This window comes from Lissotriton vulgaris, chromosome 4_1 (genome assembly GCF_964263255.1).
Source record: "Lissotriton vulgaris chromosome 4_1, aLisVul1.2, whole genome shotgun sequence".
Classification (NCBI taxonomy): domain Eukaryota; kingdom Metazoa; phylum Chordata; class Amphibia; order Caudata; family Salamandridae; genus Lissotriton; species Lissotriton vulgaris.
Window position 1 is genome coordinate 486,254,620 of NC_141691.1, and position 144,179 is coordinate 486,398,798.

The following is a 144,179-nucleotide window of genomic DNA, read 5'->3' on the forward strand; positions in this document are numbered from 1 at the left end:
AATTATGCCACCATAAGCACAGAATCAGTGGAATTTCTGGATGTAAAAGTATATGTCTCTCAGAACATACTACAGTCCGCTTCCATAAAAAAACCACTGCACACCACCAGCTTCCACCCGTAACACCTGATAGTAAGCATTCCTTATGGGGAAATGCTGCACTTGCGCAGAATATGCAGCAACACTACAGACCTAACCAAGTGCCAATTGGAGTCTCACATGAGATTCAAGGCCAGGGGTACACTGAAAAGATGATCACGGCAGCGATTACCAAAGCTAACTCATTTCCCAGAGAGGTGCTATTACAGGGCACATGCGCTGACATTACTAACAACACAGACTCTCAAACAGAGTTGACCGATGAGAGCTGGGTAACCAGTGCCTAATCATCACTCACAACACCGAGACACGTGCACCCAAATCCATTTTCAACAAACACTGGGGCATTATCAAGACTGATTCCACATTAGGACCCATGTTTGCCCCCAAGCCTGACATCACCTATAGGAGAGCCAGTTCCATACAGGATGCTGTTGTTAGAAACAGCCCTTAAAAAACTAATACCAAGAATTGGTTATCAGGTGTCAAAGGGTTTTTCAAGTGCAGCAGCCGCAGGGCATGCAGATATGGAGGTAACACCACCCAATTCACTGCAGTGTTTAGGAATAAACCCATAGTAATCCAACAAAACTTGCAGAACGGAATTCGCAGTTTACATTCTTACCTGCAGCTGCGGGCTCAGGTATGTAGGGAGTACGAAGCTCCAGGAGCACCTAGGTATCTTGCAACATATCAGAGCAATTGTCAGCAGTGACCTGGCATATGCTGTTGCCAGGCATTTTAAAGAAACACATAACATCAATTTGTATCACCTTAAATACTGTGCAATTTACTGCATCCCAAATGGACGTGGGGGAAATAGAGGGAAATTGTTAAGACAACTGGAGTCCAAATATATAATTGAACTCAACACCAAGGCACCAACGGGACTGAATCTCAGTGAAGACCTTTACAACTTCCGGTAAAAGGAAGTTATCACAGTTGCACTTGCACACTTTCGCCCATTTGACTTCTAAAAGTCGTCTGACTTTTAGTTGGTTGTCCATTTTTTAACCCACTGCATTTCTTGTACTCATGATAAAGGAACATTTTTTTAACACACTGCACCAGGCTCACCAGTTCTAGGAGCAACTTTATGGTTCAATACTCGCACGTCACGGCACCTCAACTTTCCCCCATCCCAATAGAGCTAAAGATTCGGATGAGGTTTAATCTGTAGATAAAGCCCTGTGAGTGAAGCGGAATCGTGGGACCTACACTCTACGAGTGCAATCATCTCCCAATATATGTCCTTGAGTGTGTCTTTATTCGGGAATAAAGAGTTAGAGGGACTATCCCACAGGTGTGCAAGGCCCATTCTGTAGAAAAGCCCCCTCAAGTTTTGAAGCCAGCTGGTTTTATGGAATTCGTCTGTATCAATGATGTCCCTTAAGCCCTCGGCATATACTGCCAGTTCTGGTGTGCACCATAAACTGCGCCAATATATCATAGGTCGTAACCTGGTGAGGTCCACCATAGCATTCCTGCCAAGATCGCTCCTTAGGGGAACAGTGGGTGTACTTTGCGGTAGACTGGTTATCGCCCGGAAGAACATGTTCTCAATGATAGGTAACTGTGACAGATACTCTAGCCCCCATAGCTCAGCAGGGAAACAGTGTTTACAACGCTGTCAATACCACGCAGGTAGGTTACAATGCGGACGTTACATCGTCCGCGTTGTTACCACACCTGGCATTACATCGCAAGTCATTTCTACGACTTGCTCTAGATGGCACTAAACACCAGGGAATGTGTTGGATTTTAAATCCAACACATTCTCTACTGTTGCGCTAACTGGAGTAGGAATATTAATTTATACTATTCCTTAGTCCAGCGCACCATCTAGTGCAAGTTATAGAAACGACTTGCGATGTAAAGCTATGCGTGGTAACAAAGCGGACAATATAACATCAGCGTTGTAACCTACTGCGTGGTAAGGTAATGTATGGCGTAGTAACGTCATACATTCAGCTCAGCACCATAAAGGGCCGAGCTCACCACTTTGGTGTTATAAATTTGAAGTACCGGCTGAGTGGTTCTGTCAGGGAAGTTCTAAATTCCTTTCTAATGACGCCTGCTAACTGTCTATGTTTTAGTGCCAGGGCATCAGTGTGCAGCTTCCATCTCATATCCTTCTGCAGTTTAGTGCCCATATAGACAAATGCATCAATCCTGCTTGAGGGGGAGCCCATCCATTGTTATTCTGCCCTTAAAAAATCTATGTTGATTAAAAGCCATGAACTTGGTCTTGTCATCATTCATTTTTAGGCCTCGTAGATGACAAAAATGTTCATATTGTTGCAGTGGATGTTGTAAGCCAATTGGGAATTTAGAGATGATCAGGGTATCATCTGCAAACATTAAAATCGGGATCTTTCTGTCAGCTAAAACAGGAGCATCAGTATGGGTGGGTGCGAGAAATTTTGCCACTCCATTAATGAAGAGGGAAAATAGTGTAGGAGCTAACAGACATCCTTGACGGACCCCCTTACATACTGGAAAGAGATCTATCTTGTTTCCCTGTACCCCCCATCAGATCTGTGCAAAGTTTCCCTTGTGGAGGCAGACAATAAGGGAGAGTAAATCCAGTGGCATCCCCACTGCTTTCAGTACCTCCCATAGTTTATGCCGTGAGACCAGGTCAAAGGCTGATTTCAAACCAACAAAGGCAGCACACTTGATGCCCTTGCACAGAGCTACTATCCGACAATGTAATGTAACAACTGGTCCTTTGTGCATATGTGGACCCTGAAGCCTGCCTGAAGGTGGCTAATGATGGAATTTTCATCCATCCATGAATGAATCTTGGCCAGGACAAGCAGGTCCACCACCTTTTGTATGGAATTTATGGGGCTTATTGGCCTGTAGTTGACAGGCATGGATTTATCTCCTTTTTTGTATATTGGAACTATCTCTGCCCCTGCTAGGTCTCCGGGATAGGAGGGCCGTGGGCAATGGTGTTTGCTATTAAAAGTATATATTGGGTCCATTTTGTCCTGCAAGAAAATATCAGCGGTGACACAGTATAGCCCTGCTGCTCAACCTCCTGTAAGTGTATTAAGGGCAGCACTAACGTCTGCCTCATCAAATACCTTATCAGTAGTGTAGAAGTGTATCGATACAGATCCACGGTCCTCTACTTCATCACTAGCATATTGAGAGGAAAAGTGGCTAACCCACACATCCGGCTCTACATGATTTTACAGCCACTCCTCCACTGCCCCATTTAACCAAGTACCAAAACTGTTGTGAATATTTGGTACCACAGACACGTTTTAGTTCCAACCACCTATGCTCATCCCAGGCTTTTTTGGCAGAAAGGGTGACCTTCTTATTTGTGGTCCTAGCGGATCGCACTCTAGCCACTTTGCCTGACTTGATTGCCTCGCTAAGGGCACCACAGGCGTGTCTGCAGTCAGTATTGTACCAGTGATGTTTTGGTTTAATGTCTCTTGTCCTGGCTATGCTTGGTCTTTGGAAGTAAGTATGTTTTTTTTTTAAAAATAATGAATTATGCAATTGTATAAAATCATTTACCGACTGATATTTAAGAAGGAATATCTCCATCGCTTTTACTGTATTTTTTACTGTATTTTCCATCTCATTAGATATGGAGGATAAGATTTCTGGGCGCTCTAAAATCATTGGCCATTTAACTCGCTGCATGTTATTTGATAGCTAGAGGTCACTAGTAGTATATGTAGCATCAGTTTGTGCTTGTGTCCTCATGTCCCTAAATACAAACCTAGAGCACAATGGGTAATGGTCGCTCTTCACATGTGCCTTAACTACCATGTCCTCAAGAATGTGCCATAGGTTGAAGTTAACTAAAAGATTATCAATTCGACTTGAGGGGTATCCACGATTGAATGTATTTGCCCCATGTCTGTCGGAAGTGGTTCTACAATTGGCCGTCCTTAGACTATTCTAAACAAAGAGCTTTCATTTGGATGGCTGACTCGGTCCATTGTTTAATTGGTTGGAGTTCCAGTAATGGAACACCCCACTGTTTGTCCTCCTCCCTCGCCACATCATTATCCTCATTATCAAAGGGTTCAAACGTCATACTTAGATCCCCAACTATAAATACAGAGCAGGCCCCTGAGGGGGTTTCTAAGAGCTTGCCTAAGGCATGAATGGTGTCAGATTTCCGCGCCCCACTGAGGCCTCTTGCATAACCATTATAAAAGTCAATAGGGCCATGTTGATCAGACACCAGCCTAATTGCAAGAATGTCATTGGTGTCTATAGGGAGGCCCAGGATTTTGGGGTCAATATTCTGTGTAACCCAGAGTGTGAAGCCCCACGATGGCTGACCTCTAGCATCCTGAATTGCTGGGGTATAGAAGTTAATGTATCCAGGGTGGTATATGGCCTCTATGGACCAGGTTTCCTTCAAAGCACAAATATCAACCTATTCTATAACATTATTCCAATCGGGAGCATCACCCTTGTGCCTCAAGCCAGCAATATTCCAGGATAATACTGTGATTGTATGTGACATTAAGTTTATACCTGTTTTTTGACTGGCCCTGGGAATTAAAGATCCTGGTGTCTGGTCTGATACACACCTAGGAATACTAGGAGAGCTGGTTGATGCAGGTAGATGTACCATCAGGGTGAGAGATCATGAGCTCACTAGTGTGTGTTGTTTTAATGGCCTGTAAACTAGTGGCAGGGGACAGAGGACACCTTCAAACAATCTCTCTGAGTGGGGATCCGGAAGATTGGTGATCATTGGGATGTTTAGGAGTTAAGTCGCTGATCTTATCTGGTAGGTTATATTTGAGGCAAAAAGTAGTATCGAAAAGGTGTTGAGCCCGCAAGTCAAAGGCTATCAGGCTTTGTACTAGGTCATGGTGTGATAGTGTCAGGGCAATAATGTATGTGACAGATCCCTAGGTGGAGTGCCTTTTGGCCCCAACTATGTCATCCCTTGTTATTATTCGACACCCCCTCACTCGCTGAATCCAATGAATGGCATGATTGACCAAAGTAGCCTCAGCTTTGTTGCGTGTCATAGACGGGAGCTTTGGTAGGTTAGTCAAATATGTTATCTGCTTTTTAGACAGGGGAAGAATCAGTGCCAGGAAAGATGGAATCACAGGTTACCTGCAGAGGCTGGATACTTGCTTGGGCGCCCTGTACGTGATTTGGGGTTGGAAGATAATGGAAGGCAGCTCTATTGTAGATGTTCCCACCCTGGTGGTCAGGTACTTGTTGGGCTCCCTTGGCGCTCCCATGGCTTACTCTACTACCACTAGCACCTGTTACGGCCCCCTGGGGTTCACCTGATGTGAAACAGAAATCGTCCCACCCCACCTTGTCGTTTATTTGACTAATGGGCTTAGGACCTAGAAATTTTTTGAGAGATTGAACATCATTAAGTACCCTACTAAAGGATTCGGAGAGGCTACCTGCGGCTGCTTAAGTGCTCTAATTTCTTCTACTAGATTACTTATTTGCACTGCTATCAACCTTTGCAGGAGTGTCTCGTTGTAAATGAAGTTAGTATGAGCGGCTATGTTTTCACTAGCATGGGAAGCTTCCTTACTGGCATTGGGGCAGAACCTGTAGGTGAGGATGCCACCCTATGTGGATGGTTTCTTGCCCTTGATGGGTGTGGTAAGCAGGGCTTTCCTCGGGCTGTGTACTGGGTACTGGGATCAGTGTGTTGTTAGAATCAAGAAGGCCTTCGCATTCTGATAGTAGCTATCAATATGGTCTAACACACCACCCTCCCTGCCCCCTTCGTCAGAGCACATGGGCTGTTTTCATTTCCATGCCCTTTTTTTAGTGGCAGCCTTTAAGCCTTCATCAGTGCCAACGCTTTCCCATTATAAAACAAACCCTCAACGCAGAAGATTGGCTAAAAGCAATTATTTGCAATGTGTCCAAAGGTGTGGAGCAAGATAGCCACTGTATACAAAGTCAGTTGAGGTGCAAAAGACAGTACCTTTATCTTGTTGTGGCATCCAGTGAGAAAAAGAACGAGCGTGCCAGATGTCAAATGACAGAGGGGTGGCCCAGCCCAGCCTCATCCAGGCTCTGATGGGCGCAGACCCGGGCACGCCCGCAAGTGTCCCGCGCTGCAGGAGCACTGAAAGGCTTTTAAAGCGCCTCGTGGTGCAGCTTTAACTCATTGGCAGCAGCCAGGCCGCAAGGGAGGCTGGGTCCCGTAGTCCTGGCCCCAGGTGGTTCAGCGGAGCGCGAGAAGAGCAAAAGAGGCAAAATGAAGCTCAGCAATGAGCAAAAACAGGCAGAATAAAGGTAAGAATTTAGCAGAAAAAAACAGAATAAAGGACAGAAACAATCAGAAAGAGGCAAAATAGAGGTCGGAAATGAGCAGCAAGAGGCAAAATAAAGGTCAGCAATGAGCAGAAAGAGGCAAGAGAAAGGTGATTAATGAACAGAATGAGACAAAATAGAGGTCAGAAACTAGCAGGAAGAGTGATGCTAAAGGTGAGAAATGAGCAGAATGAGGCAAAATAAAGGGCATCAATGAACAGAAAGAATCAAAAAAAGGTGAGAAACGATCAGAAAGAGGCTGAATAAGGGTAATTATGCATAGAAACAGGTAAAATAAAGGTGAGAAAGGAGCACAAAGAGGCAAAATAAAAGTCAGAAACTAGCAGAAATAGGCGAGATAAAGGTAAGAAACAAGCAGAAAGAGGGAAAACAAAGGTCAACAATGAGCAGAAAGAGGCAAACTAGCGCGCGGCAACAAGCAAAAAGAGGCAAAATAGAGATCAGCAGCGAACAGAAAGAGGCAAAATAAAGGTCAGCAATGAGCAGAAAGAGGCAAAGTAGAGATCAGCAACGAGCAGAAACAGGCAAAATAAAGGTAAGCAATGAGCAGATAGAGTAAAGATAATGGTGAGAAATGAAAAGAATGAGTCAGAATAAATGTCAGAATAGAGCAGAAAGCGGGATGCTAGAGGTGATAAACGAGCAGAATGAGGCAAAATAAAGGGCATCAATGAGCAGAAAGAGGCAAAAAAATGAGAAACAAGCAGAAAGAGGGGGAATAAAGGTGAGAAACGAGCCGTAAGGTGCAAAATAGAGATTGGAAATGAGCAGCAAGAGGCAGAATAAAGGTCATAAATGAGCAGAAAGAGGCAGAACAAAGGTCAGCAATGAGCAGAAGGAAGTAAGATAAAGTTGAGAAATAAGCAGAAAGAGAGATAATAATGATCAGAAATGCGCAGACGATGGCAAACTAAAGGTCAGCAATGAGCAGAAAGAGGCAAGATAAAGGTGATAAATGAACAGAATGAGGCAGAATAGAGGTTAGAAACAAGCAGAAAGAGTGATGCTGAAAGTTAGGGATATGAGTAGGAGGAGGCAAAATAAAGGGCATCAATGAACAGAAAGATACAAAACAAAAGTGAGAAACAAGCAGAAAGAGGGTGAATAAAGGTGAGTAACGAGTAGAAAGAGGCAAAATAAAGATGAGAAAGGAGCTCAAAGAGGCAAGATAAAAGTCAGAAATTAGCAGAAAAAGGAAAGACAAAGGTAAGAAACAAGGAGAAAGAGGGAAAACAAAGGTCAGCAACGAGCATGAAAGAGGCAAACTAGAGGCCATCAACAAGCAAAAAGAGGCAAAATAGAGATCATCAGCGAACAGAAAGAGGCAAAATAAAGGTCAGAAATGAGAAGAAAGAGGCAAAGTAGAGATCAGCAACGAGCAGAAACAGGCAAAATAAAGGTAAGCAATGAGCAGATAGAGTAAAGATAATGGTGAGAAATTAAAAGAATGAGTCAGAATAAATGTCAGAAAAGAGCAGAAAGCGGGATGCTAGAGGTGATAAACGAGCAGAATGAGGCAAAATAAAGGGCATCAATGAGCAGAAAGAGGCAAAAAAATGAGAAACGAGCAGAAAGAGGGGGAATAAAGGTGAGAAACGAGCAGTAAGAGGCAAAATAGAGATTGGAAATGAGCAGCAAGAGGCAGAATAAAGGTCATAAATGAGCAGAAAGAGGCAGAACAAAGGTCAGCAATGAGCAGAAGGAAGTAAGATAAAGTTGAAAAATAAGCAGAAAGAGAGAGAATAATGATCAGAAATGCGCAGACGATGGTAAACTAAAGGCCAGCAATGAGCAGAAAGAGGAAAGATAAAGGTGATAAATGAACAGAATGAGGCAGAATAGAGGCTAGAAACGAGCAGAAAGGGTGATGCTGAAAGTTAGGCATATGAGCAGGAGGAGGCAAAATAAAGGGCATCAATGAACAGAAAGATACAAAAAAAAAGTGAGAAACAAGCAGAAAGAGGGTGAATAAAGGTGAGTAACGAGTAGAGAGAGGCAAAATAAAGGTGAGAAAGGAGCACAAAGAGGCAAGATAAAAGTCAGAAATTAGCAGAAAAAGTAAAGACAAAGGTAAGAAACAAGGAGAAAGAGGGAAAACAAAGGTCAGCAACGAGCATGAAAGAGGCAAACTAGAGGCCATCAACAAGCAAAAAGAGGCCAAATAGAGATCAGCAGCGAACAGAAAGAGGCAAAATAAAGGTCAGAAATTAGCAGAAAGAGGCAAAATAAAGAGGCAAAATAGAGATCAGCAGCGAACAGAAAGAGGCAAAATAAAGGTCAGAAATTAGCAGAAAGAGAAAAAATAGAGATCAGCAATGAGCAGAAAGAGTGATGCTAAAGGTGAAAAATGAGTAGCATTAGGCAAAATAAAGGGTATCAATGAACAGAAACATGCAAAAAAAAGGTGAGAAACGAGCAGAAAGAGGGTGAATAAAGGTGAGTAACGAGTAGAAAGAGGCAGAATAAAGGTGAGAAAAGAGCACAAAGAGGCAAAATAAAAGATAAGGGTAAGAAAAAGCAGAAAGAAGGGGAAACAAAGGTCAACAATGAGCAGAAAGAAGCAAACTAGAGGCCAGCAACTAGCAAAAAGAGGCAAAATAGAGATCAACAGCAAACAGAAAGAGGCAAAATAAAGGTCAGCAATGAGCAGAAAGAGGCGAAAGAGAGATCAGCAACAAGCAGAAAGAGGCAAAATTGAGAGCAGAAATGAGCAGAAAGAGGTAAAATAGGAGCCAGCAGCGAGAAGAAAGAGGGAATATATAGGTCAGAAACTAGCAGAAAGAGGCACAATATAAGCCTGCAATGAGAAGGAAAAAGCAAAATAGAGATAAGAAACAAGAAGAAAGAAGAAAGAGGTAAAATAAGGCCCAGCAAAGAGCACAAACAAGCAAAGTAGAGCTCAGAATCGGGCAGATAGAGGTAAAATAGAGGTCAGAAAGGAACAGAAAGATGCAAAATATTAGTCAGCATCGAGCAGAAAGAGACAAAACAGAGATCAGAAACTAGCAGAATTAGGCAAAATAGAGGTCAGATACTAGCAGAAAGAGGCAAAATAGAGGTCAGAAATGAAAGGGCAGAAACGATGAGAAAGAGACAAAATAAATGTCAGCAAGGATCAGAAAGATTCAAAATAAAGGTCAGAAACAAGCAAAAGAAGCTAAATAAAGCTCAGCAAAGAGCAGAAAATGTCAAAATAAAGGTCAGAAGTGAGTAAAAAAGGCGGAAATCCAGCAGAGAATGAGCAGAACCCACTCAGGCACTCATACACCCACTCACAGAACAACTCAGACACTCTAACACCTACTCACAGACCCAGTAAGAGACCCATTCACCCACTTAGAGAATTGCTCATACTCTCTCTCACCCACTCACAGCCCCACTCAGAGACTCACAGACCCAACCAGAGACCAGCTATGAGAATTATGCATCCACTCACAGACCCACTGAGACACATGCTGTCACTCACAGACTGACTGACACACTCATGGAGGCACTTGCAAATGCACTCAGACACTCTCACACCCACTCACACCCAGTGAGACACACACGCACCTACTCATATCCCAGTGAGACACTCATGTACCCACTCACATACTCATTTAGAAACTCATTCACTCACTCATGGACTTACCCACACATGGAGGCCCTTGTGCAGCTATTCCCAGCCCATTCAGACACTCACACATCCACTCACACACACACATTGAGATACTCACACACTCACTCACACATCCACTGAGATGCTCATGCACCCAGTCACACTCTAAGAGGTTACAGGTTACAGTTAGAAAATACAATTTAAAAACCTTAGAAGTTCACTGAAAAAAACAAACGTTACTGAGCTGTTATAGTTAGGAAATAGAATTGTAAAACACCTTAGAAATTCCCCGAAAAAAGCAAAGGTTGTAGGGACATTGAAGTTAGGAAAAAAAATTGAATAAAACCTTAGAAATTCACTGAAAAAACAAATGTTACAGGGACGTTATAGTTAGGCTCAGATTTCACTCATACAAAACTAGTGAAATTCAGAAGTTATAGTTACCTGAGCTAACTATAACTTATGCGCCAAAAAGCATTGCTTATGACCTTACATATTACATTACTCATGACATGGTCTGTGACATCACTGATGACATCTCAAATGACATAACTGATGACATCATCCACAGATGTGGGTCCAGTGCTCGCCATGTCACTGGATTCAAGCTATCCTGGCTGATGAGGAGTGATACCCCTTAACCGGTCGTAGGATGCAGGTTTCCAGTCCAGGGAGGACCTGGCCTGACAATTCAGGCTGGACTGTTCCCATGGGGAGGAGGGTCAGGACTGATTTGCATATTGCTGGGTCCAAACTGGAATGGCGTGCTGAGCAAAAAAACAAAGGATTTAGGCCCAAATCTTTGACTGGAGGTGAATGTTTGCCATTGTTCATCATTCCCTATATCAATTGCTCTTTTTGCAGATAACACTGCAAGCACAAAGAAACAATTATTGTGTCTCCATTGAATGATTGTGTCACTGGTTAATGAAAATATATTACTGATTTTGAAAATCATAAATGCTTGCCTCTAACTTTCAAAGTCTTTAAGATAGTTCCCAGTGTCTTGAGGAAAATTTCTTGCATCAACAGAAGAAGCCGACTTCACTTAAATTTGAACAAAAAAAACAGCTACGCCCCTAGCAGGTGCCTTTCAAACCTCATTGCACTTTATTATGTTGTAAGATGAAATTGAACTTTAAAAGACATCTGACAGCACATCATGGTGCAGTAGTGCATGCTCTGGAATGATCTTAAACAATCATTGCCTCTTCAAGGGACCTTTGTGATGATTAATTACCCATGAGAAGCAGTCATCCTCAGACACACTCACAAACTGAAAAAAGATAAAAACTCGGCCCACCACCTCCTCTTCCTGTTTTTTTGGTTGTGTCTCAGTACACTGTTCATACTGAAGAAGGCAATAACTAGGTGATAAAGGTAGCCTTACTGCAGATGGGTAGTTTGCCTCGGAGAGTGGGTGATCTCACCGTTCAACGCATGCATTGTGTGGTTTCGTGGACCGAGTCGTAGAGATCGCACACACGCACTGAGGGCCAGATGTAGGTAAATTTTATTTTCCGACCTCTTAAATACCGAGTCATACCGACTCGGTATTTCAGAGGTCGGAAAATAAAAGTACCGAGATGTAGGTAAATGCAGATGTGCAATTACCGAATCGGAAACAGTCGGTATTTTCCGATGCGGGAAATACCGACCAGTTAATGCCCATTCATTCCTATGGGCTTTGAAGCCCATAGGATTGATTGGGCATTTACCGGTCGGTATTTACCACATCGGAAAATACCGACTGTCACAAGGGTGCAGGGGGTGTCACTTTGACACCCTCTGGCACCCCCAAAAGAGGCTCGGGTGCCATGTGGCAGGCATACCTGCCCTAAGGGCAGGTCTGCCTGTCATATGGCATAGGTGTGCATGCACACATGTGCATGCACACCAGAAACGGTATTTTACCATCAAGTAGTATTTGATGGTAAAATACCGATTTTGTACTGCTTGTGGGACTCAGAAGAGTCCCACCTACATACCAATTTACCGGAATCCGTAATGATACCGACTCGGTATTTTACATACTCTGTAAATTTACCTATCGGTAAATTTACTGAGTCTGTAAAATACAGGGACCTACATGGCAAATTGCTCTAACCGGTCGGTAACGGCCGAATTCGGCCGTTACCACCCGGTAAACGCCTACCTACATCTGGCCCTGAGTGTCTTACGCGTTGTAGCAGTAGGGAGCCTGGGAAGATGCCGACAGAGCAGAGGCAGCAAAGCACATCAGGAGCACGATGATTAATGGCAAAAAAATAGTGAGTATAAAAGGTGATTGTCTTTTTCAACCCTTTCTTTCTGCTAATTGGTGCAGTTTAAAATGGTTATTTGCATTTACTTAAGTATTTAACACAATATATGTTTCTGTTGGTGTCTTTTGAACTGAAGGCATTGTAGTCTGCTATGGAGGGGAAAAGACAGATTAAGAGAAGGCATATTGCCTCGTAGACTTCTGGCAGTAGGATCATGAGGAGCCACACACTCAAAGGCGTCATAAGAGGGTTTACACTCCTAATAGTCCTGCCTTGCTGATGGCATCTGAGGTAGAATGCATGATTCAGGAGGCAGTTGCTAAAGCGCAACAGACACCTAATAGGCAGCCCACAACAAAGAAGGATGTGGTGGCAGTTGATTTGGATTATGCAGAAGATGGTTTTAGCATTACCACTGCAGGGAAATATGTTGCTAAAGAAGATTTGGTTCTAATTCTGGATCATATTAGGGGCACCCTAGGTTTTCAAGGACCTCCTCAACAGGACGAGAAAACTATTTTGTTTCCACAATATATGAAACCTCTGACTTTCGAATTACTGTTAAATGATAAGATTGAGGATTTCCCGCCTGATTCATCAAGCTAAATTGCACTCGCAAAGGGCAAGATTCTCAGAATCTTGCCTTTTGCAAGTGCAATTTTTGCATTTGGGATTCATCATCCCAAATGCAAATTTCGCTATTTAAGAATTCGCACATTTGCGAAGAATTGAATTTAAGGAATCTCTATTTGAGATTCCTTAAATGCAATTCATGAAGCATTTTAAAATTGCGAAATGGCAATTTTGGGCCGCTATTTACCGAGAGGTCAGACCTCTCGGTAAATAGCAAAAACTTAGAAAAATGCATTTAAATGCATTTTTCTAAGTTGCATGTTACACACACACATGTCCTTTGGACATGTGTGTGCGCAACACCAATGTAGATTACATTTCAGGGGTGCTACAGGGTGTCCTTTGGACACCCCTAGCACCCTTGAAATCGCATCCTTATTTGCGATTAGCTAATTGCTAATCGCAAATAAGGAATAACTCCCCATGCATTCCTATGGGCCTGTAGGCCCATAGGAATGCATGGGGAGTTATTCCTTATTAGCGATTAGCAATTAGCTAATCGCAAATAAGGAACATGTAGGAATCGCAATAATTATTGCAATTCCTACATGAATCCCGTTTTGCAAGTCCTTAATAGCGATTCGTTATGAATCGCTATTAGGGGCTCGCAAAACGGGAGAATGATGAATCAGGCTGTTCATCTTTTGACAGTGGAAAGATTTGGACCTGTGTTCTGTGACATGATTTCTGGTTAGGCATGATGCTCTACTAGATGAGGAAGAGATTATCCTCCCTAATGTGAGAGTGAACTCCCTTAATAGGTAGATCAACTATTAATGTTGACGATGGCACTCCCTCTGAAAATAGTGGTAAAAAAACTAATAATGCACTAAAAAATATTTATTTATCTAATAATTTGCCTTTGAAAGCAGCAGTTTTTGCTGCACGTGCTGCCCAGTCTATGGAGCGAGATTCTGAACTCATATCATGACTATGAAGTAATGTACAGATTGTGCTGACATCCTCTTGCAACTTGAACATGCAAAATAATTGGCAGATGTTTCATCTGATGTAATCAGATCTACTGACATAGCTTCTGGGTCATCAATATTAGCACAACGAAACCTCTGTGTCCGAGACAGGAAGGTGGATTTTTCATAGAAGGCAGCTTCTTAAACTTCCTTTCGAGGGTAAAATGATTTTTAGAGAAAGACTGGACGAGCTGATGACTAGGATGCACAAAGGTAGGAAACATACGATTCCTTATAAATCCATGTCAGCTAAAACAGCTAAGACTTTAAAGACAGAATACATCCCTTCTACCACGTAGGATACCAAGTAGGCTCGGAGAAAAGGGTTTGAATCCAGACTCTATTCTAAAGGAAAAGACTCCTCAGGTTCTTCAGGAACAGGGAAAAATCACTCCTGACAATTACTTCTCCCTTCCACTACCAATCCTATTAGGTGATGATTGTTCAACTTCTTCGAAGTTTGGAAGAGAGATATCCCAGATCAATGGGTACCCAGTGTCATTCAGAGGGGTTTACATACATAATTCATAGTTCCCACTCCCGAAACAGTAACCATTGCGATGAGAATTCTTCAAAATCAAACCAAAAGATCCTTCTTATTTTTCGATGTCAGTATACTCCTGGAGAAAAGAGTAATAAGATCAGTTCTTGTGAAAGAGAAAGGAAAAGGCACTTACTTTAGTCTTTTCTTAGTCAAGCAAATTACGGGAGACTAAAGACCTGTCATGAATCTAAAATCAGTCAACAAGTGAGTCAAGGCAAAGCACTTCTGACTGCTGACTTTGCAATAAGTGATACCATTGGTGTTGTTGAGGGGATACTTTCTGGTAACGAGAGATTTGCAAGATGCATTTCTCCATGTTCCTATGCATCAGAGTCATCAAATGTTTTTGAGAATTTCTTTTGGCCCTCTTCATTTTTAATTCCATGTCCTTCTATTTGGTCTCAAATCATTGCCATGAGTATTTACGAAAGTAGCTTTGGGCCATTATTGAATCAGCAGGGAATAACAATTCTCCTGTATCTCAATGACTATCTGATTGTGTCACCATCGTAACACCTAACAGTGCTTGATACACAAACAGACTTGGGGGTGTTACAAAGTCAAGGGTTGCCAATACATTTTGGGAAGTCACACCTAGTTCCAGCCCAGGAGCAGACTTTCATTTGGGCAAGGTTAAAGGCCAACAGAGATCTGTTTACCCTGATTGAGAAGAGAATCAGGAAACACTACTATCCCGTTGCTTCCTTGATGTCCCAGACCAACCCAATGGTGAAGGATTGGTTTCAAGCTCAAGGGAACATGGAGGCAATTTATTTCTTGGTCCTTGGGCAACATTCCATCTCAACAAGTTGATGAGACACATCTTGCATCAATGGTCCCCGGTATAGCTTGATCCTCTTCTTCCTGTTGCAATGATTGCCTGGAAGAACTCTCTGGGTGGTTACATCTGGACAGTCTACTAAAAGGAATACCATTGACTGTGAGACCTAAAATGACGGTAATAGTGTATGCCGGTTCTTCAGGATGGGGAACGTGGACGGAGAACCAACAGAAGATGGGCATAGGAACAGAGGATGACATTGTCTAAGTTGCAAGGAATGCAAGCAGTCCTCCTGGCTTTGCAGACCTTTTCTAAGGAGCTCCAAGGAAAAGCAATGTTATTCCGAACACACAACAATACCACAAAAATTTACATCAACAAGCAAAGGGGAACAAGGGTTCCTTTTTGGCCCTGATAACAGATCGCATTTTCAGTTGGACTCAAGAGAACATCACTTTTCTCAAAGCAATTTACATCTAAAGCAAATCAAATGTCTTAGCAGACAAACTCAGCCGAGAGATTCCTCCCTCAATTAAATTTTGCCTCAGTCTGCACATTTTCCAGCAGATTTCCATCAGATGGGGTCAACCGGGTGCAGCTTTGTTTGCTACAGAGCAGAATGCTCATGTTCCAATATACTGCTCAAGCTGGAGGGAGAGGGAACTTGGATGCCCTTTCTTGCCAGTGGGTCTTCTTTATGCCTTCCCCCTGTTCCCACTTCTCCTCAAAGTTTTAATTAGGCTGAGGAGGGAAAAATGGAAAGTAATTTTGATTGCACCAGCCTGGCCTCGCTCAACCTGGTATGCTCTGCTGCTGATAATGAAAATGTATACAGACTGGCTTTTTCCTTTAGATCTGTCTCCTTTATTATTCTCTCTACTTCAGATCAGCTCAGATGTCTCAGAAGACTAAGACTAACGGCCTGGAGATTGAGAGGACAGGCTTGGTACAGAGGTGTCTCTCAAAGAGATTAGTCTTTTCAGTACAGGCGTCAAGAAGGAATTTCACTCTGAAAGCTTAAGAGAGACATTGGGAAACTTTTTCTAGCTGATGTAAGAAAAGACATATATCCCCACTTATGGCTTCCCTTGTTCAGATTTTGGAATTTTTACAGGATGGGTTTGATCTGACTCTTAAAGTGCCCATGTGAAAAATCCAATGGGCTTTTGCAGAATCTAGAAGAGATCTTGGATTTGTGAGTAGATTGTTTAAGAGTTTTTCTAAATCACGACCCACATTTAAGCCTAATTTTCCAGCCTGGGATTTGTTTTGACTTCACACCCTATGAACTCATAGAGTCTATTTCTTTGGAGTGGTTGGTTAACACTTAAAGCCTTATTGCTTGTGGCAAACACATCTGCGAGATGGGAGAAATTGACTATCTTTCTTTAAGATTTGCATTCCTTAGAATTTTTGACGATAGGGTGGTTCTTCGTTTGGGGCCAACCTTTATCCCATAGGTGAAATCAGTTTTTTATTCTGAACAAGAGATTATTTTACCAGTCTTTTATCCCAATCCTCAGAAAGGGGGGGGCAACTTTCCATTGCTGTGATGTCAAAAGGTATTTACTGCTTTATTTGGAGAAGGTCCAGGAGATCAGATTGCAGTTCCTCCACTCACTTAATTAATTTTGCTTCTGGATGAAAAGGTCACAAACCTTCTGTCCAGACTCTTAGTCGATCGCTAAAGTCGGCTAATACTTTGGCATACAAAGAGTTCTCCTGTTGGTATTGAAGGGAGGTCAACATGAAGTATCGCTACTTATTGAGCAGACATGCAGAGAGCCTCTGTAAGGGAAATGGGTACTGCATCTATATGGGCAACCCCTTTAACCTTTGTTAAACATTAGTGCTTCAAGAAACTGATATTGAGAATGTTTTAGGAATAAAGTTCTATCAGTTGTGAAATTAATTGTTGAAAGCATGTGTTATCGTGCATGAATTGAATTTATTTTGTCCTGGTGTTAGATTTGGGGGTCTCTAGTTGGCACAGGTAGGTACATGTGACAAATAGGGACCCTCTCCTCCAGTCAGGATAAGGGGATTACACTCCTAAAATAACCCCTGCTCACCCCCCTTGGTAGCTTGGTACGAGCAGAAGGGCTTTACTTCAGAGGCGTTGTAAGTTAAGCAGTTGTGACCACATACAGTAACAACACAACAAATGGACACCACACAGGTTTTATATAAAAAATAAGTAGACTTTATATAGAGTTACCACAAGACCATAAACGTAAAAAAATACACAATACTATAACTTTAAGATGGTAGATTTAAGCTTCGTTCAGTTCAGTTCTTAGATGCAACACTCTGCATCAATGTACCTTAGGTTGCGTTGCGATTCCACGGGAAGCAATATCGGAGCAATGGGAAATGCGGCAAAGTTCAGATACAAAGCAATAAAGACGTGAAGATCTTCCAGATGTGGCATGCTTCTCGGGGATGCAAGAAGTCCTCGCTTTGATGCATGGAATGCAGCGGTGACACCCTTACGATGCGACGACAACAGCTCGAGCGGCGACGCTCTTCTCCCACGATGCGTGAAGCTTCCGCTCGATGCGACAACTACAGCAGCGACATGCAAGATACGACGGCAGCAGCTCCAACAATGGCATGCTTCTCGGGGATGCGAGGTGCTCTCGGTCGATGCAGTGCGATGAGACAGCTCCAGCGGTGACACCCTCCTTGCAATGGCAGGTACAGCAATGGCAACAAGCTCCGACCTCGATGCAAGATTCTTCTACTGCTGTGGTGCAGTGCAACAACTACAGCTGTGACACCCTCCTTCGGAGTTGCGACTGCAGCAGCAGCGACGGCGACACGCTTCCTCTTTGTTGCGGCATGCTTCTCTCTGATGCGGTGCAGTGCGAAAGTTCCAGCGGCGACACTCTCCTTCGAAGTTGCGACGGCAGGCAAAGCGACAGCGACATGCTTCTTCTCGTTGAGTCGCGCTTCCAGCTCCTTGCAACACACAGTCCCTCAGAAGGCCCAAAATAGCAGCAGGCACTTCCAAAAAACTCTGGGGAGCTGGGGGGTGAAGTTTGTTGTCCCTGAGACTAGAGCAGGAGGCAAGCTCTTTTCGAAGCCCTTGGAGATCCTTCACAAGTTGAAAGCAAAGTACACAAAGTTCCTTTCTCCTTCCTTTGGCAGTAAGGCAACCACTGCACGCCAATCCCCAAAGCAGCACTTTAGCTTGGGAATAGTCTCTCCTCAGTTTCTTCAGGTTCCTCTCCTCAGTAAAGGTTTCTTCTTGTAGTCCAAAGTGATCTAATTTCATGGGATCAGGTTCCCAATATTTATACCCCAAAATCCTTTGTTCTCTGAGGGGAGAGGGGCTTTTGCCCAGTCCAAACCAGTTCTGAAGCACTCTGTTTACCAGACTTCTCCTTTCCTTTCACAGTGCAGGGCAAGCCCATCAGACGCCCCACTGGAGGTGGAGCCAGCATTGTGTAAGGCAAGTACAGCCCTGGAGCACTTTGTTTACAGTACTCCTTCTCTTCTTTCAGTGTGCAGGGCAGAGACATCAGCCGCTCCCCATGAGGTGGAGCCAGCTTTGTAGAAGGCAGGCACAGCCCTATTCAAGGTTCAGGTGCAACTCCTCCCTCCCATCTAGATGCAGATCTCTCTATTCACCACCGGTTGACTCAGCCTGTCTTCTGGAATTCCCCAGCCCTGTCACTCCTAAAACCAGACATAGGAGTACACAACCTAGCTGAGGCAGGTTTGAATGGTTAGACAAGCAAATACCTACTTTCTAAATTTGGTATTTGCAAACACAGAATATTAAAACCAACTTCACTAAAAGGTGTATTTTACTATTCTGAGTTCAGGCACACTAAACTCGAATTTCTACCATGTTCTCTGAGACAGTTAGGATTATAAAATTTAATAACTCTAGCAGCCCATTCTGACCTATGGAGAACAGGTAGCCTTGCAATAGTGAAAAAACGAAAATGGCTGTAATTCACTATTAGGACATGCCACACACACACCAGGGCTTGTCCTACCTTATACTTACAATGCACCCTGCCATTGCGCCTACCATAGGGGTGACTGATATGAAGAAAATGTAAGGGTTATGGACTGGCAAGTGGGTGCACTTGCCCAGTCAGTGTGACAGTACCAGACTGCATGCAGGCTCTGCAATTGCAGACCTTAGACATATTTTACAAGGCTGCTTCTGTGGGTGGCACAACCAGTGCTGCAGCCCCACCAGAAGCATTTGGATTTACACACCATGGGCACACTAGACTAGGGTCTGACAAGTAAACCAAATAGCCATACATGGAACCACTGATTAATATATCAATTTACAATAGGAAGGACTTGCACTGTGGCACTGGATAGCAGTGGCACAGTGCCCAAAGCATCTAACTCCAGCAAAAATACATAAGGCAACAGCAAAAATGGAAGGGAGACCGATGCCAATGGTGCCAGGTCTAACACGTGTCCCCTCCAGCTGAAAAGTGGGGAGAACTACCCTAACTCCTGGGAGTTCTCTTCACTAAGGCGGAAAAATCTGGACAGACAATCAGCGTTGGCGTGTTCTGTACCTGGGCGGTGTTCCACCATAAAGTCCATACCCTGTAGGGAAATAGACCACCTCAACAGCTTTGAATTCTCACCCCTCATCTGCATCAACCATCTGAGGGGCCTGTGGTCTGTCTAAACCCAGAAGTGAGTCCCAAACAGGTATGGTTCCAACTTGTGACCGCAAACTTCTTTACGCATGCTTCTGTCCACTCACTTCACTCACGACGCATGCAAGGTGTTCCACCACCGTTATCATGATCAATCACAAGCACCTACTCTGCTTCATATAAGGGTCCACGTGATGTGTTTTACAGGGTACGACGCTACATCACGGCCGTACCAGTTAGCCATATTTATGACCATATGCCCCTTTTTATCTTCTTAGACAACCTACCACGACCTGCCTTCGGCGGCGTTATCTGTTAATGAGCATACCCCTATTTGTGAGTATGTACCCTCTGGTCTGTATTCTTTCACGTTTATGTTGTGTATATACCTTAAGTATGAATCCTCCTCCCCTTTTTTCTTTAGTTTCTTTTTTACATTCACTCGCTTGGAGCTACGGCCCAACAACACCATGAAGTGATTGAACCGTGAAGTTCACTAATCCACGGTAATAATTGCAATTGCCAATGGTTTTTAAGTCCCTTCCTATTTATCCTGCAAGATGTCTTATCCTGTGCCCTTCTTTCCCCCATAGGATGCTTGTCCCCCTCCGCCTCTGTCCTGATGAAGACCCCAGCCTAAGGGTTTCAAACTTCCCTAGAACATCGGGGGTCGAAACTTCGACAAACTCTATTTCACCCACATCTGTCCACATTTTGATAATGATCAAAGTGGTTTATTTGTTGTGAGGCTTTTATGTATGCTGATTATCATTTATGCGCTCAGTGTGGCTGATCATGAGAGCCAACATGTTCTGTATTGTTTCCAAATAAGTTGGGTCTTATTGACCAGTGTTATATTATTATTGATGTTTCCTGATCCTCACGTATCCTTGCACTTTCTCCCCCTTCCCTCCCACGGGGCACTGTTGGTTGGTCAAAATTTGAAGAATATTGAACCTACCAATTAAAAGTGTAACATTTTATACTCAGATTGTGCTCTTTGTGGATTCTATGTGAATAATTAACATTGTAATCCGATATTTTTGAAAGTGTGTCTTTTTGAATTGTAAATTTTTTCTTTGTGTGTCCTTCTATGGTCCTACACTGGGATCACCTGTAATTGTATCGCAGGCCCACCAGCAGCATTTGGATTTACACGCCCTGGGCACACTCAGTGCAGTAGACTAGGGTCTGACAAGTAAACCAAATAGCCAAACATGGAACCACTGATTAATATATCAATTTACAATAGGGAGCACTTGCCCTGTGGCACTGGATAGCAGTGGCACAGTGCCCAAAGCATCTAACACCAGCATAAATACATGAGGCAACAGCAAGAATGGAAAGGAGACCCATGCCAATGGTGCCAGGTCTAACACCTGGTCTTATATTAATTGCTTTGTATGTCTCACATGTATTAATCAGGGGAAAGGACCCTTGTGGAGGTATTGCTTGATTATTTACCGGTAGTTGCATTAGTCTGATTGGGCCCTTTGCCTAGATTAATTATGACCACCCTCCCACCCTGTTCAGACCAAGCCAACTAGGTGAGTTAGTGCTTGAGTCAACCAAAAAAAACGTGAAATGAAGGGGTGGGTGAGTTTTTTTCTTTTTTCAGTTGGTGGGTATGTCTAAGGCTGATCAACTCTCCCAAGTAATTATAATCTAGGCAAAGAAACCAATCAGAGTAAGGCAATTACTGGTATGTAATTGAGCATTACAACCAGAGCTGCCTGTGGGACTGGTAAAACAGGCTCTATTCACGGCACCTGTGCAAGATCTTGTGATTCTGACTAAATCACTTGATCACCTTCTGCCTAAATAAAATTAATATGTCCAAGTGTGATGTAACTGGTGCTCATGTAAAGTGCTGCAATACTTTTGGGTCGAGTTAACACTGTATAATAATAATAATAATAAGGGAAATTTGTAGAGCGCCTGGTTACGCGCAACAGCGTGTCCCCGCGCTATAGTGAGTGGAATCAGCAGAGTTGCAACCGCAAAGTCGGCCCGGCTTGCGTGTAAAGGGGAGTCTTTAACTTCATCCTGAAGCCGAGTTCAGAGGGCTCCAGGCGAAGGTCCAGTGGTAGGGCATTCCAGCTTTTTGCGGCCAAGTATCTAAAAGACCTGTCCCCCATGCGTGACTTTTTTATCCTGGGGATCTTCAGTAGCCCTGTGTAGGAGGAACGCAGAGCGCGCAGGCGCGTACCTAGTAACCAAACCCTGAAGGGGAGCAGGTGCCTTACCGCACAAAATGCGGTGGCACGTGCAAAGAGCCTTAAACTCAACCCTGCTCCTTACTGGGAGCCAGTGAAGGGCCTGGAGGGCTGCTTTAGACGCCGATCTTTTAGGAAGCTAATAATAATTATAAATCTAAATAAGGCATTTTACTCTAACAAAATACCACAGCAGAGTGCCCACTGCTGGTCCAGGAGAGACGAAAAAATTTCAGATTTTTAGGATGCACACTGATTTTGTAAATAAAGTCCAATTAGTTCCAATGTGTATAAATGTATCTGAAAAGGATATCCTGAAATCTGGCATGTATCATCCCCACTAGGTCTTATCGTAGCCCAGTGGCGGCTCGCAGTGGAAGTGCTGCAGGGCCAGGATGGTGTGTGAGTGTGGGGGGGTCGGAGTGGAGTCGGACATACCAATCCACGAGTAAAGTAATTAAATAAATACATAAAACATATCTTAGCCATCCTTTCAATGCAAGAAACGTCGCTCTCCTTGACAGGGAGTTGGTCCTACCAGCCTAGCGCCTATCATTTCGAGCAAAATGATGTAGACTACTGGAAAGAAACTCTGGGACCCTAATTGTGGGGGGCCCATCATTTTCCGATGGGGCTGGAAACTTTCTCGCGCAGACCTGTCATATATCCCCCTAAGATTTCAGCTGCTGAAAGAAGCAAAGAAGCCAAAATCGTGGGCTGGAACTGCACGAGAGAATGCAATCTAAGAATGCATCGATCTGCGATAGCGCCACCACAGAAATCACATTTGCCTCTGAGTCAGTCTCCAGAACATCTAGTAGATCATTTCCCCAAAGTCCTAGGGGTAAAGTCGTCTTTGATTAAATGAACGCATCTTTTTTACTCCTTTTTCTTTCCCAAAACGCCTGGTGTTCGTAGCGCGTTCCAGCTGATGGACCAACCAGCAATCAATGCCCGGAGTTAGTATTTCGGGAGTGTAACCTGCAGACTAATCACAACTTAATCCGAGCATTCCCGCGGGTGTAGCTGCTGACAATCACCACAGGATATTATAACCGGCATCCTCCGGGACTGAGAACAGCTCCAAGAAATACCCCGCTCTGCACTAATCTACCATTCACGGCGCGGCCCATCAGGTGCACGTTAACAAGAGGAAGATGGACGGCGGCGCAATCCTCCCGTGTCCTCTGACTCATAAGTCTATTTGCTGCGCCCTTCACCCCCGCAGTGATTTTTCCCTCTTTGGCATCAGCGGTGTAATAGTGCGGGGGGGAACGGTCCTCCCTGCAGCGCCTCGGCGATGAGAGCGCTTAGAGATGAATCGATGGCGGTCCCTGCCTGCGGAGAAAGGGCGCGCGCGGGGAGGGCCTGATAGAATCAGCTTCTAGGAAAGTGCGATCTTACGGTCTATGTTGCACAGCCTTGAAAAAACAAAAAAAACAGATATCTGTATTCAGGCTCGAGGGTGACTGCATATCACAGCGACGACACGGGTAGCAAGGCCGGGAACAACAGATCTTAACTCCCGTCAGTGAAGCGCGAGGGGAGCGGGGGCGCGCGCATTGCTAGTTCTCTCACATAGGCTGGCGATGATGTTAAAGTTTGCACTCCGGAGAGAGAGAGAAACTGCTGTCTGCAGCCAATTCCGACATCTAATTAAAAGTTAAAGGAAGAAAACACAGAAAAGAGGCAGTTGTCAAAAGTTGGGAATGGTGCATAAAATGCTGTGCCAGGGGGATATGCTTGGTCTTCCATTCGTACACTTGGTGAGCAGGGGGAAATGCAGGGCTGCGGGGGAGTCAGGCTGCCTCCCCTCACAGCATTTCTATGGGGACGCTACGGTGAGGTCAACTGACAGCATCGGAGATGAAAGCACTGAGCTAGTAGCATATTAGACATTGATTGCTAATTTGGTTTTCAAATATGCTATTTTGCCAATTCCCAGTTGAATTATGACTATCAGAGAGTTTTGCAATCTGCAGATCAAGAGAGTCCAATCTTAACTATATTTCAAAAATAATAATTAAGAGGGCTATGATGTAATCCTTATATTTTCTGCCTACCAAAATATAATTAGTAATTGAAACTTACAGATATCTAACGCAGCTGGCTTTCAATTAAAATTTACGTCTACCGAAAATAGCAGGATGGATGACCAATTAATGGTTAAAGTTAAACGCAGATAAAACTGTGATCCTGGAATTTGGTAGGGCCCATTTAATTTGGGATGCCTCTTGCTGGCCAGGTTCACTGGGTGATATGCCTACCCCTAAGAAATCAGCCAAATCCTTATGGAGACTGTGAACACTCTCTTTCTTTGCTAGAACATGTCAAGGCCACTTGCGGTAAATGCCCGTCATTCTCAAATAGTTGAGAAGGTTGTTTAGTTGAATTCCGATTGTTTGTCAGAAAATCATAGCCCAGGCTCCCATTAATAGTCATTTGGACTATGGCACTGCTCGCTTTGTCGGCATGGCAGATTACCTCTTTACGAAATTCAGCTATTTAAAAATGCAGCAGCCAAGCTAATTTGTTACATAGACAGATTTGGCATCAGCTTGCCTAATAGCTCTACACTGGCTACCAGTTTGGAAAAGAGTCCGCATTAAACTTCTATGCTATGCTCACAAGACCTTGTATAACACCAGACCCGAGATTCTGTGTTCCACAGTTGAATTTTATAGGCCTGCACAGAATTTGAGATCCTGAAATTTGTCCTAGCGAAGTCCACATGAATAAGCAGAGCCAGAACTGGCGAATGCTCATCTTCATACCTGGCAGCAGTTCAGTGGGACTCTCTACCCCTGGATCTCTGCCTTACTGATAACCATGTTCAATTGAGAAAGAAATTGAAAACTTTGTTGTTTTCGGGTAAATGTCCCTTCTGCATTATGCAAGGGCCTACTGTGGGGTTTTGGCCTAGAGTAAACAAGAGGGAGCTTTACAGCACCATGATATCCCCTAGGAGATGAGTAAAGTGCTTTATAAACACCGTTAAATAAATAAATTGTAGTTGGTGGTTATGGAGGAGAAGGGAAGGGTACAATATTACCACTGGCACGAGAGATATTCAGAGTAAAGCTGGAAGCGGCAGTGCCAGTTGCTTCCAATTAATCTGGTAACTTACATTGAGTGTTTTCCCTATTCACCTGATGACTGTAGCAGACAGAATGAACTGCAGTGACACAAGGTGTATGACTGCTGGCTTTAACCAACACCCAGGAGATGGTGTCCCACCAATTAAGGTTTATCATTTTTAGGCAATCTTCAAGATAAATAGAACAAGGTGGCACCAACCTACATCAAAAATGGAAAACACCGTAAACTACCAATTAACATAGGTAGACTGATGATACTAAAAAAGCACAGTTATGATAATGAACACAAATTATCAAAAAAAGGGATGGTTTACAATTTTTAATTTTTTAAAAGAGTTGGTTAAAAGTCCTTAAAAAAAGGATACATATAATACATCCATTAATACATAACATTTATACAAAAAAATATATAGAGAATTATCAATATTGTGCACCCTTCCAACTGAATGCAACTGGGTTCTCCCAGATATTTAACCAGTATACTGTTTGTTATCAAGGGTTTTGCCTCTTTTGCTATACCAGTTAGGTTTGGTGGCAATGGTGGTCCTGTTGCTGTCAGTGCCTGTCAATGCTGCAATGTTGCCTGTACTGTTAAAACTGAAGGTTTGTATTCTGGAAATGGATGGTGCCTGTGGAGCTTATGTTGATGTCTTAAAAGATGGTTTAAAATGAAATCATTCCAATGGATGGGAATTCAAAGGGTGGGCAAGCCTCATGACTTTCCACAGATTTATGTCTTCCATTTTTGGTAAGCTGACTGTTATCCTCTATTTCAGTTTTTTCAAAAAAGAGTACCATCCAAGAGGGGTTGGAGCCTTCAACCATCGCCTAGCCCATGGGACTCTGGTTTGTCTTGCATTTTGTTTCTGTTGCACCTGTCAGCGTGTTCCTGTCCTTACTATACATGTTTTTTTCTGCTAGTTGTAGGTTAGCATTTGCCTGTAGTAGAATATCAGAATTGGGATTGGGTCTTGCAACCTTTCACTAATTCATATGAGTGTGCTTGATACATCATGAGTTTGGTTACAATGTGCATGTCACGCTCTTCCTGTCCTCAGCGCCGTCTGTTGGTTGTAGTCACCGAAAACCAGTACCTATGTCAAGATGTTACACTTTATATCTGCAAAAGAGAATACACCCCCCCCTGAAATTGACTCTATGACAAAGAGTGGGTCTAGGGATTGTCACTAAATATTGATGCAACAATACAAAAGTGGGTGCAGCAGAGAGGTGATGTTTTATTTATCAGTGTTGTATGGATAGAGCTACAGGATAGGTATCTGGGCATGGAATGGCATGGAACAGGTGCAGAATCCCAGATTGCTCGAATTTGGGGAGATTATACCCAACTCTTACTTGAATGCAGAAAGCATTTCAAGTCCCATTACAAATCACCAAGAGAAGATAAGCCTGCCATAGTGAGGGGGTAGTGGTAGATTGCTAATTTACCCATTCTATACTGTTATATGTGTAGTACTTCTTAGAAATGGGGAGTCTACTTGGGAATGGTATGTACCTTGTCTTGGTAGGGACTACCACTCTAGTCAGGGTAAGTCAGATACATACCTTAAATTAACCCATGCTCACCCCCTGGCAGCTTGGCACAAAGCAGTCAGGCTTAACTTAAGAGGCGATGCATGAAGTATTTGTGCTACAATTATTACAGTAAAATAGTGAAAAACACCACACAAAAAGAATCCACACCAAGTTAAAAAAATAGAGTTTAATTTAATGAACAAAACAAGACCTCAAATGACAAAAATCCAATAAGTAATACCGGAGTTCTGAATTTTGAAAGAATATCTTGAATTAGAGTCATACAGCTCCAATAGGGCCTATCTGGTAGCACTCTACAGGGTCAAATCTGAAAAGTCAAGCCAACTTCGATGGAGCGCAGGTCAGATACAGAAGTCACACAGGCCTCGCTAAAACAGTACATTCTCAGAGAACAAGCGTTGACGTCAAGGATCAGCTGCGAGGAGTGGAGGATGAGGTGCATCACAGGCCATCCAAAGGATTGTAGGCAATGTGTTGGTTCTGAGCCACGCAGTTGGGTTCCACTGCACCGATCATATCCGGGTGATGAAGGCGATGCGTCGTTGTTGAGCTGCATTGTCCACACTGTGGAGTCCTTGAAGCGGCGATGAATACGTCAGTTCCAACCGGCACAAAGCATATTATGCATGGATTCTTGTAGAAGAGCAGAGGAAAACCCTCTTCCAAGGGCCCGGTAGTGGATTGGCACCACTTGGAAGAGTAGGATTCACAGATGGCAGAGTCCAAGTGCTGGCTGGAAATATACAGGCAGTCTTTCATGTCCCTGAGACTGTAGAACAGGATGCAAGCAGGAAAATCTTTCAGTCACTTGGTTCTGGGAATGTAGAGATTCAGTTCCAGTCCTTTTTACTACCAGCCTAAGTCAGGGGTAGCAGGTAGGAGGGCAGGCACAGCAAAGCAAGAGTCTACAAATCCAGCAGAATGCCAGCAGCACAGCAGTCTTTCTTTCTGACCCAGAGTGTACTGAGGTCCAGAGTGTACTGAGTTGGTGGTGTCAGGGACCCAGTACTTATAACTAGTCACACCTTTGAAGTGACGAGAATCCAAAGAGGGGCCTTTTAAAGTCCACAAAGTACCTGTCCTACCTGCCCTAGCTGAAAGCTCTCAACAGTGGGGTATGCAGATCTTTGTGTAGTGACAGACACAGCTCTTTAAAGGTGCAAGTTCAGCTCCTCCCTCCCATCTAGCTCAGGAAGGCCCATCAGCCTGGCGATGGGCCATCAGGATGTGAGTGACACACCTCTGCTCCCTTTGTGTGTGACTGTCTAGAGGGAATGCACAAAACAAAGCTGTCACATACACCAGACGTGTATTCATTGACAGGGAAAGGCACAGAATGGTTAAAGTAAGACAATGCAAACTCTCTAAAAGTGACATTTTCAGACTTACAATTTAAAATCTGACTTCCCCACAAATTGGGATTTTAATTTGTGAGACACCAAACTCGAAGTTTCTATCGTGTCCCAGTTTTGAATTACACTTATAAGATGCAATAATGTAATATTGAGCTATGGGCAAGATAGGCCATGCAGTAGTGTAAATAATTTAAACAGATTTCACTACCTGGATATGCAAAACTTGAAAGTACATGTCCATCTTTTTATATACATTGCACCCTGCCTTTGGAGCTGTCTGGGGCATACCTTAGGGATGATGTAATTGCGTTAAAAAGAACGTTTTGAGCCTGGCAAGTGGGTTATCTTGCCAGGTCAACATGGCAGTTTAAAACCACAAACACAGGCTCTGCATTGGTAGGCCTGGCACGTTTAAAGAGCTACTGAAGAGGGTGGTACAATGAGTGCTGCAGGCCCACTAGTAGCATTTCATTTTCAGGCCCTGGGCACATGCAGTTCCCTCTACTAAGGATATATAAGTAAAATACTTATTCCAATTGTGGAAATGCCAATGTTACCATGTTTTAGGGACAAAGCACCTGCACATTAGCACTGGTCGGCTGTGGTAAATTGGCCAGAATCCTAAAGCCAGCAAAAACAAAGTCAACAAAATAGGAGGTCAGAAAGCATAACCCCCACCAAGGATAACAGGTCTAACTTTGCTCAAAGTAGTCAATAGGCAGCAGGTTGGTACAATGCAAGGCAGCAAATTAAATAATCAAATGAATCAGGGAACCCATGAACAATTATCTGCAGGCTTGTGTGACAGTCAGCAGCAGTCTTTTGGTGGTCAAAAGAGGGACCCTAGAGCAACTCTGCATAAAGCAGCATGGCAAAAAGGGCCCATCTAGGGTTTTCTGGTCACCAAGGTGCTTTCCTTGCTGGCCTTCTAATGGTACTGGCTCCTTCCTTCCAATGATCCAAGAAAGAAGCCAGTACCATTAGGAGGCTGGCGAGGAACATACCTTGGTGTAAGTGTAACTACAGGGATTCCTGAGCTCCTCCTCCATGTGGCCCATATAACCCTTAATTAGTGTACCTAGGGACCTAGGAACATAAGGTAGGGACAAGAGTTAGTCCACCGACATAGTGGCATATGCATTGTATATATGCTACCAGAGGATCCGATGTCCATCCATACAAACGCCATTGTCTCGGCTGAGCCACCAAGCAAAATCATGGTGAAGGTTTAGTGGGGTTGGGGTAGAGGAAGATGTAAGAGATAATTTAAATAGTTAAAAACATGGCTTTTGCCATCCTAGGCTCTCTGGATTTTCTGTGCTTAGGAGCTCTTTTTTTCCAGCATAGCGCTTAGGAACCCTCCGGTTTGACATGTTCTATAAATTCATTTTTCATTTCAAGAATGTTTAACCAATGTAAAGTCATACTGTTTTCAGATAATTCAATGGCTAAATGAATGCCAAAAGTGATTTTTTTTTACTAAGTGCATTTACGGCACATTCTGGGCTGTGTGGCATGTTACCAATGTAAAAAATGCTCTTAATCCTCAGGTCAGTAAGATTTGATAGGAATATACCATTAAAATCGCACTTGCTGTATTTAGGTAATCTAAATGGAAAACACAAGCGTTGAAACTCAGTTCTTGATAAATAACACCCTCCTGCTAATTTATTATTGTGAAATATATCAGTCCTAGCTAAGGTGCATTAAAAGGCTTGCATGTTTTTTTAGAACAGACTTTCACCCCTTCTGAGTTTCAGAATTTGCTATCTGCTAAATCAAAGGAATGGCCAGATAATAGCCAACATGGCTAATAGGAAATCTCTGGTAACTGGCAAACGGGACATTTGTGCTTAAAAAATGCGTTAGTAGCACCATTCTTATTCAGAATTTGGGATTCCTATCCTTACTGGAGTTAACAATACAGGTAGATTGGAACAAGTTTTGGTCCATGTGATTTGAAGCCCTGTGGACACTAATGGGTGGTCAATGACTAAATAACATAAAACCTGGTGTGGAAGTGTTGACTTTGTCCAGTGAGTACATACCCTAGATGAAACCAAAATGTATCTCACTTGATTGAAAATATTTGATCACTATAAGTTAAACTTTCTTGTTTTCAATTTCTCAAAATGTGGGTAGAGTGATGAAATTCCGGACACAATAGGAAAAAAGGGAAAAAAACACAAAGTAAAGAAACAGAACAGACAGGATATCCATCACATTTGTGATGAAATACTCAGCCACTGAACTCTAAATTAGCCCCTTTATCTTTATTGGTAGCATGTGAATTGAGTGGCCGTTGAATTGGCTTGTCTAATTTGTATAGAAGAGAAACCTAGATCATTTTCAGGCCCCATTCCTGTTGCCTGCTGCATAAGAGAGTTAAATAAGAAATTATAAGGGGTTCTCTAAAGGGAATATTTAGGGGGATTCAACAATTGTTTCACTGCTCACTATTGGAATGGGCATTACTTGTTTGTCCAACTCAAATTCCTTTTATTTTTCCCCGAGTCATAGTGTCACATCATTCCAATTCCATTTGAGACAAATCATTAAATACACTTGCATACCCAAATATGGATAAGAACATGCATAATTGTTTTGTAAACACAATATCAATCCGATATATTAATAGTGCTTGTTAGCTATTTTGTTGGTGTCACCTAATTAATTCTGAAAGGAAATCCACCTTGAGGTCATTTCTCCAATACATTAATCTTAACCAATGTGGGATATGTGATTTAGGGCCTGATTTAGATCTTGGCAGAGGGGACTACTCCATCATAAACGTGTCAGATATCCCGTCAGCTGTATTATGATCCCATCATATCCTATGGAGATTGTAATACAGCAGACAGTATATCCGTCAAGTTAGTGACAGAGTATTTCATCGGCTTGGATCTAAATCAGACCCATAGTCCCTAAGGTTTCTTGTTGATGGTACCACAGCATATAATTGAGAGGAATATACGACGTAACTCCACATACAAACACTCCACATACCATTACCACACATTTTTTTCAACACAAATGCAATGACCCCGCATGTTTTTATAACGAAGCAAATACAACTAATTTTGTATTAAAACTATTAAAAGTATATTAACAACGCATTTTTAAACAAGGCATGCCAGCACAACGGAAATAAAATGTGTCTTCATGTTTAATTTTATAAATTAGTCACTTACCTACTGGCACGGAATGCCAGAAAAACAGGAGTTGGGTGGGTAAGTAATTTAAAAATGACGGTATTTAAATTAATCATTTTTTAAATATTCAATAAAAATAACTTTATAAATTAATACACTTTATTTTGTTTCATTTTTGCATTATTCTTTTACTCTCTAACTTTCAAAATTAGTTTTTTCTTACCTGTAAGCAGATCTCTCTTGCTGCCGTTCTTGATCGAGACCCTCTGTAATGAAAAGTATTATAAGTTTTAGCACTTTCGTTATTTTCAGGCATAAACATAAAAAAGGACATAATGCCACTGTGCACTGCCTTCGCATACCATTACAATGCGGTTCCTGCATGCCAGTATTCTTGAGTGAATGGGGGTGCAGAGTATCAGGAAGAGGCATCCATACAGGGACATCATGTAGCAGAGTAGTCGGCAGAGTCCTCCAAACAGGCCCATCGCATCGATCCTTCTTCCTGAGATCTGCTGAAGAGAAGGAAAAGGTATGAGCATGGGTCCTCTTCAAAGGTAGAAAGAGGCAACTTCCTCCTCCAATCGGCACCCGCCACCGCACACTCCTCCATGTTCTCTGTGACAACTTACACCGTACACCGTACACCGTACACCCAGGGCCACCTACCACTACAACTTCAGTGCCAACCTTCACTGCACACTCTGCATCACCCAACCAAGACATACACTTTTAAAAAGGATATATTGCTGGTGAGTCCTGCCTCCGCATACCGTTACTGCATGCCAGTATTTATGGGTGAGCGGAGGTACTGCAAGATTTTTCCCACCGTCATGTCTACAGAGGCAGTTCTGGATTTCAGGCAAGCAACCAATTTAATCTCTACCTCTACTGCATCAGCATACCATTACAGTGAATAGGCGTAGGAAATGATGCATGTTAATAGTATATTTGTTGTAATGGTATGCGGAGTAAAAGACAGCGTTATAATTCACCATGCGTTTAAATGGTATCCTGGGTAAAAGTATTTGTAATGAAAAATTATTTGTAAAGAATATTCACCAATTGAGAGATATGGTGTGATGACTGGTGGCTTTAGATACATGGAGCTATTACTCTTTGCACTTCATTATGAGGTACAGCTGGAAATTCATGATGTGACATTGAGTTGTATGGCTTTTAGAAATAAGGGACAACAGAGTGTGTATTTGTGTATGTGTATATATGCCGGCTGGGCAGTGGGGAGAGTCAAATACCTGTTTCAAATTGAATCACGCAAGTTGGTTGATTCCGCCAAAGGACTTCCTCCCTGGAAGAGGTAGCCGCCCAGAACTTAACGCAGATCTTGCAAGGATAATTGGCGCCACTGTGGTATCGGGTTCTCCAGACCTACATATTCTGCAAAACTGCTAACACCATAAAACAGAAGTTGGCACGGAAACTAGAAATGCAAAAGACAAGTTTATTAGGACCCCATGGGGTGGTGGTACATTCCTACAGCACCCTTCGGCAATGCAAGAAGTATCACATCGAACATTGGTGCGAGACCTCTTTTATACAGCTTTACAGTAATAAAAAGAGTAGGCGGAACACATTTGCTCAGTTTTAGGTACATATAAGGACATTTTTGGAACACAGCCAACTCATGGGAGGAGTTATAACACTACTGGTCGGTTTTGGGGAACATTCCTAAGTAATGACTGCCCACTAGTACAGAGGGTTAAACTACGCATGTGTGAGCTTGACCAGTACTAAAAATAGCCTGTTGCTGGGCAAGTTAGGTGGTCAGTGGTACAGAGAAAGGACAAATGGGCATGCTAACCACGAGGCAGCGCGTTCATGTAAAAATGGACGCCAGTGTTCTCAAAATGGCCCCCGAACATCATGGTCAATATAAGAGGAAATTCGTGTAGCAAAGCTGAACGCTAACCTGATCAACGTCAAATTACGACACCACCCCCGAGTGCAGCAACCGGACGGATACCAGAGTAGGTGACGAACGCTGCTGGGTGGGAGGACACTCCAGCAACGTACCCACGACGGTGAGTTTCTATAGTACCTGTATCGGTGGGGAGGTGTGGTGAGAGGCAACTCTAGCCCACACATTGGAGCACAGCACACGCAGCAGCTAATTATGTCAGCCAAAACTGTCTGAGTGAGGGAGTATCGCACAACCAACAACAAGGATGACATTGCAAAACCGCTACTCAAGCGATTGGAGAAATGTATGCGTTCCAAGGTCACCAAATGGTGGGAGAACAAGACACTTACTAAATACAAGGAGGCAGGGTGGGTACCTTGTGGGCTCAGGATCCTTCTGGCACCGAGCTACGAGAACCCGAACCCGGCCATGTTAAAAGAATGGGGCGAAAGCAGCCTGGACACCTCAATGAATTTAGATTGCATTCTCATTAAATATGCTGATCAGTCCGCTTGAATTTAATCAAAGAAATAGATGACATCAATGAGGGGCTGGGCAAGCTAGAGCCCAACGATTATATTACAAAAACAAGGAAGTAGATACAGGACCGTCTATCTAAGCAGGAAGATAAAATAAAACAACACAAAGTATTCAAATTTGCCCGAGACTGAGTAGATTATGAGCAGGGCCAAATCTACACGTTTGCTCGGAAATACGCAACTACCAAAAAAACTCAATGCTGAAGCCAAAAAAGACACAGCAACCGGAAAATATCAAAATGCTGGACCATCTACAGAGCCCATGTCACAGTTGGAGGACAGCTCAGTAACTAGTGACACAGGCTCTAAAAGCGGCAATATGAGTGCAACTTGTGACACCGTAGAAGGAAGACAGCTGGACTTAGGAGAAGAAATTGATTTTTTAGTCACGGACCGTCGCAACGCCCTGAGACCGCGGAAACAAATACAGCCTCCCGCAAATACCGGAATGCAAAAAAGGAGAGACAGACGGAAGAAACACAAATGCAAAACCAAAAAGAAGATACTGGCGCAAAAGAAAATTAATATGACAGAAGAAAAAACAATCATTAATCTTACAACATTACAACTGACAGACAGAGAACAACAAATAATTATGCTGGGACTTTCTTATTGCCCTCCTAATGACTTAAATTATGCAAAAACCAGGATTGACATCTTTAGGTATATTCGTAAACTAAAACTAATAAAGGTTTTTACCATAAAAAATGGCCTGGAGACCAACCGCATTGAATTATTAGAGCAACATGACAAAAGATGTAACGTATTCGTTTCAGACATTCCTGTATTGCTTACAGCACAAGCCATTATGGCTGAATTCAGCAATGAAAATGAAGGTAAAATCCAACAACCTGCGATATCAACATAAAACAGCTCCTACAAGCAGATATTACGCAAAGAGGGGCAGGGAGCAGCCCTTTTAAGAGAAAATCCACGTTTGTCACTTCTATGCCTAAAGACTCTATTGATATATTCCATGAGAGTGTGACGGAGGACATTAAAAAACTATATCATTGCACCAACCACAAAAAGCAGCAAAAACAACAAAAAGAAACAGAGTACATCAAACTAATGAAGCAAAAATCATGAGGTGGTTGTAAAGCAGTCAGATAAAGGAGGCAACATTGTGCTATGGTCACAAGTGGAATATACAAAGGAAGCACATAGACAACTATCAAATCAGCTACGCTACGATAAAACCTCCATGAAAGAATACAACAAGGCCAAGGAGACACTGACCAAAAAACTCCATCAATTTAAACGTGACGGTATGATATCCGGTGAAGAATTTAAATTCCTTTGGGTAGAATATCCAATGATTCCATCACTCTACTTTGTGCCTAAAACTCATAAAAACATCAGTCCAATCCCAGGACGACCCATTATCTCCACCATTAACAGCATGGGAGAGCACATATCGCAATATGTAGACTATTTTTTGCAAGATCTAGTGAAGGACCTCCCAACCTACCTCAAAGATACAGGAGACTTTTTAAATAAAATAAAAGAAATACAATGGGAAGCAGACATGAGATTTATAACTCTAGACATAGAGTCATTGTATACATGTATTGAACATAAAATTGGACTTGAGGCAATTGAACACTTTTTCGCCACAAGACCTGCAGAATGTTATGCACGTAACAAAACCATCATGGAATATATACAATGGAGTTTGAATAACAATTATTTCATGTTTCGAACCCAAATGTACAAACAACCAAGGGGTGTAGCAAAGGGGTCCTGCTTCCCCCCAGCTATGCCTGCCTCATCGTGGGCTGGTGGGAGGAGCAGATCCTGAGGTCAACACGCTTTGCAATGTATACCAAGCATGTGAAGCATTGGCTTTGATGTACAGATGATTTTTTTGTTGTCTGGCAGGGTAGTGAAGAAAGTGCCACTCTATTTATCAACAACATCAACAATAATTCTGCCAACTTAAGATTCACCTGCCACATAAGAGAAACATTTTTTAATTTTCCAGATGTAAGAGTATATATAAATGCAGAACAGATCATAACTACTCTACACAGAAAAATAACAGCGGGCAACTCGACGTGTCATGCGTCAAGTGCTCACCCTCAGCACTTGGTACAAAACATACCCTACGGGGAACTCTTAAGAATAAAAGAAATTTGCAGTACCATAGAAGAGCAGGAAAGATGCACACAAGAAGCATTGATGAGGTTTAGACATAGAGGATACAGTACATCAATCCTCAATCAGGCAGTGGCGAAAGTAGCTCTCAGACCAAGGAATTCCTTGCTAGAGCCGAAAGACAGAAGCCTAGAGCAGACACATGAATCTAATGAGTCCAGACTCAGCCTCATGTTCAACCGGCAAGAACGGCAGATCAGGTCCATTATCAAACGTAATTGGCCAATAGTTCTCACTGATGCATTGTTGGCCCCTGATCTCCTAGACAGCCCCACCATCACTTTCAGAAAGGGTATCTCCATGAGAACGCAAATAATGAAAAGCAGCTCTGCAATGACAATGAAAAACAAAACATGGCTACAACCGAGACAAGGGTTTTATAAGTGCCTTTCGTGTCGAGCATGCAGATTTGGCGAAACCACCACCAAATATAAGACCCCATTCAACCCCAATGAGACCAGGATCAAAGGTAGCAACAACTGCAAGACTGAGTACCCTGTGTATGTTCGGATATGCGACCTGTGGCCTTCGATATGTGGGTAGCACTAATCTTACAACACCTGCGAGCAATCGTCAACAACGACACAGTGTACCCAGTAGCCAAGCACTTCAGGACGACACATGGTAATGACTTGAAGTGTCTAAAATACTATGTGATTGCAGCAATTCCAAACCCCCACAGAGGGGGGAATCTCGAATGAGCCTTACGCCAGCTGGAATCCAAAATGATTCTGGAATAAGACAGTAGACACCCTAGAGGGCTGAACAACACAGAGGACCTACATAACTTCCTGTAACACAGTCCACTGTATACAATATATGAAATTTATACATTTAGATATCCCCACCTGTAACCCCCGTCCCTGTTTTAAAACCCAAGCACAAGAATTTTAACTTTAATCATGCACTAACACACGAACACAATTATTGCACATTATAGTATTGAGTTTTTCACTCTTGAGTACTGTATGTAGAAACTATATGCGCATTTCTATGTTTACAAATTGCGAGCTCTGCACCAAATTTTTTAGATGTTATTTACATACAATTTGCTTAGATTTTAGATAAGCAATATGTTCACAACTTGCGAGTGTTGGACTGGTGTCCATGAATTTCTTAATATTTTATCTTCTTATTATGTAGATATATAAAAAGTTCAATAGGTTTTTTTAATGAATTTATATGAATTTTAAATATATGAATCCATTAGTATATATTTAATATCATGGAATGTATGATACAATATTTAACTATATGTGTGTAACAATTTTTTTTTTGTTTAATCTGCAACATGATCAAGTTCATTGTTTATACAGAACCATTTTGCAATACTACTGTCAGTTATACCTGCATTCATGCAGTTATTTTAATCAACACTTGCACTTTATAAAATTGATAAAATTATCAAATAATGTTGGATATGTTAGATCAAGCCTAAGGAAATGTGCAACCAACTTTATAACACGCTTTGGTAAAACGGATCATGAGCAATACTAGTAAAATAGTATGTTTTCTATGTTCACTTGTGATCACATGACACGGGAGAAACAAAAAAACGACCAAAAAATAAGGATATAAAAACAGCTGGCGGACTGTGTTTCCACATGTGAACAAGGATACTTTGTTATCCGAAACGCATCATAAGCTGTGAAGAACAAATGAAGGCCTGAATTTTTGCCCCGATATTTCGGAGTCCGTGACTCTCTCTTCGCCGGCTGGGCAGTATATATATATATATATACAAATCCAACCCGTCTTCTGTGTGCGTTGCTGCACAGATAGGTACGCTGACAGCAAATCAATAGCCAGAGCCAGACTTCATCGAATGCTTTTTTATTTTCTTAAGTTATTGGTGCATGTCATCAGACGCGTTTCGGGCACGTCCGTGCCCTTGCTCACTGATATCTGACGGTTAGCTCACACAGTGTTTTAAAAACGGCAACAAGCCACATTGCGCGCCAAACAGTAATTCATGGTAAACAGAGTTGTAGGACTGCAATGTAGCATATAGTGCTATCTATTGTAAGTACGGGCGCCATGTTGGAAGAGCTAGGGAATGAAACAGTCTTGTTACAATAAATTCAAGCCATAAAAGTTAAACTAAATATAAAAATAAAAATAAAAATAAAACAGTTTATATAGTACGAAATGTCTGATATTACATATGGCTAATCAGGACTATTTCCAATATCTCCTAGACCATTATTCATATTTACCGATACAGCATAAACGGCGCCCTGACTTATCAAATTCAAAATGCTAAGTGCAGCAAATAAATATAATATTTTATACAAATACGAAAAATGTGCAAATATGCCCATACATGTAATCATAATTCAAATTAAAATCATTTGATTTGATTGCGGAGGTGTGCAAATTTGTCCATGCGTATACATATTACAGTACAAATACGAAGCTGTGCAAACTGATCCATGCGTACATCTACATACTGCATTTGATTTAAAATACTAGTATGTGCAAACTAGTCCATGCGTAATTATGCACTAAACATCAAAGTATGTACATACAATTCTCCGATGCAGTCCAGTTGTGTAGCTACATGGTACTCGAACATTACGCAATGCTCTCTGTAAACATCTCTCTGTACAAATACTTATGCGAAAAAATGTCCATGCGCTAATGCCTGCATAAGGAATTGTGTACTGATATTTGTCTATGATATAATGGGTTAATGCAGCTACTTCTCCTTGTATATTTGCACATAAATCCCCCTTAGTTATAATAAGACTCATATTCAAAAAGATGGGTTCAAGTCATATTTGAGCATAAGTACAAAATAAATTACTTCCTACTCTGTACCTTGTCTGGCAATGATAGTGTGCTGTGCCTTTGTATCTAAAGTGCAGTGCTAACAAAAGTGCTAAAATGTAATGAGGATGGCCTTGCAGTAAGGTTAATCCTATAAAGTGCAATGTGCTGTTACGTGAGTAATCTAATGTTTCTTCTCATCTAAGATAGGACATGGGTCTATTAACATAACAGTATATGCAGGCAAAAATAAGTCTACAGTATCTCCTTGTTATCAAATAGAAATTGCATAATATGTGCGCAATGCAGGTACTTCCAAATTCAACCACCTTAATATATCCTTAGATCCATAAGGACTATAGTGTGGATCATAAAAAATTATGTAGGTCCTCTCCCATATTCAGCCCCCCCCCCCCTGGGGCCTTGCTGTTGAGCTGCACTATGTATCTAGATTCCATTTGCCTGAGGGTTTTTTCTTTGTCCCCCCCTCTCTTGTTAGGAATCACTGCATCGATTATGAAGTACTTGATATGTGTAAGGTTTTTGCCATGTGTTGTTTGGAAATGCCGTGCTACTGGATAGCTTTGGCCGGCATTGAAGATGGCTCGTAAATGTTGCAAAATGCGCGTGTGGATAGGTAGCTTGGTGCTACCCATGTATAGCAAGTTGCAACTACATTTCAAAACATACACTGCGTATTCGGTGCAACATGTATAGTGGCCTCTTAAAGCTATGGGATTTGCATTGAAGGGTGTTACATAGGTGGTGGTATTAACCCCGAATTTGCAAGCTCTGCAAGAGCTACAATGAAAAAATCCTTTCCGGGGTGATAGCCAGTCATCCTTTTTGACGATTTCTGGACTATTAGTAACCAAATCATTGCGCATGGCATATGCACGCCTAAAGGCAACTGTGGGCACATTTGGCATTATGTCTCTAAGCACTTGGTCAGTAAGAAGATCGGCCATTGCTGCTTCACTATTCTTGTGATCTGGTGTGCCTGACGGCTATAGCATGTGATTAGTCTTACTGTGCCACTATCCTGAGTGCCGTCCGGAGTTGTCATTACTTTCCTATTGGGATCAAGAAGTTCAAGTCGGTTGAGGGTATTAGCCTTTCTCATCGCCACATCTAGTTTTGTGGGGTTATAGCCTCTAGCTGTAAGTCTAGTCTTTGCTTGTTGTTGACACTGATCCCTAAGTTCTATCGTGCTGCACGACCTATGTATCCTTACAAACTCCCCGTAGGGGATATTGCGATAGTATGTCGTTGTGGGCTTTGAGTATGGGCGGACCGGAATAACAGGCGTGGAGGCCGTATGTAGTGAGCTATGTCTTAGCTGTTTTTATTATCATACACAGATATAGGGTTTGTAGAGGTACAGGCAACAAAGGATTGAAGAGGGAAGGTCCTTGAAGGTAGTCGTCAGGGAGGAATAATCCGGGATGAGCTTGCGTGGTACGTCTTCTTCTTCTAGACTTGGGGATCCGGTGGCCCTCGGAGTTAAAGAGAGACAAAACAGGGCAGTTTAGACCTCGTCGTTGGATTCTGACCGTTGACACCAACACCCGGTTTGTGATGGGATAAAGGAGAGAGTGAGGAGGGTTCGGAAGGGTCGAAGACGGGAGGGAATACAAGCGGGAAAGGCAGAGGGTGAAAGTAGTGAGGGATCCGGTGTGGGAATTCTCTATGTACAGTGTCTCGGGGAGTGTTCGTATATACAGTGCTCCTAGGAGTGCTATACGGTGAGGGGATGGCCTATATACACTACTATACAAGTCGACCTGAAGTTCAGGAGACAGGGTACTCACATGCCCCGCCGCAACTCTTCTCCGAGTTGCGGCCGCTTTTTAGCCACCTCCTGGGGACTCCACCAGTCCTCGCTCCAGATCTCTTCCTCCTCGCCTCCGGTCTTCGCTTCTCCTTGGTCTCCGCTATCTCCGTCCACCGCCTCCAGTTCTTGGTATGCTGTCTCCTGCCACGAGTCCGCCGTCAAGAACTCTGCTCCTTCTCCGCGGCGTCCTTTTCCGGGTTCCGGTCCGGGACCATAGGCGGGACTTCCGGGGTCAGCGACAGGTACTTCCGGTTTGCCGTCACTCGTGTTCGATTCCTGCATGGAAAGAGAAAGGGGAGTATGCCGGGTTGCCAGGGACGCGGTGGGATCATCATCGGAGCCCAGAGAGTCAGTACTGAGCCATCGCCCAATAGAGGTAGGGGAAGGTCCCGTTCCACATCCCTTTCCCCTAGCCATCTTTCTACTAGGGTTTGTTGGGGGTGGGTAACGAGACAAGTAGTCGGCATTTCCCTGCTCCACCCCTTTCCGATGTAGAGTTTTAAATCTGTAGGGCTGAAGAGTAAGGAACCATCGTAGAACACGGTCATTGTGTCCTTTGTTTCTCGCCATCCATTCTAATGGCGCATGGTCCGTATATAAGGTGAATTCGCGACCGTCCAGGTAATATCGAAGGCTTTCTACGGCCCATTTAATAGCCAAGGCCTCTTTTTCGATTACTGCATAATTCCGCTCCCGGGGAAAGAGTTTCCGACTAAGGTAGAGGATTGGTCTCTCGTTACCGTCTCTGTCTTTCTGGGACAGCATGGCCCCTATACCCTGGTCTGATGACACCCTCGCCCAGTAGGAACCCCAGATATTTTACGGTTTGAGCGGCCAGTGTGGTCTTGGAGGGATTAAAGGAAAAGCCATGGCTTCCCAGCGAGGTAATGACTTTCTGTAAGTGATGTAGGTGTTGGGCCCAATTGTCGCTATAAATGATAATGTCATCCAGGTATGCCCCGGCGTATTGGGAATGAGGTTGTAGGACCTGATTCATGGCCCTCTGGAAGGTGGCGGGGGCACCATGAAGGCCAAAGGGCATTACCTTAAATTGAAACAGGCCATCCGGGGTTGAAAAGGCTGTTTTCTTTTTGTCCTCTGCGCGGAGGGGGATTTGCCAATAGCCCTTACATAGGTCAAGGGTACTGATGAACTTAGCCTTGCCTATGCGTTCTACCATTTCATCTACCCTGGGTAGCGGGTATGTATCAAAACAGGAGATTTTGTTGACGTCCCGGAAGTCTATGCAAAACCGTACCGAGCCATCCGGCTTCGGTACCAAAACAATAGGGGAATTCCAGTGACTGATGGACGGTTCGATGATGCCCATATTCAGCATCATGTCGGTCTCCTCCTTGATCACCGTCCTTCGAGCCTCTGGAACTCGATATGGCCGTTGTCTCACGGTTTTTCCAGGTTTAGTCCGAATACAGTGTTCTATGACCGAGGTATGGCCTGGTAAGGAGGAAAACACCTGCTGAAGGGAGGTCAAGGCAGTACGTAGGTCTTCTCTTTGGGGTTCCCGCAAGTCGGGATCAAAACAGACCTCATAAGGGAGGACTGTTGGGGTAGCGAGACTGGATAGAACAGGTCGGGGTCCTTCCCATCGTTTTAGGAGATTTATATGGTAAATCTGGGTGACCCCTCGTTGAGGATCTAACTCTATTTCATAGGTCACAGGGGTTACCTGTCGTAGGACTTCAAAAGGGCCCTGCCACTGACCCAGAAGTTTATGGTCTGAGGATGGCAGAAGGAGAAGTACCAGATCACCCGGGTTGAAGGAACGGGACCTAGTTCCTTTGTCATATTGACGCTTTTGAGAGGCCTGTGCCGTCAACAGATTCTGACGCACGATTTCTCTTATTTGTCCCAAGTGAGTTTTTAGGTTAGCAACATATTCCGGGAGGGGTTTGGTGCGATCAGGTTCGGCCTCCCAGGCTTCTTTTGCCATGTCCAACAGGGTTCGGGGAGCCCTCCCATATAAAAGTTCGTAGGGGGAGAAACCAGTGCTACTTTGGACCTTGCATCGGATTGCAAACAAGGCTAGGGGTAACATCTCTTCCCATCTTTTGCTTTCGAGGGCCAGTAGTTTCTTTAGCGTGGTTTTCAGGGTGGCATTATAGCGTTCGACTAGGCCATCGGTCTGGGGGTGATAAGCAGAGGTCCTTATCTGTTTTACACCAAGCTGTGAACATACCTGTTTCATAAGGGAGGAGACAAAGGGGGTCCCTTGATCCGTTAGGATCTCTCGGAGAAAACCTACTCGTGAAAATATTGAAATAAGGGCTTTTGCAATGTTCTGGGTTGTAGGCTGGCGTAGGGCCACTGCTTCAGGAAAACGAGTGGCATAGTCGACCAAGACCAGGGCGTATCGACACCCACTTCTAGAAGGAAGCAGAGGACCTATAAGATCCATGCCGACCCGACTAAAGGGAACGTCTATGAGGGGCATAGGCTGGAGGGGTACTCGGGGAGGGCGATATCGGCTGTTTTTCTGGCAGACGGGACATTCCTGGCAGTATCGTTTTATCTGCTGATAGACCCCCGGCCAATAGAACCGGTCTAGGATGGATTGTCCCGTTTTTATATCGCCAAAATGTCCCCCTAATAGATGGCTGTGGGCCAGGAACAACACTTTCTCCTGAAAGGGGCCGGGGATTAACAACTGTGAGGCTTGCTGAGGGCTGCCCTTTCTGTACAATAGTCCATTCCGTTTATAGAAGTAGGGACCTACTTGAAGAGGGTCTTCATTATCCAGAGCCCGGTTCCAGGCATTCTGTAATGTGGGATCTTCCTGCTGAGCCGCCCGGAACTCCCTATCAGTTTCCCAGGGATGGTCGTTCACTTGAATGGGATATGCGGTAGTGTGATTTCTTTTCTCCTTCTTCTTTTGGCTCTTGGTTTTGTAGGGTTTAACCGGCATTTCCGTACTGTTACTGGTTTGGGGAAACGGTGCTTCTGCCCACCATTTCTCAAGTGAGTCTGTTGTTTTCTGGAGGAGTTGAGGGAGTCCGCTGTAGTCACTGCCCAGAATTATTTGTTCCGGTAAATTGGGTACCAGGCCTACGTTCAGAAGGCTTCCTTGGTCTGCATGATGTTGTACCCGTACCCTGGCGGTGGGATAAGTCTTGGTGTCGCTGTGTACGCATTGGATGGCAACAGTACCGGTCATTGGTCCTATGCGAGTCGGCAGCTCCTGAGGGCGCAATACGCTTTGCCGGCAACCGGAATCAGCCAGAGCGCTTAATGGTTGTCCGTCAATCCTCACCGGACAGTGAAAACGAGGTGGTTCCATCTCCGGGGTGTCACATACTAGATTTCTAACCAGCCCCACCTCCATGGGTTCTTCTTTCTGGGGGCATACTCTGGCGATGTGACCGTAACCCCCACAATGATAGCACTGGGGTCCTGGGGTCGGTTGTCGTGGTAGGACTGGGTAGGGAAAAAGGGGAGTCGGTTCTGGTTTTCTAGGTAGTGAAGGTCTTTGGGCTCGGATGTGATTGGGGTGATGGCTTCGGGTTGGGTGTTCATCCTTTATCCTCTGAGTCTCCTGGGCACGACTGAAAGCGCTGGCGATTTCCACGGCCGATTCCAGCATCAGGCGGGCGTGCTGGCGTACCCACTTCTGCGTGGAGGGGTGTAAGGAAGCCAAAAATTGCTCCAAATATATTTTAGCCAAAATATCATCTTTGGAGGAGGTGGCGGGCTTCAGCCAGCGATTAGCCAAATCCTGGATACGGAAGGAGAGAGCCCTGGGGTTTTCTTGCGGCCCTTCATTCGCTTGTCTGAGGCGTATCCTATAAGTTTCCTCGTCGATTCCTAGCCGCTCTAGAATACATGCCTTTATATCAGCATACGGGGTCTGTCCCTGGATGTTGGCCTGCTGGTAGGCCGCCTGTAACTCTCGGGTAAGCAAAGGACCCAAATAGTGACCCCAGCGGTCGGCTGGCCAAGCAGCAGCATGGGCCAGACGTTCAAAGTTTGTAAAGAAAAAGTCCGGATCTTCGCTTGGGACATACTTTGGTAGGACCACCGACGGAAGGGAGGTAACGGGCCTCTGTTGTCCCAACACGTCTGTTAGTTTTCCTAGGGCCTGGTCTTGTGCCGTGCCTTGACCTTTCAGGACATCGTGTAATTGCCCACGATCCTCTTCGGCAGTCTTTAGGAATTGTTCCATGAGCTTTCCCATCTGCTCCTGGGATTCGGCCAGCTTCTTTACTGCCGCCTCCATGCTTCCGGTGTATCCCACTTCTGACACCACCTTTGGGCTTTGGGTATGGGCGGACCGGAATAACAGGCGTGGAGGCCGTATGTAGTGAGCTATGTCTTAGCTGTTTTTATTATCATACACAGATATAGGGTTTGTAGAGGTACAGGCAACAAAGGATTGAAGAGGGAAGGTCCTTGAAGGTAGTCGTCAGGGAGGAATAATCCGGGATGAGCTTGCGTGGTACGTCTTCTTCTTCTAGACTTGGGGATCCGGTGGCCCTCGGAGTTAAAGAGAGACAAAACAGGGCAGTTTAGACCTCGTCGTTGGATTCTGACCGTTGACACCAACACCCGGTTTGTGATGGGATAAAGGAGAGAGTGAGGAGGGTTCGGAAGGGTCGAAGACGGGAGGGAATACCAGCGGGAAAGGCAGAGGGTGAAAGTAGTGAGGGATCCGGTGTGGGAATTCTCTATGTACAGTGTCTCGGGGAGTGTTCGTATATACAGTGCTCCTAGGAGTGCTATACGGTGAGGGGATGGCCTATATACACTACTATACAAGTCGACCTGAAGTTCAGGAGACAGGGTACTCACTTGCCCCGCCGCAACTCTTCTCCGAGTTGCGGCCGCTCTCCAGCCACCTCCTGGGGACTCCACCAGTCCTCGCTCCAGATCTCTTCCTCCTCGCCTCCGGTCTTCGCTTCTCCTTGGTCTCCGCTATCTCCGTTCACCGCCTCCAGTTCTTGGTATGCTGTCTCCTGCCACGAGTCCGCCGTCAAGAACTCTGCTCCTTCTCCGCGGCGTCCTTTTCCGGGTTCCGGTCCGGGACCATAGGCGGGACTTCCGGGGTCAGCGACAGGTACTTCCGGTTTGCCGTCACTCGTGTTCGATTCCTGCATGGAAAGAGAAAGGGGAGTATGCCGGGTTGCCAGGGACGGGGTGGGATCATCATCGGAGCCCAGAGAGTCAGTACTGAGCCATCGCCCAATAGAGGTAGGGGAAGGTTCCGTTCCACAGTCGTGGATGGCAACTTTCCGCGTGCAGGACGGTGTTCCCTGACGTGGCCTTTCTATATAGACTGGTGACTATCTTATTGTCTATAATTTCTAGTTTAACGTCAAGAAAATTCGTTGTTGTCCTGCTGATACTGGCTGGTAACTGTCGATTTAATTATATATATATATATATATATATATGGATAAGACTGATGGAACTAACCGTATGAAAGTGACTTGAACCATATGGACACAAGTTCTATAAGTTGTGCTGAAAGAATCCATTTGTAAAGCCCCCCCTTTTTTTGGAAATATGTGTATTGAAATGTATAATGGATAGTTGACAATTCTGCAGAAAGATTCACTGTATATATATATGTTTTGATGCAATATTTTTAGCATTCACTCATTTTTTTGTATAACACTTAGCACTTTTTGATATAGGAATTGTAGTGAGCTCTTCATGACAACTGGGATCAGTTGTCGATAGCCAACATGAATGAATCTAGTAAATTTTTGCACATTGATGTATGAAAACTGATATTTTTGCACAGATGGCTTATTTGCACATATGCGACTGCATTTAGGCAGGAAGTTTGCACAAGGGGTAGTACCAAGCAGATAATAACATGGTAAAATATGGAAGGAGAGTAGTCAAGTTTACAGAATGGCATATTTTTGCACATGTATTCTTAGCATTTATGCTGTAAGAAATTACAATTAATTGTGATATATGTAAATTTATTTAACAAATACTGGTATAGATTCTTATATGGATATATATATTTTTCTATATGGTTTTTTTAACATGTATATAGGAAATAGTTTTAAATGTATTTTAATTATTTACAATGCAATGATATATGCCATGTTAATTTATTCATGTGAATTTGCACAATATCAGTCCATGTTTACCGCAAACGCATTTATGCTATGATAGTATGTGAAAGCTCTGATGATAAATTTGGAAAGAAATACAACAGAATGTGTTTTAGAACTAACGAAGAAATCAGAGGCCTGAGGGGGGTCCTTTGGTGATGCTTTATTGCTCAGGTACAAAAAGTCAGTGGCGGCAAACTTTGTGCCTTCCTCAGCGCCCTTAACTGAGTGGAGCCAGTCAAATTAGTCCCATAGTCCTGCCTCTCTTGTTCAAATTGCTGAGGCCAATACGTTCCTCCCCCTAGCAGATGTAGCTCACCTGTTGGTAGTAACGAATAAATGCCGAACTCCAACTCCCAGCATGCAACATGATAATGCATCTGGGTCGGCGGAGTGGGGGATAGTATTCCAGTGACTATATTTTACCTACCAGTGATCACGAGTAGGTAATTATAATTAGGACGTAATTTTCATAGTAAGAGTGTTTGATGAATCCTCCTGAAAATGTCAAAACTAATATGATACTCACTCCAGCTGCTGTTTTGAAAGTTTCATGGTGATCCATCAAGCAGGTGTGGAGAAAAAGGGGGTGTCTCAAAACCCATTTTTCCTATGTTAATTTCCGTAAAAACTTTAGACATGGCTACAGCCCGAACTGCTAAATGGAATGATACCAAATTTGGTCGGAAGGTTGATGTTGGTCCTGGGAAGTGCCTTTTTTGTGATTTGGTATAAATCTATTCAGCAGTTTTAGAGATATTAACCAAAATCCAAATTTGAATGTATAGGGATACGAAGGCTCCACAACCCCTTCTGATCTGGTGGTGAGATCTGATTGGCTGCCAACCCTTCATGCCAGGAAGTGTTGTCCACCTTCATGGGGCTTGGCTTGAGCTGGGTCCAACAGAAAAAAGGATAAAAAATGAGAAGGGGGCAGGGTAGGAATACCCTGACCCCCTGGGCCTCTTTGGGGAGTCCTACAGGGATCCTGTAGGGCCAAAAAAGCATTTTTTTGTTTAATTCTATGCAGCAGCAGTGGTGAAACCTTGTCTCCCACTGAAACCTTGTCTCCCACTTCTGCCCTTCTTTTCAAATAGGCCTCTGGGTTGGCCTGGTCCTGGGGTCATGAGCACTTATGTAAAGGAGGGGGGCTCACAGGGCCACCCTCCTATGGCTTATCATAAGCCCCGGGGACAAATTCAATCTATGTGTGCGGGTGAACTTGCTGGACCCACCCAGCCCCTGGCACCAACACCTCCCCAGGGCAAGAGTAATTAAAATAATGTGAGGGACCCATTTGGCTCCCAGACAGCCCCAGGGGCTGTCACCACCCCAGGGAAATTGTTGATAACTTAATGCAGATGGTCTGCATGACCACCCCGCAGCCCTGAGGACCGCCACCTCCCTGGGGCACTATAGTTAATTTAATATGGGGGATCCATGCGGTTCCCCCGAAGCCCTGGGGACCACTCGCTCACTGGGGAGCTATGAAAAATAAACATAGTGGCTCCATCCTGGATCCCCAGCCCCGGGAACCGCCACCTCCCTGGGCATGGATTTAAGGTGGATGGGGCTATACTGCCCCCCTCGTGGAGCCATTTATGTCCCTGGGGACCACCACCACCCAGAGCCAGCTCCTGCTACCTCCCGAGTTGCCCCCCCAGGAGGCAGCTGCTTGCTTTTGCTTGGTGGCAGCTCCCACCAAGCAAAAGCAAACATAACTCTACTTTCTGCAAGCCAGAGCTGTCAAACCACTCTGGCTTGCAGAAAGTGGAGTTTTCATCTGTTTCTCTGCTCACAAATGTGTGCAGAGGAACAGATGAAAACATTGCTCTTACAAACAGGGTGCTGCCTTTCAACGGCCCCATGTCTGTCACAGCAATGCCGATTCCCACAGGAAACAGGGAGCAAGCAGGGACAATGGGCGCCTTTCAGGGTCCTGTGCGCTCCTCAACACAGGTCACTGGGTGCATTAGGGGCACCCAGAATAAAGAGGTTGGGCTAGGGGAGATGGGATCCCCAGGCCGAAATTGGCCCAGGGAGGGGGGTTATGCATCTCCCTCCCCTATAAAAAAATAATAAAAACAATATTTTAAAAATGCCAGCACAGGGAAGTCGCTGAAAGCCCCACTTGGGGGATGAAGTCCATTTGGCTAGTGAGGGTCCTTGGGGACCAACAACCCCTCCTGTGACCTTCAGTAAGTCCCACACAGTGGAATTGCTAAGACGTTACCCAAGCCCCCTCCCCCTTTCTACAGCACTCTGCAAACGTGCCTCCTGAAGCAGTACTGGTTCAGATAAGAAGTTCCCTTGGCTGCAGTAGGTCTTCCCGTTACCTCCAGTAAGTCCCACACAGCTGGATTGCTGAGAGCTGGTGGAAGGCCCCGCTTCCTCTCTTCACCACTTTCCAAACTCGCCTCCTGGTGCATTACTGGTTGGGGGATAAAGTCTACTTGGTTGCATAGGGGCCTTAGGGAACAACAGCCCTTCTGTTACCTCCAGTAAGTCCCACACAGTGGGATTGTTGAGAATTTATGGGACTCCCTGCCCCTTTCTCCACCACTCTGCAAACGTGCCTCCTGGTGCACTACTGGTTGAGAGGTGAAGTCCCCTTGGCTGCAGTGGATCCTTGGGAGCCAACAATCCATCCTGTTACCTCCAGTAAGTGTCACACAGCAGGATTGCTGAAAGCTCATGGGAGGCCCTTCCCACTTTCTTCACCACTCTGCAAACGCACCTCCTGGCACACTATTGGTTGTCAGATGAAGTCCCCTTGGCTGCTGAGGGTGCTTGGGGCCAAGAAGCCCTCCTGTTACCAGCAATAACTCCCACACAGTGGGATTGTTGAGAGCTGGTGGGGTGCCCGCCCCCTTTCTCCATCACTCTGCAAGTATGCCTAGAAGTTAAAAAAACATAGATATTCACCTAAAAACATAGGTTCCAGGGACTCTATAGTTAGTGAATAGAATTTAAAAAACCTTAGAAATTTACTGAAAATAACAAAGGTTATAGGAACGTTATAGTTAGGCTGACATTTCACTCGTACTGAATTTCAGCACTTATAATTACCTGAGCTAAGGTTAACTTATGCCTCCGCAATGCAGTGCTTATGACTTCACATGTTACATCACTCATGACATGGTCAGTTACATCAATCAATCAATCAATCAGTAATCTTAGAAAGTGTGACTACTCACCCATGAGCTTCTCGAGGCACTAAGTGGTGGGGTCTGTGGTTCAAAGAGTCATGTCTTGAGGTCCTTCCTAAATTGTGCAGCTATGGTGATTGTTTAAGGTGCAGAAGCAGGGAGTTCCAGGTCTTTGCAGCGAGTTAGGAGAAGGATCTTCCTCCAGCCATGGTCTTGTAGATCCATGGAATGGTGGCCAGGGCCAGTTGGGTCGAGCGGAGATGTCTGGTTGGAGTGTAGAAAGGAGAGGCTGTGGTTGACATATGCAGTTCTGGAGTTGTGAAGGGCTTTGTAGGCATGCGTTAAGGTGATTCTTTTGTTGACAGGTAGCCAGTGTAGGTCTCTCAGGTAGCCGGTGATGTGGTTGCAATTGGGATCTTTAGGATGAGTCTGGTAGAAGCATTCTGGACGTTCTGCAGGATTTTTTTAGTTTCTGGGTGGTGCCGGTACAAGTGTGTTGCCAAAGTTAAGTCTGCAGTGGACAAGCGCATGGGTGACATTTTTCTTGAACTCACTAGGGATCCACTTGAAGATTTTGCAAAGCAGGCAGAGCGTTTGGAAGCAAGAGGACAATACAGCATTGAATTGGCAGTTCATTGAGAGCGAGGGCCCAGGATGGTGCTGAGGATCATAGATGGACGTGGGGGCGGGTTTCGAGTGCTGTGGACCACCAAGAGTTATTCCAGGTGGAGGGGTGGAGCCCAGGATGAGGACTTCAGTCTTGTCTGAGTTAAGCTTCAGGCAGTGGGACTGCCTTCATCCCGTTGTGGAAGTTGCTCTTTGCTGCTGTGGGTTCATCTGTGAGGGTGAGAATAAGCTGGGTTGTCATCAGCATAGGAAACACTGTTGAGTCAGGGGCTTCTGATGATGGCTACAAGCAGGGCCATGTAGATGTTGAAGAGGCTGGGCTCAGGGAGGATCCATGAGGCACTCCACAGCTGATCTTTGTGAGATCGGAGTTGAACAGCGGAAGTCTGACTCTCTGTGTTCAGCCAGTGAGGAAAGAATGATCCATTCTTGGGTTTTGTCACAAATGCTGGCGTCATGGAGACTTGCACAGACGGCGTGGTGAAAGATGATATAGAAGGCAGCTGAGAGGTCCAGGAGGATGAGGGTAGCAGTCTCACCTCGGTTGAGGAGGGTGATGATGTCGTAGAAAGGAGAGTGGTCTTGGTGCTCTGGTTGATTCTGAAGCCTGATTGAGAGAGGGTCTGGATGTTGGTTGTTTCGATGCACTCAGAGAGTTAGGTGCTGATGGCTTTCTCAATGACTTTGGCTGGGAAGGGGAGCAGAGAGATGGGTCTTGATTTCTTTAGGTTCGTTATATCAGCAGAGGGTTTCTTCAGCAGGGGGTTGATCTCTGCGCACTTCCAGTCTTCTGGGATGGTTGCGTACTCAATGGAGTAGTTGATGGAGCAGCAAAGTTTGGGTGTGATGAAGGTGCCGGCTCTGCTAAAGATGTTGTAAGGGCAGAGATCTTAAGGGGACTCCAGAGGGGATACTGTTCATGACCCGGAGGGTGTCCTCAGAGGTGAGGGTAGTCCAAGTGTTTAAGGTCTGTTGGGGTTTGGAGTATCACTCATTAGTAGTGCACCTAGTATACTAATTAAACATTTCTAGTAGCTTAGTATATATGTTTAACACTCATAAATTCTTATAAAATGCTTGCACTCATTTGATAATGTCATCTGTGATGTCATTTGAGATGTCATCAGTGATGTCATCAGTGATGTCACTGACCATGTCATGAGTGATGTAATATGTGAAGTAAGAAGCAGTGCATTGCTGGGGTGTAAGTTATAGTCAGCTCAGGTAACTATAACTGCTGAATTGCTCTGTTTTTGTATGAGTGAAATCTGAGCCTAACTATAACATCCCTGCAACCTTTGTTTTTTTCAGTGAAAAAAAATAAATAAATATATATATATATATATATATATATATATATATATATATATATATATATATATATATATATATATATATATATATATATATATATATATATATATATATATATATATCCAGCTCACGGTTTCTGCCAGACTTGTCCGAAGGAAAGAAACCACGCACTCCGGGGGTCGTTTTCAGTAGTTTATTTTGCAGTTTGTAACAGACGCGTTTCGGCGCTCCGCCTTCCTCAATGTCACCTTGAGACATTGAGGAAGGCGGAGCGCCGAAACGCGTCTGTTACAAACTGCAAAATAAACTACTGAAAACGACCCCCGGAGTGCGTGGTTTCTTTCCTTCGGACAAGTCTGGCAGAAACCGTGAGCTGGATACTATGCGGGTCCTGCGACCGCAACACGCACCCGTCTGCGAGTGCTCCTGAATACCTGCAGGGATTCGAGCTCGATATATATATATATATATATATATATATATATATATATATATATATATATATTACCTACTGCTGGTTGCCAGTAGGTCATTATAGTTAGGACCATGTTTCCAAAGAAAAAGCAATTTCTGACTTGCCTATATCTTTTGGCACTGTTTGGCGAATCTACACAAAATTTTCCAAAAAAGTGACTCAGTGATTCTAGTTGTGCATTTAAAATTTCAGGGTGATCCGTCAAGCGTTGGAGGGGGTAGTGTGCTTGTTATGTTAATTCCAACACACCTGCAGCCCAAACCACAGGACGGAATAATGCAGAACTTGGAACAAAGGTAGCTTTTGGTTTGCAGATATTGCTTTTTGTTATTTGGTGTAAATCCTTTCAGTAGTTTTAGAGTTATCAAAAGAAATTAAAATTTGTATATCTAGGGATGCCAAGGCTCCCCATGTAAGTGTTGGCAGCCACCTTGGGACTTTGCTTCAGGCAAGTTCCAGGAAAAACATTTAAAAAAAATGAAAAGGTGGCAGGGACGGAATATCCAATGCTCTTAGCCCTGGTCCAGGGTAAAAAATACCTTTAAAAAAATGTGTTGCCATGAATAAACGGCAAGAAAAAAAAATATCAAGAGCAGTCACCTGCACTTTCTTTTAATAAAGCCCCGGGGGCATTCTAACATAGATAAAATAAAGTGAGGGGGGAGCACGGGCTCCCCCTCCTAGAGCTCTTAAGAGTAATTGGTCACTCCTATTATCTGGTTTCTATTTTTTCACTTGAGAGACAGAGTACTATTGATATATTACTTTTTCAAATACAACCCTATCTTATGCCAACAGTATCTGATTTTTAGAGAATGCTTTTCTAATGACAACCTACTTACAGTAACTAAATGCTAATATGCTTTTATTTTAGTAACTATCTATACATTGTCCGCAAGAACCATTGTTTCCCCATATATACACCTTTTGAAAGTATGATTTTCAGGATTGTGACTGAAAAGTCTAACTTTACCATTAAAGAGAATTTTAAGTTACAATTCTTTAGAGACCAAATATGACATTTCTACCTGTTCCTAAGAAAACGTATTACTTAAAAAATGTAATAAGGTAACTCAATGTTAACCTATGGGAGAGGTAGGCCTCACAGTTGTAAAGAAAATTGAGTTTTTAACTGCCAGGACTTTTAAAACTTAAAAGTGCATGTCCAATATTTCACCTACACTATGGTCTGTTTAGGGCTCACCTTAGAGGTGACATATTACAAAAGGGAGATTTAGGCCTGATAAATGGTGTAATTTGCCATGTCAAATTGTTCGTACTTAAGTGCATCTACTGTTGGTCTCTTTTTATGTGACCCACAGAGGCTTTTACATCTGAGAGCTTCTTATTTAAGAAAGCAATTTTAGAAATATCTTTCAGATCGGTCACTATGATCCTCATGTGTATCACTTCTTTATATCTCAGGCTGTTTTAGACACAAGTAGCAAAGCTTTGAGACTTTCGCTTCGAAGCATTAACAAATTAGCCCAGTGCCTTACATTCCTAGCATTTCAGACAATCTAACTAGCCACCCTGCCTTCGACCAAAATGTGCTTTTACATTAATGCAAAACTGATTGGTCACAGAGTGGTTAGTCACATTGTCTGAAGTCTGAGCATCCTTCTGGTATTCACTTTCCTTTCCAAGAAGGCAGAGAGTGACATTGACACCTGCTGATGGTAATGATAAAATGGGCAGACTCCAACCATTTAATGTTCTGGCAAATGATTTCACCCATCTGTATCTTATATTCTTCAGACTTATGGCACCTAATAATATTGTGAATAACCGCGTTCTCATTAACTGACTATGAGAGTGAATGGTTATGATTTCTAATCATTATTGCACACCAGATATTTCATTTGCTTCCATAATTAACGTATAGCTGATTAGATTATTAATATTTAATCTGCTACAGCAAAAAATTTATTTAAATCTTTCTATTTTTAAATTAATTGAAGTATTTTAATTAATATTACTTACTGTGATGTAATCATGTCCAAATAATTTGAATGAACTTCCTGTGATAGCATGTGAAGTGCAATGATATATTATGACCTTACACTAACCCAGTGTGTTTGGTGAATTGAATTGCTTCTCTGTCATGCCACTGCAGCAATTCCCTGTTAAGATGGCACCCCCGTCTACGCTTAAGAATGTGTGCTTTAAACGTACGAGATGCCTTTTTTCTCCATGTAGTTGGTTGTCAAATTCAATGGTTTACCAATTGGTGGTCGACCCAGCGGTGCAGCCCACCTTTGCTGCATCCTTATATGTGGGGGCCTTCTTGCAGACAATGCGTACTATGCCTGAGTCTGCCTGACTTTCTCCTTCCCTTGGAGAAGGCAATATCAGTTCCAACCTAAGATGGCCTCTGCTTGCAAGTTCGTGAAAGTCCTTCCCAAACCAATATGGAAGCAATACGACTTCCTTTTTCCTGACCTATGAAAGGAGGTGACTCTTTCTACTCTTTGTGTTACAGTTGTTTGTCGGGCTCCCTTTTCCTGATTTCTTCCTGAACTCTTGCCTGTTTTCCTTTCCCTTATTCATTTGCTCTCCAGTAGTTTTCTACCCCAAGGCTTGCCTTTTCTGTATCATTATTTAAGATAGAAACCAGCTTCCATCTGTCCAGCTTATCTCAAGCTAACAGGTTGTTACTTTCAGCGGTCAGGTCATCTCAGCCTTCCGGAGCCTTTGTGGCTAAGTTTTGGAGGATTTTAAGAATTGGGCTATTTCATTCTTGGGGCACATCCTAGAAGGCTCTATCTGCTAGGTGATTTTGTGTCAACAGCATCATGATTCAGAAAAGGGGGGTGGTGATGAACAGAGTGTCTGAATTAAGCAGACCACTCTTTCCCAGTCCAAAGATCAGGGCTTGATCCATCACCGTTTTTTAGCTCACTGCACCATCCCAGCTCAGAACCTGGCTACATGCAAATTAGTCTGTTCCTGTCCCAGTGCATGATGGGAACAGGGCAAACCAAACTACCAAGCCAATTCAGGATTCAAGCAAGCCGGGCCAACGACGGCTGAAATGCCAGAAACCGGTCCCCGGAAGCTTGTCTCCTTTCTGGTGAAGAATTGGCTTGGTAGTTTGGTCTGCCCTGTTCCCATGATGCACTGGGCCAGGGACTGACTAATTTGCATATAGCCAGGTTCTGAGTTGGGATGGTGCAGTGAGCTAAATAACGGTGATGGATCAAGCCCTGATCTTTGGACTGGGTAAGAGTGGTCTGCTTAATTCAGACACTCTGTTCATCACCACCCCCTTTTCTGAATCGTTTTTGGCCACTATAGGTGTGGCAGGGTATACTCAGACATGAGTCCCTTGCTCACTGCACCATCAGGATTCAAGCAAGCCGGGCCGACGACGGCTGAAATGCCAGAAACCTGTCCTCGGAAGCTTGTCTCCTTTATGGTGAAGAATTGGATTGGTAGTTTGGTCTGACCTGTTCCCATGATGCACTGGGCCAGGGACAGACTAATTTGCATATTGCCAGGTTCTGAGCTGGGATGGTGCAGTGAGCTAAATAACGGTGATGTATCAAGCCCTGATCTTTGGACTGGGTAAGAGTGGTCTGCTTAATTCAGACACTCTGTTCATCACCACCCCCTTTTCTGAATCAAAAGCATCATGGCTACTGGAAGGGGTCACCCTTATCTATGGCAGACAATGGACCTGATTTAGATCTTGGAGGACTGGTTACTCGGTCACAACGGTGACGGATATCCTATCCGCCCAAATATAAATCCCATAGGATATAATGGGATATATATTTTGGCAAATGGGATATCCGTCACCGTTGTGATGGAGTAACCTGTCCGCCAGGATCTAAATCAGGCTCTAAGTCTGTGAAGACTAGATTGAGAAGCAGAAACCAACCAGATGGTGAGACTAACATTCTCTAAGCCTAAGGTTAGAGCAAAACCCAACTTCTAGCTCCTCAGAAAAGTCTTGATGAAAGAACAATTCTATCAAGCTCATTAGTTAAAAAAAATAATGTGGGAGGTGTTGACTATGGAAAACTGCATGTTTGGTCACACCCTACTCTTGGCTGAAATTGAATGACATGGTCAGGTGAATAATTTTAAACACAACTCATTTCTTCCCCAACACTTCATTTAGCTGAATGGTCACAATACAACTTGCCTCCTCATGGCATTTAATAGTTCAAACCATTGTTTACTTGCTAAGGTAAGGTTAACCTCGAATAGCAGCACAGTAATATGTCAAGCTCAGTACAATTTACTTAATAATTTGCATATTAATTCTTAATTATCTGACCAACATTCACCAACTCAAAACCCAAGTCCTGCAGATATGATATGAAATGCACACTGCTGAGCTGATATATAGCTTTATTTTTAACATTTCCGAAGAAACGTTCTAACTGAAAATCATTAGATGGTGTTGACGAGTTAAAAAATCTGCTTAATCATAGAAATTGAACTTTCTGAAATAATAGTACCTACATTAGATGAAATTAAACTGATTATTCCTCCACTGGAGATTTCTATGGAAAATGTTTAAAATTCTCTGCAGACCTCATTCTTTCCAAGAAATAAGAGATGAAGGGAGACAGGCTGCGACAGCAATTTTCTTCCTAATAACTGAAACTACCAGTGGATTTCCAGAGCTGCACTCTGTATTCTCTAAACACGGGAGGAGCAATGTTTCCCCATGTGCACAGCAACGTTTAATTAAAATATTATAGAAAATAAACAGGCCCTGCCAGTGTGTTCTGCACCGATAAGCAGCATTCTCAATCCAAGTAAGCCCAATGCTCGTGAATGAATTGTTTTTTTTGCGTGAGCTCTCAATGGGCAACGTGACTGATTCTACGCTTTCACGAAAGCCCTTTTCTGTGCATTGCTTCCCCAGAAGGCTAATACTACGCACACATGTCCAGTAGGGTTATTCCTAAACACACATACGTCAATTGGGCCTATATAAATCTATACCACACTCCTTTTTTATTCTCATTAGAGAACAACTAATGATTTAGCTGAAAAAATATACCAAAACCCACTGTTTATGGTTCATATCAAGTGTATTCAACAATAAATCTAATGATGTAGTGCAGGGAACACAGTGCTCATAGTGGTGTGAATAATAAATACATTGCCATAAAAAGTATCACCTGGTTTTTATTTTGTAACAAGATAGGAAAATCATTGATTCATTGATTGCTTGCTACCTCTGGTTTTGGGGGTCATGTAGAGGTCAGCAGGGTCAAAAAGTCAACAGTATTTTAAACGCCATGTTTTTTTTTCTTGAAGACCCTAATCCTTCTCCTCCCTTTCCCCATGAGGGAATAAAAAGCTGCAGTGGGGATAAGGGGGGTGGCGGGAGGGGAGGGGGGGCAAGAGTAAACCCTTTTAGTTAGAAGGAATCAAAGGGAGCATATTCTCAAATCTTATACCACAAGCATTTTGGTGAGTGGCCTTCCAAAGATATACTTTACAATCGTAAGCTGCCAGATGTGCCCATTTGTTTTCTCGAACGACATGGAAAGCTGCAGAATTTCGGATGAATTGCATTAGTCTAAGTTATAGACTAGACCATGTGCATGGATATCACTATGGCCACATTTACCGTGGTCATATCAGATGCAGGGAGAAAAAGAAGTCCTCCAGAATTCTAAAGAGAAAAAAACTATTTTAGCAAACACAATAATGTAGCTAGTAATGTAAAAGAAAATGAAAATTCTTTGCCTGCAGTACCGCAATAGTTCAAATGCCGGCAGTGTTTGTGGGCAGATGTCTGGAGTCCAAAGGTCTCATTGCTCTCTTATTGCCAATACCTTTTTTATGAAATGCTTAATCAAATGCCCAGTGAATTGACTCAGATTAACCTTCAGCCAGCCCATGGAGAATCCTGATCTCCAGTGAGCATTAGTAAGAGGTTGGTGTCATCCATAAGGCAGTAGTAGATATAGTGGGTAGGCATAATTGAAGGAAATATTGAAGAGTAGTGGAAGAGAGAACAATTGAGGTAAATGCACAATGCCTAATGTACTGAGCCATAGGTACATCAAATTTATTTAAATTGAATAATTCAAACAAAAAGGAATTCAGCTCTAACAGAAATTAACATGCTTGAGTCCACAGAAGCATCATATAGGTTAAAAGTGGAATAGATGATAAAGTATCTGAGTATATAAAACAATTGTTAGAGTCAGATGCTTCTGCAGTTTAGAGCAGAGAACCCTTGAGTGGACACAATATATCTAGTACCTGTAAGCAGGGCTATCAATTGTTCATGATGGAACCTCGAGAAATATGTTAGCCTTGAATGAGTGTTTCATACCCGTGCCAATACCAATGATTGATTCCATATGAGCACTGGGGTCCTTACACACAGTATTATTACTTCCCTGGTAAACTTAGCCTGCTGTGAAAAGTAATTTCTCAAAATGGTATAGAACTCAGAACCTGATTGCTTCATGTAGGTGATAGCTGGCTGCCTAGTAGAGCCAAACATTTTATTTTTGCAGTAGCGTTAATGGGAAAATGGAGAAACTCAGGGGCATATTTAAGAGAGAGGTGGCGGAGCGTGGCGTTAGCTTCCTTGGCCTAATGCCACACTCCGCCACTTTTGAAACATAGGGCTGCACCATATTTCCAATAATACTGTGCAGCACTGCATTTTCCCATGTGCTGGTGCTAATTTAGCTGTCTATCGTCAACGCAGACACCCTTGCACCATAGTGCAAGGGTGTCTGTGTTGCAGAGCAATGATTGTTTATGTGCAGGAATGTGTCCCTACCTGCACATAAACAATCAGTAATAGTGCTTTGTAACTTCTGTGAGTGCATTTTTTTTTCAGTGATTGCTTATGTGCAGGAAGGGACAGCTTCCTGCACATAAACAATAAATGGTGTTTTGCTCTTTCTATTTGTGCTGCACAATGCATCACACATGGAAACAGCAAAAACAAGCAGAAATAAAACATTTCTCCTCATTTCGCCGATTCAAGAACAGGGTTTCACTGGTCTTAATATTGGTGCTGCATTCTATTTATGCCACCCTTGTAAATAGGATGCCTTGCTGATGAGGGGTGATGCCCCAAAACTGGTCCCAAGATGCTTGTTTCTGGTCCAGGGAGGACCTGGTTGGCAGTTTGGTCCAGTCTGCGTTTGACCCTGTGCCATGAGGCACAGAGACAAGACTGATTTGCATGTGGCTGGGTCTAAACTGGGGTGGCATGGTGAGCAAAAGAATAATGTGAGAAGTTGGCCTGGTATATGATGTCCACTAATCTAGTGGCCACCTTGCACCAGTACAAACAATCCTTATGGTGATGGTTGTAAAGTCAACCTTATAGACCAGCTATCCTAGTGGTAGCATGGACAAAGCAGTCTTAGGCTAAAACTTCAGAGAGCATGTGAAGCCAGCTGTTTTGCCAATAATAGTCCCTTGAATATCAAGTGAAAGGACACCACACAAGGTATATATCAAATATATATGTACGTATTACTAACACAAACCCTCTGCACTCTTTATGAGGTCAGAGTTCGTGATACAGCACAAGTTACCCAATAATAAGCATACTATAAGTTGCACAAATACAATTCTGCCCTAGGGGCCTCACGAACCATATGCACAGTAACTGGTATAAGAGCCACTTCAGGACATGTGAATAGGCCTAGGGCCTAGAGAATCGCTGGGGCTACCCTGGACAACCAAAGGTTAGTAAGTAGGAGTCCCACAGGATGGGTGTGCAGTGTCTAAACACACACGCAAGTTACCATAGAGTTTCAATGGGAACTTAAAAGTTACAAAGTAATAGATTTTGGACACTTCCGGGTGGACTACGGAAAAACCCTGTTAAACTAGGACACTTGGATAGTTAATACCCACGGGAGCACCGGAGTACTCGAGTTACCTCACCCAGGGAAGCCGGGTGCATAGGTGTCTTTTCGTGTCGGGTTTTGTCGCTGAATCCTATGGAGAGCTGCAAGAAAGTGCTGCAGGCGACCAGGAGGAAAGTGTCCGGATGGATCCAAGGGTGGATCAGAGCAGTGAAGAACCTGAAAGCAGAGGGGACAGAGTCTGGGTCACTAGCCAGTGACCAGGAAGGAACAAGGAAGGAACTAGGCGATGTTGAGATGCAATCAGGTGAAGAGGTGAAGCTTGTCTCTGCAGCCACGAGGTCCAGAAGGCGTCAACGACAACCAGGAGCTGGAGTCAAGCTGTCCCACAAAGAATCTAGCAGTTGGCAGTGTTGGTATCCGGATTGGACCCAACAAACCTTGACAAATGCAATCCATGCAGGATTGGAAGATTGGCTTCTGTTCAGTCCAGCAAGGTCTGGGGAGCTTCACCTTTGTAGGAAAGCAGGAGCTAGACGGGAGCAATCAGGCAAGCAGTAGTGTTTCAAAAAGAAGTCTTCAGAGGGGCCACTAGCCAATGGGCTAGCAACCGCAAAGATGCATTGAGCTGAAATGCAGGCGCAGGCCCCACGCGGCACTCGTGGAGTGTGGAGGGCTGTGCTTCGGTGCAAATGCTGCTCAGGTCTGGGGCTACTCAAAGCCATATGCACAACTTCAAGGGTGCCTCAGAAGTTGCACAGGTAGCAAAATGCAGGTAGTCCAGGATGTCCGGTCCCACGTCTCTCGTGTCTGCCATGGGTCTCAGCTTTGCTGTGGATGTGGGTCAAAGTAAGCGACATCCAGATTCTGTGTCGCTAAGTCTTCGGGTTCCGGCGGGAGCATTGACAAAGCAAACCAGCAAGTTACTGTTGGTGCCTGTTTGTACAGGGTGGTCACTCCTTGACCACAAGGGAGATGTCTTCAGTCTTCCAGTCAATATGGAACTTCGAAGGTCCAAGAGTTTCATTTCAGAGTTTCTTTCCAGGATAATCTAATGTCTCTAGACACAGCTCCTAACTTTATACCAAACTAAGGGGCTGGATTACCTGCTAGGTCCCTCCTATGGGTGGAACCTGAGAACAGGGTGGTTACACCCCTTTCTCTTTGTCCAGTTTTGCGCCAGATCTGGGGCTGGAGTGATCCAGCAACTGGTTTGAACCGGGCTATGCATGGAGCACCTTGTGTGCCCCAGGCATTGTCTGAAAACAGCAGTTTCCTTTGAACCCACCCTGCCCCAATCCACTGAAGGCTCTCTGGGGAGGTGCCAGCACCTCCCTTGACAGGAAACCTATTGTCCAGGCCTCCCCTGCCAGGTTTCGTCCAACAGCAGGAGGCCAGACTCGTGTTTGTGGCAGCAGCATCCATTTTGGGATGCTGAGGCTCTGTTTAACTTTAACCGGGTAAAGCAGTAACTACATGTCTTCTCCCTCTAGAAGGGTGGAATGCTACCCTTCGCTGCCAGGATTGGCAGGGGGGGGGGGGGGTAGTATTCCAAAGTGTTTGACACCTTACACGACATGTCTTGATACAACCAAACCAAAGTTAGCATTAACCGCGAGGATTATAATGCACTTAAGAGTATATGGTATGGCTATATCATAGAGCAACTTTAAGGACATGGTTACGAAAGCTGCAGACAGGCTCAGCTCATGCTAGAGCACCATCTCACATAAAACCAATCACACTGCCTTCAGGATTGTCAAGGCCTGCCCTAGGATGACTTATAGTATATATGTGTCTATATATAAGGGTAGATATAGGAATACTATATCTAAGCAAAGGGTGATTACACCACCTTGCCCAAGCTGAGTGTTCAGCCTGTGGTGTCAGTTTGGATGGCCAGCCAGGGGTGGCAAAATTCATGCTGCAGCCCCTGGTAGGCCCTGGATGCACCTATGCCCTGGGTACCTATGGTACACTACACAGGGGCTAACAAAGGTGACCCAATACCCAATTGGATTTGTACCTAAAGTACATGGAGTCCATTTTACAGAGAGAGCAGATAGCCTGGGGCCCTGAATAGCAGGATCCCAGGCCAACTAAGTCAAAACCAGCTAAACACTAGGCAAAAAGTTGGGGTAACCATATAGTCAGATATCCACCTTCCTACAGCTGGGTCTAAACTGGGGTGGCATGGTGAGCAAAAGAATGATTGGTTTAATCCAGATCTATTGACTGGGGGTGAATGTTTGATTTGCTCTGTGTTCCGTCCATCATCTGTGTGCCTTTCCTTCTAAATAGGGGGCAGCGTCAAAATCAATGGGTGTTGCAGTGGAAAGCCCACAGCAACACCCATTGCCCTTCCCTTTCATGCTCAGTGTAGCGTGAAAGGGGGCCTTATTTAAAAGCCAGTGTTATGCCATGTTACGTGGCTTGACGCTGCCATGTAAATAAGGCAAAGCCCCTATCTCCACCACAACGTTTAAAAAATGACGCTGTGGTGGCGATAGGGGCTTGTAAATATTCCCCTCAGGGTGTCCAGAGACTACATTGATCCCCCAAAATGAGTGCATTTCAGTTCTGTATTTAGGCATATTACACTCATCTCAGAGAACAGTAATGCCAAAAGGAACAGCAAAGCATTCAGATACTCCAAAAACCTGCAGAAGTGTTGATGAGATGGACATGTATGAATTAGAGAGTCAGTTGACAGTGTGAATTGCACACTTTTGGTTTATCGAGTTGAATGAAATTAAACTTGCTGACATTCAGTGAAAGGTATTAGAATGCTCCATAAAACGTCTTCAGCCCAAAGATTAATGTTCCTTACCATCACCAATTGGTTGTCTGGAAACCTTTGTTTGTGGGGTTCCACACGGGTCTTTGCTCAGCCCTACTCCGTTTAAGTCTTTTCATGGCCCCACTGGCAACTGTGCTTAAGTCCTTTGGTATTTCTTTTTTTCTCATGTCTATGACTCACAGCTCCTATTGAGATTGATTTTCTAGTTTTTGGTTCATCATTGTCTTGGAAGTCTAACTGGTGGCCAGTATAACCAGACACTTCTTCCCTCCTGGTCTTATTAGCTAAGAATTGGAGATTCAGCTTAAATTTCAACTGTTGAAAATAAAATCTAACACTTTGGGAAGCCTTCCAGCCTAACATGCATTTGAAGCAAAAATGTCAAGCAGCAGAGCAAACAATCGAAAAAACTATTGACATTGTAACTGACTAGAGCACTCACTAGAAAAGGGTAGCTTGAGTCTAATGTTATATTACATGACATTCAGTACAGTATATTTTCTCTCAGTACAAGTCTATGGAACATAATTATGTGACTTAAACTTGTTACTTCCAGCAGACTATTCTTATAAACAGGTTGCAGGATCTTCTCCTGGGCAAAGCATGAGATGTTCTCGAGAAGATCTCATTCATGAATAAAATACTGAGCTTATTATGTGCCTAAAATTCCTCTTCTAGTGGCCATTGCTGAAAACAAGGTTACATTTTGCAGACATTTCAAATGTACCACTCCAAAGAAAATGGATTCTGGGCCTACTATAGCTGTGAAACTTAGAAAGCATAATTAAGGCTAACAGACACTTCAGACAGACATCCCCTCTTGATTAAAACATATATCAGTACACACAGCCATATGCAGATTAATATATGTGAAAAATAGTAATTATGAAGTACCTAAAACAATATAATGACGTTTTCTCACAATTTAACATTTTAACATCACATTTGTGGACCTGTCTCTACCTATTACTTCTTCTTAAAAGTTCTAAAAATAGGGTTGACCCTGTCTTTCTTCCAAACATTGCAAAACAGTAGTCCAAGCCAACATCATGGCTAGACTGGACTACTGTTGATCCCATTTCTTATGCTGAAAAAATATCTTCTTAACAGTTTTCATACTGTCAATGAGAGGAAGAGGCAAATCATATTTTTATCTTTAACAGTAAGAAATTCACACATTTAGTCATCCCCATTCCTTTCATTGTCTAACTACGGAGAAGCGTCTGCATTTTAAAGTGCTTTGTACATGTCATCATGCCATTAATTGCTCAGGTCCTATGTACATTTCAAACACATTCATAGGATATGTCTGGCAAGATGTCTTCTCTCTATCTCCACTAATGTTCGTATTTAAGAAATTGTGAAAGCAAGAAAAGGCAGTTGCTTTTTCCGCTAAAGGACAGCTAAAATTTTGAATAACTTGCCTAAAGTCTATGGGTACCTTTTTTCTACATCAGATTAGGTGTTTAAAACATAGTAATTTGTGAGTTACTGTGCATATTTGATTGCTCACTGTTAGAAATTAGTATACTGGGTGACTGAGGTAGAGCCTGGTCATTCAGCAACCCCAATCCTAGTCAGGGTAAGGCACAAGCACACCCCAAAGTAACCTGTGCTCAACCCCCTGGTAGCTTGGCGCAGTACAGTCAAGCTTAATTTAGATGGAATGTGTACAATATTTGTGCAACACTTCAAACAAGTGAAAACACCAGATAACAAGATAACACATCAGGTTAGAAGACTAGAGCTTCTCCTAATAGATAAAAGAAGGCCAAAGTCCAATTAATAGAACCAGGGTTATCCATTTTTAAAGAACAAAGTGTTAAATAGCACCTAAAAGCCTAAAGGGCCTACTGTGGCTATCTGATTGCGCTTGATTGGGTCAAAGTCAAAGGTTCATGTAAACCACGATGGAGCACAGGTCGGATGAAGTCCCATATTAGTGTCACTGAGGGTGTACCTTCTCATGTTTTGTGGCAAGAGTCCTGCTTGTGCTGTAGAGGCACACAGGGAGCACAGAGAGCATCGCAGGAGGCTGTTTGCGTGGTGCAAAGACAGGTCATGCGTCACAGATGGGTGGGCTGGAGCTGCACATTGGTAGTTCTCCATGGACAGTTGATGCTGCAGTGCGAAGGGACAAGCTGGCAACACTTCACACTGATTTCCAGTACAAGGGGCACAGACTTTTTGCGAATGGGCCAGTTCACAGTCACAAAGAGCCCAGAAGCTTATTTCAGCACCCTTGAGCCAAGCCATGGGTACAGGACGGCAGAGGCCCCTCTTGGGCATCACAAACATGCTGTAGCTGGGTGCAGGGCTGGTTTCAGGATGTTGGGGAGCCTTTTATCTCCCTGAGGCTCAGATGAAAAGGCTAGGAGACTAGCCCTAGTAGTCACTCTGGGGTCCTGGGATCATCATGAAGTTATACAGGGCTTCCTCCACGAGCAAGAGGCCGCAGGCAGCAGGTCAGCACATCTGGGCAGTAGCTCCTGTAGAGTAGCAGTCCAGCAAAGGGACAGTATTATGGCACCACAGCAGTTCTTCTTCTTCCTCGCAGAGTATCTACAGGTCCAGAAGTTTACTGAAGAGTTGATGTCTGAGCTACAGTATTCATACCCAGTTGTGCCTTTAAAGTGGGGTAGAAAGTTATAGAGGTACCATTTGAAGTACCCAGGTATCCTGCCAGCACTGATCTCGCTCCAGATTAACTACAGGGGGAATGCATCCCTTTGTGTAGAGGTAGGACACAGTCTATTCAGGTCTCAGTGTAGCTCTGCCCAGCTCCTCCCATTCTGCCAGTGACGGCCCATCCAGGCAAACATAAGCTCCCTGTTGTGTGTGGCTGTCTAGAAGGAATACAAAGAGTTCCACTGTCAGCTACACTCTGTCATGTGACCAAAAACAGGCTACAGGCTACATGGTTTAGGCAAGAAAATTCCAACTTTCAGAATTGCAACTTAAAATCCAACTTCACCGGAAGTTAGGATTTTAAATTGTGATTCCAGAGACACCAGACATGAGCTGGTTATCTCTTCCCATTTGGAAATTACACTTAAAAGTTATAATAAGGCAGCTCCAATGTTACCTATAGGAGAGATAGGCCTTGCAGTAGCAACAAATGAATTAAAGGGTTTTTCACTACAAGGACATGGAAAACATAAAAGTACATGTCCTACTTTATAAATACATTGCATCCTGCCCTCTGAAAAGTTCAGGGCCTACACTATATGTACTAAAAAGGAAGGTTTGGGCCTGTCAAAGGGTTTCTACTGCCAGGTTTAAATGGCAGTTTAAAACTGCACACAGAGGCTGCAATGGCAGACCTAAGACATGTTCAAAGGGCTACTTAAGTGGGTGGCACAATCACTGCTGCATGTGCAATAGTAACAATAATTTACAGGCCTTTGGCACATTTAGTGCCAAATTATAAACAAATTAAATGTGCTAATTGGGGATAGGCATATATTACCATGTTTTGAGGAATGAGCACATGCTCTTTAGCACTGGTTAGCAGTGATAAAGTGCTCAGCATCCTAAGGTCATAAAAATCGAATTCAGTAAAACAATTTTGAGGAGGAAGGCATATGGTTTCGGGGTGACACTTCAAAAGGACCAATTCCAAAACAAGCCCCCTCCAGCCTAAAGCCAGGGGAGACTAATCAATAACTTGATGGATTTCCCTGCGCAGGCGACAGAACATGGACAATGGCCCCCACTGCAGGGGCCCTTTACAGTTCTATGCCGTGCAGAATTCTATTTGATCCTTCTACCTACACTCTCATAAGCCACTGATGTGACCCATGGGAAATCCTTGTGGTCCCCTTGTGGTCCCAGTCTGTGTAGACCATAGCCTTAACTTGCTGAAATATGCATCCCAGTAGGCAGACAGCATCACAATAGCCAATAAAATGTGATGTGGCCAATTCCATTACTTGAATCATACTTCTGTCCCCAACCAAAGGAGCATTCTGGCCATAAGGAGAACAACCATCAGAGGCAACTGATAGCTGTCAGTGTCAGGAGCCAGGCCCTGGGCCTCCCACTGCCAGGTGGAAGCTCTAAGTGGGGACATTGGGTAGGCTTTTCTTCCAGCCTTGGTGCTGGCAAAGAGTTCCCTATGGCTTCTGATATTTCTCTGTCCAGACTGGGGGGAACAGCACCGGATGTTAGACACCCAATTTCCACGTTGCCTCACACCAGTTCAGGGGTTGTGTCCTAAGACTGACCACTCAGCCCAGGGTCTGTACACTGAGACGGGACAGTCAGCCTTCACCCTGCCCCTACACCTGGGCTACGGTATCCTTTGCCCGAGAGTGGTATCCCCAAATAACTGAACTGTCAGGGTGCCATGAGTGGCCACCTCTCTCAGTTCTCCTGCCATCAGAGACAACTCATTCCTGAGAATGCATTCTATGGGCATCTGGGGACTAACTTTGACATTCCTCAGGGTCATCTCCCCACCCCTCTCCAGAGATGCTAGTGACATAGGCCAGAAAAAGTCCTGCCCATGGGCCAGAGTCACTGTACATACCTTGCTGGTGTACTGCTCTGGGGAAACATGTCTTTCTACTATCATGGTATGGCCAGCCTCGGTTTCCCTCAGAGCAGTGACAGGAATCCCATTCACTTTCATCAGGTGTAAGTGATGACTCCGACCCACGGGGATCACAAGCTATCCTTTGAGTCTAATCCACAACAAAGGGAGATTATTGAATGGTCTGTGACCTGCCCCTGGGGACTACTGACCCCTTAGTCCATATTCACCACCCCTTTGAAGGTCCCACCAGTGGGTGTCCTCTTTGGACAGTCTCCCTGCTTTTGCCCCAACTTGGGTGCACTAAACGCAGTGAGGTTGTAAATGAGGCATCCTTGGCCACCGCCCATCAGAACCATCCTCCTGTTTCATAATTGAAGCAGGGGAACCCTTTCCTCCCCTCTTTCTCTGGGACTTATCTGAGTCATCTTTACCCTCCTCCTCACTCTGGGGGGAACCTAAACCAACCTTCTTGGGGTCACCCCAGGTACGATTGTGGACACTCTGCTACTGATCCAGAGGCCCTCCTCCTCAGCAAGCTTCCTGGGGTCAATCAGACTGCTGTCAACTATATGCTGGTGCAGCTCTGGAAAACAAATACCAAGCATGTGCTCTCTCAAAATTAGATTGCACTACCCACTGTAGTCATTAACTTTGCTGCTCCACACCCAACCATTCAGTGTCTTGCTAGAGTAGTCCAGAAAATCCATCAAGGAGTAGCTGGGGAGCTTCTGGCTTTCCGTGAACCTCTGGCAGTATGTTTCAGGGGTCAGTCCAAACTTAGAGATCAAGATGTCTTTCATGAGGGAGTACTGGGTTGCTCCCCAACATCTAAAGTGAGGAGCGTGTTCTGCCCCACTGTAAACATGTATTCCCCCTCCCCAGTGCTCTTCTGGGATATTGTGAATCTTCACAGCTACCACTTAGGCAGAAAACCATGTCACTAAATCCCCCAACATATACCTGGGCACCAGATCCTTGGGATGCAGATCTTTTTTTCTCCTTCAGACACTGCAGAATTGCTGGCACCATCACTGCTGTGCTCTCTCTGCCTGACCCAGAGATTGCGCTCCTTCAAACTCATGAGCAAACAGTAGCTTTTTCTCAGCCAAGGCCCTCTCAGCCTCAGCCTTCTTCTCCTCAGCCATGGCTTTCTATTTGGCTAAGACCTTTTCCGTCTAAGACCTCTTGTCCTTCCTTTCCAGCTTCAATTTTGACCCCACTAGCTGGAGCTTCCTTTCCTCTCTCCTGTCCTCCAATTGCTCTAGGCTAAGGCTCCTAGAGGACATACAGCTCCCTGCATGGGGGACTTTCCTGGAAGTAGGATACCCCCTCCTAAGCTTGTTGCATTCCAACAACCCCCTGCAGTTCCTGCTCTGATCCTTCCTCATCATTCCTTTCTTCCTGGTCATCTGTTGGTGACTGGTGGGCCTCTGTCCATGCGCTCAAGGCCTCTTGAGCTCTGCCTTCCTAGTGCTCCTTTTTCTGGGCAGCTCCCTCTCTTGGCAAAACTCCTGGAGCCCAACCACTGTGTTGCTCTCCAGGTTGGCAACCTCAAACTCTATCCTTGCAGGTGGGGCAGCAAAGACAAACTGTCCGGTAGAGTAGGAATGAATTTAAAAACAAAAAGTGAGAATTTAAAACTCACATTGATCTTAGATATGGGATGTTAGTGTACACACAATCACTGTATGGCACTGCACAAACACAAGTCCTATCATCACCACTGATAGCCAATGTCAGAAATTGAGTTACTGGTTGACTGGGGTGGGAGCCCAGGTCAAGCAGCAACCACAATCCTCTTCAGGATAAGGCACATGCAAACCCAAAATTAATCTGTGCTCAACCCTGTTGTATCTTGGTACAGAGCAGTCAGGATTAATTTAGAGAGGCAATCTGTAAAGTATTTTTGCAACACTTCAGACAGTAGAATATTAAAAACACCAAACAAAAACATCCCATACCAAGTTAGAAAGTTAGAGAAAAATTGTATAAACTAAAAAAGATTAAAATAACAAATCTAATAAGTGATAGGTGGCAGCCTATCCCTATAAGGCGAGGGCACGCGCACCTTTGCGCGCACCTCTCTTCCCGTGAGCGCACATTCCCATGTGTGGAGTGCACACACAGGACACCCCTTAAGAGAGTCCGCGCTGCTTGCTTTAAAAATTGAGTGGCGCGAAATACAGGCACTTCCTGGATGCTGTTTTGCCTGAGTCACAAAATTAGTGAGTTGCTGTGTTACAATATTGAAAACACATCAGTAGTCCTAAATATTTGATTAAACACATTTAGAATGTGGATAAGTGAGCCTGTGCACTGTCAGTGACCTGGCCAAAGAAGGCATTAAAGAGATGAAACTGGATCATAAATTCAAAGCTCAAGTGGACCTGGGCCCCCAAAATACATTTGGCCCAGGGCCCCCAGTAATCTTAAGATGTCCCTGACTGCAGCACACTGAGGAGACTCGCATTGTTTGGAAGCACTGCTTTGACAGACATGCGGGGTACCTAGCAGCTGTACAAAGGCCTTGAGACACACACAAGCCACCCGGCCTGCCCAGGCGTTTCTTGGATGTCCTGGCTGACATCACGGCGGGCTGGCCCTGGGGATAAGGCTGCTATCTAGGCACCGCAAGCTCTGAAAATTATCACAGCTCTGAGTGAGGTGAGGGAGCAGCAGCCTGCAAGAGGGCGCACTCTGTGAGTTACCAAGTCTCACTTTTCTCCGCTAGCACTCCTCAGAAGCTGGCTGGCACTCTACACTTGGCATTGAGCAACGGTGCCCACTACCCGCTCTTCACTTCAGTGGTTCACTTTACAGGCTTGGGTCTTCAATATGTTCCTGTAAGATGTGTCCAGAGGCACGGTGCCCTGCCTATCTTCTTCCGGGTAACCAGTGACAAAGGGTTCACCTAAGTCTTTGATACCTGCCTCAGTCTAAGGGCTTTACAAATGGGGTTTTGTCAGTTTCTAGAGCTCGGCCCTTTGGCAGACAGGAAACTAGAAAGCATGGGAAGGGGGTGGGGCAATGGGGTGAAAGGTCAAACCCGGAAGCAGTGCTTTAAATTGTCCGGAACTGAGTACCAACACTTTTTTATTTTGAGAGGGAGAGTACCAGCACTTCTTTTTTTTTATTTTGAGAGGGAGAGTATCAGCACTTTTTAATTCTGAGAGGGAGAGTACCAGCAGTTTTGAAGGGTGACATAATATGTTTAATTGGAAAGACAAGAAACAAGAAGGTACTCTGGTTCAGAATACCTGAATTTCTATTTTTCCATTTCAAGCACTGCCCGGTAGGATATGGAACAGGCAGGAAGCCTACCACAGCATATCCAGCGGGGCTCTGGTAGGATAGTCTTCGGTAAATCCAAAATGATGCAGAAAGCTCTGTGGCCAGAGAATTACCAATTGACACTGGTTATGTGCGTTATTGGTTTATACTCATCAGAGCAGGTGGCTTTTAACTACATTACAATCTGCCTTCTTTTGAAATATTGGTGTTGCTACTAGTCACGTTAGGGCAGTGCTACCCTTTATCTTTGAAGTGCATGTTAGACTTGTATGATCTTATCAGCTTACAAGGCAGCACACCTTCCAGGATATGTACCCAGGGTACGGGGTCTCTCCCAGTTAGTCTGCTGAGTGTGCCTGCCAAGGTTTGTAGCTTCCATACAGCTCACTCAATTTTATTCCAATACACCCGAGGCCACCTGTCATCCTTCCAAAGTCGAGTAAGTGAACACTGCTGACTTGTAATATCCAGCTGTTTATATATTGCATCACCAAAAATATATTGAAGGTTCCCCTGGTTATTAGACACAGGTAAGGGGAGAGTACTGCAGAAAAAAGGGGACCTGTGGTTTGTAATAAGCTCAATAAGATCAGGAATACTGACTGGAACAAGGCAATACTAGGGCAAAGCTAATTCCTTTTTTTATGTTTGAAAGCTTTATTAGAGTAAAATCAGATATTACAATAAGGTGACATCAGCAAAATACAAGAGAAAGGTTAAAAGTTGGGATAAACTAATCAGAAGTAGCCAATATCACAATGAAAGGCAAAGCATTTTGAATTATTTTTACGGGGAGGAGGGGGGGGGAGGGAAGGGAGGGAAATAAAACCATGCCAATATCATAAAAGAATGAATAATAAAATAGAAACACAATGAATGTCAGTCAGAAGGTACAGTAAATACACAATATTCAGCAATTACCTGATATAAGAACATTTAGCAAAAAGGAAACATGAATAAAGCTAAAAAACTGCATTAGTGAAATTGAAAAACATCATAAACTACAAGCAACAGTACGTATGCTCAAGGGGGTTTGAAATTATCAGAGGAAAGTGGAGAATATGTCTTTTTGGCAGATTGATCTAAATATAGAGTGAGAGGTAACCAGTAGAGTTCAACATTTCGGGAGGGTTTGCAGGAGGAGGCAAAAGCAACATCAAGTCTATGTGAGTGGCATACTAGATTCCACCAGCAGCTTAGGGACAAAGTATTCAGGGATTTCCAGTTAGAAACAATGTGTTGCAGTGCAAGGGCCAGCATAAGATCAAAGAGACCATGAGAATGTGGAGGGAGTTCCAGATTGTCTGAAAGGCTACCTAGAAAAACAAAAGAGGTGGAAAAAGGAATAGAGATGCTGAAAATACGGGAGAGACGAGACCATATCTGAGTCCAAAAAATGCGAACTGAGGGACAGAGGAAGAAGAGGTGTAGAAGATCCGCATTGGGAGCATTACAGGTCCAACAATTAGCTACAGAATTGGAGTGAAAGCGAGAAATAGAAAGAGGAGAAAGGTAGAGTCTGTGATAAAAGAAAAATAGGGACTGAGTAAGAGAGGCAGTACGGGAAATCTTCAAGGATCTGGCCCATATTTTGTCCCAAAGAGAAGTTGACCATGAGGAACCCAAATCCTTCTCCCAAGATAATTCCAATTTCGACTTGAGACGATCTGGGTCAGGGGCCGAGAAATACCGATAAATAAGGGAAGATTTAGGAACAGTAGAGAGGACGGTAAGTAGAGAGGGAGACGAGGCTGATAAACCTTCAGAAGGAAGAGAATAATAACAATCAAGAATGGTTTCCATAAGTATGAAGAATTTCTTTGCAAAAGAAGGAGGACAACGGAATTGAGATTGGAATTGAGGAAACGAGCAGGGGGATGAACCATCAAAAAGATGACGCACCCAGATGATACCTTTCGATCTCCACGAGGGCCATGCGATAGGTCTGTTATGTATTAATATGAGTGAATTGTACCAGATAGGTAATAATAAGAAGGATTCCTGAGAAACCGAGGTAGAGGAAACTAAAGGCCGCAAAAGAGAGGAAGTGTGTTTGAATAGGAGGGGGTTAAGACGTGGGGCTTTAGAATTACCACTTGTAAGGAATAAGGAAGCAATAATTCCTGTTCAACAGAAAGCCAAAGGGGAGAGAAAGGGGAGATCTCCTGTGATAACCAGCGGGAAGCTTGTCGAAGCGAGAAGGACTTATGGTAGAGGCGAAAGTCTGGAAAATTGGTCCCACCATTAAGTTTAGATTTACGAAGGTGTGAGAGAGATATACAAGCCTTTTTCTGTTTCCAGAGAAATTTGGACAAAACAGAGTCGATGCGGCGGAAATAGAGCGCTGGGTTACGGATTGGGAGCATGGATAATAAGTAGATCAAAATCGGGGCAATCATCATCCTGATGGAATCAAGACGACTCCACCAAGAAAGAAATAAAGGATTCCAAGAAGAGAGTAGTAAATCTATTCTAGAGATGACCGCGTTCATGTTAAGTTGAATAGAGGAGGAGATAGAATTAGAGAAAAGAACACCAAGATATTTTATTTTCTTAGAGTTCCAAGCAAAGCCGGTGGATGTGAAGAAGTGGGGAAGGCAAAATTTGGTAAGAGGAAGAATTTCTGTTTTATCAGAATTTATTTTATAACCTGAAACCAAAGAGAATTTTTCAAATTCAATTAATAAAGAGGGAACAGAGGTGACCGGGTCTGAAATAAATAAAAGGATATCGTCAGCATATGCAGATAATTTAAGATGATGATCACCATACGGGAATCCAGAAATGGAGGGATTGTTACGTATGGAAGTGAGGAAGGGCTCAAGCGCCAAAATAAATAAAAGAGGTGACAAAGGACAGCCCTGACGAACTCCACGTTGAAGTGTGAATGGGGAAGTGAGGTGACCATTGACGAGAACGGAGGCCTTGGGCATAGAATATATCAAAGAAATATAGGAGATAAATTTAGGACTGAAGCCATGCCATTTCAAGGAAGCCATGAGAAAAGACCAGTCAACCCGATCAAAGGCTTTCTCAGCATCGACTGAAATGGCTGCAATGGGAATTGATAGTGAGGGGGCCTTACTTAAAACATTAAGGAAGAGTCTGGAGTTGTCCGAGGTAAGGCAGCCCTTAACAAAACCACATTGTTCCTTTCCGATGAGATGTGGCAGGAGCGGGTCGAGGCGAAGAGCTAACAATTTTGCAAAAATCTTATAGTCCACATTAACTAAAGATATAGGTCGATAATTCTTACAAAACTTAGGGTCTCTACCTTCTTTAGGGATAAGGCATATGGTAGCGTCCTGAAATGAGCCTTGGGCCATTCCAGTAGAACAAAAAGACTGAAAAAGAGAGAGAAGTTTGGGTAAGAGGAGATCGGAAAAATGTAGGTAAAATTCAACTGGAAAGCCATCAGGTCCTGGAGTTTTGCCTTTGGTGAGAGAGGATAAAGCAGTGGATAACTCAGAAATAGTGAGATCCGTATCAACGGCCGAAAAATTAAGGTGGGAGGTATCTGGTTGAGGTAGATTATCAAAGTAAGACTGAATAAGCTCTGGGGTGGGGGGGTTCTCAGGAGTATATAAAGAATCATAAAAAGAGTGAAATTGTTCCAAGATTTCTGCATCTGTATGTACAAGAACATTAGAGGGGGAATAGATAGAATCTATGTTAGTTCGTTCCTTACGCGATTTAAGATAGTTAGCCAGTAATTTACCTGACTTATTGCGACCTCCATAGTATCGTGCACTGCTCCGGAGGAGAAAAGAGGAGGCTGAATCCGTAGTAAGTTTGTTAAAGAAGTTCAGGAGACATATGATTAGGAGAAGAAGTATAGAATTGATGTTCCAGCGACTTAATGTGTGCAAGGGTGACTTTACGCTTTTGAAGGAACTTTTTCTTCTTTTTAGAGACAAAATCGATAATAAAACCGCGGGCTGTGACCTTGAAGGAATCCCAAAGAATATGAGGAGGGGTATCAGGCTTAGAATTAAGTTGGAAAAATTCAGGAGCGAAAGAGCGAAAAGAGGAGGAAAAAAGAGGATCAACAAGAAGAGAAGGGTTAAAACGCCAGCGAGAAGATTTAGGAGTAGGAGGAAGAAGATCAAATACAGTGATAATAGGAGCATGATCAGAAATAACAATAGGTTCAATAGAAGAGGATATAAGGTGTTGAGATAGAGATGAAGATAGAAAGATGTAGTCCAAACGAGAGAAAGAAGCATGAGGAGGAGAGAAGAAGGAAAAGTCTATAACATCTGGGTGAGTGAGTCTCCATGAGTCCACAAGATGTATCTGAGTGATAGTGTCAAGGAACTGTTTATGTGGTTTGTGAAGAGAAAAACGAACAAAAGATCTACGATCTAAAAAGGGATCAATGATCTGATTACAGTCTCCACCTAACAGGAAAGAATCATCTTTATATTGAACACATTTTGCTGTAATGGAGGGCCAAAAAGAGGAGTCAAAGCATGTAGGGCCATAAACATTGAACACAGTAATTGGGATAGCATTAATGAGTAGTTTAGCCAAAATCCAACGTCCCTCATCATCCTTTTCTTCTAGTAATACTTTACATTGAAGACGTTTATGAATCAAAATAGCAACCCCATTCCTTTTTTGCGAAGCAGGGGAGAATAAAACAGTTCCAACCCACAATCTCTTTAGTTTTAAGGATTCAATATCTGAAAGGTGGGTTTCTTGAATAAGAACAATATCAGGATTGTAAGAGGATAGGTGTGAGAGTACTCTTTGCCTTTTGATAGGGTGATTAAATCCTTTCACATTCCATGAAACAACTTTGAAGGTGAAAGAGTAGTAAACTGATCAAAATTGAAAAATGCAAAAACATACTGTACATTTAGTAATTCAAACTTTAGAGAGGTAATAACCATGAAGATCATCAAAAAGGTAGAAGGAAGGATAGGTAGAGGATGAAAAAGAAAAGGGAAAAGGGAGAGGGGTAGGGAAAGCGAAAGAAGATCAGCAAAAGAAGGAAAAGGAAGAAAAGAGAGAAGGCATAGAAGACAGTACAAATCCAAAGGGATGACTGTATTGAACATACCTGGAAGGGGAAGTACACAAAGAGGGAAGGTGGGGGGGTGGTGATGCGTTAAAAGACGGATGGACCAGGGTCAGGAGCAGAACCACACCAAGACCTCACAAAAAAAAAAGGAACAAAGGATGGAACAAGATGGTGAAGGGAACGTCCGACACATATCCGTCTGGGGGAAAAAAAAAAAGGAGAAATTGTTAACATACGGAACATGTGACATAAAGTATAGATCCAGAAATTAGAAAGAGAAAGTAAGTATATATAAGATACGCACAAAAGAGATATGAAGAAAGAAGATAAGCAAGATGAGAAGATTAAGATTGAGATAAGGAGTATGGAGAGGTACATGAAATCAGAGAAACACTACTAGAAAACAAGACATGGAGACAACAAAAGCCAGATTTCAGCCACTGTTCGGAGTAGAGGAGGAGGCGTCCATCCCTTCTTCACTCTGCAAAAAGAGAAAATTCCGTAGTTCACCAGGATCTTGAAATGACCAAGTCTTATTCCGATAAGTGACTCTGAGAGTACAAGGGTGAAACAGGCCATATCTTGCTCCCAGGGAGCGTAGAGAAGGACGCATAGCTAGAAACTCTTTACGTCTGGAGGCAGTGACATTAGAGACATCTTGAGATAAGTAAACTCGTTGACCTTGCCAAGTCACTTGTTTTTTGTTCCTTGCTGCTGAAAGAATCGAAAGGAGATCTGTGTACTTCAAAAATAGGATGATGACTCCACGAGGCTTAGAAGAAGAATCTGTTCTTGCGCCTAATCTATGAGCTCTCTGTATACTGATGGATGTAGAGGGGGGCAAGTCCAAAAGTTTTGGCAGGAAGGTGGTAAAGAAAGTCACTGGATTGTCACCCTCAAGATTTTCCGGCAAATTGTAAATACGAAGGTTGTTCCTTCTATTGCGATTTTCCAAATCCTCTGTATGCTTTTGTAGAGAGAGGACAGTTTTTTCTAATGAAACAATACGTTGCGTATTGGATTGAAGCTCAGGGATGTGTAGCTCAACAGTAGAAAGTCGGGCATCCATGGACTCCCATTTGTCCTTCAAAAGCTGCATATCCGTGCTTGTCTTTTCAACAAAGGGACGCATTGCTCGCAGCTCCTCCAAAATTTGATCAGTAGGAGATGTTGAAGGGTTATCTTCCGGTGTAGGAGAATTTTGTTTAAGACGCTTGCCCGATGGAGTAGGCGGAGAGGGCTTACTAGCAGATGGGTGAGCCAAAGAGGTTTTTTGAGAAGACATTTTTGCAGAGTAATTCGATTTAGGTGTACCAGATGAAGAACCCACCGAGGTATTCACAGAGGATGTAAAGACAAATTGAGGTTTACGTAGTCTCACCATAGAAATGTCTTCTTGTGCCAATAACTAATCTCAATTCCCTGAGAGGTATAAAAAGGTGCGTTGAAAATGTTTCAGAAAAACATCGCAGTGTAAGGTAAGTGAAGCGCCATAAAATACAAGACGTTCCAAAAAATACAGCAGGAAGTGCGGGACAATTTACACCAGCTTCGCCACAGCAAGCACCATCCACTTAACTGTGCTTTATAGGAGAAACTACTGCGTTGAAGGAGACATGCGAGTGACTGTGAATAATTTCAGAGAAGAAAATCACCCAGAAGTATCCGGAAAGAAACTGTAGCTCTGTTCTAATGAGTCATTTTGCTGGTAGAAGCAATAAAATGGTTCACTGACGAGTTGAGCTGAAAGGCTGCATTACCAGCATTGGACTGCATTCAGTTTGGAGGAGAGAGGAGAAGAAATAAAACATCATCGGCATATACTTGAATAAACCAACCAGATGACTATGCGATTCCTGCCAGATGGTGACTACGACTAATTCTGCCAGCATAAACGAGTGGGAAGCCTCAGGGGCATACACCGTAGTATTAAGCCTGGGACAATAAAGCACGGTGCAGCAGCTTCACTCCGAAAAACAATGAGGCAGAAGGCATTGAGAGTCACAAAGAAATCATGAGAGACTTCTAAATTGCGAAAAACAAGAAGTCGTGGTCTCCACAGCAGGCGCGGAAACTCGACAATGATGGCTGCATATCTCCAAAGAGGCAAAGCGTGAGCGCTTCAACAAGAGGCTGAAATACACCAATAACCTCAAAAAACCTCAAAAAACGGCCTCAAAGGCTCACCTGCATGACAATGTGGCAGAAGACAGCGTTGGCGCGGTGAGCACTGTGGCAGGAATTGGAAGAGGCAAAGTTTGTGAAAGGAACCGCCAGAGCCGAGGCAGCAGACAAAATGGCGGATCCGTGCGCCTCAGAACTTCAATCCGACACAGAAGCGTCAGAACATGTCGGGAAAGGCTGCAGAAGGGCTCCGACTGCTTACGGCATGCTCCGGTTGTGAAAACTGCTAATTTTCATCGAAGACGGTCGTCCCCACCGTCGGAAAATTTCAGGGAGGTGCTGCGGTACGGAGGAGCTCCTCGCCTAGCCGTCCATCTTGCGTGGCACCTAAGCCACGCCCCCGCAAAGCTAATTCCTAAAGGTCCTACAATTATCACATCACAATGTAGTGGTACTCTGAATATCAAGCACTTAGATTGTAACCCTGACAGGGAGGCATTTTAATAAATTATGTTTATACTTTTTACTTTTCTGGTGTATTTGCTTACCTGGTAGATTTGACTACTTAATATCTTTGGGAGGTATCAAAATGGATAGTGCTTGATATTCAGAGTACCACTACATTGTGATGTGATAATTGTAGGACCTTTAGAAATTAGCTTTGGCCTAGTATTGCCTTGTTCCAGTCAGTATTCCTGATCCTATTGAGCTTATTACAAACCACAGGTCCCCTTTTTTCTGCTATATATTGCATCATACATTAGTGGGTTATTTGTAAAATAAAAGTGTTCATTGTGAGCCTGCTAAGGTGCTGTAGAAGTAGGGCTGTCTAGTCCAGCTTCCACACCATCTCATGCTCCTTTCCTCCACTACCATAATACTCCTTTCTCCTTACTTCCCTTTCCCACAATCTTTTTTTGTCCCTGCTTTCTCACTCTTTCTCTGTCTCTCTTTTCCTCATTCTTTTCCACTTTTGTAGCTTTCTTTCTCTTGATCTGGTTCAGGGTCTGATGAAGAAACATAAGTGCTGGTCCCCAAAAGGGAATACTGATACCCATCGCCTGAAAACACATGGAACAAATTAAGTAGTGCTCATATCATTATTTAACCTCCTTCTATGTGTTTCCAACTTTATATAAGAACCGAGACAGTGGAAAAGAGGCTCAAGTTTACAGTGTGATTGATTGAGGAATGCCTGATTAGAATCCAGGTCGTCTGGATCTACAGTTGCCAACAAAGTGAATATACAGTATTTCATCACTTATAATTGCACCTGATGTTTAAAATGGCAGTATTTAAGGCAGCAATTTCTGTATTAAGCAGAACGTAAAAATATTATTATTTTCTGAAAAATGGAGAATGGTAGACCAGTTGGGGGCACTGGTGTGGGACCACATTAATGTATTTCCATGAATCAGAGGGCCTGCTAAATCCAAGCCAAACAACTGTACCGGCGACATAGGTATGTTTTAAAAAAAAGTTTTGTTTACATTAAGCGCATGAACACTCTCAGAACTCAGGCATTTGATGCGCTATGGCTAGAAATTCCTGCCACAGCTGAAAAAGTCAACTGTACAGCTATCTTCACGAGTCTCATCTCCAGATGAGCTGCCACAGCACGGTCTCTCTGGCACCCTGCTACATTCAACATGGGAGACCCCTTCAAAGCAGTGATAGGACGCAAAACCATGCAAAATATGTTGATTGGCCCATGAGGTTCCCAGAAACCGCAACATATTTACCCCGCCATTAACATAGCAGCAAATAAGCCCCCTTTGTGTTAACGTTAGTGTATTTATGGTTTAGTTCTATGTATGGAACTTTCACTTTTAATGGCATTGAATTTCTGGCTTAGGCCCAGGGTTTCGGGCGCACACTTTTAATGGCAGTATATTTCTAGCTTATTTCAAGTGTCTGGATCCTCACTGTTATTGGAAGTGGATTTCTGGCTCAATTCCAGTGTTTGAGTCCTCACTTATATTGAGCTTGTACTTCGGGCTTGTTTCCAGTGTAGTAGATCCTCACTTTTAAGGTATATCTTGCTTATTTCCAGTGTCTGCCTCCTCGCCAATTCAAGCAGTGTATTTCTGGCTTATTTCCAGTGGCCCTCCGTGTTAATGGCAGTGGGTTACTGGCTTGTTTTCACCGTTGGAGTCTTATGCTTTTCTAAACCTGAAGTGTACTTGCCTGTGTAACCAATTCATGTCATGGCGTGTGTATCCAAATAGCAAATCTGCATTAAGCCCCTTAACATGGCGCTGTTTGTGTGGCAATGCACTATCTTTTCAGTTTTTTAAGCTAAAGTTTGGAGTGGTATTTGGTGCTGCACACACACGCCGCTGGTTCCTGGCGCACATAGCCATGGATTCAGCGCAGAGAGACCCTACACTGCCGCCCACAGAGGGAATACATTAGAGGGAACATTGGTCACCAGTGGTTTTAGCTGTATTGAGATATATTTTTAACTTGTACATGATTTTGCTACTGATTTTCAACTAAGCTTGCTTTTAACCATTTTAAGGACTTTACCTTAATTACACTTGCACTTTATCTCCCCCTCCGGTCCCCAGGCCACCGCAGCTTGGTGCTGATTGGTTGGAGGGACATGGCTCCGCCCTTAATTCCGACACTTTTGCTCCGGGGACAATATTTAGATTGTATGTGTGCCCGGCCACACAGCGATAGGTGGCAGCACCCTGAAGGCACGGTCACCAGTGTTTTTAGCTTGTACATAATTTTGCTGCTGATTTTCTACTAAGCCTGCTTTTAATTATTTTAAGGAGTTTACCTTAATCGCACTTTCTCTTTCCCACCGGTCCCCGGTCCACTGCAGCTTGGTGCTTATTAAGGGACGTGGGTCTGCCCTCAATTCCCACACTTCCGCTCGGGGCAGTATTTAGATTGTATGTGTGCCCGGCCGTGCAGCGAACGCACGCAGCAGGCACGCCACTGATGAGCCAAAGGCAAGCCCATCTCTGCCCATCCACGGATGCAGCACAGCCAGTGCCAGCCATGCTGCTCGTTGGCCCAACAATGAGATAATTCAGTGGTCTAGACAAGATCTATTGGCCCTTAATGTTAAAACATGCCCCAAGGCACATGGTTGTAATCTGGCAATTGACGTGTCCCCCAGCATGTGCACTGAGTGCAATTGGATGTTGGGAGATACAGCAGATCATGGTAGACGACTCAATACTGGTTCACCGTCTTTTAGACATTGGGGTTGAGGGTACAGGCTTGGCTTGGCTGAAGTCCTTCCTCCATAAGCGCACACAAAGGGTGGCTCTACAACTGCAACAGTCTGATCGTATGCACCTATGGTGTGGGGTGCCGCAGGGGTCGGCCCTAAGCCTGTTGCTGTTCAACATATATTTGGCCCCTCTTTTCTCTCTGATAGCCAACTGGGGTGTGAAGGCTATGTCCTATGCTGACGACACCCAGTTGGAAGCTCCCTTTAATGATCAGTCAGAAGACTATTTCAAGAGCTTTAAGGGTTGTCTAAAAGATCTTGCCTACTGGATGAACAACAACAAACTTAAGCAGAATGCCAAAACAACGTAAGTGGTGTTTTTGTCAAAAAACAGCCCCTGCTGCAGACCTCTGGTGGCCGGTGGAAATGGGCTCCCCATCCTCTCCAGTTGGTAGTGCCAAAAATCTGGATGTAAAGTGGCAGGCCGATTCATCCTTTTCGGCCCAAATTCAGCAGGTGACAGCTGCCTGTTTTAGCAGCTTGAAAACCCTGCAAAAGTCTAAACATCTACTGCCAGAGAACTGTTGTTGGGTCATAGTCCAGGCCACAGTAACTTCTCGCCTGGACTACGCGAACGGCCTCGATCTCGGCCTACCCCTTTACTTTTTTAAGAAACTTCAAATGGTTCAAAATGCGTCTGTGAGATTAATCAGACGTGTCCCATTTCGGCAGCATATCTCTCCGCACTTCAAGGAACTACATTGACTACCTTTTGCCAATAGAATTAAATGTAAGGCCCTAACCCTAGCTTTTTGGGCAATCCATTGATCGTGCCCCAGCTATATGAAACTGAGACTAGGGGCGTACAAGCAGAATCGGTCACTGAAGTCAAAATCTTTGAACCTGCTCTGCACCCCACGAGTCAAGAAAGTCCGGTTGGGTGGAAGATCTTTTATGTTCAGGGTGTCCATGTTATTGTACTCCCTGCCTAATGCCTTGCACCAGATTGCTTGCGAGACTCAATTAAAAAAAGCAGCAAAAACATGTTTTTTTAACCTAAGATAATTTCCTGGTGTCCTTGGTTGCTACATGACTCTCGCATGTCACCTGTTGCTACAGCGCCGGGAGACCTCTTTGGAGGTAGCTGTTCATGCTCTATAAATGGCTGAACGATTATTATTATACTAGAACTGGAGTTGTGCAGTTTTATGAAATAAAGTGTAAAAGGGCACCTAAAAGCATAATGCGCCAACCATGGCTATCTGGTCATGTTAGACCTGGTCAAAGTCAAAAGCTTAGAGCAACCACGATGGGGCGCTAGTTGGATTAGTCCAAGATGAATCCCTCTGAAGGTTTACCTTCTCAGGTTTTGTACTAAGAGTCCTGTTCACATTGGAGAGGGCAGCAGGGAGCAGGGAGCAAGGAGAGTGGGGTGGGAGGTTGGTGGCATGGTGGGAAAAGCAGGCCAGGCGTCGAGGACAGGTGGGCTGGAGGTTCGCATTGCGATCCTCTGAGGCCTGCCATCTGTCCTGTCCACGGTACAAGATGACCTCAAAAGGGGCAGAGCTTTCTCTGTCCTAGTCCCCCAGTTCTGGAACCAGTTACCTGAGCAACTCCGAAAGGATTCCAATCCACTCCGGTTCAGGAACCGGCTCAAAACAATCCTGTTAAGGGAGGCCCTAAGCACAGTTTAACTCTGTTCCACGCTCGATTTCGGTTGTCGTCTACGCAGCTATGCCCACTCCTCCCGAGCGCTAAGAGACCTGATTTAGCGATATATAAATACCAATTACCAATAACAATAACAATTGGTGGTGCCCCATGAGAGATTAATGCTGCAATGTGAAGAGATGGGCTGGTGGAGCTTTGCGCTGATTTCCAGTGTGAGCTGCATGGTCTCAGTGCAAATGGGCCCATTCATGGTCGCAAAGATCTCAGAAGCTTGATTTTAGCACCTGTTAGCCACACCAAGGGTCTAGGCCCTGATAGGCACTGCTTGGGGATCTGGAACGAGCCCTTGGAGTCACTCTAGGGTCCTTGGTTCAAAATTTAGTTGCAGGTCCAGTTCTTAGTCTTCAGGCAAGAGGAATCAGGAAGAAGGCAGCAAGTCAGCGCAGCACGGCAGTACGTCCTTCAGAGTAGTCGCTGAACAGAGTAGCAGTCCTTTCAGCATTACAGCAGTCCTTCTTCCTGGCAGAGTATTCTAGCCCTGGGTGGAGCTTGGGTAGTAGTACTCCACGGAATTTCACGGAGTTACTGGAAAACTCTGTAAAATTCTGCTGAATTCTGTGGCCTGGTGGAGTCACTCATTGCTCCCCCTGTCCCTCTGACCCCCCTGCTAAACCCCCAGACCCCACCCCCCTCCCACTAAACCCCTGGCTCCCTGGCCCTCCAGCCACCCTGCCCCCACCCCTCCTCCCACTAAACCTCAGCCCCCACCGAATCTAACTGAATTCAGTAAAATATAGGAGGAAGAAGGTGAAACGTTTGGGGGTGACCGCCCAGAGATGCCCAGATCTAACACTCACTCTCTTTTATCTATTTTTTTGTTTAGCCCCAGGACACTCATTGTTGAGTAACAGTGTATTTAGTAGGTTTATGCATTCATTTTAGGTAGTTTGGTAGACTAAAATATGCTGGAGAATTTGCATTTTAGAGTACTTGGAGGACTATAACAAAAGAGGAGTATATGGTCAACCTTTGGATAGGGTCATCATAATGTCAGTAGCCCACAACAAGCCACGAAAGGTTGCCTAATGTTAGGGCTAGTATCATACCTAGAAGGCTCACAATAAACCAAGAATGACCACCAGATGTTAGTAGGTAGGTAGTTACAGACAGTAACAGCCTCAAAATGCTAGAGGATATGGGCTACCAGATGACACTTGGTTTTGGTAACTGCAATCAGTAGGTGGCTACCACGAGATGGCTGGGCTCAGATGTTGGCCCCCAGACACACAGAAAAAGACAAGCATATACACAGATTAGGCATATACATGCACCCAATAGCAGATGGACACCTATACAGCAATGAGCAAAGTGAGAACATTTGCACAGACACACACCCACACACATGTGCATAGTCCAGCCTTCGCTACCCCTCTGCCCCCTTCACATTCCCAGTACAAAGTAGGGTCATATCTGTCTGGTCGCCAGTGCCATCTCGTCCCCCGTTGCTGGTGCCAGTGGTGGTGTGGGTGGGTCCAGGGCCCAGGCAAGCTAAGTGACATTGTATGTGTATGTCTATGGACCGTTACGCCATGCTATAAACATTTTGTTTTATCTTTTATTCTTTGACATTTTTTTAAGTAATGGTCATAAGTGATTGATCACAGATAAACTTTACTGGTTATCGGTTGTGAACATCATCATCTGACTCCATGACAGCATGACCTTCTCTCCCACCCAAAGGGTGGCAGCCTCTAAGGGCCCCCCAACACTTTGGCTAATGTACTCCAGCCCGGCCTACAATGTCAGTCACACACATGGTGTCTGCACTCAGGGTAAAACTGCATGTATATATTTCCGCATGTCAAAGGCCCAGCCATGCTCAGCACATGTTGAAATGGTTAGACCTGATTCACAAAAGTAATCTGAGATGAAAGTCTACCTTTACGACTTTCGATATTCACAAAGGGCATTTACGAGTAGTAAAGTTAGACTTTTGGTCTAAGTTTAGACCAAAAGTCTAACTTTACTACTACTGAAGTTAGACTTTTGGTCTAAGTTTGGACCAAAAGTCTAACTTAGACAAACAGTCTAACGTTAGTAGTAGTAAAGTTAGACTTATGTTCTAAGTTTAGACCAAAAGTCCAACTTAGACCAAAGTCTAACTTTGCTAGATTTTTGGTTTAGTTTGAACCAAAAGTCTAATTTAGACAAAAGTTTAGCTTTAGCAGTAGTAAAGTTGGACTTTTGGTCTAAGTTAGACGCTTGTTCTAAACTTAGACCAAAAGTCTAACTTTAACAGTAGTAAAGGTAGAGGGGGGGGGGGGTCGAAAGCACAGCTGCTAACAGGGCTGCTTCTGCTGTTCTGCCTGACAGCAGCTGTGAATCCAGGTGTTATGTTCTCAGCCTAGCAATGAATCCGCTGGTGACCCCGGTGGTGGTTCAGCAGTAGCAATGGTAGTAAATAACATAAAAACCCATGTTGGCGCTATACTACCACCGCTGATGTATGTGCCATGGTCATCACAGCCCACTGTATTAAACACGAACATGAAACGGGGGCGAAAAGGCCTCCATGCAAATATGTTTCTCTTCTTCAGCACTAAGACGGGGGGATGCTCTCATTGCTAGTATCTATCGCTCGTTGTATAAAATTGCAGTTAACATTAATCTAACTCAAAGTCTCCAATTTTAAATGGTTTTGCTTTGTTAATTTGCTTGTTAGAGCTAAAACCACAAATCAGAAACTCTCTGAGGGTTGTGCCATAGACTGCCACATGTGCAGTGAGTATGACTCATTATATCGATTGTCAACTGTAAATAAAAGCATACACACAATTTTACCAGTGGCTATAGAGTTCGGCAAACTGCAACATACAAAGGTCTGCTTGCGTGCCCCATGTAATCAATGATGCATGTTGAACGTCATCACTCGCAGCTATGACACCTGAAGGTCCCACTGAGAAAGAAGAGAAGAGACCTGAAGAGAACAATAGTTAACGCCAGGGGTGTCCAGCAGTGCCACAAAAAGACATGCATGATCATCACTGGAGTGAAGGAATGCCGTTGTAGACACACCGATGTAATAATAAACCCTTGTTTTTATCCAACACTCCCTACCACTACCAGTTGTTTTCCAGTTCACAGCAATAAATATAGCACCTACACCTAACTAATAATGCATATTTTATGAATTTCATCAATTAGAATTTCGATTCACAAATACAACTCAACATTGAGCTCTGAAACTGCGTTCTTGAACAGGGACATTGGTTATTAGATGTGACGCTGACCCCATTATACTCAAATCCTGGTGAGATGCAGCATGCAGACACAAGCAGCTACATACATTCAGGCATTAAGCGTGCAAGTTCATCTCAAAGTTGTGGCACACAGCAGGTGGGCATCGGAAGCCTGTCTTTGTGCCTTCATGTCACCATGATTACCACAGGCTGTGCTTCAGCGTTAACGCATCTCATTAACACCTCGAGTGAAGGAACCTGTAGTCAAGGCGGCATTCCGCCCGGTGCCTTTCTGAGTTTACTTATTGAAATTAAAAGAAAGGTTGGAGCTGGAAAACATGCATGAGACCTGAAAGTCGGCGTAGCAGAAATTATGGGGCGCCCTGCAGATTGTGATAAGGGGCCTCTGATATCTCACAGATATTATTTGTCCTTCGGCTTGAATGGGGGGCCATGAGGATCTCCAGCCCCCTCAAAGGTTTTTAGACTTCTTGGGCCGCAGGGGAATTCCTGATTCGGATCGTAATTCTGCGCATTGATCTTTGTGCGGAAAAACAGGAGGAAACGAGCATTTGCAATGCAATCGGCCTCGTCTTTGGGATCTTATATGTATTTAGGTATGCAGCACATTAGCATGGGCGCTGAAACATCTATTGTTCTTTAACATAGAAGGAAATAAAGAGCCAAACTGCAGGATACGCCAGGTATGGGAACACATGGAGAGAAATAGTGCCTTTCAGCAGGAAATGGTATAGTCCAAAGCTCTGTTTTTAATATAAAATCAGGTTCTTCGGTGGTCATATTACTGAAAATACAAGATTTGAAAAAAATATTGGTGTCTACGGGTGCTCGTGGAAGACAATTTCTATGGACTTGAATCTAGAGAATGCTAAAGTTATTCTGGTATTTTACTGATCTCTACTTGTCGTTTTCTATCAAGACAGCTCGTCAGCAGAAAGCAATTCTGGTATTTTACTGACCTCTACTGGTCGTTTTCTATCAGGACAGTTAAATAGAGGCAGTTAGACAAGCAGAAGCAATTCTGGTATTTTACTGACCTCTACTGGTCGTTTTCTATCAAGACCCTTAAATAGAAGCAGTTCAACAGAAAAAAAGTCCCTAAGCGGAAGGAGACAAGTCCTAGGGCTGATCTCCAGAGCCAAAGAAGTAGTTACACATATAAGTATATACTAAAGTATATACAAGAGGTTTAGAATGCTCAACCTAAAAACGGGTGCAAATCGGCCCAGATGAGCTCAGAATCTGGCAAGGTGATCTTTCACCTGCAGGCGTCGCTCCACCCAGCTGAGAATGCCACCCATGTACTTCAGTATCACAGGTATGCTGAAAGGTAACAAAAAGCTACTGAGCTACTTTTAATATGTCAATATATGTTACTATCGACAGTGAGATATAATAATATAGCATGGAAGTCGATGAACTTATGTGATAGAGTAGCCTTCAACTATCACACATTTAACTGTTGAAATGTCTTCCCAGAAAAATTCAACGCCCAGGTTTCATCACTGATGGTTCTTCATAGATCGATGGTGTTAGCCTGTTGCTACTAGAGGCATATGGCACATTTCTTTCACCTAAAATATAAGACTAAACTCAGTAGGCTGGAACAGATATAACTTTAATTTATTTAAAGGGTATTTATAGTGTGGGCATGCGATTGAACACAGCCAATTCAAACAGCATGGGGATAGGGAGGGGCAAGCGACAAAGAAGTAGGGGTGCAGTGGAATGAAAACAAGACTGCAGCAGGCAGGAAATGAGCAATCAGTTGAACAAATGATGGAAAAGAAATTTGCAGAAACTGTGATGGTCATTTTCATCCCGTAGAGTAGCAGGAAAGGAGCACCACAAAGCAGAAGGTATTAACAAAGGGGTTGGTTTACAGGAACTGATGTATCTCTGCATATTAACAGAGATGCGTCAGCTAAATTGTGTGACGGAACAAAAGCCTTGCGCCACCATGATTGCGTCACATTTACAATGCAGCACACTATGGCGCAAAGATAGACTGATTTGTGACACATCTTTTGGCAGAAAGGCAGTGCATTGCTGGAGTCGTGTCGTAAGCACGACGCAACACCAGCAATGGGTATACAACGTTTAGCACACATTTTTTACCACGCACTACACTTACAACGGAGGCATTACCACGCATACCATTACAACGCATTGCGCTGGGGGGCGCTCTAGGATAGGGAATACGTTTAATTTTATATCCAACACCTTCCCTAGTGTCCACGGGGACTGGAGTTGGAATATAAAATTATACTTACCACTATCCAGCACCTCAAAGCGCTATGCGTTGTAACGGTATGCGTTGTAAATACCGCGTTGTAATGGTATGCATGGTAAAAGTATGCGTGGTAACGTCATACATCCCCAGCAATGGTCAGGAATGCTTTATCTCATCATGTGCATCACTCCTTACGCCTGCTTCAAGCAGGCGCAAGGTTTTGACGCAGTGGCGTCTTAAAAGTGACTCTGTGAAATCTCGCAGATTTCACTGTGTCACTTTTGCGAGGCATTCGTGCGACGGAACGCACAGGGTTTTACAACGGGACGCATCTCCCTAGATGCATAACGTTGTAAATATGTTGCATCTTGGCTCATTGTTTACGACGACTCTGTGTCACAGAAGTGATGCAACGGTAGCATAAAGTTGTCTCGAGGGGCTTGTACATCTGCATCAAAGTGCTTTGACCACTGCGTCTTTGCAGATAGGAACCCACAAGGGTTGTGTTCGATGAGCTGAGTGATGGTCTAAAATATCTAAGTATTCATGGTCGACTTAGAAAAAGCGTGTAATAGAGTAAATGCATAGAAGCACAAAAGGAAAGAGGATGAATAAGCAAATCTATTAGATTTGTATAGAAAGCCCTCACTCACCAACCTGGTCGGTGACATGCTTCATCATGGGGCCCCCGGGAGAAGCCAAATGCCTCCCCGGTGTGCTTCAATGGCAGATTACTGCGGAGCTGGTTATTTGTGAGGAGTGTGTGAATGTGATAGGTAAAAAATGTACAGATTGTGTCTCACACAATTTTTTTTATTCAGTGGCCAATTTGACATATAAAAAACGATGTGTTTGGAAACTACCAAATGAATTGTTTGGTTATTTCTACTTAAAGTGGGGTCAACATGTTTCTGCCCGTTGATGTGTGATTTACTGGGCATTCCTAAGGACCGTGGGGAGTGTACCTCAGCGGTATGGGTACGCTAAGGCCCACCCTACAAGAGGACGTGAAAGTTAAAAATATGTGTAAAATGGTGCAAAAAACACACCAACAAGTTTTATGGGGTAAATTACCTCAAAATCAGAGGAACCTGTATAGTCTGCAAGAGAACAATTGACACACAGACATAAAAACAGGACAAAACACGTAATTAATTGCAAATATATAGTGTTGGTTTGATAAAACCATGCTCTACAAGATGTGCTTCTGATTTACCACTAAAAAGGTGGGTGCCAAATGGTGACCGTAATATTATTTTATAGTGGTAGGTATACTGGCCTTGAAGAGAGGGACCAGTGGCAATGCATGCAAAACTATATATCAAATAAAGGCACCTGCACGCCTGTTCTCAGTCCTGTTTGCGCACTGCATTAATATTGCCAGGCTATGTTACTACAGGTTGGTAGGTTGGTACAGGTTGGCTCTGGAGGAGGTGTCTCCTCCTCCAGAGACACCTCCAAAAGTAATTCACGTCCTCTTGCTATTTGGAGGAAGACTCCCCACTACTGATATTTTCTACTTTCCATGACCATGGGAGTGCCTTCCCAGTGTTTTCCTGTGGTGGGAGTGTCTGCCTTTTTGCAGTATTCTCCATGTACTTGTGTTCGGTGCCTTGTTGTAACATGCACACTACACTTTGCCCATGTAACACACGGTTGCTACCTCTCACATGTTTTTACCTTTGATACTTGCACAAGGGCCACCTTGCCTACGTAACGCCTGTTCTTGTGCCAGCACTTATTGCAGTATTATACCTCAAATTATACTCTGTTTTCTCTTATAACTGCACACTTGTCACTTTTCCTCTTGTGCACTTTTGACTACCTCATGTATTTTTGGTTGTTCACAATTTTTACTACCTCAAGTATTTTGTTTGCTCACAATTGTCACTATTACCTTTACTACCTCATGTATTTTTGGTTGCTCACAATTTTTACTACCTCAAGTATTTTGTTTGCTCACAATTGTCATTATTACCTTTATTACCTCATGTATTTTTGGTTGCTCACAATTTTTACTACCTCATGTTTTTTTGTTTGCTCACAATTGTCACTATTACCTTATGTAAGTAACGTATGTTTTAGTAATCTGCTCTTTTGTAATGTTTCTCATTATGTTTCATTTCTGTTCCTAATGTGAAGCGCTCTGACGCCTTCGGGTAAAGTCCGCGCTATATAAAAATGCATAAATAAAATAAATAAATAAAATACAGGTTAGTGGTGGGTTGGCGACACGGTCGCCGTGACCTGCTACACAATCTTATATGATGGAGTGCTAGATTGGTGCATTAGTGCAATCTATCTTTGTTAGCCAATGAGTGAGTGGCAAGGTTAGAGATGATTTTAGGCTAGAGATATGAAGGGATATTCAGGCAGTTGTCCCAGTATTGGAGGGATACAGGGATTTTTAGAGACAGTCAGACAGTTGTCCCGACATAGATTATGAGCCTCATTGGCAATATGTGGTCTGGTACATTTCCAAACAATGATAGCTATGATGTTTTAGCGTTTGAGTATTTTAGACCATGGTATCCCATCATTCATGCCGTTTAGATGGGTCCCCAAACGGTAGACCCAGCTTTTTTCTTTTTTGTACAGTGATTTGGCGATATTTTTCCCGATACATACTTGTTCTATAATTGTCCATTTCAGGTCGTTGGTGGTATGGTTTAAGAAAAGAAAGTGTTCACTCATTTTAGTGGTAATTTTGTGACACCTGATGTAGCTACGGTGTTCGCATATTCTCTGTTTAGTTTTGCGTGTGGTCATGCCTATGTACCTCTTTTGGCACGGGCACGTGATCATTTAAACCACATTGGTGGAGTTACAGTTTGTGTGAACTCGTTGGGTCCACAGTTTGCTTGGTTCTAAAGTGAGTTGGTTAGTGTGTGTGGTCAAATGGCAAACACTGCAGTTAGAGCAGGGGTAGTGACCGGTCACCGGTGGCAGACCCCAGGCATCTGTGATGGATCTCTCTGTGTTCTCAGTGTCGTTTTTGGGGCGTGTATGAACTAGGGAGTCTTTCAGGCTTCGTCCTTTTTTAAAAGAAAAAAGGGGCTTTTCCCAGGTTTTGTTGTTACTGGTGATAATACTCCAATTCTTGTTAATTGATTTCTTCATTGCGTCTGACAGGCTGCTGTATGTGGTAATGCACGTGAGTGGTACTTCTTTGTGCTCTTTCACGTTGTCTTCAAGAAGTGCTTCGCAAGGTTGATTTCTAGCTCGCTTGTAGCCGTTGTCCAGGATGTTTGTAGGGTAGCCTCTTGATCTGAGTCTTGAGGTTACGTCACTTGCTTGTTTCCGGTAGTCCTGGATGTTGCTGCAGTTTCTCTGGATCCTGAGATACTGACTGTATCGTAAGTTCTCCCTGAGCGGTCTAGGGTGAAAGCTCGAGAATTCAAGCAGGTTGTTCTTTGCAGTTGGTTTGTAGTGTGTTCTGGTGGACAGAGCTGTACCTCTCACTGTGATTACAACATCTAGGAACACTACATCTTGTTTACTCCAGCAATAGGTGAATTTCAGGTTAGGATCTAGGGTGTTTATCCAGTCAAAAAATTGTTCCAGCAGGATTGCGCCGCCCTTCCAGATGAGGAGGACGTCATCTATATACCTCCTCCAAATATCGCCAATACACTGTGCAAAAAAGAACAACGCTGGGTCTACCGTTTGGGGACCCATCTGAACAGCCTGAATGATAGGATACCATGGTCTGCAATACTCCAACTCTAAAACATCATAGCTATCATTGTTTGGAAATGTACCAGACCACATATTGCCAATCAGGCTCATAATCTATGTCGGGACAACTGTCTGACTGTCCCTAAAAATCCCTGTATCCCTCCAATACTGGGACAACTGCCTGAATGTCCCTTCTTATCTCTAGCCTAACATCACCTCTAACCTTGCCACTCACTCATTGGCTAACAAAGATAGAGCGCACTAATGCACCTATCTAGCACTACATCATATAAGATTGTGTAGCAGGTCATGGCGACCGTGCCACCAACCCACCACTAACCTGTAGTAACATGGCCTGGCAATATTAATGCAGTGCTCAAACAGGACTGATAACGATCTGTGTCTTATGCAAAATGAAGCCTTCACCGTCTGTCCTTTTCATTCACATCATATGATCAAATAAAGTTTTATAGAATCAACATCCTAATTGAAATAAAGTTCTACTGATTCTGTGACCAGGGATGTTTTTTGCTGACCCGTCCCTCTCAGAACTAATCCTCTTGTCATTTAACACACCTTGACTCAATAGAACTAGGTCCATTAAACTGTGCATCATGGTCTTTTGTTGATACCCCTAGACACTCGGTAGTGAATTCCTCACCGTTTGTCTTTTCATTTAGATACCACATGTTAATAAAGTTTTATTGAATCAACATCATTATTAATTAAAGTTCCGACTGATCGAGTGACCGGAATGCTCTTTGCCGATCTCCCACCTTATGGTCTTTCTACTTAACAAACATGACCAATTCTTCTGTCATGTAGCACATCTTGATTTAACAGAACGATGTCCATAAGATTGTGCCGATACTATGCCAAAACACTCTTTCCGCCTTCCTCGTAACACCAATCAAGGCTTCGAATGGATGCACGCCCACCCACACAGTTTACCGCAGACCACTTCTGGGTTCACTGTCCCTGAAGTAACTACGTTAACAATGTCGCGTCCACCGGCCCACATTCACGAGGTCCGGTTAGAGGCCACACGCAGGTATCAAGCTGGTGCTAGGCATTGCGGGCGTGAGTTCCATTCCCCGTCTTTCATAGCTATTTACTCTCTCGATGATTCGAGTAATTTTCACGTTGTTTTTCAATTCTGCTTGGTATGTCATTTTCCTCCCACAGGGTGTACCATTTTTGCCTCCACCCCCCTCCCGTGACCTTTGGGGCGTGGATCTTTTATTTTACAAGTGAGAGTCTCTTCATTGTAAACATTCAAATCAAATCTGTTGGGTCATAGCAATGACACTTGAACCCACCGGCCCTGCCTTACGACCCATTGATCTCTAACCTACACCGTTACCGGTATGACACCGGAACAGGCGTGCAGGTGCCTTTATGTGATATATAGTTTTGCATGCATTGCCACTGGACCCTCTCTTCAAGGCCAGAATACATACCACTGTAAATTAATATTACGGTCACCATTTGGCAGCCACCTTTGAAGTGGTAAATCAGAAGCACATCTCGTAGAGCATGGTTTTTTCAAACCAAAACTATATATTTGCAATTAATTACGTGTTTTGTCCAGTTCTTATGTCTGTGTGTCAATTGTTCTCTTGCAGACTATACAGGTTCCTCTGATTTTGAGGTAATTTACCCCATAAAACTTGTTGGTTTGTTTTTTGCACCATTTTACACCGATTTTTAGCTTTCACGTCCTCTGGTAGGTTAGGCCTTAGCATGCCCATACCGCCGAGGTACACTCCCCACGGTCCTGACGAATGCCCAGTAAATCACACATCAACGGGCAGAAACATGTTGACCCAACTTTAAGTGGAAATAACCGAACAATGAATTTGGTAGTTTCCAAACACATTGTTTTTAATATGTCAGATTGGCCACTGAATACATTTTTTTTGTGTCAGACACAATCTGTATATTTTTAACCTATCACATTCACACACTCCTCACAAATAACCAGCTCCTCAGTAATCTGGAGTGGAAGCACTCCGGGGATGCATTCGGCTTCTCCCTGTGTCCCCGATGATGAAGCATGTCACCAACCAGGTTGGTGAGTGAGGGCTTTCTATACAAATCTAATAGATTTGCTTATTCATCCTCTTTCTTTTTGAGCTTCTATGCATTTACTGAATTACACTCTTCTGTTGTTTAAAGTTGATCCTTTTTGAGGGACTGAGAGAGTACTTTACCTTCCCTCCCTCTCTCGTTGATAGGAAAAAACGACTTAGAAAAAGAACAGTGAGAATTATATAGGAAATAACGTGACAACTTCCAAGCAAGCCAATAGGTTTGATACCAAGAAAATGTATCAACACCTCCAAGTGAGAAAAATATCTATCTCCTGAGATTATCTAAATGAGGCAAGTAAGAGAAAAGGTTTTCGGAAATCAGCATTAACAAACATGGGAGTGAGATGTGCCTAATGGAGAAAAACAATTTGTTGGCCTAATATGCAAATCACATGCATAATTAAACTCTGAAAAACGATATGCATGTTTTGATACACAATCAGTGATGCGTCCTGAAAAAAGTTAAAATAAATGTGCAATAAAATTTCCTCAAAATAGATGGTCATCAATTAGCATTGGTAGAATCAAGAAACAAAACATAGTGCAGGGTTATATTCTGATGACTTTGCAAACATGACAAATCAATTTCGTGCTATTTCTTTTAGTACAGAATAAGTGCTGTCCCCAAAAAATGTAAGGAGGGCTCTCTTCTCTGTGAAAAATGCTGAAGCCCCATTTCTCTTAACATTGCATAATGTTTCTTTATATTTTGGGTACTTCACACAATTTCCACAAAATGATTTACACTAATTTCCTCAGGCCTCATCCTAATTATTCACTTGATAAAATATTGAACCTAAAAGTGTACACAAATAGATGTTATTTGTTAAATATTCTTTACTTTTCGTTCCATATTTATTAATTGACAAATCAATATGGCAATTTATAAACAGAGTTGCAAAGGTATATAATATTAAAAAGAAAACACATTTCAAAAAGAAAACATTTTAAAGAATTGTAAGATTTTACACAGACTGAAGAAAACAAAGAAAGAGAATAAAGGAAAGATAAGGTAGATTGAGATAGAGAAGGAAGGTAACAAATGAGAAACTAAGAACAAAATGGAGAAAGATGTTACTAAGAAATAAGAATACACTGAGAAAGAGATGAGTAGAAAGAGAGAAACTTATAAAAGGTAATATTAGATTAGACTTAATATTTTGTTCAAGACTGAGAGAAGAGATAGTAAATTCTCTGTGCACATCATGGACACAATTTCACTAAGTATAAACAGATAGTTCTGAAAAGTCTTGGCAACGGGGAGAGTATTATTTCAATTGAAAGGCAATTAAGAGGTCTAACAAAATAGTCCTATTTGTGGAACAATCAAAATCTGCTTATAAGGAGCCCAAGAAAATATAGTAAAGAAGAGAGACAGAGTTACCAAATGTAGTAATATGCACTGAAATAACAACAGCTCTATTATGAATGATAAAGAGCAATGTAGTAATAAGAGCCGTACAAGAGGTCCCATAGTTGAATGGAAAATAAAATAGCTAATTCTTCATCCCACAGAAGTTCTAAATGGGGGATGATAAGGCTTTATACAGAAAAATAGCTGTGGGAAGGGGTCCATTAGAGATATTATCAAGAAATATAGTGGGTAAGGGTTCCAAAGATTCATAACTTGTAAGAGACATGGAGAAAAATTGTTGGAGAGTATTATGAATTAGATTATACTCAGCTATGAATGAATTAGGTAATTGATATTTCCTCTGCAAGAATGTAAATGCAGCAATGCTGTTTTAATTCCAAAAGGGGTAAACATGAGCAATACCTTTTTCTTTTCAATGTTTAAAGTAACCTGAGCTATTACAAACCTTAATAAACTTATTAAGTCAAATAAACACATTCATAAAAAATTTCTTAGGTGAGATATTATCAAATAATACTTTATTGCACAGTAAGTGAGAATATTTTAAAATAGAGTTTTTAGAAATGAAAGTATAATTAGACATAAAAAATAAATTTAAAAGAGAAGTCACTAAGGGCGTGATTACTATGTCTGTCGGACCGCCACTGATAGGCCGTCCGTGGTAGTCCTTCCGATGGACAGACATTTGATCCGACTGCCGAATTACAATTTCAGGCGTTCAGACAATAAACAGTCAGGGGGAAGACCGCTGTCTATGACAGGATCAGTGATCCCTTCAGGGCGGAAGATGGAATCGCATTCCTGAATGGAGGCCTGCTGAGGCAAGCCCCTGAGTCGAGATTACGATATCCTTTTCCAACAGCCTTTTCATGTCGGAGAGAGCACCATGAACACGCTTTCAGAAATTTATTTGGGGGCCCTTAACAGGGCCCCCTTCATCCTGGACCACTGTAAAGAGGCCCCGGGGGCACATGTAGTTCCCCCACGTACATCCATGCACTGTATGTCATGCACCATGTGGTGCACGGTACACTTTGCATGGAGGTGCAGGAAGTGCTCCTTTACATGGCAGGTGGTGCTGCAGCCCTTTTCCTGGGCTGGAGCACAAGACGCAGTGTAAAAAAGCACTTTGCAACCGCCAGCTTGGCGGTCGAATCGTAATGCGTTGGTCGGATCACCGACAGCTTGTTGGGCAGGCTCCTGATTGCCGCAATAGCGGTCAATGGTCTGACCAACTGATATTTTAATAATGCCCTAAGTAATGACCTTTCAAAAACAATCCAGGTGAGTGCTGGATTATCATGAAAACCATGTGTCAAGGCACACATTTTAATATTAATGGTATAATTTGATGTCAGGGAATATAACACCATCTTCAGTTTTCGGACTTCTTAGCTTGGAAAGAGCAGTACAGGGAGCCTTGTTATGCCAAAGAAAGTTCAGACAAATAGAATCATATAGGATTTAGGAATTTTAAATAGTGGCCTTGAAGGAGACAGTGCCTTATTTGCTCATCATGAAAAAGGAGCATATGTACACCACAGTCAAGGAAAGGAATATAGCAGAGAGTTCTCATCTGAGGGAAACCGACATGAAGTAAAATCATTGAGGTGCACAAAAAAATGGCGGCTGCACATCTAATAGAAGGCTCCTAGTCTGAGGAAACTCATGCCTTTAACTTTAAAATGTAAGATGCTGAAAGACACAAGTCTTTCAGCAAGCAGGACCATCCATGAAGTCAGGGTACATTATACTGAAGCAGAGAAAATGAGTGGAAAGTATCTGTAGCTAGATAGAGCTCAAAGAACAGCTGCCATCTTGACAGATGCAACACCCATGACATATTCTTCATAATGTTTATTAGTGAATACTTTACTCTCCTAAAATAAACTGCAATACCTATATATTACATTCTGTGACTGAACAATTACAGTAAATCATGGCTTCCACATACCTCTGAACCATCACCTAGGTCTGAATACAGGGAAAGGGGCCACAAACAGAGGGAAGGATATGCAGGTGTGTAACCAGCTGGATGACACTTTTTCTCTTGAGCAAACAGTTGTGTTAAGGCCTGTCGTGTTTTCACAGTCTGTTAAAAACGTATGTAAACTACAGCTGTTGTCAAGAGTCAAAAGATTGGCTCGCAACACATTCCATGCACAAGTTAATGATTAGTGTGGACAACATCTCAATGGACTCCATTGCCTTAGGGCAGGGGTCTCCAAACCTGTCCTGTAGGGCCGGATCCATGCCAGATTTTTTGGATATCCCCATTGAGATACATGTAGTTATTTTAAAAATCTGGCATGGATCCGGCCCTCCAGGACCGGTTTGGAGACCCCTGCCTTAGGGGATCACATGTCACTGCAGTATAGGCCTCCGTGGGCAGTATTACAATAAGAATATTATGATTTTGTCTGAGACACAGTGGTTGTGGTATTAACATGGTGTTGCTAGGAATGTTCAACACTTTGTTGGTCATGATCTACTGTTTACCCATGTTGTAGCATGATAGTTAGCACGATACCATTGTAACATTACTACACACTGCTTCTATCTCCATGTTGCATAAGTGATGTACTCAGACATTACTGAATGCTCAATGGTAAGCATCTGGGTGCAGTGGTGTAAAAGATTTGTACATGAAACATACCAATGTACAGGTATTCAAACTGTCTTGGACTTGATTCACCAAGGGCCTGAACATTTTTGGCGGAAGACCTCCAGTCATGGGAGAGTCTCCGCACTGAGGTGAAGTCTCCACAATGAAAAATGTCAATTCTTTCTGAGATTCTGTCCTGAGTACAGAGACTCCCCCACGACTGAGGGCCTCCGCCACAAGTACGGAGGCACTTTGTGAATCAAGCACTATATATTTGTGTGTGCTGTAACTCAAGTTCAAGTGTACCTGTTTAATGACCTGGATTGTCTATGCTCATAGCTGCCACGTTTTCCAGGTCAATGCGTGATGTGCTACTTTGGGCAAGCTTTTCTTCTTTGAATTCTGGGACATGAAGCCCAATTTTACTATGGATAAAACAAGACTACAGGTCCCAGAATTCTAAGGAAAATATCTGGACTGGAGCAGCCCATCACTCATGGACCTGGTAAATGTGGCATGGGTGTATACTCAGATCCAGATTCCTTTATGCATCCAACTAATAATTAAGGCCCCGAATAAAAAAGGTTAGGCATTTTTTCCCGATTTAAAGTCTTGTGGTCTTCGACAGCTAGACTTGTGTGGGCGTAGTGGTGTTGGTCCTGCGTCCGACACATTACGAGGTGGCTTTTAGGATTGGCCACCACTGTGCCAGATAACTGCAGTTCCCTGGTGGTGGTGCAGCGCAGAGGGCCTATATAATATGCAAGGCTAGTCCGCCAAGCATAGTATGAGTTTACCCTCTGCCAGCATTTTCATGGTTGGGTCACTGCCATGAAAAGGCTGGCGGAGGGGAGACCAAGGGAGCCCTACAGAGCCCCCATCCCTTGCCACCATGGGAATGCAAGTTCCAGGGCACATGGACTTCACAGTTCATGCCGTGCTGGAACATGCTTGCTGTTCCCATTGCGGTGCCTTTTTTCAGGGCACCGTCGTTGGAGCAGCAAAAGGGCCGTCCACCTGCACAAGTTCAACTCGTAATCAGTTGGGACGGTCTTTGCACAGCTTTGGTGGTGCTGATTAAGCATGGGTGAATTTGTGAATTCGCGATCCGTGAATTTGCGGATTTGCGAATTTGCAATCCGCAAAATTCACGAATTTGTGCGAATTTGCAGATTTTTATATTTTTGCGTGTTCGCGGGTGTTCGCGGGCGCTTTGCGTGTTCGCGGGGCGCTTTGCGTGTTAGCGGGGATTTTTTTTGCCTGGTTTATTCACTGCCACCCTTTCGTTTTTTATGCCCTTCTGCCCTCTGTACCACTCGTTTCAGTGCCCTTCTGCCCTCTGCCCCACTCATTTTTTGTCCCCTTCTGCTCTCTGTCCCACTTTTGTGCCCTTCTGCCCTCAGCCCCACTTAGAATGGCGCCGGCAAGCTGCCAGCGCCATTCTAAAATAGCCACAAAGAGCTTCAACAGGAAGCACTAATAGATAAAGTAAAGCAGGTGCTCGAGTTGAAGGTCAAATTAAGTTACACAATCATTAATCACCCCAAGTTTGGGGTGATTAATGATTGTGTAACTGAATTTGAGCTTCAACTCGAGCACCTGCTTTCCTTTATCTATTAGAGCTTCCTGTTGAAGCTGGCTTTTGTAACTATTTTAAAATGGCTCTGGCAGCTTGCCAGCGCCATTCTAAAAGAGTTACAAAAGTCAGCTTGAATTTTTGACCCAATCCGTTCTGCTCGCGGATTTTGCGGGAAATTCGCGAATCTCGCAGATTGCGAATTTACCGAAAATCCACAAAATCTGCGAGCGGAACGGATTTTCCGCCTATGCTTAGTGCTGATCTGGTGCAGAGCCAGCATAGCACTACCAAGTCATATTCAGCCCCTTTGTTCTGTGTCCTGCATTACTCAGCTGAACACCCTGACCCCCTATAAAGCTGATGGTACTAATCAAGCATCCCCTCAGTTAGGACGGTCAAATCCATCTCCCTGAAAAGGGATGCCTTGTCCTCAAGTCCCTCAGGCAAGTTGGGGGCAGGTTTGAGAAACAGAGCAGCGGGATGGCAGAGGATGTTGCTCTGGGTCGAGGATGCAATCGAATGGCATATATAGGCTGCCTGCACCTTCCTGTATTCAACTTCATTCAACTTACTGTTTTTGTATGTCCTGTATGTGACTTCCTGTGTATTGTCATTATTTTCCACAGAGTGCGGAATTTCTACTCAGAGGGCCAGAGGGCCAGATGTATCAAGCCTTTTAGCGTTTGCAAATGGGCAGATTCACAGAATCTGCCCATTTGCAAACGCAAAAATTGCTTTTACGATGTACCAAACCCAATTTTGCGATTCGGTAACATGTTACAGAATCGCAAAATAGGTTTGCGATTCGGTATTAGGAAGGGGGTTTTTTAGGGTGTCCCTTCCTAATACCGAATCACATCGGTATTTATAAATGTTTTTGTTACTGCAATTGCGGTTGCAAAATATTTGCATTTTACCACCTACTTCAAGTAGGTGGTGTAGGGCTTGGCCCTTTTTGGCTAAAGTCCCTAAACTTTTCGCTGTCCCCCTAGACCTTTTTGCTGACATGTGTTGCCAACTTAGATGCTTTGGACACTTTGCCACTGCTAAACAGTGAGGAAGGGCAAGTGCTCCCTGTGTAAATGGTAATTGATTGTCCATGATTGGTATGTTTGCCTTACTAGTAAAGTCCCTAGTAAAGTTCACTATTTGTGCCAGGGCTGGTAATGCAAATACTACTAGTGGGCCTGCAGCACTAATTGTGCCACCCACACAAGTAGCCTTAAAAAGGGAATACACGCCTGCCATTGCAGGGCCTGCACGCAGTTTGTTAAACTGCCATGTTTTTCTGATAAGTGCACCACCTTACCCTTCCCTTGCTATGCACATTAGACACCCCTATGGTAGGCCCAGGGTATGCCCTGGGCAGGGGGCAGTGCATGAGAAGGTTAGACATGTACTAAGGTGTGTACCATGTCCTGACAGTGAAATAATCCCCATTTCGTTTTTCACTGTTGAAAGGCCATCTTACCCATAGGATAGAATGGGAAGGCTGTGTAAAATGTTTCCCAGCCTGTCTTCTCAAATTCTTAATATGGAGAGGTGAGGTTTAGTATGCCTAACCTCCCAATATAATAACACATCTTACTATGATGGTGGTTTTTGCATTGTGTGTTTATAAGCCACTCTTTTAGAAGTGGCTGGGTTTTTGGGACCTGAACATTTCACAACAACATGGCAGTTTAACAAACTGCATGCAGGCCCTGCAAAGGCAGGCCTGTATTCCCTTATTAAAGCTACTTGTGTGGGTGGCACAATTAGTGCTGCAGGCCCACTAGTAGCATTTGCATTACCGCCCCTGGCACACATAGTGCACTTTACTAGGGACTTTCCGAGTAAGGCAAACATACCAACCATGGACAACCAATTACCATTATACTTTACACAGGAAGCACTTGCACTTTGACACTGTTTAGCAGTGGCAAAGTGTCCAAAGCATCTAACAGCCTGATTCATGAAGCAAAATTGCACTCGCAAAGGGCAAGATTCTCAGAATCTTGCCTTTTGCGAGTGCAATTTTGGCATTTGGGATTCACAATCCCAAATGCAAAAATCGCTAATGAGGAATTAGCAAATATGCGAGGATTAGCATTTAAGGAATCTCTATTAGAGATTCCTTAAATGCTATTCATGACACTTGCAAAAATTGCGATTTAGCAAAATTGGGCCGCTATTTACCGAGAGGTCAGACCTCTCGGTAAATAGCAAAAACATAGAAAAATGCTTTTAAAAGCATTTTTCTAAGTTGCATGTTGCACACACACATGCCCTTTGGACATGTGTGTGCGCAACACCTGTTCAAATGTGCATTTTAGGGGTGCTACAGGGTGTCCTTTGGACACCCCTGGCACCCTTAAAATCGCTATCTGATTTGCGAGTAGCAAATTGCTACTCGCAAATAAGGGATACTCCCCATTCATTCCTATGGGCCTTTTGGCCCATAGGAATGAATGGGGAGTTATTCCTTTTTTTGCGAGTAGCAAATTGCTACTCGCAAATAGAGAACATGTAGGAATCGCTATTGATTTAGCAATTCCTACATAAATGCCGTTTTGAGTGTCCTTAATAGCGAGTCGCTATGATTCGCTATTAGGGCCACGCAAAACGGCCCGTACATGAATCAGGCTGTAAGTTGCCAACACCATGTCAGAAAAAGGTCTAGGGAGAAAGCAAAACTTTTAGAGACTTTAGCCAAATAGGGCCAAGTCCTAACCAATCCCCTCCCAGCCAAAATCCAGGGTAGACCAATCAACAAAATTGATGGGCTTCTGTTATGTTATGTTAAAAAATGTTATACTGCGCTCGGTCACCAAAACGGTTTCATGGCGCTCATAACAAATGCGGAGGGCAGGAACATGTGTCTACTCAAAGGCTGACTGGAAAAGATACATTTTTAACATCCTACGAAAACAATCGTAGGTGGGACAATGTTGGAGAGCAGACAGGAGGGAATTCCAGGTCTATGGGGCCAAAAAAGAAAAACAGGAACCGCCGTGTTTTTTCCGTTTAATTTTAGGGATGGCTAGCAGGTTGTGGTGGGAGGAACGGAGATCTCTGGAGGGAACATATCGCTTCAGGTTAGAAGAAGTGAAAACAGGTGCCAGATCAGACAGAGCTTTAAAAATCGTGCAGCCCAGTTTGAAAATGCAACGCTTAGCCACCGGGAGCCAATGAAGGCTCCGCAGTAGCGGCGAGACATGCTGGTGCTTAAGTTGGTGGTAGACCAGATTTTGCACTAGTTGCAACCTGTGAAGAAGGTATGCAGGAATACCTGCATACAGAGTGTTGGCGTAGTCAATTTTCGGCGTGACGAGGGCCATGATGACAAGGATAAGTGCGTCTCTGGTAAGAAATCTACAGATTTTACGTATCCTGCGTAGTTGGAAGAAACAGGATGACGTAACCGCACTGATCTGGGGCCTCATAGATAAGTCACTGGAGATGACGACTCAAAGACTCTTCACAGAGTTGACAGGGCAGGGAGGAAGCCCTAGTGAGGGAGGCCAAAAGCTGTTGTTCCATGGATTGGCTGCTCCACCCACCAGTACAAGCTCAGTCTTGATGGGGTTCAATTTAAGCTGGCTGTGGTACATCCATTCCGAAATCTCAAGCATAGCGGACTGAAAACTGGTGCGTGAGGAAAGGGAAGTGTCAATTGGGAAAATTAATTGTAGATCGTCTGCGTAATTCAAAATAGTGGCTGCGGATTTGCGGAGGGAAGCAATCAAGGGTTGCATGTACAAGGGTAGGGTGTAACAAGAACTGCAGCTCTGCACTCTGGCCCCGGTACAGCCACGCCCTTGGCAATATGGGCTACAATACTAGCCGAAGCAGAGGCTTGCGCTCCCAGAATGAGAGAGAAGCCGAGGGTATGTTTCTCCAAGCCCGCACCCCGCCCCAGGAGTCGAAACATGTTACCTGGGAGGACGCAAACTCACTTTCTTCTACTCGACCAGCGGTTTGGGCCTCTGATGCAATCTTGGTGAATGGGCAACGGTGGGCTCGGGCTGGCGGCTCAGCTCCTCTGGGGCTGCTGGTCCAGGCTGCTACTGCTACAAAGATCTCAGGCTGCCACAGGGCACATGCACACAGCTTTGCTGAGACTTCCTTAAGCTTCAGGGTGCACTATCACCAGGCACTGCACACAAAGGTTTCGGGCTGCACGAAGAACATGCGCACAGCTCCACTGAGACTCACTTTAACTCCGGGTGCACGTTAACAGGGCAATCCTCACGAAGGTCTCACGCTACACAAAGCACATGCACACAGCGTCGATGAGACTCACTTGGGCTCTGGGTGCTCGATAACAAGGCAATCCTCACACAGGTCTCACGCTGCACAAAGCACACGCACACAGCGTTGAAGCGACTCACTTGGATTCCGGGTGTGCCCGATAACAAGACAATCCTCACGAAGGTCCCACGCTGCACAAAGCACATGCACACAGCGTCAATGAGACTCACTTGGATTATGGTGCACATGGTAACTGGACAATCCTCACAAAGGATTCAGGCTGCAAAAAGCACATACAACCAGCGCTGCTGATCCTTGCTGGGATTCCAGGGCCCATGATCACACAGCATACCTTACAAGGGTCTCAGGCTGCAACAAGCATGCGCACACAGCGCTGATGAGATTCTCCTGAAACTTTTGTGTTCCTGTGTTTCCGAACAGGGAGCCAGCTCACCTTGGGCCCTTGGCGATAGGTTACTTCAGGACACAGCACAGCAAAGTCCTTTAAAGTCCCTTTAGCCTTTCCTTGGTTAAAACAGTAAATTGCAGGCCAACCCCAGAACACACAACAAGGGTCAGTCCTTTCCTTCAGTTTCTTTAGTTGTTTCTTCCTTGGCAAAGGTTCCTCTTGACCACAAAGAAGCTCCAGTCTTGTTCAATCTTGATCAAGCCATTCTCCAAAGTTCAGGGGCTTCAGCTCACATAGTTATACCCCTCAATGGCTTTGAAGTCTATGTGTTTCAGGGGGCACTGACCCCTGTTCAAACCAGTTCTGGGTGCCTCCCTGCCAGTGACACCTTTTTACTTTGATTAGTGGGGGTCTGGATTCTCAATCACTCAGTAGGTGGTGGGACAATTGTTTTATAGCAGCAACCCTGGCCTCTTCACCTCTAGGGTCTACTCCTTCCCCTCCTTTCCATTTTTCTTTTTGTAAAGCATTTAGTTTTCCTTTAAGGAAAATGGGCAGTTTCACAACAATAAAAGATTGTTTTATTTAAAAGCAAAAAGCAATTACGGACATGGTGGTTTGCTGATCTCAGCAATGGAGGAATTGGGGTAGATCATTATTCAGACCATATATAGTTGCAACACAAAGTCCAGTCCAATTTGCCCTCTGCTAGAACATAGTTCCCTTCTTCATTTATTATTGTATCATTGGCAAGAAACTGCACACCGGTACAGACCATATCAGACCACCACTGGTCTATGTTAAAGACTGTGTAAAATAATTGTCCAAGCATCTGGATGCCAATGCATGCTCTGTAATCCTGTCTAAGTATACCTTTAAAAAAAAGAATTTCTGCGCTCCCATGCATTTAACATTCATGTAAATCTTGACACACCTATGAATGCTACACATTACCCTTAGTCCCCAAATTAGGAAAGTATACCTAAATTATGAGGTTATAAATGACCTTTTGTGGGAGGGCACATCCAATTCAATTCAATTCAATATCTTTATTCGATTGTAGATTTTACAATCATAAAAGTTCATTTTTTTTAAATCACATAATTAAAACGGTTACAATTCATTATCAAAGGCAATTAAAGACACAATAAACAGTACAATATAACAGACAATGAAGCAAGGGAAGTATGTAGTTAAGAATATAAATAACTGTAAGCTTAAAAATTACCAACACACATTTTTACATCATGATTAGCCGTCCATGCTTTTCCTAAAGCAGACGGCTTTTTTTAAAAAATTACAAATAAACATGGTACAGTCAATATTCAGTAGTTGTAGATAATAAAGTGCGGGTTTAATTTGTGTGAAGCTCAATTTTTTAAGGCATGGTTTAAGGTATAGATTCCGTGGGGTACCGTAGTAAGGGCAGATAAAAAGGAAGTGTGCCAGGTCTTGAGGAGACTTCCCGTCGCAGCCACAAGCTGGCAACACTTCGCCCCTCTGAGCACCACTTGGGAATGCCAGTAGAAGATGGTAAAGGTCAAAACGGAACCTTATTAAAAGGAACCGTTCATAACTGGACATGGGCCATGTCAGATAAGGTTCTATTTGCAAGCATGTTTTTAGCAATAGATGTTTCCTGACACTGACCTTCTGTGTCTCAACATCTTCCCTATCAGTACATCTTAACAGGATTATGGCATTCTTGACCAGGTTCACATCATGTTTTCTGATTGTATTTGGGGCATAAAACAAGTCACACCGGCCTATTGCCGTTAAGCTGTCCTTTATATACTTTACCCACGGTACCTTGAATCTCCCGTCTAACTGTAAAGCTTCTTTTAGTAGGGCATGAGTTAGTGGTATTTCACTGTTTAGCCAACATTTCAGCCAGCATAAAACTGGGCTTATTGCTATTCTGTCACCTAGAAAAGGGACCCCCAGCTCCTCGTGTACTGAGTAATTCCCAATACCCCTGGGCAGTCTTAAGATCTTTTTTAAAAAGTTATTTTCTGCGACCTCTAGGTCATTAACCTTGCGATAGCCCCAGAGCTCGCTCCCATAACAGGCAATAGCAACGCTTTTTGCCTGATACAATTTAAGCAGGGCAGCCAACGGGCAATTGCCGATCTTTTTTGCAAAGCCAAGGATGGCCGCATTAACCCGAGTAGTTTCACCCTTCTTTTTGGAGACTGCTGGCCCCCATGATAACTTTTGATCTATCAAAACTCCGAGGTAGGAGAAAGAGTTGGTTGAGGGGATTTTTTCCCCATTTAAACTGAAGTGACCAGGTTTCAGGATGCCCTTACCTGCTTTCATAACGAAAGACTTGGAGTTGTTTATACTTAAACCACGTGACTCCATAAATTTGTGGAAGGAGTTTAAAAGTTTCTGGAGGCCGTTTGCTGTTCTAGAAATAAGAACAGCATCGTCGGCGTAAAGTAGGACAGGTACCCCTCTGTGCTCAACTAAGGGGTAATCTGCTTCTACCAGTAAAAGTGATTCCTCCAGTTCATTAATATATAAATTAAATAGGAATGGGGCCAAAATGCATCCTTGTCGGACACCCCGATTTATTTTAAATTCGTCCGTTACCTTGAGGTCTTGAGAGTAGCGGACATTCGCCCTAGTGTCTGTATGCAGATCAGCGAGGAAATTAACAAGATCCCTCTCTACACCCATTCTCAGCAAGGTGGCCCATAATAGGCTTCTGTCTACACAGTCGAACGCGGACGACAGGTCCATGAAGGCCATGTAGACAGTACCTTGTCTTGCCAATGTGTACTTGCTTAGGATAAGGTATAGGTTCAGACACTGCGTGATGGTTGAGTGATCCGGTCTAAACCCATATTGTATGGGTGAAAGGATTTTGTTTTCCTTGGCCCAAGAAGATAACCTATTAAGAATTACTCCCCCCACCACTTTAACTACTGAATTCAATAAAGAAATTGGCCTGTAACATAACGGACTGCTGCGATCACCCTTCTTAAAGATGGGTACTATGGTCGAGAGACCCCAAGTTCTTGGGCAACCAGTTGTCACCGCTGCATTTATTACAGCCGTAAGAACCGGGGCCCAAAACGGGATACTGGACTTAAACAGGTCCGGTGGTAAACCATCCGGGCCCGGGGCCTTGTTGGTAGTTAGGCCCTGTATACCCCTGACAGTCTCTTGTACTGTGAAGCACAAAGGGGACGCAGTTGGAGTTATAAAATCAATAGCTTCCCGTTGCTCATTGCTCCTAAATATTGCGCTAAAATGGGACACCCACTCCCCCTCGGGAATGTTTGTTCCAATAGCTGTGTCATTTGGGTTTTCAAACATAGGTTTGTTAATTATTTGCCAGAACTTGCTGCTATTCCCCAACACAGATGGGTCCAGAAGGGATTCAATTACATTTGCCTTAATTTCCTTCTTTCTGGTGGCTATTGTTTTCCTGTATACCATGCGAAGATTTTTTATCAGTTCGTGATCTCTTGGTTTGGTTTTTAATGCCAATTTCAAGTCCCTGCTTGCCTTTGAGCAATTATGATTAAACCATTTTGAGTTATTCTCCCTATCACCCTTTATTGGCGCTGTGAGCATGGAGCCAATTTTAGCAACCAGCCCCTCAAACCTAAACAAAATGGTCGAGGGGATTGACTCAGATGATAAACACACAGACAGCTCCTCCTCGCATGCGCTGGTTATGTTAGAATACAAGGTGTCTTGGTTTACCATTGACCATTTAATGCGACGCCTGCCATTTACGCACCTTAACAAACCATGATCGGGGCGTGACTGGCGTTTAGCAAAAAGTGGACCACTCAAGTTTATAACAAGGGGATTATGATCACTGTATGTACTAGTAAGAATAGAGAAGTACAAGACCCATTGAGCAGCATCTGGAGATAATAGTATGTGATCAATAAAGGTTCCCTGCCCATGCCCTTTAAAGGTTGGGGTGTCAAAGATTCTTGTATCGGGGACAAGCGACATAGCTACAATCAGATTGTGCTCGTTCATTAAATCATTTAGGTGCTCGCCACCCCTGCTGTGAGAAAAATGAAAACCTTCCTCGTTGTGACACCCTAAGGACCCCATTGGCGTACTAGCTGGGTTACCGCATGGTTGCACATTAAAGTCACCTGCTATCAACAAATGCCGTGATACATTATAAACAGTGTTGCTCAAAATGTCATTCATGGAAGCAATATGGCATGATTCATTGTTGCTGTTGGCATTATAAAAATTAACCAATGTCATCACAGACTTCCCATTTTTTAAATCAATCTTCTGTAGGTTCAAATTTACACTATGGAAGTTGCTTACATTACATTGCAGTTCTTGGCTAATGAAGATGGCCAGACCACCCTTGGCTCTACCCCTGATCGAGGCAGCTGCTGGGGTGATAAAACTTAAGAAACCCTCCATATGGACATTATTTTCTTCTAACCAGGTCTCTTGGAGGCACACAATGCTAAATTTTCTGATAAACGATAGCCATACTACATCTCGTAACTTATTTGCCAAACCTGCAATATTCCAGGAAATTAATTTTACACTGTCATCCAGTGCAGGACAAACAACAGACTCTGTAATTGGTTGTGAGGCTATTAAAGAAGGCGACAGTACAGTTGCCACCATCGGGCCCACAATACGCACTGCATCCGGCTGTCATGATTCCACTTACCCCTAACACACACGTCCTAAGACATGTGCTGATATCCCCCTTAGAAAACCCACCCCTGTCCCGTGCTCCACGCACGCTTCTTGTCAGTGTGATTCGGTGCTTACATTTATATGTGCCTTATTACATGATGGTCACCTTCTTAAGGTTTACTACTCTTGACTTTGCATATCCCCCTTTTTGCTTGTACACTGTGGTATTGTTTTATATGCTTGTCGAAGTTCTGGAGCTCATTTAATGTGCTTGGTAGGCTCCGTTTGTGGCTCCGTGAAAGACAACGCCCTCGCGAAGGTCTTTCTGATTTCTCCCCGCATCCCTACACGCTGCCTTTTGGTGCGCGCTAGAACTGGGACTGCATTCAGCGTCCCCGCGCACGTTAGCAGAACGTGACTGGGAGCGGCTGGGTGCGGCCAGGTATTTAAACCGCACCCAGCCTTCTGGAAGGCGCTTTGCCTTCAGGTTTCCCTCGGAGAAGGTCGCGTCAGTGGAAGGAACTCACCTGAAGGAGAATTCTATCCTGGCAGGACTCCACGGCGGTGCTTCTTATTTCCTGGAGATTGAAGTCTTAGGAACTAACTCTGAAAGCTAAGTACTTTTGCTACATTTAAGGCGCCCTTCGCAAGAAAGGTTAATTTTTGGAACATTTACTTTGTGAAAGCCTTCATGAAGAAGAGACTTCGGACATTCAAGGCCTAACAGAATTTTGAGGATTATTTGCCAGATCATTATGTTTATTAGAAAGTGAAGAGAATTACAAAGAACTTTATATTTGTTATTTTGTGAAGAGAATTACAAAGAACTTATGTTTGTAAAATTGTGAAGTGATTTACAAGGAACTTTTAGATTTTGTTTAAGAAAAGTGGGATTTAAGAAAGATACCTAGGATTTGGTGTGTCTTGTTTAAAGCTTATTTTTTAGCTCCATTAACAAAAAGGAACAGAAACCCCGAGACAAAGAAGCAAAGGCTAATACCAAGTAAGTGTTAGGAAAGAGACAGAAAGAATGCAAAGGGCTTCTTAAAAATAGTAATTAATCCTTCCTTTCTTTTATGAACATTTACAGACGAACAAGCTGACTTAACATCGGACAACCAACTATCCTAGAGGACATCTGACAACTTTATCACCACAACCCTACATCCCTACCAAGACATACTGGGCGAGGGCCTTCAACTTGCTGATTGCAGGTAGGGGGATTTTCGAACAACTAAACTAGGTTATAGGAGTTCCGTTTAGTTAGAGATTGTGGTGAAGGAGGCTAAGGAGGTTAGGAAAGCAGACTCCTAAAACTGAACACTAAAATCTTGGTGCTTGTTGCTTCGCAGGTCGACAGCAAGAACCAAAGTCTCCTCTTCAACGCCCAGTACCGGCCCTCCTCCCTAATTCCTAGTTTAAAATCTTGCTGTTAATATTTAACTCAGTAAGTTTTAGTTAGTGATTTGGGAAGTTGGTCCCTTGCGTCCCTGCGAAATCATCCACGTCTTCCAAGAGAACTTCAGTCAAGACAAGGTAAGGGACGACGTGGTTAGCTTTGACAGAAGGCAAAGCCCACGTTGATAATTTCGCCCGGACGCAATGGATCAAGTAAATATGCAGGATTTGGCAGCAGTTTTAGAAGCTATTCGGCAGGATAATGCAGCCTTACGTAGAGATTTATCCTCTCTACAAGACTCTATTCAGCAAAAACCAACCACTTTTCTGAGTCCCTCATCCAGTACAGATACCACAACCCAGATCCAAGTGGTAACCCCGTTCCCCACTCCTTTAGCCCCACCAGAAAGATTTTATGGGGATTGTAATAAGTTTTCTGTATTTTTACAGCAATGTCACCTACATTTTATTGCCAAGACTACAGCCTTCCCAGACGATTCTTCTAAAGTAGCTTTTATGTTATCCTATATGGGTGGAGATGCTGCTCTTTGGTCAGTTCCATTAGTAGAAAAGGACGACCGAATTTTGTATAATTTTAAAGATTTCGAGAGGGCTTTAAAGAAAATGTTTGCAAAGCATCTCTTCGTTCAATCTGCAGACAATGAGCTTCTAAGTTTAAAGCAGGGATCTTCGGATCTAATACATTACATATCCACCTTTAATCGTCTGGTTTTAGAGGCTGACTGGCCATACGACAAGAGAGTTTCCATCTTTTACAGAGGTCTAAGAGAAGAATTAAAGGACATGATTACTCAGATTCTTGAACCCCCAGAAGACATAAGTGAGTTCATTGACTTAGTGGTAAAACTTAATCATCGTATTTCCGAACGAAAGGGAGAAAGAGGGAAGACTGAGCATAAAGTAGTTTTCTTTAAGGAAAGGTCAACCCCAAATCGAGAATCAGGTCCAAAATCTGATTCCGTCGAACCCATGCAAATTGGTTCGATCCGTGGACCCTTAACTAAGGAGGAGAAAGATAAAAGACGACGTTTAAACCAGTGTTTATATTGCGGAAAGACAGGACACTTCGTGAAAGAATGTCCTACTCGACCTAACAAGCTTAAAACCAAGACTTCCGATGTAGCCATCACACAGGAAAAGTCGGAAAACTAGTACACTCGGTAAAGGGAGAGGTCAGTTTATCGGGTGGTCTTTCTAGTTTGGCCTCGACTCTTCCCCCTGCAGGTTTCAGACACTTTTCAATCTTAGTAGAACTCCGGGATTTGCTTCCTAAATCTAACACAAGAAAAGTGGAAGCTATTATAGATTCTGGGGCTACAGGTAATTTTATTGATTCCAAATTTTTCTTACAGTTGGGCTTTCAGTCTGTGTTAAAAGATCATCCAGAAACAGTCAGAGCAGTTGATGGCAAGGAATTAACTTCAGGGCTGGTAAACAGACAAACCGAACTGTTAGAGATGGATTGTTCTCCCATACATCGAGAAAGAATTCAATTTGACATAATTGATGCCCCTCAATTCAAGATGATTTTAGGAATACCTTGGTTAATAAAACATAACCCAATCATAGATTGGGTAACCAGGTTAATCACCTTTAAGTCCACCTTTTGTACTGAGCAGTGCTTCCTAATCAATAGGTCCCAGGACATAGTTCAAGGTTTTGATTTCGGAATTGAATCACCCAATGTCCTGCTTTTGGAAGGGGTTCCATCGGTGTATAGCGACTTATCTGATGTATTTGACAAAAGAAAAGCCAACACTCTACCTCCACATAGAGATTTCGACTGTAGAATAGATCTCGTCCCTGGAGCAACCTTACCCTGCAGTCGCATTTATGCTCTTACGGAAGCTGAAAACGTTCACCTGAGAGCATACCTTGACGAGTATCTTGCAAATGGGTTCATTAGGCACTCTAAATCTCCAGTATCTTCAGCTCTTTTTTTCATTCCAAAGAAGGGAGGGGAATTGCGCACGTGCATTGATTATAGGCAGTTAAACAATGTCACCATCAAGAACAGGTACCCTTTACCCTTGATCCCAACACTTTTGGATCAAATTAAGAAAGCTAAGATTTATACAAAACTGGATTTGCGAGGAGCTTACCATTTAGTCAGGGTAAGAAAAGGAGACGAATGGAAAACGGCTTTCCGCACGAAGTTCGGTCTCTTTGAATACCAAGTCATGCCTTTTGGACTGTGTAACGCTCCTGCCGCCTTCCAGTTTTTTATAAACGAAGTGTTGCATGAATTTATTGACATCTGTTGCGTGGTGTATATTGATGACATTCTCATCTACTCAGACACTGAGGAAGAACATGTACAACAGGTCCGCGCCATTCTTCAAAGACTACTCTCCAACTCTCTTTATGTAAAATTGGAAAAGAGTCTGTTTCATACCTCCAAGGTGGACTTTCTGGGTTATATAATCAGTCCCGAAGGTATTGAAATGGATCCCAAAGAAGTTGAGGCGGTAACAACCTGGCCCAGTCCAACTTCTGTGAAGCAGATCCAAAGCTTCCTAGGCTTTGCAAACTTTTACCGTAGATTCATCCAGAACTTTTCTCAAATAATTACACCTATAACCAAGTTGTTGAGAAAAGGAGTGAAATTCTTGTGGAACTCTGATGCTGAAGAAGCCTTCCAAATTTTAAAGAAAAGATTTACTATGGCCCCAATCTTGTGTCATCCAGACCCCAATCTACCGTTTATTGTAGAAGCAGATGCATCTCAATATGCATTGGGAGGGATTCTTTCACAACGAAATTCCGATACAGGCCAAATGCACCCCATAGCTTACTTTTCCAGGAAAATGTCTGAAGCAGAACAGAACTATGCCATTGCCGATAAGGAATTATTAGCAATTAAGGCAGTTTTTGAGGAATGGCGCCACTACCTGTTAGGGGCTCGACATCCTGTAACAATTTATACTGATCACCGTAATCTTCAAGCTCTAAGATCTGTGAAGGCTTTGACTGCTAGACAGTTACGTTGGTCTCTGTTCTTCAATGACTATACCTTTGTGATAACTTATCGCCCTGGAAAAGAGAACTTGAAAGCGGACGCTCTATCTAGAATTGGTGATAAAGACCCAGAAAAAACTGAAGTTATCCATCCTGTAATCCCGACTTCTTGTTTTCAGGGAAGTTTAACCACTAGTAACATCATTAATGATATTAAGGAGGCCTTGAAAGATAAGGATGTTGAGATGTTGAAAAGAGATCATCCTTATCTCCTGGAGAAAGATGATTTGATGATGGTACATGGTTTGATTTACGTTCCTACAGAAAAAATTCAAAAATCCATAATTCAGCTTCACCACGATACAATGTTATCTGCCCATCCTAGCATCTTGAAGACCATGGAACTAATAAGACGAACCTTTTGGTGGCCTTTGATGTTCAAAGACATTCAGTTGTTTGTAGAAACTTGTAGTGTTTGCATACAACATAAGACTTCTCATCAAGCTCCTAGTGGTTTGTTAATGCCTCTTCCTATCCCACCTCAACCCTGGCATACTATATCGCTAGACTTCATAGTTGAACTACCTGAAACCAAGAAGGGATTTAATACAATTTTAACTGTAGTGGATCAGTTCACAAGAATGGCCCATTTCATTCCCTTAAAGAAACTTCCCACTGCCTTAGAGCTGGCTCATTTAATTATGTCACACGTGATCAGATTACACGGAATCCCATCTGTGGTCATTTCAGACAGAGGCTCCCAATTTATCTCTAAGGTTTGGCAAAAGTTGGGTACATTGTTACAAATGGACGTTCGTTTGTCTTCTAGTTACCATCCCCAAACAGATGGTTTAACTGAGAGAACTAATCAGACAATCGAGCAATATCTCCGATGTATGTTACCCAATGTTCCTGAAGAATGGTCTGACCTTTTGAGCCCCCTAGAGTTCGCTTATAATAACTCAGAACATTCATCTATCAAAATGTCTCCGTTCTTTTGCAATTTCGGATTCCATCCCAAAAGCATTCCTGAGAATTCTTTAAGCTCTGATTCAGTACCTGGAATTTCTGACTATGTATCCAAAGTGTTTTTTATCCAAGAAGAGGCCAAATTCAACTTGGCAAAGGCGAAAGAATCTCAGAAAGAGGCCAAGGACAGACATCGATCTGAGCAACCGCAATACCAAGTAGGTGAAAAAGTATGGTTGAGTACAAGAAATCTGAAACTCAAAGGAAATCGGAAATTCAATCCAAAATTCATTGGTCCCTTTCCTATTGAGAAGATAATTAACCCGGTATGTGTAAGGCTGAATCTCCCTGATAAGTATTTGATACACCCGGTCTTTCATGTCTCCCTGGTTAAGCCATTCCATCCCCAGACCCGCATGTCCAAATCCCCATCCCCCATCATGATTGATGATCACCCGGAATTCGAGGTAAAAACTATCCTAGATTCCAAAAGAGTTCGAGGAAAACTGTTTTACCTCATAGATTGGAAAGGTTATGGCCCAGAGGAAAGGTCTTGGGAACCTTTAGACCATCTAAAAAACTCCCCTAGATTGATCCGACTTTTCCATCTAAGGCATCCTGAGAAACCAAAGCCCATTTCAACCGTTCTGGGAGGGATCTTGAGGAGGGAGTACTGTCATGATTCCACTTACCCCTAACACACACGTCCTAAGACATGTGCTGATATCCCCCTTAGAAAACCCACCCCTGTCCCGTGCTCCACGCACGCTTCTTGTCAGTGTGATTCGGTGCTTACATTTATATGTGCCTTATTACATGATGGTCACCTTCTTAAGGTTTACTACTCTTGACTTTGCATATCCCCCTTTTTGCTTGTACACTGTGGTATTGTTTTATATGCTTGTCGAAGTTCTGGAGCTCATTTAATGTGCTTGGTAGGCTCCGTTTGTGGCTCCGTGAAAGACAACGCCCTCGCGAAGGTCTTTCTGATTTCTCCCCGCATCCCTACACGCTGCCTTTTGGTGCGCGCTAGAACTGGGACTGCATTCAGCGTCCCCGCGCACGTTAGCAGAACGTGACTGGGAGCGGCTGGGTGCGGCCAGGTATTTAAACCGCACCCAGCCTTCTGGAAGGCGCTTTGCCTTCAGGTTTCCCTCGGAGAAGGTCGCGTCAGTGGAAGGAACTCACCTGAAGGAGAATTCTATCCTGGCAGGACTCCACGGCGGTGCTTCTTATTTCCTGGAGATTGAAGTCTTAGGAACTAACTCTGAAAGCTAAGTACTTTTGCTACATTTAAGGCGCCCTTCGCAAGAAAGGTTAATTTTTGGAACATTTACTTTGTGAAAGCCTTCATGAAGAAGAGACTTCGGACATTCAAGGCCTAACAGAATTTTGAGGATTATTTGCCAGATCATTATGTTTATTAGAAAGTGAAGAGAATTACAAAGAACTTTATATTTGTTATTTTGTGAAGAGAATTACAAAGAACTTATGTTTGTAAAATTGTGAAGTGATTTACAAGGAACTTTTAGATTTTGTTTAAGAAAAGTGGGATTTAAGAAAGATACCTAGGATTTGGTGTGTCTTGTTTAAAGCTTATTTTTTAGCTCCATTAACAAAAAGGAACAGAAACCCCGAGACAAAGAAGCAAAGGCTAATACCAAGTAAGTGTTAGGAAAGAGACAGAAAGAATGCAAAGGGCTTCTTAAAAATAGTAATTAATCCTTCCTTTCTTTTATGAACATTTACAGACGAACAAGCTGACTTAACATCGGACAACCAACTATCCTAGAGGACATCTGACAACTTTATCACCACAACCCTACATCCCTACCAAGACATACTGGGCGAGGGCCTTCAACTTGCTGATTGCAGGTAGGGGGATTTTCGAACAACTAAACTAGGTTATAGGAGTTCCGTTTAGTTAGAGATTGTGGTGAAGGAGGCTAAGGAGGTTAGGAAAGCAGACTCCTAAAACTGAACACTAAAATCTTGGTGCTTGTTGCTTCGCAGGTCGACAGCAAGAACCAAAGTCTCCTCTTCAACGCCCAGTACCGGCCCTCCTCCCTAATTCCTAGTTTAAAATCTTGCTGTTAATATTTAACTCAGTAAGTTTTAGTTAGTGATTTGGGAAGTTGGTCCCTTGCGTCCCTGCGAAATCATCCACGTCTTCCAAGAGAACTTCAGTCAAGACAAGGTAAGGGACGACGTGGTTAGCTTTGACACCGGCTCCCCGGGTCCAGATATAACACTAGTAACTACCTTTATATCTAAGGGTGGTGTGGGGTGCACCACGTTTTCCCCTACTAGCTCTGTGAGTGGTATTATAGGGGAACTACTGTTTTTATCAGCGGTGATTTGGGCAGTATATGGATTTATAACGTGACACCGACCCCCTAATTTCTCAGATGACCTTGAGTTGCATGAAGCACTTACCCCGCCCCCCGTAGCTTCTGCGTTCCTTAACCATCAATCACAGTCCTCTAGGCTATTAAAAACCGAGAACCTGTTGGTGAGCTCTAGAGGCGTAAATGGTAACAAGCTTAACATGTTCCCATTAGAGCCAGTTTTGTGGTTAAAGGGTATGGTGTTCCACCCAGGTATGGCTGATGGTGGAGCCAGAGGGTGCATATATACGGGGTTTAGAGCCGACTCAATGTTGGGAAACTGAGAAGAAGAGAAGGCATTACTATTATAGTGTTGTGGAGGAAAGACAGTGGCTCTGGGGTAAAAATATGTTAGGGGGCGTGGTACAATGCAGTTCTTTTCATTTCCATAGGGCCAATTCAGGATGTGTTGTACAGCTCTCCTGTCTCTAAAGTTTATTACCACGACATCACCACCAATGTCCTTTGCTCTGCCCCCCAGCCAAGACAGACGCCGGACGTGAACTATCTCACCGTTAATCGCAATGGGTTTGGGTCTGTATAGGGAGAGCCAATGCGTTATTTTATTTTTTAACTGAGAATATCCCTCTCTTTTGCCATTGGGCAGTTCTGGTACCCCGGTGAGTATAACCACATAAGGTAATGCTTCTGGGGGGAGTTCTGTTGGTGGAATTCTAGACAGACCCCCTCTTCCCCAATTATTCTCCTTTCCTTCAGGTCTAGGTTCTCTGGGTGGAATATTTGCGGGAATAGTTGGTAATGTGGTGGTTGGTTTGCCCTGTACATCAGATGGAATTGTTGTTAAAGGGTTTTTACCGGTGTTACCAACAAGTACTTTTGATGCCGCGTTTAAGGAGTTAGGGGTGGCTGGAGTTACTGCAACAGCCTGGCTGTTACTTGTGCTAGGTTTGGGCAGCGTGGGACACACAGTATTTTTTAAGGGGGGTTGGGTTGTTTTAATACCTTCTTGGTGCTGAGCTTTAGACTGGCCTTGCGAACGTACAAGGTTCCCTAACACAGACAAGTCCCCCTCAATTTTTCCTAAACGGACCTCCATCCCCTTAAATCTGTCTGACAAAGCAAGCATGTAACTACGTATAATCAATTCAATATTGTCCAGAAGCGACTTAGGGGTGGCGGGTTGCAAATCCTCCTCCATCTGGACAGTGGTGGAATCAAAGTCTGTAGTTACTTGAGGTAAGGATGGCGGTAGAGTAGGGCTAACTGTTATGGTTTGACTTGTGACAGAGGATCCCATAGAAGGTAATGTAACAATGTTCTTCTTTTTGCCAAAGTCAGTATGACTTGTTTTGGGCTTGTTAGCTGTTATGGTTTTCCTTCTTCTTTTGGGTGGAGGTGGCCCATGCATTTTATCTGTCACTGGCCTTGAATTTTTACCTCGTACAACTTTGCCAGGCCTTATTGTGGGAGATATTAGGATCTTGGAGGTATTATTCTGTTCAGTGCTCACTGTGGGGGCAATTTCTTGAGAGTGAGTAGGTGACAGAGCCGGAGCTAGACATTCTTGAAGGAGCAAGGGTATGCTGCAGGTCAGTGAGGTGTTATCTGCTGGGGCGCTACTTAGATCATCAAGTAGAGAAACAGACATTATGGGTTCTGAAAATGTTCTGTTTTTTATACGCTCGATGGAACGGCGGCGGTCTGCCCTCCTCTCGGCTAACGAAAGCTCCTTATTGCCGTCAATTGATGGTTTGAGAAAATAATCATCTAAAGTCCGGCTGGTGGTGTTTTTGTCCGACCCCACTGGTGCAGGGCTTATTGCCGCAGCAGCCATACAGTAGTGGGGAGTGATCGCAAGGTGAGCGCACAACAAAGACAAGTACTTACATGCACCGGTTACCAGGGTCTCAGGCCCAGCCCTGCCTCTTCTAGCCGATGAGGGCCGTAGAGGGCCCGCCCTTTGCCCGGGCTTAGCCCCGTGCGAGCCCCGCGCGCGTCCCGCTGCGCGTTGCACCGGTGCCGATTTTGAAGGTCCCAGGGGGCGGGGCTTCCGGCCGTCACCTCACGCGAGACCGCACTGCCTGCTGGGTGTTGTAGGCAGGCAGCGCGCGGTCCGCGGGGATCTCCTGGCACGGGTGGTCTTTAGGGGCAACAATCCCCCAGCAAGGTGCAGGCGGCAGCCGCGTTTCTATTCACGGCGCGGCCCGCAAACAGCAACACTCCTCCAGCTCTCCCCTATCAGGGAACAGGCAGCGGCGTTTCTCCTCCTCACGAGCAGCTTTCAGGCAGGTTAGTGGCACGTCCCCTGGTGTGCCATCCTGGTCTTTCAGTGGTATTTTCTCCCTTCAAAAATTAAGCCTTGCTATTCATATGCACCTCCCCCAAACAACCTCCATCTAGCTCTAACCCATAATAATAAACCTAACAAAATGATTTCCCATATTGATAGAAGCAGTGGCTGATTGTCCAGTAACCATAACCAAGAACGTAGTTGTCCTTCTATTTGCATCCATAGGGGTAGCAGCATAAGAGGGGAGGGTCACTTCCTTTTATCTGTGTGGGGTCCTCCCTGCTAGCCCAATTTGCATACCTGTACTTGGTAAACATGACTATTTCAAATTGTACTTCAGCAGCTCTGGGTGTCAGAACTTGCCCTTCTTCTCCCCCATCTGACAGTTGCTCTGACTCTCATCTGGTTCCAGAGCCCCCTGTGTCTGAATCGGATTGCTCTTATTTATTTGTTTCTGTCTGTCACTGATAACACTGCAGCGTCCTCATCCTGTTTAGTTCCCCTTGTGAAGGCATTTGGGTTAAAGATCTTCTCCCTCTCTCACTACTCAGATGCCTTGGTCATTATGGTTGTGGTAGTTCATCTCCCCATATACACGCTTCTTTACGGTCTGTGAAAAAATAAGTTGGTCATCTTATCTGAGAAAATCATGACTTCTACTCTGTCTACTTTAAAGTGACATGACTGTCTGGATCTTTGTAGTATCACATCCTTATCCTTAGAGTTCAAAATCGTGGCCACAACTAGTGCAGGCAGAGTTCAAGGCAGTACAGACCTCGTTCGCACTTTGTGTGCCCTCTGTACTGCAAAACATTGGAAAGACCCTGTGGTGCCACTTTCTGTTGCAATGATTGTAGCAGATAGGATGCAATATGGCCTTCACTTTTATGTGGAAAGTCATCTACACATATGTTTCCATGTTGAGATATGCCTGTCCTTTTAATCATCCATGACTATTTCGACCTTCGGATTGCACAAATTACTGGAAGTAATGCTTAAGCCCCCTAGAATTAGTTGTAAACTAGTTATGTCACCCCAAGTTTCTTAAGTTGTTTCGCTTCTGACACTTGTAATTGTGCCTCCTTTATGTTTTTCAAATTGGTACTACAATTTAATTCTCTTGACTTGGTTGTTTAAACCATTTATATTTCAAAAAGGGATAGATAGAATCCCACCTACTCTTCCATTCTTAGTCCAGAGTTTGAATTGAGCGGAACTGACTGAATTTGTGTATGAAATTCTGGTGAGCTCACTCATTATTGCTGCACTCATATTTTCTGGAAGTCAAAATAGTGCACCTGAGTTTACCTGGTGAAAAATGTGGCTGTGAAAGTCACCTGGGAAAGGACTGCCCGGGTTCATTCCTCAACACCTCACCAGCAAACATTTTCTCCTTCCCTATACCCCCAAGTTTACCAGCCCCTGCTCTAATTTACCACCTACTTTCGGCATTTTTACTTTTTATATTAGCATGTGTGTTTGTGTATTTTATGTTTTGGGGAATACATTTTTGTGACTTTTGTTTTTTTTCCCCTTACTTCCTTATCGTTCTTCTTTCCATTTTTTTAACCCACCCAGCGCCATGGCAGAGACTGGGAGGCTACGTTGCGGGCTGCGCTGCTTCCCCGGTGTGCAGCCCCGGGCCACCTTTGGTGAGGAGGAGGTGGCAGCACTGTTTTTTTTGTGCAGCACCACAAACCCTCCATGCTGCAAGCAGGTGGCAAGCACGGTATGGAGCATCGGCGGCACTGCTGGGCAGTGAGCTGGTACATGAGGCTCACCAGCCTTGTTTGGCGCACTACCAGTAGCTGACACACCACTGGACAGACATCCTGGTCCAAGAACAAGAACTGTTAGACCTGCTAGGCGTCGAGATTCCGGGACTCAGTGAGTATTAATTATGTGTTGTCTTTGTGTTCTACAGAGCTAACGTTTTTTTCCAAATAGCATGCTGCTCACACTCAGAGGTAAAGTATGCTTAGTTTACGCTTGTATATTGTTGTATTATCGCATAATTACAAAGTAACAGGGCCAGGAGAGTATGCCTTGTGTTTGTTGCTGCATGTGATTAAGTTGACTCTTAGTTAATCCTTAGACAATGAATTATGTTGTGCACCTATACCGGAAATGGCGTTGATGCCAGATGTTAAAAAAAAAAAGATTTCAAATAAAAAAAAAACACATTTTTTAAATTCAAGTAAAAAACCCGTTCGATGCTGATGATGGAACCGCTCCGTCATCAGCTGCGGTTGGGCTGTGCTGATGACGGAGCGGTTCCGTCATGGCCCTGCCGCCGCGGCGCGTTCTATTGAGTGGGGGGGGCCATGACGGAACCGCTCCGTCACAAGCACAGCCCAACCGCGGCTGGTGACGGAGTGGTTCTGTCACCAGCATGCGGACGCCAAGCGGCCACCCCGCCCACTTAGCGCTGCGGCGGAATAGCCGCCGCAGCGATGTGGTTAAGAAATAAAATGACATTACAAATATTTTAACGTTTTTCAAAAATATAAACAAAAAACATTAAACAAATTTAAATCAAACACAATTTATGAAAAAATAAAAAAGTTATGAATAAGTGAAATTATCCTCAAGCATATTATTTATTAAACTGCTATCTCAACCATCCATGCAAGCCTATGGCAAAGGGCCACATTGGCTGGATGCACGTCAGCCAGTGCCACATGGTCAAAAACAAAAACACTGAGCAAGAAGGCAAGGGGAACAAAAAGCAAAAGCACACTTGTTGCAGTGCCTACACAAAATGGCTGCCAGCCACATTGAATGCAAGTTCACAACAACAAAAAAGAAGGCATGGGGAACAAGGAAGACATGCAGGCCTATGGCAAAAGCACAATGGCTGCCTACACAAAATGGCCACCGACTATGTGGTCGAACAGAAAGTAAGAAAATATGGGGAACAAAGAACACATTCAGCACTATGGCAAGCACACACTGGCTGCCTAAACAAAATGGCCACTGACCACATGGTCAAACAGCAAGCTAGGAGGAATGGCCACAAACAAAGAACACATGCAGGCCTATGGCAAAAGCACATGGCTGCCTGCACAAAATGGCCACCAGCAACTTGGTCACAACAGCAAGCAAGAAGGCACTAGATTGGCGCCGTTGTGGCCAGAAGCTGCCTGAGTTAGCGTGAAGTCTTGCAGGAGCTCGCTAGAAGTGCGAGAAGTCTTGTGCATGTTCACAAGCAGCCAGAGACTATAGGCACTCACGGTTGAGTGGTAAATCAAAACTTGAAGGGCCGTGAATGGAAATGGAAAAGATACTTTCTAGGCAAGAGACCTTCTTCGTTTCCAAGGCCTGCTTGTTCAAAGTTAGTGCAGTCCATGCCTGCATGTGGCACTGGGGACAGTGTTACAAGGAAAGAATGCATCAGTCATCTTGGCTATATTTGGGGACAGAGTTTGTACACTTAGGGCCTATTACAAGTTTGATGGTTTTTGACTAGGACTGCCGTCGCCGTGGTCCCAGGAAGACTGCCAAGCTCATGGTGCACCAGCCTGCCGGAAGTAGATTAATCCAGCGTGGGCAGGCAGTGCGGGAGAGCCTGCAGCAGATTCCTGCACAGTGTTGCATGCACCATGTCGTGCATGTCACACTGTGCAGGAACGAAGGTGCATTTCCAGGGGGCCACCACATGTGCCCCCCTGCATGCACCCCCATGGCCTTATTCCTTACCTGCATTTCCATCCCCTTTTTCTTGGTGGGGTCCCAGCCATGAAGTGGGCAGTACAAATGCAGGTTGTAATATGCTCGGTGGTCCTGGCATCGGCATTAGCAGCATATTCGGGCCCTTTAAAGACTGCCACCACAGAGGGATCCTTGATCCCGGCAGAGGCTGCTGCCTTGTGGAAGTCCCACATTCATAATAGGGCGAACGGGTTGTGATGGTTGGAACACCAAAGCAAACACAAGGAGACGATGGACGGAGTGCTGAAACTTTTCAGACACTCACCCTCAGTCACAGATCTTTGTTGAACCCATCACTGTTCTTTAGCTAACTTCGGCATTTCAGTTCAGACCCAACTATACGCAAATCAGTCTTGACTCTAAGCCTCATGGAAACAGTCCAGCTCGAACTGCCAAGCCAGGTCTTCCCTGAACCAGAAACAAGCATCCTGGGACCGCCAACACGAGTACAGCAGTCGCAGGACCACCATACTCATAATAAGGCCCTTAATGTAATGACACAAGTGATCTCATTTCATGGTATTTCCAATAAAGCCAGATTATTGGCAATTTTTCAAAGTGTGTTTTAAATGTTTGAGCATTCCTTGATTCTTTCTTAGGAATTTACATTAGTGAACTCTAGAAAAGGTAAAACCGTAGCTTTCTGAAATATCTACATTTAATGTTCAGACTTTCATTGGGTAGTAAGACATGCATGTCTCCATTTTGGACTTTTTTCTGGCTAAAGTGTAATAAGTGAACTAACCAAAGTACTAAAAAACACCAAAACCACACACTTGATTTTTACTGAGCAGCACTCAGTCTGGGATGATTGCAAAATCAAGGACCATAACCATGACGCACTGCTGCAACAATACTGGTTCGACGTAATGGAAAAGGCATAAAAGAGTGTCCTTTGTAAGAGAATCAAACCGTCCAGGCAAATCTTCTTAAGATCTACCCATATCCCTTGTCAATCGGTTTAGAGCCTTCACTATCCAGGTTATTTTTTTGCAACAGGGTACATTTTCAGGCCGCTGAATTTGAAGAGGTATGTATTTGTACATATAGGACACCGGAAATCACCTCCCCACCCAAACCTATTGAGTTTGCCGTTTAATTGTGAGCTTTACATCTATATTGTAGATCAGTGATGTATGATGTGTGAAATAGGTAAGGCTTTTAACATCATTGAAAGAAGCAGGGAGGTAAAAATAGGATTGAAGGTTGTGAAAGGAAAGAGCCTTGCCTTCTAGGTCGAGGGCACATGGTGTGAATGACCTGGTTGTCTGCAGAGATTAATGATAAGGGAGTGCAGAGGAATTTTGGAGAGGGAGCTATGGTTCCCTGTGGGAAGAATCCTGCAATTATTGACAAAAATAAAAGTTGGGGGCTTTTTTCAGATCCCTCTGGGAGTAGCCATACACTTTAAAATAACAGTGAAATCCTGTAAGTCTGCAAGTAAATCACATGCCTCAATTATGTCAGAATTCAAGACAAATGTACCAAACGTTTCCAAGGGAGTTTGCGCTGGTAGTAACATGGCAAACATACATATGATTCCATTCAAAGATAGGTCAACCAAAGTCGCGCAAAGTAACGTGATCTGGCTTTGCGTGGAACAGAAACAGAGCAATCAACTGGTAAAATGTAAAGCGTGGGATATTTTCACATATATGGGTAATAACTGCAAAACCACATATACGGGCAATTTACCCTTTTGCAGAAGTATGTGCAAAGCCTGATTACACTGTAGCAAATCAGTCCATTCACAGAAGGCCAGAGTTAATACTTTTAAAGCATATTACATAAAATGGGAAAAATATGCCTACTTTAGTGCTCCACATATAAAATGCACAACCTTAAGTATTACAAGAATGAGAAAGTATTTCTTTATGTGAAGTTGTTTTTTTGTTTTACCAACTCATTTGAAGCAATGTTTTGCACTGCTACATCGCTGTCTGTGTACACATGTTGCCTGGCAGATGTTCCATTTGATTGCTTTCAGACTGTGTATTTGTGAGGCAGTCAGCAAGCGGCCGAACTGGGCAGAGATAACTACTTTTCAGGGGATATGTGTCTTCCTTTTAATTTCACGTTATCCTTGTGCGCTGGCAGTAGAAAATAATGGACCTGGCAGCTTTGCTTTACTTTCCATTTCCTTTCCAACACATCTAGACAACATAATTTCAAAAGAGATTAATCCTTTTAAAGAGCGCCTGGCATTTTATTGAAAAATAGGCGAACAGTTCATTTTTCAGCAACATTGTTTGCTTGCTTTGAAATGGTGTCCTTTGCACAGAGGACTAAATATAATTCATATAGAGCAGGTCCCTGGTCCTTGCTTTCATCCCTCTCTCGTCTTAGACTATCTCTCCCAAGCCATCTCTCCCTACAGCCACCACCTTCCTCTTGCTGCGCAATCTGTAAACCACATGATTTAGTCAACACTGTTGATCAATTTGCTCCTCTATCACCTGTGTATCTTGCAAGTATAATGACAGAAACGTCAATTATGTAAAGAATGTACACTCTGGGTGGTGCAATCAGGTGCATTCCTGCTTTGTGCAAGTTACTTTTAGAAATCTAATAGACAAAAGTGTGCATAACATAGTACAATGTCAAATATTATTTTTATTTTACCGTGAATCTGTCAAAAAACCTGACTATGGTCAGAAACTGCAAGAGCATGGAAGCTGTTCAATAGAATGAATGCAATACAAACCGCAAAATAAAATAGTACCATAAAACTGTTTAAAACAAAGAGTAATAAAGATTATCAATTGACTATAACCCTATTCCTGAGCAACTCAACTCGACACACAAAAGAAGAGATTTTGAGTGTGCTGCACCTCACCGATGGCCTTAGGCCCACCCGTCTCCATTATTTGTCTAAAGCAGAGCTATTAGCTCTTATGGTGTGCACTACCACTGCCTCTGTTGCTCCCAAGAGGCAATTTGTTTATCCAAAACAATGAAAAATTCCACCCACTGTGGATTGCACCACCCAAATATCAAGTAATGTGCATATCAATAAAGAATTTCCAAAAAGTATTATGTCTTTTTTCTTTTCTTCTTTATTCAATTTTCTTTTAGGCAGCCAACGCGTTTCGTTCAACAGAACTTCATCAGGGCGTGCTGGCTGTGTCCAATGTGCACAGACATCACTTTTCGTTTTCTGTGTTTCAGCGACCAGAATCAAAGTAAATGGCTAAGGTGCTGAGCGAAAAAGTAGCGTCCTCTCCTCAGTCAAAAGGCGTCCGGAAAAGTGATGTTTGTGCACATTGGACACAGCCAGCACGCTCTGATGAAGTTCTGTTGAACGAAACGCGTTGGCTGCCTAAAAGAAAATTGAATAAAGAAGAAAAGAAAAAAGACATAATACTTTTTGGACATTCTTTATTGATATGCACATTACTTGATATTTGGGTGGTGCAATCCACAGTGGGTGGAATAATAAAGATTATCACTCAATTACTGACCAGAAGATAGTGTCTTTATACTAAAATTCACCAGCCATATCAGTTTTATGGCAAACAAAAGAAACGTGTTAAATAGTGAGGGGACAAATATGTGGTATAAAAACATGAGTGTTGTGTAATTTTAATGGAATTATTTCTACGATCTCTTTAATAACCAGAGAACACTCGGATTAGATGCTAGACGTGGATTCAACTTTCAATGTTCATTTGCAGTGTTATATGGTACAAAGTGGATCCTTTTAAGCATCAGTGCTCTGCAAGAGTGAAAGGGACAAACCATGACAAATGGTACAAGTAGAACACATTCTAATGTAGACATAACAAATTAGTTGCCTCAGACAGAAACAGAATCTTGGGGGTTTGGAGTGCCAAATGAGAAAAGTAGGACCAAAAAAGGTGGATAGGCTCAAATTTATGCTGGTAGGATTCCAGGTTGAGGTCACCACTGGAAGTGCCCTACAATCTGACAATGTCATGCTTTTGCCTATAATCAAGGCTACATGAATTACGAGTTTGTGTAGCTGCAGCCTTCTATGCATATGTATGGATTTGCGAGGGGATCCACATAGCAAAAAAATCAATTGATGGACGGAATGTGGCACAATGGCAAAACATTCTACCCCAGTCACAGATCTGGGTTTAATCCATCGTTATTTTGCTCACCACACCACCCCAGTTCAGACATGGCCATATGCAAATCAGTCTTTACCCTGTGCCTCATGGGAACAGTCCAGCCTAAACTGCCATTGTCTTCCGTGGACCGGAATCAAGCATCCTAGGACCGGCTTCTGACTCTGTACTGGTCTGCGCAGGCGCGCCAAAGATTTCTGCCAGCACGAGTGAGCTCACTATGCTTGAGGGAGAGTTCAAGGCTACCTTACCCAGAACCTAGGATGGGTGCCAAGCATGAACGATCGGATGCCCAAACCATGGGAAAGAAGAGCAATGTTGCTAAAGTGTGATGCGCCTAGGCAACGAACTGTGTTAAACAAAATACTTTTATATTTCCGCTGAGTCATGTGAAAAACAAATGCGATAATGGAGAGGAAGAGCTCATCTACCCCAAATTTGTCCAATCGGAGTTCAGATTGGAGATGTTAGTTACTTTTTAGATAGATTAAGTTAGGGATTTAGGCCCAGATGTAGGTGGCCCAATACCGGTCGGTAACGGCCGAAATTCGGTAATTTCGGCCATTACCGACCGGTATTGAGCATTCGGGATGTAGGAGACCAAAAAGTTGCTGAATCGGTAAATATACCGAATCGGTAAAGTTTCCGAATCGGTAAAGATACCGAATTGGTAAATTTACCGAATCGGTAAATTTACAGAATCGGTAAAGTTACCGATTCGGTAACTTTACTGATTCGGTATATTTACCGATTCTGTAAATTTACTGATTCGGTAAAGTTACCAAATTGGTAAATTTACCAATTTGGTAAATAAGAAATGGTAAAAATGATTTTTGAGAGGTCCCCTTACAAATACCGAATTTGCATGAAAATCGGTATTTAAGAGTCAGTATCTACCATGGATTGAAATCAGGTGGTAACCAGGTGCAGGCCATAAAAAAGGCCCCAAAATGCACCACTTTCACCAGAATGGCGGCGTTCTATGTCATTGCGAGGCGGCTACGGCTCCAGGCAGAAGGAGAGAGGGTCTGGAGGAGGGAGGAGCAGTTGTATAGGCAGAGGATCACACTATTCCAGCTAACTGATCCTGAGATCCTACAGAGGTACCGGCTGGCCCCACAAACAATCCTGGACCTCATCAGGGACCTCCACCCACTTTTGGACCATCCTACCCCAAGGGCGCACAACATCCCACCCCATGTGCAGGTGCTGTGCAGCCTACACCTGCTTGCATCTGGTAGCTACCAGAGTGTGGTTGCTGCGGTAGGTGGTGTGTCCCAGAGCTCTCTGTCCCATTTCTTTCAAAAATTCCTTGATGCCATGTTGCAGAGAATGCATCACTACATTAGCTTCCCTGCAACGCATGCAGAACTGCTAAGGACAAAGACAGACTTTTGTCAGATGGCGTTGTTCCCTAACATCATTGGCTGCATTGATGGTACCCACATACCAATATGCCCACCTGCTGCCACAGAGTACATTTATCGGAACCGTAAATCCACCCGCACCATAAATGTACAGGTGATCTGTGATGGACAGTACGTGATCACTGACATAGTAGCCAAATTCCCAGGGAGTACCCACGACTCCTACATCTTCCAAAACAGTGGGATCTACGCACGCCTGACTGCTGGGGAATTCGGCGAAGGATACTTGCTGGGTGACACACTGTGTGAAATTCACATGATTTCTATTTCAGGTGGATGTGTGTGTGTGCATGCGATAAATGTTTATTTTTTCTCACTATTAGGGGGCAGTGCATATGCCATCCAGTCCTTCAGCCTCACACCCTACCTCAACCCAACTACAGAAAGTCAGAGGAGATACAACAGGGCACACAAAACAACTAGAAACATTGTGGAGCACACCTTTAGCATGTGGAAGAGCAGGTTTCGCTGCCTCCATAAAAGTGGAGGGGCCCGCCAGTACACACCAATGTCCTGCTGCAAAATGTTTGCAGCAGGTGTTTGTTTCCGGTCCAGGGAAGACATGGCTTGGCAGTTCGGGCTGGACTGTTCCCATGAGGCACAGGGTCAGACTGATTTGCATATAGCCATGTCTGAACTGGGGTGGCAGAGTGGGCTAAAGAACGGTGATGGATTAAACCCAGATCTTTTGACTGGGTGTGAGTGTTTGATTGATTCAGATGCTCCGTCCATCACCACCCCCTTTTGTACCGCTGTTGGCCACCATAAGTGTGGCAGGGTATGCTCAGACGTGAGTCCCTTGCTCACTTTGCCACTGGATTCAAGCAAGCCGGGCTGAAGACGGCTGGAATGCCAGAAACCGGTCCTCGGAAGCTTGTTTCCGGTCCAGGGAAGACATGGCTTGGCAGTTCAGGCTGGACTGTTCCCATGAGGCACAGGGTCAGACTGATTTGCATATAGCCATGTCTGAACTGGGGTGGCAGAGTGGGCTAAAGAACTGTGATGGATTAAACCCAGATCTTTTGACTGGGTGTGAGTGTTTGATTGATTCAGATGCTCCGTCCATCACCACCCCCTTTTGTACCGCTTTTGGCCACCATAAGTGTGGCAGGGTATGCTCAGACGTGAGTCCCTTGCTCACTTTGCCACTGGATTCAAGCAAGCCGGGCTGAAGACGGCTGGAATGCCAGAAACCAGTCCTCGGAAGCTTGTTTCCAGTCCAGGGAAGACATGGCTTGGCAGTTCGGGCTGGACTGTTCCCATGAGGCACAGGGTCAGACTGATTTGCATATAGCCATGTCTGAACTGGGGTGGCAGAGTGGGCTAAAGAACGGTGATGGATTAAACGCAGATCTTTTGACTGGGGGTGAGTGTTTGATTGATTCAGATGCTCCGTCCATCACCACCCCCTTTTGTACCGCTTTTGGCCACCATAAGTGTGGCAGGGTATGCTCAGACGTGAGTCCCTTGCTCACTTTGCCACTGGATTCAAGCAAGCCGGGCTGAAGACAGCTGGAATGCCAGAAACCGGTCCTCGGAAGCTTGTTTCCGGTCAAGGGAAGACATGGCTTGGCAGTTCGGGCTGGACTGTTCCCATGAGGCACAGGGTCAGACTGATTTGCATATAGCCATGTCTGAACTGGGGTGGCAGAGTGGGCTAAAGAACGGTGATGGATTAAACCCAGAACGTTTGACTGGGTGTGAGTGTTTGATTGATTCAGATGTTCCGTCCATCACCAACCCCCTTTTGTACCGCAAAATGATTGCAGCCTGTGCAATGCTGCACAACCTGGCAGTCAAGAAGGGGACAGAAGTGGAAATCTCAGATTATGAGGACCGTGACGACGAGGAAGCACTGCCTGAACCACACACTTCTGGAGTTGCAACACCAACTGATGGCAGACACAGACGGGAAGAGGTCACACGCAACTTCTTTTAAGTAAGTAAGGAAACAAAGACAGGTGTAGAATGCAACAAAACCAGTTTAATTTTGTAATGAAGTAGGTTTTTTAAAGCACAAATGTGCAACAAAAATAGTATTCAACTGCAATGATGTCAGTCCTGGTTAACTACCCCATGGACTGTGAAAGTTATTTCCTTGCTCGCTTCCCAGTAACACTTGTAGGCTGCTCAACTTGCTCACTGTCTTGCTGGCCAGTGGCCTCAGCATGGCGCCTGCTCCTCCTAGTTTCAGGGACAAGGGTGATGCCTATGCTGCCCCTGTTTGTGCTCTCCTCACTTACAGGCACATCCAGAGCAGCTGTGTGTGCAGTTTGGGCATTCAACAGCGCCTCAAGAGCACTGGTCATCCTGCCCATGCCCCTAGTGACCTCATTGGTATTTTGGGTCATGGCCCCCTGCATGTTGATGCTTCTCCTGCATGACAGGAATGTGGCAGTGGCCAGGCGGTTGATGGTTTTACTTTGGACATGTGCACACTGGTAAAATACCGTCACTCCGCATTTTTTACTCCGCATACTTTCACTCCTCATACCATTATAACGCAGGTACCTTTACTCCGCATTTTTTTATAACGCATGCCTTTATATATTATATGCTTTTATCTCGCATGATTTTATGACGAAAATCATTGTAAAAGCATGATTGGTAAAAGTATATGTTTTAAGGTAAGTTGTAAGGTAAGTATATGTTTTTTTTGGGTTCAGGGGTATTTTAAGGGTGGGTTTGGGTTATGGGGTGCAGGGGTATTTAAGGGTTAAGGGGTACAGGGGTATTTTTAGGGTTCAGGGGTAGGTTTGCGAATTGGGGTACAGGGGTATTTTAGGGTTCAGAGGTTGTTGTGGGTTTTGGGGTACAGGGGTATTTTTAGGGTTCAGGGGTTGTTTTGAATTTGGGGTACAGGGGTATTTTTAGGGTTCAGGGGTTGTTTTGGGTTTTGGGGTACAGGGGTATTTGTAGGTTCAGGGGTTGTTTTGGGTTTTGGGGTACAGGGGTATTTTTAGGGTTCAGGGGTTGTTTTGGGTTTTGGGGTACAGGGGTATTTTTAGAGTTCAGGGGTAGGTTTGGGTTTTGGGGTACAGGGGTATTTTTAGGGTTCAGGGATTGTTTTGGGTTTTGGGGTACAGGGGTATTTTTGGGGTTCAGGGGTTGTTTTGGGTTTTGGGGTACAGGGGTATTTTTAGGGTTCAGGGGTTGTTTTGTGTTTTGGGGTACAGGGGTATGTTTAGGGTTCAGGGGTTGTTTTGGGTTTTGGGGTACAGGGGTATTTTTAGGGTTCAGGGGTATTTTTAGGGTTTTGGGGTTGTTTTGGGTTTTGGGGTACAGGGGTATTTTTAGGGTTCAGGGGTATGTTTGGGTTTTGGGGTACAGGGGTATTTTTAGGGTTCAGGGGTTGTTTCGGGTTTTGGGGTACAGGGGTATTTTTAGGATCAGGATGGGTTAGGGTCACTTCCCCTACCCACATCGCAGGTCACACACTCGACCCCATCTTCACCTCCAGCAACCATATCTCCTTCAGCCACACTACGGATCTCCTCTGGACTGACCACAGCTGCGTTCACTTCACCTACAACAAGCCGAAACCCATCATCCACCTCCAACCAACTCTACAAAGAAACTGGAACAAAATCACCACGGACCAGATCTCCACATCGCTCCTTCGAACCTCCCCAGCCCTCTCTTCTAACGCCAACGAAGCCGCCTCCAACCTCACCCTTTGGCTATCCAACACCGCCGACACCTTAGCACCATTGAAAAAACGTCAACACAAACTCGGCAACAAGAAGGCCTCATGGTTCAACGATGATCTCAAGAAGTCCAAGAAACTGTGCCGCTCCCTTGAAAAGGCCTGGAAAAAAGACCCATCCACCAGCAACAAGGACGCCTTCAAAAGCGCCACCCGTACACACCACCAACTGATCCGAAAAGCCAAGAAAACAGCATTCAAGGATCGACTTGACAACAATGCCCACAACAGCAAGGAACTTTTCAACATCGTCAAGGAATTTTCCAACCCCTCGGCCAACTCCAATGACATCACCCCCTCTCAAACCCTCTGCGACTCCCTAGCCTCTTTTTTCCACAACAAGATTGCTGACATCCACAACAGCTTTGACAACCAACCCGGAAGCCAACCCACCCTACCATCTGCTGACCATCTTCCCCCCGTAAACACCCTTAACGCCTGGAACCCAATCTCCACGGAGGATACCATCCGCCTGATGAATTCCATCCACTCTGGATCCCCCACAGACCCATGCCCTCACCACATCTTCAACAAAGCAGACTCCGTCATAGCTCCGCACCTCCGAGACGTCATCAACTACTCCTTCAACTCCGCTACCTTCCCAGAAGACTGGAAACACGCTGAACTCACCGCCCTCCTGAAAAAACCAACAGCAGACCCCACCGAACTCAAAAACTACCGCCCCATCTCGCTTCTCCCATTCCCGGCCAAGTCATCGAGAAAGCCGTCAACAACCAGCTCGCCACCTTCCTCGAAGCCAACAAATCACTCGACCCCTCACAATCTGGCTTCCGAGCCAAACACAGCACTGAGACCGCCCTCATCGCAGCAACTGATGACATTCGAACTCTACTGGACAATGGAGACACAGTCGCCCTCATCCTCCTCGACCTCTCTGCAGCCTTCGACACAGTCTGCCACAGCACCCTTTTACAACGCCTCAGAAACATCGGAATCCAAGGAAAAGCACTGGAATGGATCACCTCGTTCCTCACCGGAAGAACCCAGAGAGTCCGCCTCCCACCATTCAAGTCGGAGGCCTCTGAAATCATCTGCGGCGTACCTCAAGGATCCTCACTCAGTCCCACCCTCTTCAACGTATACATGAGCCCCCTCACGGCCATCGCCCGCCAACACAACCTCAACATCATCTCTTACGCGGATGACACTCAACTAATCCTTTCTCTCACCAAGGACCCCAGCACCGCCAAAACTAACTTACTCGAAGGAATGAAAGAAGTCGCCGAATGGATGAAACAAAGCCGTCTGAAACTGAACTCAGACAAAACAGAAGTGCTCATCTTAGGTACATCCCCCTCTGCATGGGACGACTCCTGGTGGCCGGAAGCCCTCGGAAAAGCACCCATCCCGACAGACCACGCACGGAACCTTGGCGTCATCCTGGATTCTTCACTCTCAATGAACAGACAAGTCAGCGCCGTATCATCTTCCTGCTTTAACATTCTTCGCATGCTCAGAAAAACATTTCGCTGGATCCCCACCGAAACAAGGAAAACAGTCACCCACGCTCTAGTCACGAGCCGACTGGATTACGGAAACACCCTCTACGCAGGTACCACCGCTAAACTCCAGAAGAAACTACAACGAATCCAAAACGCCTCAGCCAGGCTCATATTAGACATCTGTTATGGCTGTCTTTTTGCTAGCTCTTTGGAGATGGAGAATGATGGAGAGTGACTCCAGCCTATCACCCCCATAGCATAGGGATTAGGCCGATAGACAGGGACCCTGTTTTACATATATAAAGGCATTTTCGTATTATTTCCCTTAGAGTAAGGCTTATGAATTTAAGTTAGGGGATAGATATATAAGTACTAGTCATGATTCACTCATTTGCTAACATGCCGATCTGTTTTTCATGGAGCTATGCATATTATGGGCTCCGTAGGCCTTAAACGAGACAGACTCCATTTTGCTTTCTGCCCGGTAGCTCGAGAAGGCTTTCTAGGTGAAGAGTAATGTTTTAGTTTCAAGCTGTTGTTCGCTTGGAGAGAACCGGTTCAGGCTGACCCTTATCGAAGGAATGTATTTTTCTCCACTCCGAAGACACAACTTCAGGCCGGCCGGCTGGGAAAGTGTCCTTGGTACGGGGAGGTACAAGAATTTGGTGGGCGGCAGGTTACTGGCCGTGAATTTCCATGAAGGAACGGGCTTTGATATTAGCGAAGGTGTTAGTCTTTTTGTCAGTTAGTCCGTAGGCGGCATCTAGCCGTTAGCATCTCTGCCATTATTCATTTTCATGGTGGATGAGTCGCCATCTTTGAAGTCGGAGAAAGATTTAAGACCGAAACTCTCTGAGATAGACTGAACGAGAAGTAGCGCGGAGCGCACTGGTACAGAGAGAGAGAGAGACGGTAGCTAATAAACAGCAAGGTTCCGAGGTCCTGAGGGAGAGCAGACGAGGTTGAGCCTAGCGGTGCAGACGTGTACTTGTGACGGCTGAGGGTGACTGCAAGGCGAGCCAGGACCCAGAGACGAGACAGGAGCCCAGATGACTGCCGAGTCCAGACTTCCCACTAACCAGGTGATACCCGCCCAATTTATGTAGGATGTGCACTCTAATCTTTACCTTTTTCTTGCAAATGTTATGCTGCATAGTAATGTGATTTGTGTTTATTGTTAATAAATACCCTAATTCATATAGAATTATTGTGTGCCTGGTGCTCATGTTCAATCTTGATAAACCCGACTTCTAGTTAGGAGCTGTTTGGGTGAACGGATGAGAAATCCCGATCAGGTAAATGGTGACTGAATAAGGAGGGAGTGGGTGGATCTTTGATGCCAAGAGCAGGGAGTACACTACATAATCTGAAACCATACTCAAAGTTATTACTGTAGTTTTATTCCAGGTAGACCACTGAGACAATACCCCCGAATAATGGTTCATAGGAATGTGGTCGTCGTTGATATGCGGCGTTAGTGATAACACTGGGTGGGAGACCAGTGGGAATACCCACCAGATTGTGGCTTGGATAAGTGAGAACGCCAGGGAGGATACTGGCGCTTAGTTTCGCCAGATTGCGAACAAATTGGAAAAGGGAGCATTGGGTTCTGCAGGCCCGTGTGTAGACACACCGGATTGTGTGTCAGATCTGCCCTAGGGTAGAACGGTCTGGGTCGGGGTGACCGCGAGGCCAACTGATGTGAATAAGATATTGTAGAAAATCCGTACATACATATATTGTCATTCCCCGTCCTTAGGTGCGATCTGTATATTTATCTGTATATCTACTCACTGTGAATACGATCTGAGGAGGGAAGGTGAGTACGTTTTGGCTGGGTCACAGGGGCCCCTGGGGGCTGATCCCATCTAAACAGAAAATCCAGCCATTACATCTGGCGTCACGAACTGTTTACGAAGCCTGTGTGCATTGTGTTGTTTTAATCTCGTTGGTTTGCGCTCGGCTTGTACGTATGAAATTTTGTTTATAATTGTGTATATAATTTTTTGTGTGTCATTATGTTTGCGAAAAAATCATCGTCGGTTTTCAAATTACTGATCCAGATTCCCGGCTGGGAGTCTACGCCTTACGAGGCTTTGGCCCGTGAGTGGGCTGATTCTACTGGTTTGAGTGAAAATTGGTCTTCATGCTTGGAGCAGGCGGAGCCTGCTGATGTGGTGTCATGCCTACAGAAAGCGCCAGTAGTGAAGGGTGATGAGCTTCCTATTTTAGGACGCAGAGGGTGGATTGTTCTTAATGCATACAGAATATTGCATGAGAGGTTTGTTCAACTACAGAAACAGTTTAAAGATTCGGAAGGACAGTGTGTCGAGTTGCAAAATGCGCACACTTTGTTGCGTTGTCAAAACAAATTGCTTGCCGATAAACTTGAAACATATCAGACCATTGCCGAAAGAGCTGCGGTCCGTATTGCACGATATAAATATAAACATCGTCGTGGACGTGTGTCTTCACGCAAAGTGCGTATGATTGTAGCGAAAGCTGGAATGGATTGGAACCCCGACGAGTGGGACGGTAATATCTGGGATTCTCATACTTCTGACTCCTCGGCAGAGGAGGGTGACAAGCGCGAGTCTTCTCGCTCCGGACGTGATTGTAAATCTGCTTCATGCATTGATTTGACTCCCGATTGTGACCGTGCTCGTTCTTCCCGTGTGGATGACGTAGCTTGCCCTGATTGTTCTGTTAAATCTAAGATGCGGGCTTCCTCGGAAGCTCTTCCCGCAGTTTCTGCTCACCCGATTTTTCGACGAAAATTACAACAAGCCCCTGGTAATCCGGGTGGTATAGCTCTCGATTGTATGGAAGATTTTACTCAGCAGGAGGTCAGTGACATCCTGCAACGATTTAAACAACGGCCTGGTAGGCCTTGCTTACCTGGATGGTGCGTCTTTATGATCTTGGCGCTGCCGGTATTATGCTTGATGCTGTTGATTGCTTACGATTTTGCTCTTTAAGTTCTGATTCTACGATTCAGGACCATTTTCGGAATTATAATGGTGGTGTTCAAATTTCTTTGCTCCAGCTTGCGTCTGAGGGCTGTAATCATAAATATCCAACTGAATCTGATTGGCCTACTGATGAAAAACCGTGGTATACTCTGCGCGATGCGTCGCAACGTTTGAAGGAGGAAGTCATGAAAACGTGTATCTTCCTTAGTACTGCTGACAGGTTATTGGATGGTCTTTTAACATCTTCTGTGCGTAACCGCATTATACGTACTTCCCCTGTTGCTTATAAGCAGGTCATGATGACACTATTGATTAATCAAACTGGCAATCCTTTGTCTGCTGTGCTCGAGTCTGTTCGTCAGCTTGGTGAGCTGGGTGAATGGTTTAAACCTGAAAGACAATCCCGACCTGAGGGTCGTACTGGTGGGGACTATAAGTTCTCTAGACGTGACATGTTTCTTGCTCTCATTGCTGATGGTGTCAAAAGGGAAGACATTGATGGCGAGCCTAATAATCGCTTATGGGACATGTTTCGTAAGCGTGGTTTGGATCGTAAGGAGGGTGCCCGCCGTGTGCGAAAGAATGAGTATGACCGTGGTTCGGATGACAGTGGTGATGAGAGGCGACGTGTGAATTTTGATCGCCGTGATGATCGGCGCTATGAACGTGATGGATCCCCCCGTCGGAATGATGGGAGGGGGAGAGAGGATGAGCGTGAAAGGGGTAGAGATGATCGTGTTTCTGACAGACGACGAGATGCAAGGAGTTACTCCCCTGACATGAGAAAGAGAGAGGATCGTAACAGACTCTCTGACCGTAACTCACAACTTTTTGAATCTGACACTAATCCGTTTCGTACTGGAGACGGATATGAACAAGAAATTCTAATACCCAAGAAAACTGAGAACATTTACCCTGATCTGTCTTGGTTGACGGAACGCAGGAAAAATGACTAGGAAGTAGGTCAAGCTCCGGTACGCAAGTGGGCCCACAGAGATTACAGACCCTATGTAGATATTGAGATTTTTTGGAAACATCGTAATATCCAAAGGGCCCGAGCGTTGGTTGATACTGGGGCGGAGGCCACTTTAATTCATGGTAAGTCGAGAAAATTTCATGGACAGTCTTTTACAATTACCGGTCTGGGTGGTAAAGAGACACCCGCGGTTCAAACTGCACTCGAAATTAAAATTGGTAGAATTCCTCGTAGAGAATACTCTGTGTTGGTTGTGCCACTTTTGGAATACATTATTGGAATTGACATTTTGAAAGGTATGACTTTGCATTTGGATGATGGATGTTATCAATTTGGTACACGACAGTACATTTCGACCAGACCCGTACGGGTTGGCCGTTTACGCATGCCACCTATTAAGATCCCTTTAGCGACGAAAGTAATTTCTCAGAAACAATATCGCATTCCAGGTGGTCATGAAGAAATTACAGCTACGATTCAGGATTTGGTTGACGCGGGAGTCATTACTCCGGTCACATCTGCTTGGAATAATCCTGTTTGGCCCGTGCGCAAAAGTGACAACTCTTGGCGCATGACTGTTGATTATCGAGAATTGAACAAACATACACCTAAATTAACTGTTGCAGTGCCTGACATTGTTACACTGATTCAGAGAATTCAAAAGCATCCAGGTACATGGTATGCTTCCATTGATATTGCTAATGCATTCTTTTCAATTCCGATTGCCCCCGAATGCCAGGAACAATTCAGTTTTACATGGAATGGACGTCAAATGACGTTCCGGAGTCTTCCTCAAGGCTATGTACATAGTCCTACGATCTGTCACCGGCTGGTGGCGGAACATTTATCTGAAGTACCCACGAATCCACAAGTTCAGATTTGTCATTATATTGACGACATTTTGATTCAAGGTGAAACGCAAGACCAGGTACAATCCCATTTAGATCAAATCATTGATTGTTTGCGAGCAAAAGGTTGGGAAATTAATCCTGACAAATTACAAACTCCATCCCAAGCTGTAAAATTTCTAGGAATTAATTGGCATGAGGGTCACAGAGAGGTGATTTCACAAGTTAAACGAAAAATACTTGATTTTGCTGTTCCCAGAAACAGGAAAGAGGCGCAATGCTTTATTGGATTGTTTGGATTTTGGCGTCAGCATATTCCCCATTTGAGTCAGATCTTGGCTCCATTGTATCGAGTCACTCGTAAAAAGAATGCGTTTGAATGGGGTGAACCTCAACAGACTGCTTTTAATTTGGCTAAAGAGGCTATTCAGTATGCTTTGGATTTGTGGCCTGTGAGTGACGGTGATGTGGATTTGAATGTGTCCGTGGAAGGCCTGTATGCCAATTGGAGTTTGTGGCAAAAGCAGGGCAGACAAAAAGTGCCATTAGGTTTTTGGACCAAAAAGTTGCCAGAGGCTGGTGAGCGTTACTCACCTTTTGAAAAACAGTTGCTTGCTTGTTATTGGGCTCTGGTGGATACCGAGCAATTGACCCTAGGCCATGCTGTGATTTTGAGGCCTGAAATTCCCATTATGCAGTGGGTTTTGAGTTCACCGAAGTCCCATCGAATTGGACATGCTCAGGAGGCTAGTGTGATTAAATGGAAATGGTACATTCAGGACAGGGCACGTGTGGGTCCGAAAGGTGTGGCGGTTTTACATGAGCGAGTGGCGCAGGCGCCCTCCAATGAGGCTGAAAGTGAGTGTTCGGTTCCCGTAGTGCAGGAGTCTCCTGTGAAGTGGGGTAAATCATTTGATGATCTGTCCGCGGAGGATAGAAAACATGTGTGGTTTACGGATGGTTCTGCGAAGTTAATTGGTGACAAAAGACATTGGAAATCTGTTTCTTATAACCCAATTACAAAGAAATTGTTATGCACAACTGGAGACGGTAAGAGTAGTCAATATGCTGAACTCTATGCAGTTTATCAAGTTTTGAAACAGGAGTTACCAGGTACATGTCACATTTTCACTGATTCTTGGTCCACTGCAAATGGACTAGCGGTGTGGCTGCCAACATGGCATTCTCATAATTGGGAATTGCATTCTAAAGAGTTATGGGGTAAAGAGTTGTGGCAAGAGATTTGGGAATTGCTTCCGCAGAGTACTGTAACAATCTTTCACGTGGATGCTCATACTCCAATCGACTCCCTTGACACATTTTTTCATAATATTGCAGATGAACAGTCTAAAATTTCTGAGGCAGTGGTTGACATGCAGGATTCTGATTTGGCGGGATTGGCGAAGTGGGCCCATCAGAAAGCAGGACATTTTGGAGAGAAAGCCACTAACAGGTGGGCTGCCGATAGAGGAATTCATATTCCCTTTTCTTTAATTAAAGATGTCATTCTACATTGCCCCATTTGCCAGCATTCTAGAAAGAAAGAGGTGCCTCAAATTGTTCGAGGCCACTTACATCGAGGTAAATTGCCCGCCCAAATTTGGCAGATTGATTATATTGGTCCGCTCCCTATGAGCAGAAACTGTCAATATATTTGTACAGTGGTTGATACTTATAGTGGCCTTTTGGTCGCTTTCCCTTGCAAGAATGCTACCCAAGTGAATACAATTAAAACGCTGGAGCTCATTATTTTGTACTATGGTGTCCCATTCCAGATTCAATCAGACAATGCATCCCACTTTCGTGGAAGATTGGTGCAGGAATTCTGTACAGAGAATAACATTGACTGGGTGTTTCATATTCCATATTATCCTCAAGCTTCAGGACTGATTGAGAGAATGAATGGCTTGTTGAAAGAACAGTTGCGCAAGTTGACTGATGACCGTTACAGCCAATGGAGAGATGTCCTACTTCAAGCTTTGTTAATTTTAAATAATCGTCCTTTATTACATGCTGAATCTCCTTTGATGCGTTTGTTTCCTCCACATATTGATGCAAAACCTAATTCTGTTTCGAAAACTGTCACATATTGGGATATTACCCCCGGTGCTTTGGCTCCATGTAGAGCAACCCCAGGTTCTGCAGGCCTTGACCTGCATGCATTAAATGATGCACAATTTCCAGGAAAAGATCGAATCATTGTTGAAACTGGCATTGGTGTCTCTATACCTGCCGGTAGTTTTGGATTAATTGCCCCTAGATCTGGCCTGGCCCTGAAAGGTGTACAAGTACTCGGAGGAGTGATTGACAGTGATTATCAGGGAGAGATTAAGGTTCTCTTGCTTAATAGCAGTGAGACTGACTTATTGATCAAAAAGTCTGACCGTGTTGCTCAGTTACTGATTATGCCTGTCTTCAGTGGTGAGATCAAGAAAGGCTCTGCCCCAACGTTGCTAACTGTGCGAGGACAAAAAGGCTTCGGATCGTCTGATCTTCCTGGAGCTAAAATATGGGTGCAATCGCCTAAAAATCCTCCTGAACAGGCTGATATTATTGCGACCGGTCATGACAACACCGTTTTGGTGATGAAGCCAGGGAAAGATGGCTGGGAAGCTGTCCCAGCTGATAAATGTTACTTACGAGAATGATTAAGGCCTGTATTTGTATTGTTTCAGATCATTCTTTGGACTGCTGCTGCAGGATGTGTCGGCGTTGGACTCCTTTTGGCTTGCTACGCCGGGAGAGGAGAGGATCCACCGACGCCGGTTGATGGAATTATAAGAGCCACGCGGTCTGCGTGGCGTTCGTCTTCAAATTTCTGGGTCACACTCGCGAAGCGGGTGACGAACTCTCCGCATTTTTGCCTCACTCCTATGAAGAGTGTTACTGACATTCTAGCGACCTGTTTGGTAGCTGTCCCTGCATCCACTGAAACTTTGCGCCATGTGTTTAATGTATCCAATGCCCGACCTAATGTTATTCTGGGCGATTTTGCGGCCCACGAGTTCTGTCCCTCATGTACTCTTCTTCCAGACCTTGATATCCCTATTAATTCCAGAATTACTACTTTTAATATTACCCCTGGTGATCTTTGCTTCGTGATGACCTGCAATCCTAAGGCTATTACCGAGTGTTTGCGGTTGAAACTCCAAGCCGCTACTACTTTTTCATTTCATCAACGTTTGTTATGTTCAAAGAGACTTCCTAATTCATGCCTTTCAGTGAAGAACAATATGACCTGTAAACGTTTAGTAGTAGCAACTAGCCATTATCGTTCAATGTTATTGCCAGCTGGATGGCTCTTTTCCTGCGGGAATTCGTCTTGGCCCTATATTCCTGCGAATATTTCTGGTGGCCCATGTGCCATCACTAGATTGAGTTTGCTAATGTTTTCTTCACATCCTCCTTCCCATTCCCGTATTGTCCGAGACTCAATGTCATTACATGAAGATTGTGATTCCTCTGTTCATCTTTATTCCAGATCAGAATATCTTGGTTTAGCTTTTTCTATTATTGGTGTTCCAGCATTGGCCGTTTATAATGCCAAAACAATCGGCAAAATGGCCTGCTGGATGGTGAAGTCTATAAACCAAACGTCTACTGTTTTATCAGATTTATTATTAGATTCCCAAGGTGAACGTAGAGCTATTTTGCAAAACCGTGCAGCAATCGATTATTTGTTGTTAAAACATGGGCACGAGTGCTCTGATTTTGAAGGTCTATGCTGTTTTAATTTGTCTGACCATTCTAAAGATATCCAGTCCCACATTAACAAACTCCACGACTTGACTGCAGAAATCAGAGAACATATAGATCAGGGTTTCTTTGACTGGCTTTTTAACTGGCTCCCTGACATGCATTTCATGCGACAAATTTTAGGGGGGGTGATTGTTGCTATCTGTATCTTAATAGCAATGTGTTGCTTTATTCAGTGTATCCCTTCCCTGCTACAATTTTTTAGACTTAGTAAGGGTCGTAGATCAGTTAATTTTGTCTCATATTATTCGTCTACTGACGTTAGTTCTATTTAGTTTGTGGTTAATAGACAGGAGTCAAGGGGTGTAATGTTATGGCTGTCTTTTTGCTAGCTCTTTGGAGATGGAGAATGATGGAGAGTGACTCCAGCCTATCACCCCCATAGCATAGGGATTAGGCCGATAGACAGGGACCCTGTCTTACATATATAAAGGCATTTTCGTATTATTTCCCTTAGAGTAAGGCTTATGAATTTAAGTTAGGGGATAGATATATAAGTACTAGTCATGATTCACTCATTTGCTAACATGCCGATCTGTTTTTCATGGAGCTATGCATATTATGGGCTCCGTAGGCCTTAAACGAGACAGACTCCATTTTGCTTTCTGCCCGGTAGCTCGAGAAGGCTTTCTAGGTGAAGAGTAATGTTTTAGTTTCAAGCTGTTGTTCGCTTGGAGAGAACCGGTTCAGGCTGACCCTTATCGAAGGAATGTATTTTTCTCCACTCCGAAGACACAACTTCAGGCCGGCCGGCTGGGAAAGTGTCCTTGGTACGGGGAGGTACAAGAATTTGGTGGGCGGCAGGTTACTGGCCGTGAATTTCCATGAAGGAACGGGCTTTGATATTAGCGAAGGTGTTAGTCTTTTTGTCAGTTAGTCCGTAGGCGGCATCTAGCCGTTAGCATCTCTGCCATTATTCATTTTCATGGTGGATGAGTCGCCATCTTTGAAGTCGGAGAAAGATTTAAGACCGAAACTCTCTGAGATAGACTGAACGAGAAGTAGCGCGGAGCGCACTGGTACAGAGAGAGAGAGAGACGGTAGCTAATACACAGCAAGGTTCCGAGGTCCTGAGGGAGAGCAGACGAGGTTGAGCCTAGCGGTGCAGACGTGTACTTGTGACGGCTGAGGGTGACTGCAAGGCGAGCCAGGACCCAGAGACGAGACAGGAGCCCAGATGACTGCCGAGTCCAGACTTCCCACTAACCAGGTGATACCCGCCCAATTTATGTAGGATGTGCACTCTAATCTTTACCTTTTTCTTGCAAATGTTATGCTGCATAGTAATGTGATTTGTGTTTATTGTTAATAAATACCCTAATTCATATAGAATTATTGTGTGCCTGGTGCTCATGTTCAATCTTGATAAACCCGACTTCTAGTTAGGAGCTGTTTGGGTGAACGGATGAGAAATCCCGATCAGGTAAATGGTGACTGAATAAGGAGGGAGTGGGTGGATCTTTGATGCCAAGAGCAGGGAGTACACTACATAATCTGAAACCATACTCAAAGTTATTACTGTAGTTTTATTCCAGGTAGACCACTGAGACAATACCCCCGAATAATGGTTCATAGGAATGTGGTCGTCGTTGATATGCGGCGTTAGTGATAACACTGGGTGGGAGACCAGTGGGAATACCCACCAGATTGTGGCTTGGATAAGTGAGAACGCCAGGGAGGATACTGGCGCTTAGTTTCGCCAGATTGCGAACAAATTGGAAAAGGGAGCATTGGGTTCTGCAGGCCCGTGTGTAGACACACCGGATTGTGTGTCAGATCTGCCCTAGGGTAGAACGGTCTGGGTCGGGGTGACCGCGAGGCCAACTGATGTGAATAAGATATTGTAGAAAATCCGTACATACATATATTGTCATTCCCCGTCCTTAGGTGCGATCTGTATATTTATCTGTATATCTACTCACTGTGAATACGATCTGAGGAGGGAAGGTGAGTACGTTTTGGCTGGGTCACAGGGGCCCCTGGGGGCTGATCCCATCTAAACAGAAAATCCAGCCATTACATCTGGCGTCACGAACTGTTTACGAAGCCTGTGTGCATTGTGTTGTTTTAATCTCGTTGGTTTGCGCTCGGCTTGTACGTATGAAATTTTGTTTATAATTGTGTATATAATTTTTTGTGTGTCATTATGTTTGCGAAAAAATCATCGTCGGTTTTCAAATTACTGATCCAGATTCCCGGCTGGGAGTCTACGCCTTACGAGGCTTTGGCCCGTGAGTGGGCTGATTCTACTGGTTTGAGTGAAAATTGGTCTTCATGCTTGGAGCAGGCGGAGCCTGCTGATGTGGTGTCATGCCTACAGAAAGCGCCAGTAGTGAAGGGTGATGAGCTTCCTATTTTAGGACGCAGAGGGTGGATTGTTCTTAATGCATACAGAATATTGCATGAGAGGTTTGTTCAACTACAGAAACAGTTTAAAGATTCGGAAGGACAGTGTGTCGAGTTGCAAAATGCGCACACTTTGTTGCGTTGTCAAAACAAATTGCTTGCCGATAAACTTGAAACATATCAGACCATTGCCGAAAGAGCTGCGGTCCGTATTGCACGATATAAATATAAACATTGTCGTGGACGTGTGTCTTC